Genomic DNA, 144,179 nt, shown 5'->3' with positions numbered 1-144,179 from the left:
CGTAAAGAAAAAGCTAATTTTAATTAATCATATATATTTCATATTTTTCTTAAACAGTATTGTTATAAATTTGTTATCGTTAAATTAATAATAATTGGTATATTAAGTTACCACTCAAATAAAATTGAGAATTAAATTAAATATATTTTGATAATACTGAAAAGAAAAATGTCTATTCAATACAAGGAAGAATTAAGATATTATAGTATATTTTTATTTGTTAAGTAGGTTTGAAATATTTGAAGTTTTGTTTAAATTTTTATATTCTATTTTGTTGTATCTATTGTCAACAAAAAATCACGAATGGACAAAAGTATGTGACTATTTACAGAACTGTTCTCTTTTTTTTCTCTATAATTTCTTTCAAGTTTCATACTTTCACTTTCATAAGAAATAAAAATTAATAAACAAAATAATTAAGAATTGTAAGATACTTGTAGTATAATATTTATTTTATAATCTTGTCTAAAATTAACGTAACAAGTTTGAAATACTTTGACAAGTAAAATCTCTTAAAAAATGTGATTATCTTTCAAAATAAAAATCATTAAAAAGCTAATAGATATATAATAAAGATATTCAGAGATAACAAATGTGAGAATAAAGTAGTTTGTTATACATTCATTTTTAATATTTTTATTGGTAAAAACTAATTGAAAGTAATAACTTTTACAAGTTTTTTTTTATTATTTAGTGAATTTTCCTTCTATTATACATATACAAATTACAACATTTTAATAAACTTAAAAGAAATATATTAAAAATAGTGTAGAGTCAATACTTTTTTAGTAATAAAAAATTACATAACTCAAACCAATTTTTTAATATTTCTATTTGTTAGTTTTTACGCTTAAAAAGAAAAAAAAAATCTTTTCGCACATTTTCTTTTATTATATATATATATATATATATATATATATATATATATATATATATATATATATATATATATAATTCTAATTCTTATCGTAAACACCATAAATAAAAGAATATGTATAATAAGAACAAAAAGTAAAATAATTTTAAATAGTTATACTACATAAAATTATAAAAAATTGTAATCTTAAAATAATGATAAATGAAACTAACAAGGTTTCTAACTTGAATATAAACAAACATATTATTTCTTTTTACACATTTTGAATAGGATGACATTTACATTATTTTTTTAAAATATGTAATTCAATTGGTTCAAAACTTTTACATTTAAAAACTTATTTTTTAATTTCATTGTGAGACCCTGAAAATTAACTCTGTAAATTACCTGTCATATCACCATTAATGCACGCCACGTCACTTCTCAAGCCATTAAAACCCACTCCCAACTCTGATTTTCACCTCTCTGCTGTGCACGGAAAGCTGAGCCAAATCATTTCTCTGGAAACATTAAAAACGCACCAATCTTTGCATGCAAGCACGCCACGTGTTGCGGAAGAAGTTTCCAAATCAGAGTTTGGGTGCAGGTGTCGGCTTGAGACACGTTCGTTCAAACGAACACGAGTTTAACAAAACCAGATTTTTCTGAAAAACTCTCTCACCTGCATCACTCATCTTCTTCCTCACGAAACACACCCATTCATCTTCTCCAACTTCTCTCTAGAACTCCCAAGCTTCTCTCTACTGTAACCTCTCATTTTCTTCTCCAAATCCCATTTCAGAACCATAGGAACGTTTCCAGAGACGCGGACGTTAGTTTGGACCGAACAGAATTTGGTTCTAAGCTGGTAAGTTCCCTTTCCGTAGCTCGTCTTTAGGGTTCTGGGAAAAATAGGATTTTTAGTTGCATGCAAGCATGTATTCTAAGTGATCTGTATTCCGTGGTTAGATTGTGTTCTGGAAGAGTCAAGAACCTAAGAACAACGTAGTTGGACGAAGCCACATTCACATCTAGGACAAGTTTGATTTCCAATCCGGGTAAGGGAAGCTTATACGTTTAATTTATACTTGCATGATTGTGTAATATGGAATTTGCATGTATGAAAAGTATGATGTTTGAGCTGTATGGACAATCCCTGTTATGGAATATGATTTCTGATTTTGATTAATCTGCATGTTGGTTTGATACGTATGAAAATGGATGTTATGTTGTATGAAGTAAATCTGTATTTTGATGTTGAATATGAAGTTACTGGAATGCATGTTATAAATTGTATAAATTGAAAATCCTATGAAGCATAAATTATAAGTTTAAATGTTGAAATCTGGAAATTTGTTAAGTTTGAGAAATCTGAAACTTAAATCATCCCCTTGATAAATGACGCTCGTCACCGTACGGTCTTAGACCGTTCGGTTTTCCTTTAAATAACTTAGAATGGAATTCCTTCATTTGGAAAGAATTCTGCTCGAGAACGAGCGTCCCCATTTGATTGTCTGAGTGTCGGTTCAGCTCAGCTGTATGAAAATATTTGAAACTTTACAAATACGGAACGCTCGGTCTTTAACCGAAGCGTTCGTCCTTATAGCGTTCGGCCTTATGTCGAACGTTCGTCTTTCATAGCGTTTGGCCTTATGTCGAACGTTCGTCTTTCATAGCGTTTGGCCTTATGTCGAACGTTCGTCTTTCATAGCGTTTGGCCTCATGTCGAACGTTCGTCCTTAATATCGTTCGGCCTTATGTCGAACGTTAGTTCTAAATGACGCTCGGTCTGATACCGAAGCGTTCGTCCTAAACAGCGCTCGGTCTGATACCGAAGCGTTCGTCCAAAATAGCGTTCGTTCCAACATTTGAATATCTATCCTCTTATGTTCGTTCAAATACTGGCATCAGTTCTATATATACAAAATTTTACAAAGAAAATTATAAGTGTTATTGACCATCCTTGATACATTGAATCTGGTCCAAGATCTATATTATGAAATTTTCTAAGTATCATTATACCTTCAATATAGTCAGTTCATTTAACTGGTCAAACAGAGAGTTACGTCCGTCCATCCAGTACTGTATTTGGACGTTCGTCCTATTTTCTTCAAAGGACTGAACATTCGTCCTTTCGTACTCTTAAAGTTAAAGATGAGATTGATTATGAATTATGATAAATTACAGTGCGAACGTTATGTTAAGTGATTTTATGATTACGGAATTTGAACGAGCGTTCCATGGAGGAACGTCTCAGTTGTATTAAATGCTAAATTTGGTAAAGTATGAACATGGATAAGTTAGGACTCGCGGTCCATCCTGATATTCCGTGATACTCATCTTCACGTAGAAGGGGGTAGTCATGTGGGGGAATGGCAGGAGGTTCTTCGTTCATCGCTTAGTTATGGGCGAGGGATTAACCTCGAGTGGCAGCTGTTGAGTGTATCCCAGTTACTACATCACTCGGGTGCAAGGACGCTTGTAACTACATGGTTCATACAGTCCGGACGGTCTGTCATATTTATATACATATTTCTATGTTAAATTATATGATAAAATTACATGTCGTATGTATGAATTGAAGTGTTAAATGTATGTGTTAATTGTATAAATTAAATATTATAAGCTTACCCTTGCATTTCCATTGTGTTGTCTACTGTCCATGTACTTTCGTCTTGTCAAAATGCAATGATCATCCGTGTGGATGTGAGCAGATGGTGGTGCATCTCTTGAAGAAATGCTGGAAGAAGAAAATTTAGAAGATGCAAATCTGGTGGAAGTGGAAGTAAAGGCCGAGCCTTAGAGCGCTCGTTAGATTAGTACTGTAAATGTTAGCGTAGTTTGAACGTTCGGCTAAGTATTTTGTAAAGTCGTTCGTCCTAATTATTTCTGTTTCTGTTTGAGCGTACGCTTTTATTTTATTCAAGCCGTTCGGCTTTTGAACTCTGCTTTATTAATGTAAAGACTGTTTGTTGTTTACTGTTATATGTAATTAATTCTCAATTATGGTATTACTATATTTTGGGATGTTACATTCATCAATGTTATTTAAGATTTTGATCAATGTTACTTTTTACTTTTAAATATTAAATAAAAAGGAAAATATTACTTCACTAAAAATAAAAGAGATAAATATTTATTTAAAAGAAAAAATAGATTATTTTATTAAAATTATAAAAAACCAAGAAAATTTATATTTAAATAGAATTGATATGAGGTAGCTAAAATTTGTAACACCATCATTCAATCCTTTCACACGGTCTATCAAGATTTACAGGTTATTTTTTTAGTATTTAATCCTTCTATACATATTTTTTCTATTTCAATTCTAAGTAGTAACAGACTACTTAGAGAGTACTACGAGTTCTTCTGTTTTCTTCTTTTGTGAGTTGGAGGGTTGCGGAGAGTTTGATACATTATGAGTGTTCTTGGTCCAACGAGGACAAAGTAGCCATTGGGGGAAGGTACTGTTGTATCTTCCGGTTTCAATTTATTTTATGTTCTTGCCCGCTTAAAGTTCAATTTATTGTTTGTTTTCCGTTTGTTTGTTGTTCTTCTTGGTGCATCTTTTTCATTTCGCTCCTTCGTGCTTCTCTTTGCTCCTTTCAATTCGTTCAATACCGTTTTCATCACCACCTGTGTGCGCGTACTTACGGCGGCATTGCCTCAAGCATTGACAGTAATGCTCCGTTTTGTTTTGTTTTTAAAACCCCCGACTGACGAAAAGGAGGGTTGTAAGGTGAATGAGAGAAAAGAGCATTCCATGGTAATATATATCTGTCCGGCGCCACAGTTCTTCGTCGGCCGTCGCTGCCTGCCACTGCCCGCCGCCGGCCACCGTCAACCGCCGGCCACCGTCCGGCCACCGTCGCTATCGGCCACCGTCGTCCGTCGCCGGCCGCCGGCCACCGCCCGCCGTTGCCGGCCACCGTCGTCCATCACTGTCATAGTTTCCTTCGTCTAAACCCTTAGGGTTTTCTTGTTCCTCGTTAGTACTATTCGTCTTCTTCAGAGATGGCGTCTGGCAGTACTCTTTCCTTCTCTGGAAGTCCATCAATTACCTCCGAGAAGCTAAATGGAAAAAATTATCTATCATGGTCTGCTGCTGTTGAAATGTGGTTCCTTGGCCAAGGGCATTATGACCACCTTGAGCGAGATGGAAGCTATGTGCCTACTGAAAAAGCTGATCAGTGGAAACAAGCAGATTTCCAGTTGTGTGCCCTGTTATGGCAATCAGTGGAACCCAAACTTCTTGTATCTTTGAGGGCTTTCAAAACTTGTCACTCCTTTTGGAAGAAAGCCCAAAGCATTTATGCCAACGATATTCAACGTCTCTATGACACTACGAACAAGCTTGCATCTCTTAAAATGGTAGACCATGATATGGTGTCCTTCATGGCGGAAGCCCAATCTGCTGTCGAAGAACTTAGGATGTTTTTGGAAGTAGATCCATTAGAGGATATCAAAAAGAAACTAGACAAATTTTACATAGTGTTGATCCTTCGTGCCCTGCATCCCGATTTTGATCATCTTAGAGATCAACTTCTAACTAGTCATGAGGTCCCCTCTATGGAAACATTGACCACTCGCCTTCTGCGTGTCCCGGTATCTCAAACTCAAGAAGCGCATGAACTAGTGGAACCATCTGTCATGGTTGCCACACGAGGAAGAGGAGGACGTGGCACTAGAGGAGGAGGACGAGGAGGTCGGGGACGTACTCAATGCACATATTGTAAAAGGATGGGTCATACTCAAGAGAATTGCTACTCCTTACATGGTTTCCCTTCCAAAACCGCCAATATTTCGAAGACTGAAACTTCCACTTCGAAAACTGAAACCTCCACTTCTATGTTTTCTGAGGATGAATATCAAGAGTATTTAAGGTTAAAGTCTAACAGCTTGGCACAACCATCTCAATCTCCCAATACATCAACAACCTGCGTTTCTAAATCTATGGAATGTCAAAATTCATGGGTAATTGACTCAGGTGCTTCTGATCACATTTCTGGTAATACCTCTTTGTTCTCATCTATTTCCTTTCGAGAAAAACCTCATTCATAACCCTTGCAAATGGATCTAAAACTTCTTCCAAAGGAGTCGATCATGTTTCTTTGTCTCCCTCCCTCAATCTCAACTCAGTCCTTTTTGTCCCTAATTGTCCTTTTAATTTAATTTCCTTAAGCCAATTGACTAAAATGTTAAATTGTTCAATAACCTTTGATCATAAATCTTTTGTTATACAGGAGCGTGGTTCGGGGAGACAGATTGGAGAAGGATATGAAGCTGGCGGATTATACCATTTTGGATCTCGTCCAAGGGTGTCTTGTGTTGCTGCTCCTAATCCTAAAGTGCTACATGATCGACTTGGCCATCCTCATTTGTCCAAATTAAAAAAGATGTGTCCTGAACTTAGTGGTCTCCAAACCTTAGAATGTGAGTCATGTCAATTAGGAAAACATGTTAGATCTTCCTTTCCTAAAAGGTCTCAATCAATATGTAATTCTAGTTTTTCCATCATCCATTCTGATATATGGGGACCTAGTCGTGTCTCCTCCTTTGGTTTTAGATATTTTGTTACCTTTATTGATGAATATTCAAGATGTACTTGGGTTTATCTTATGAAAAATCGTTCTGAATTGTTAGCTATCTTTACATCCTTTTTGAATGAAATCAAGAATCAATTTGGTCAAGTAATCAAAATATTAAGAAGTGATAATGCAAAAGAGTATTTCTCATCCTCCTTTTCTGCCATCTTGAGTTCCCATGGTATCTTACATCAGTCTACTTGTCCTCATACACCACAACAAAATGGTATAGCAGAACGAAAAAATAGACACTTGGTTGAAACTGCTCGTACCCTTTTGCTTGGTGCCCATATTCCTGTCCATCACTGGGGGATGCCATCTTAACTGCATGTTATCTTATTAATAGGATGCCCTCCTCCTCTCTTGATAATAAAGTCCCTTTCTCCATTTTGTTTCCTAATGATCCTCTCTTTCATACATCTCCCCGAGTGTTTGGCTGTGTATGTTTTGTTCATGACATGTCTCCAGGTCTAGACAAACTATTCGCTCGCGCTCTCAAATGTGTCTTCTTAGGCTATTCTCGACTTCAAAAAGGATATCGGTGTTACTCTCCTGAAACTAAGAAGTATTACATGTCTGCCAATGTCACATTCTTTGAACAGACTCCTTACTTCTCTCCATCTGTTCAGGATGTTTCTATCCTCCAACAAGTCCTTCCTATTCCAATGGCTGAGTCAAATAGCTCCACTGTCTCTGTCATTCCAAGTCTTGGTCACAATCCTTCTACACATGTTTCTCCACATACTGAGATCATCCCACACAGGGCCCCAATGGATAGTTCACCTCCCCAAGACAATGGTGAATCTCCTACTTCAGATTCTTCTCCCTCGTCACCTCTTCCCACGCCTCCTGGTGCAAATGATTCAGCATGGCCTATTGCCCTCAGAAAAGGTACTCGTTCCACTCGGAACCCTCATCCCATTTATAATTTTCTAAGCTATCATCGATTGTCGCCCTCCTATTTTTCTCTTTTATCCTCAGTGTCCTCTGTTGTTATACCCAAGAATGTGAAAGAAGCACTTGATCATCCTGGATGGCGACAAGCTATGATTGCAGAAATGCAGGCTCTTGACCACAGTAATACTTGGGAGCTGGTGCCCCTTCCCCAAGGAAAAAAGGCGGTTGGTTGTCGATGGGTGTATGCAGTTAAAGTTGGTCCTGATGGTGAAATTGATCGGCTCAAAGCTCGGCTTGTTGCAAAAGGTTACACTCAGGTTTATGGTCTTGATTATTGTGACACTTTCTCTCCTGTAGCCAAGATGACTACTATTCGTCTCTTCTTTGCCATGGCAGTCATTCGTCACTGGCCACTTCATCAATTGGATATCAAGAATGCCTTCCTACATGGTGATCTTGAGGAAGAAGTTTATATGGAGCAACCTCCTGGGTTTGTTGCTCAGGGGGAGTCTGGTATGGTATGCAAATTGCATCGATCTCTATATGGCCTCAAGCAATCCCCACGTGCTTGGTTTGGAAAGTTTAGCTCCATTGTTCAAAAATTTGGGCTAAAACGCAGTGAAGCAGACCATTCAGTTTTTTATTGTCATTCTTCTCTCGGGAAATGTGTTTACTTAATAGTATATGTTGATGATATTGTCATTACAGGAAATGATGTTGTTGGAAGATCTCAACTAAAAGAGTACTTGTGTAGACATTTTCAAACCATGGATCTTGGAAGTCTCAAAAATACTTCTTAGGCATTGAAGTAGCGCAATCAAAAGATGGAGTTGTAATCTCCCAAAGGAAGTATGCTCTTGATATATTACAATAAACAGGCATGATTGATTGTAGACCGGTAGACAGTCCCATGGACCCAAACCAGAAATTAAGGACAGAAGAAGGTGAATTATTCTCCGATCCAGAGAGGTATAGGAGGCTGGTTGGCAAACTGATTTATCTCACTATTACAAGGCCAGATCTATCCTTTGCAGTTGGAGTGGTTAGTCAGTTCATGCAGGCTCCATGTGTTGACCATTGGAATGCTCTCATTCGCATTCTAAGGTATGTAAAGAAGGCTCACGGGCAAGGATTGTTATATGAAGATAAAGGAAGCATTCATGTCTCTGGGTATTGTGATGCAGATTGGGCAGGTTCACCTATTGATAGACGGTCTACAACATGATATTGTGTTTTTCTGGGAGGAAACATTATTTCATGGAAAAGTAAGAAACAGAATGTAGTAGCTCGATCAACCGCGGAAGCCGAGTATAGGGCAATGACATCATTAACATGTGAACTTATATGGGTGAAACAATTCCTTCAAGAGCTTAAATTTTGTGACATCCATACTATGAAGATGTATTGCGACAATCAAGCTGCTCTCCACATTGCATCAAATCCAGTGTTTCACGAGAGGACTAAACATATAGAAATTGATTGTCATTTTGTTCGTGAAAAGTTGTTGACCAAAGAAATATGTACTGAGTTTATTGGGTCAAACGATCAACTCGCAGATGTATTGACTAAGTCATTAAGGGGTCCTCGGATTGAGTTTATTTGTTCCAAGCTTGGTACATACAATTTGTATGCTCCAGCTTGAGGGGGAGTGTTAGGATATTTATCCTATTTTATCATCATTATAGTGTGTCAAGGGTTATCCTATTTATCATGATTATATTGTGTCTAGGATTACCCTATTTATCATGATTATATTGTGTCTAGGGTTACCCTATTTATCATGATTATATTGTGTCTAGGATTACCCTATTTATCATGATTATATTGTGTCTAGGGTTACCCTATTTAACATGTATTTGTGTATCAATTTATTCTTATAAATAGAAGATTGTGAGAGGGATCAATTAAGCCCTCAAGAATGATTTCTTTTCAATCTTAAGTAAATTTTTTTCTTAAACACTATAAATTTTCACATCAGCAAGTGTCCTTGTATGTTGACCTGGTATTGGTGCATGTTGATATATATTAGTGTGCACTGAATGTTGTATGTTGACCTTGTATGTTGACATCTATTTCAGATATGGGTTTATGGAAACAGTTTTGAGGCCTTCCTTGCTGTTGTTAATCCCAGAAAGGAAGTACCTGAATAATGGGCACAAGAAAATGCTATATCCAAGGACTTGAATTCTCTCAGTGAAGATGCTAGAGCAAAAAGTTACATACTTGAAGAGCTCTCAAAGATTAAAGGAAAAGGTGTTTTTTTATGCTTTTCTTATCAACATCATCTAAACTGTTGTATTTGGAGACTTACTGGTGAAACTTTAAAGGAAGGTTCAGTTGTTTTAGATTATGTCTTTCTTCAACTATCTTCATCCTTTTTCATGGTTGTAGGGGTAGAATGACAGTACATTTGAAGCATCCTTGATAGAAGAAAGAAACACTCATACCCTAGCCATAGTCCCTACCGAAATTGGTGAGCTTTTGTTTATCAAATTTCAAAATTCTACAATTTAGTGAGGTGTGTGGTAGATAATATGTACAACTGTTTTGTGCATACACATGGATTATGGCTTTAGATTCACGAGTTGGTGGTGCGGTAGGAAATTGTGATCCAGCTGGATGGGGTCTTGCTCTGGTCCGTACTCCAAGTACAACTATTTCTTCAGTCAATGAGAGATAATTGGTCGGTTGTTCTTCAGTCAATGATGAATCACAATAGGATTCTATATATAATAGGGCACCACTCTATTTTTATGAGTATTAGTTCTGCACTTTGATTATAGTGTTCGCAGACACCAGATTTTGGATTTTGGAGTTTTGCTCTAGGTTACTTGGAGTTTTTCTCAAGGTTACTTGATAGCATTTTGAATTTGAATCATGGTTAAAAAAATCATCTCATGCATGTGTATTTTGAATCCATTTAAATAATGTATATTTAACTTGTCTATTGACTTATATTCTCTTGTGATTAATGGGAGCTTGATATGCAAGTCGAATATCTCTATCAATATTTTCTCTTAAAACTTATAAGCAATGCATGGCAGTGAAACACTGCATGAGAAGCTGATAGGAAAACGTTTTGCAAGTATTTCTTCTTCAAATAATCAAGAAACAACATCAATTAAAGTTAATCACAATTGTCACCACCTCCATCCTCAACTATGTAATCATTTACTCTCTTTTCCTTTTCACATTACTTTTCTCTAAAATTGTTGTCTCATGTTTTTATGATGGGCACCTACTGACATGGTTGATGGATATTTTATTATTTAAATTTGCTGACATCTTTTGCATGTAAATCACACTATCATTTATCTATTACTATATTTTTGGGGGACACCTCTCTTTTGGATTTGTGTTGGTGTTGAGCTCTCTGAACTGTTTTATATGGTGAGAACTAAGAACTACATGCACAACTGTACATTACATGTTTTGATGACTGATTTACTTTTGCTGTATGTTTAATAAATTGTGTTCTGACTCAAGATTAAAGGTGAGTGCCACTTTATTGCTATGCATTGATATAAGCTGGTTCATTCTTTGAGTTCGGGTATAAATGAGTAATATGCAAGAAATTTTGCTGGTCATTGGTGTAAAGGCTATAATTTGGTGCATACTTTGAGTTCTACTATAAATAGGGGTTTGTATGTTAGAAATTTCACAAGGCATGGATATAAGCTGCTGCATTCTTTGAGTTCTGCCTAAAGGTATAGAGACAATGACTAGTCAGAGGAGTTATTTAATGTAAGAGTCAGAAGGTCAGATCTTTACCCTTAGATCTTAAGTGAATAGTATGGTCTAGAAAGTAAAAGCCATGCATCGTTTTTTAAATGACATGTGACCTTTAAGATTGACAAACATGAAACAACATGTATTGGTTTTTTTGTTTGTTTTGTGCCCATTAAGTAATCTGAATTCAACATAGTAATAACTTATGCTTCCTTTCAAAACAAAAAATAAAATTTAGAGAAATCAAAATAAAGACAACCATTTAAAATTTTTATACACAATTAAATAATAAATGAAATCATTTAACTTAAATAATGAGTGATCAAACTATAAAATTTAACATTTTAATAATAAATATTTTTTTACACAAAATAGTCTTTGTCACATTTAAAAAATAACTGAATGATTAAATTTATGTTTAAATATAAAATCTGTTTTAGTTTGTAAAATATTTAAAATTAAAATGAATATAAGGTATAAGAAAAAAAAATTCATTGGACGGTCAACCAATGAGACTAGCGAATCTAAAAGGCAACCGAGAGGGTAGTGGTGTCTTTTCACCGTGGTTGGTTAATAGAATCTAAAAGGCAACCGAAGAAGAGGGTAGTGGTGTCTTTTCACCTGGAAAGGTTAATATAGGTGGCGCCAACATAATGTCACGTGGCAGTGCATTAAATAAGCTCTCAGTCACACATCACTTACCACCTCACGGTAACTCTTTTCCTTTTTCTCTTCGAGTTTTCTTTTCTCTCTCTTTAGTTCTCAATTCGCATTCATTATGCACTCATCAGAGCATCGTTCTTCTCAGCGTGCGGTTCCGTTGCAGCAATGGAGTTTGAGTGCCCAACCGCCGCATCGCTCAACTCCGCCATGACTACGACGAGGCTTCCATGGAGCGCAACAAGAGCTTCTTCAACGCCTTGCAAGTTTCCTCTCTCTTATCTCGTATTTTTTCTTCTTTATCGTTCTTGCTTTAATTTGAGGTCTGTGTTTGTTTGATTGACTTCACCAATGGCATTTCGGCTGCATTTTCTCTTTTTCCTTTTCGTAATTTCATTCGTCGCGTATCTTCTCAGCGTGCGTTTTCGGTTCCGTTGCAGCAATGGAGTATGAGCGCCCAACTGCCGCACCGCTCAACTCCGCCATGACCTACGACGAGGCCTCCATGGTTTCGTCAACGCCTTGCGGGTTTTTTCTCGCTTATCTCTTATCTTTTCTCTTTTCTTTACCGTTCTTGTTTTAATTTCAGATGTCTGTTTGGTTGACTTTGCCGTTCTTTGCAGTTTGGGAGTTGTTTTCTTTTAGGTAAATGTTTTCTTTTGCTATTATTAGTATGATGTTTTCCAATGGGTTGGGTTGGTTGTCGTATCACTGGTTCACCTTGTTGTTGCTGGTTTATTACACAAGTCACTTTTGTTTATAGTGAGTACACAAATCACTTATGGTTGTCACCTGTGTGCAAACAACTTCTAATTATAATGTTTGGACCTTCCCTTATAGATAAGACTTTGTAGAAAAAAATAATAAGAACCTCTCAAGTGGTGAACAAGTTTACCTGTTCAAGTTTAATTCATGCTATAGAAAGTTACAAAAATTACAATAGTTTTGGACACTCACAAACAATACATAACACACCACTATAACACTGGAAAATTGAAAGAATTAGACCATCTAGGGTGCCAACATTGGGATCTTGTAAGGTGATGGTTATTGGATTTGCCTGATTTTAACAATCATAATGAGCTTTTAGACCATCACATCTAAGGTGCTAAGTTTTTGAAGGGTTATATGAATCATGCAAAGAGTTAAAGTTTGACACTATGAATTCTCGAGCTTTGAAGTTAATTGGTTATGGTGTTGAGAATTTTAAAGTTTATGTACTTTTTAAGTCTAACTAAGTACTGTTTCTTTGTACTCATGTCATGTCCATGATTTTATACAACTAGTGCTAAATTTTATACAATCTGCCACGATACTTAATTTTACTTACTATATTATTTCCCACCAAAATGTCTAATTCATGTTTCTCACTATTTTTTTTTCAAAGTGGTGTAAATAGTTATGGTGTTTTCTATGCGTTCTACTGGCTTGTAAACACAAGGCAAATAAATAAATTTAAAATAATTCAGAGAGTTTTTAAGGGTGTTAATTGAGAAAAATAAATTAATTTCAGATCTTTCTAAGCTAATTGTATTTTTTTTATTGTATTTTTTTTATTAAGTTGTGTTTAGGGTCTAATTTTTTGTTTTTATGACATTTTTGATTTACAGTGTAAAATTCTTGATTTTGTAAATGTGTTAATACAATGATTTTAGCTATTATTTTAGGGTAATTCTAATTTTGATTAATTCTAACTTAGTAAACACTATAATTCTCAATTTAATTCCTAGATATAGTGGAGATTAATAATTGTTCTGTGAATTCTACTCCATTAAAAAAGAAACTAGGATCTTATTGTGTTGAGAGTTAGTTCACTGTCATTTCAATTTAATGATTTTAACTAATAAGTTCTTTTATTTATAATTTTTACTAACGAGCCTTTGATTTTGATCAAGTTTCTAGCTTTGTTTTTGTTTTTGCATGCGGTACATACTACATAGTATTACAACTATGTGGTATTTTTTTACTTGAATAATAGTAAATAAATAAAGTCAGATTTTATATTTACAAAGTCAGATTTTATATTTTCTCCCAAATGACTCAAATATGAGTTCAGTTAAGTAATTTTAAAGTCGTGTGCATAGTTACTTTGTTATTAGATATCACTTTTGTATTTAGTTGCAGAATAAATGTATGAGTGTGACTTCCTACAGGACTATGCAGGTAGCTTTCTTAATTAAATTCCTTGGTATGTTTCATTGAGCTGCTGAAACTTTACATTTATTCTGATGTCTACTGATGAATACTTGACATATGATGCATTGGAATTTCTGGTGCTGCATTCTTTTGGGATATCTTCATATATATTATATTTAATACCACGTGTTTGCTACGCTCAACTCATTATTTAAAATCTAATATTAACAAGAATTGTAGGATCTTTTTTGTCTTTGATCTATTCGGTAGCATTAGTCTAGGCATAAGCTAGTTTTTGTATTTTTAGTTTCAAGTTTGTAAATACCTGTAGTCATAACATAGTTAGATGAATTTGAAATTGCTTAGTTATTGTTTAGTTGATTATAGTAGTATTAGGTTTGTTCATATTTTATAAGTTCATTCTAATTTATAGTTAGTAGATTAGTTTTAAATTAATGAATTTTTGTATAGTATTTATTTGTATTGTTTTTAAGCTTTTTACATTAATTTTTACCAATTAGAACTTGTTGAGATAGCTTCTGTTACATTTCCCTTGGTTTAGTAAGTCATAATTCTGCATAGCTTTTAAACATGCGTAGTTTTAGTGGATAGATTTTAGTGAATAGGTCAAAGTTCGAATCTATCATCAATTATAGTAGTTAACTTTGTTTCTAGCTTTCATTAGTTGTTTGAAACCTGTAGGAATCAGGTTAGTTAGTTTTTAAGTTTTGTTTGTAGGAGTACTTAGTGTCAGGTTAGTTAGTTTTTAAGTTGTGTTTGTAGGAGTACTTAGTGTTATGTGCTGTTTTTTTGATTTAATCCAGTTTCTTAGATTTATATAGTCACATTTTATATTTTCACCCTTATGAATAAAAAATGAGTTCAGTTAGTTCAGTTAAGTGATTTTAAAGTTGTGTGCATAGTTACTTTGTTATTAGGTAGTGTTAAAATCATATTTTAGAACTAGTGCAGTTTTATTAACCTTATTTTATTAGTTAGTGCTGTAATTATTAGTAGTACAGGTATATTTTGATTTGCTAATGATTCTTAGTAACTAGTTCAGTCTTTTGTAACCTTTTAACATTCAAAACTTGTTTCGGCACTTACCTTGAGGTTTTATTATAGGGTAGTTACAATTCTTGCATTTTAACTTAGACTGTCAAGTAAGTTAGGTTTTAGGTAGACAAATTTTTGGTTTGTGATAGAAATAGATATTGTAGTAGTTCTTAGACTGTTTGAACCATTTTGAATATGTTTAGATAGCTTTTATGTTGTATATATGATAGATTAGTGCAATTTATAGTTTCTATGTAGTACAACTTAAGATGAACCTGTTAAGTACATTGTATTTTTGTTGGCATGTCTCTTATTGATCCAGTTTCAGGTTTTTATCCCTGATTATAATGTCAGTGTTGCTGAGTTTTTGGTTAAAATTAGTACAATTCAGTTCAAAACTAGTATAGTTAATAGTGCAGTTCAGTTTATACTGTAGTTTTGTACAATTTGGTAAAACAAAAAATAGTTCAGTTGAGTTTGTCTGAACTATTTTTTAGTTCATCTCAGTTTAGACAAACTAGTTTTTAGTTCAGTGTAGTTTTTAATAGTGCAGTTCAATTTGATTTGCCCACCCCTAAAATTGGGTGGTGGTGATTCACAGGATTATCTGGTCCATGCTTAATTTCCTTAACAATCAGCTGAGTGTTTTATCCTTTGAGTGTGCAAGCTACTAGAGAGAAAGTAGAGCGTAGTGAGCTTTGTGAGGCTAACTTGGCCTAAGTCTATTGGCAAATTGAGTGAGTTTAGCCTAACTAACTTGCTAATTGTTTCTTGTGCAGATTGCTTAAACTGGAGTGCAATCAACATAACAAAAGAGAAAATTGCTATTGCATTTACTTCAGCTTTTAAAATTGTTTACTACTACGACATTCACTTTTAATTTTTAAATTTGTTTGCTGATTTATGTGCAGATGTCAATTTGTCCAGTTTGATTTATGTATATTCTTCATTTCCATTTAGTTCCATCACCATTAGAGTCTAATTGGAGTCAAGTATTTCTGAGTAGACAGCAGCAACACACCTCAGTGTGGAGCTTGGAGCAGGCTAGAAACAACCGTCCAAATAGGGAAGTTGTCTAACTTACCCTTGTTTTGAATTATTGCTCCTGTTTTAGCTCTTAAGTGATAGTATTGAATGGATACCCTGCTGATTGAAGTTTAAATATTTGTACAGCTTTGGATTGATGAGAATAGGAAGGTTAGTGCACAAGATTGCAAATTGAGTGCAACTAGGATCCATTTTCCACGTCAATTGTGCAAGACCGGGAAAGAGAGAATTCTTTATTCTTTTTGGACTCTTTCTTTATATTTTGTTATTATGTCTTATGTTCTTGCTATCTTTTAGTTCTTGTTTAGTTTTTTACTTGGTTTAGGACTTGGTGTTGAAATATTGAATTATTTGTGTAAAGAGTATTTTGTTATGCATATATGTAATCAATAGATTTTTTTTTAATCTTTTTTTCCTTAGGTAATTCTTAGTTGATTCAAAAGCTTGGTTTCATGAGTGGATGGTGATGATCGTACTGAGGACGACGAGATGCTTTGGGCAATTGTTCTATTGCAAAAGTTTGATGATTTTTTTTATGTTACTTATGTTATTACAGAGATTGGGTCAAAGCAAATGCGGATCCGAACCTGTGCTCCGGATGTTTAGCAGTTTGGATTTATTCAAGTAGAAACTCAAGTAGAACCTATGCCTTTTCTAGAATAAATGAAAATTGTGTTCCTAGACTTTACATTTCTATGTTTCAACGGGGTTTTTGCATGCATACATTCATTGTTTTTATCTTGTATTATTCATTCATAAATATCACTTTAAAATATTTTCCATCACTGCATGTATATTTTCTTCATTAGCATTGTTTTCTTGATTAGCATGTAAATATCTTGTTTGTCCTATTAACATTTTGTTCAATGTAAAATTGTGTTCAGTTGCATATCAAAGAGGGAGAGATCTTCAAACCAAGAAATGAGAGGTAAAACTTCAAAAATAAGGTGTTTGCTCAAACTTTTTATCTAAATTTGTTTTCTTATCTAGAGATTATGATTTTTGTATTCTTAATTGTGATAACCCGTTTGGAATTCTTTTCTTGCTCTGTTAATTCCATCTTGCTCTGTAATTTTTTCAGTTTGTATTATTTTCGTTTGTTTAGAAGTAATGTTTTGTCTTTGTAATTCTTAGTTTTGATTAAATTTTGATAAAAGGAAATATCAAATTTAGGTACGTCCATTCTTTTCATTCTTGCCATGATTCTAATATTAAAGCTAGGTGTAGGTGCATTGATTATTGCATCCATGCTCATTCAGTTTTCAGCATAATCTAGGATTTCTTGTTGTATAGTCTTTAGTGAATTGGATGAGTTTCCAGCCTTTAACATTCTGAAATGGAAACTAAAAGACTCCAGATTGTGCTTAACGAATCCAAAATGTCTTTTTGAAAAAAAATTAAGACTCATTTAACCAAACCAATGTAATGATTGCTGCTGGATTTTGTGTCGGACTGTTTTTGCTGCATAATTGTTCATTGTGCCACGTTCAAATCAAAATCAAAACCACATTTCTGTTCTTTATTTCCAATCCTACACTGTATAAGCATTTAGAATTCTCACTTTGGGCATAATAGTTGATGCCAAATTGGCCATTTTTGGTTATGTATTTTCTTTGTTTGCATTGTCATTCCAGTTTTCATTTAGTTTCTTATCAGGAAAATTTTTATTTTCTTCCGTTATTCAATTGCTCATCTAGCCTTATTTGCTTAGAAATGGCCCGTTTCAATTGTTTAAGTCATTTCAATTGCATTAGCAACTTGGAAACTCCAGTTCTGTTTTCAAACCAGAAAAATTGCATAAAAACATCTCTCTTGTAGCCTGTCACATAGGAATCTAAATTCTGTATTCGTTTTCCCGTTTTCATGCATTGTCTTTAATACCTACTTAGAGTTCGTGCATACTTTGCAGTTTTTTACCAATTCAATACTATTAAATTCATTCCATTTTTGCATATAGTCTGATTGCATCAGATTTGACTAAATTCATTGCATTGATTGCATCTGCAGTTTATCTCCATTCATAGTATTCTTTTTTTTTTCTGCGTAAGACATCATTGTGGATACAATTTAGGTTGAATCTTCATATCTGCATCAGGTTTTGTAAAATTGTAAAAATTCAGGTTTCAGCGGTAGGATTTTACCCATGCATACATTCATTGTTTTATCTTGTATTATTCATTCATAAATATCATTTTCAAATTGTTCCCATCACTGTTTGTATATTTTCTTCATTAGCATTTATATAGTTTCTTTTTATATTGTTTCCTTTTTTTCCCATTGCATTTTCTTAGCAAGACTAAGTATATAATCTAGACCTAAGACGCACCAGTTCTTTGAATTTGATATCCAGAGTTTCTCTATAATGCATTAGAGAGGTTATTGGTTTTGTTAAACTTAACACGACTAAAAGGAAGGTTATAATAAATGTGGAAAGTTTATAATTATTTATCAAGATTCTTTTATCAAAATTTAATGTTTTTGTGGGGATGTCGTAAATGCATACATATCCTATATTTCTAGTGTTTTCCTTGGTACCCGAAAGTGTGGTATAAACCTTGAAAAGTGAGTAAGATATCCTCATTGTCTTTGGGGGCAGAAACAGGGGCACCATTTTCGAAGCGGTGGCCAAACAGACAAGGACAGTGGACGAATACGTGTAGGATTTCGAATTGTTGGTGGGTCAAACGACGTGAGTTTCGGAGGAGCAGTTGTTAGGGTATTTCTTGGAAGGTTTACAGCAGGAGCTAAGTTCGACCCTATGATCCTCAAGAATTGATGGCTGCTATGTGGATCACAAGGGACGTGGAGGAAGCCCACCACTATACCAAGATTGGGGATTGCAATGTAGTCAAGAATCAACCATCTTGGGGGCAGAAGTTACTTATTATGTGGTTGGAAGTGAATTTTGGTGTCCTTTGTGTATATGATTATTACTGTGCACTAATAATTTTGTTCCCCAACCTTAACTACACTCACAATGATGTAAAAGACATTTCAATAATAATAATAATAAATAAAAGATAAATATTTTGGGGAAAATTAATTATTTAAATAAAAAGTGTAAATATATGAATTAAAATTAATTAACAAATAGTATAAAAGTAAAACAACATTCAAAAATGATTCTTTGACACGGTTAAAGCAAATTACATTCATTTGACACGCGGTGGGCCCCGAAAACTGTCAACATCATGAAGGATAGTTTGGTCATTTGCTGGTGCTGAGTTGGCTTGTAAAAAAGTAAATGAAACGTTGCGTTTCACTTGCTGGCTTAGGATCTGTGTGTGGGATTTCAAATTTCGAAGACGCTCGAGTTAACTTGCTGGCTTAGTAGGATGTGTGGGATTTCAAATTTCAAATGTTCGAGCTAGGGTTAGGATTGAGAGAGAACGAGAGAGAACGAGAGATAACGAGAGAACGAGAGAGATCGAGGGAGAAAACACAAACCCTACTCCATTGCTGCCACCGGAGGCTGGACGTCATAGGAAAAGTTTGTACCAGCGAAGGTGTAGCCGAAGGCAAAGTTCGTACCGGACGTGCTCGATGTGGAGCGCGGAAGGTTTGTCCCCTTTGTTATTTCTCCCCTTTGTACCGTTTGAATAATATAAAGTATGATACTGTTGTTCCTTTGTTCTTTTCTCATAATTTGTCTATCTTTGTTTTTATTTTTGGTATATTATCGGAAACCCTAGACTAAAGGGGGAAATGTCGTGAGAGATAAAATTGTCGATTGGGCAAACCTGTAGGATTATTTACTGTCCTTAGTGTTTTTGGGCTTGCTTTGCTTATTTGCAAAAGGGAATATTGCAATAAATGGATGAAGTGTGAGATGATTAGAAGAAATGGAAAAAGGGTAGTGGCGATGGAGAGCTAGAGAGTGAAAAAGTTGCACGAAATCAGAGGGAATAGTGATTGGAATAGTTTGCAAAATGGCACCCACCCAGCACGGTTATTCTGCTCAGCAGCAGCACGAAATGCAACGCAAACGTTTCTAACTGTCTTGGCGCCAATGCTGGAGCTACTTCCCATGAACTGATTGAAATGATTCCCCTTTTTGTTATAGTCCGAAAACTCCCTGTCCATGCTGCATTCGCTCCCTCTATGTTCCTTAATTATTTTGTGTTTGATGATATTTTTTTTGCGTTAGAAAAAGGGAAATATTGTCATTAGAGTTGAACATCAGTTTAAGGTGTCCTGAATTTTTCATACATTTGCTTCTGGCACCATTTTATTTTTAATTTATGTATTGTATATGTTATGTACCTGCATCCACTGTTTTTTACTGAGTGATAAATTTGCTTTGGAATCCATCACATATATTTTATTTCTATCACTACTAGGTTGCCCTTTCTTGGTCAGTTGTATTAGCATTTTGCATTGTGCCCTGTTTGCCCCTAGATATATTGCGTGATTATGTTGTTTGTGGTTTGTATATGGTGTTTGGCCACTGTTATTTATAACTCCTTGGATTTTATGTAGAGAATGGTTTCATCTAATTTATGAATTTAAATATAGAGTATTCTTTCATAGAGCTAAGTGCTTGATTAACACCAAAAGTTTCTTTGTCCATTTTTTCTGTTTCTAGTGTCCTTGTGGAATCAGCTCGTACGAAATTAATTGTTTCTAGTGTCCTTCTTTGACCTTATATTCCCACATAAAAATATGGATTCCACCAATAATATTTATACAGGTTTCAATTTTTTCACCAATACGTGAAACATACTATCTTAACATAACTCTGAGGAATATTGTCAAGGTAAAGATTTTGGTGAACAATTTTCTATTGTACTATTATATATGTTGTAAACTTTTGTATGACTTTAAATGATACTCTCGGATTGTGCAGGTTTTTGGAAGTGATATTGGGGGCCCAACTGATGACCTAATACGTCTATCAATACCAATTGATACCAACAAGCCTCCAACACGCTCCGTTGATGACATTCTATCGAAATTGATTCCACCTCTTCACAAACCTGAAGGCACTGGATGAAAGAAGAACAATATAAATGCAACAAGTTTAAAACTTTCATAATTTCCTTGCCTGTATTTCAGATTTATTGTTGTTGTTTGTTGTCGAATATTGTGCGTGGACACATGGATGTGTTATTTAGAAAAATTTGTGAACTACTTAACTTATGTTGATCAATTTGTTGTTGCATTAAGTGCTTATGTAATGTTCGTTATGTTATAAGTTTTATATGAAGTTCATTTCGTGAAAATTAAAAGTGTTTAACTTTATGGACAACTTTATTCGGTTATTTATTGAATTGGTTTTCTACAACAATACAAGTGGTTATTTATGCAATTTGGTTTTGTACACCATGACGAGCGTCCAATTTTCTGGAGGAGCGTCCAATTTTCTGGACGAGCGTCCAATTTTCTGGACGACCGTCCACTTCTGGACGACCGACTGAACGAGGGTCCTTCTGGATGAGCGTATGGACGAGCGTCCACATCTGGACGACCGTCGTTCTCGATGAGCGTCTGGACGACCGTCCATCTGGTCCAGCGTCTGCACGAGCGCTACACGAGCGTCCATGTGGCAGTGTCGGACCTAAGGACGAGCGTCCACTACCAGATCGAGCGTCCACTTCATATTCTGTGGACGACCGTCCTCTTGTTCGTGCAGGGGGCGACGAGCGTCAGCTTGCTTTGTGACGAGCGTCCTGGGCGACAGGGTGATGTGCTGAAACGCTGGACGCTCGGTCAGCTGTACAGAACGAACGCTAGGTCACGTGTAGAGAGCGCTCGTTCACTAAATGCATAGGCGCTGATTTGGTTACAATAACTGGTTATGTTGTTAGACCTTTGTGGTTATTTCTGAATTTTATTTTGTACAACAATATTACTGGTTAAATTCAATATCAAAGTTTTAATTTTTTGATGCAGTAACTGGATATATGGACAACTTTATTCGGTTATGTTGTGTAACTGAATCTCTATTAATGGTGTGTTATAATGAATTTAATTATGTCATACAAAATGGTGCCTAAAAGTCAGTTTTTTGTCCAATGGTGACCTTGTTCAACTGACTGAGTACCTGTGTTGGACTTTCTGTACAAATTGGCAATTTCTCTCAGCCCCTTTTTTCAGCAGTCTCACTCATTCCTTGCACAGCTTGCTCCTCCAACTCATGAGGGGTCTCCCCACCCTCCTTGGCCTCACATCACATCACCATCCACCCTCTCCCACCACTGGAACCTCAGACAGGTGCAGATTAGCATAAAAGTCAGTTTTTTGTCCAATGGTGACCTGTGTTCACCTTACTGAGTACCTGTGTTGGACTTTCTGTACAAATTCCCAATTTCTCTCGGGTAATCGTTTACAGGGGTCCTGTAAACGATTACCAGCCCCTTTTTTCAGCAGTCTCACTCATTCCTTGCACAGCTTGCTCCTCCAACTCATGAGGGGTCTCCCCACCCTCCTTGGCCTCACATCACATCACCATCCACCCTCTCCCACCACTGGAACACCTGCACAAGCCTCAGACAGGTGCAGATTAGCAGATTAGCAAGGCTTGAACGAACGTCTTTTGCACCCTAAACCGCCAAACCCAAATGTTAAAAATATAATCTAGAAAACCCAAAATACCCCTCGCCCCGGTTCACTTTTTCTGGTTTGTTTTCAATTCACTGAGCCAATGCACAGACGCCACGTGGCCGTTGTCAAAACTGTGTCAAACTTTTGTTGTCCAGATAACATTTTCCTTTAGTGAATATGTTATGTACAACAATACAAGTGTTCAACTTCAATTTCAATGTCAAATTTTTTTGGTACAGTTAGTGGTTATCTGTTAAGTTTTATATGGTTATTTGCTCAATAACTTTTGTTCACTGCAAGTTCTGCTAATTTAGTTAATAGCTTATGTACACAAAATGGACATTGGTGATACTAGTGCATAACTAATCCTTCATTATACATAGTAAACAACTTAAAAAACCATAGAACAAAAATTGTTTCATATTCTATCATATTCCAGCAACATCATTACAAGTTATATCCTACTTCATGACTTCTTCATTTGCTATAGCATTCCACAGTTCTTCATTACTGTACTTCTATGCATATTTCCTTCATGTAATACCCAATCACACACCGTTTGTTGTCGAATAAGTTGTAACTGCTCCTGCATTCCACAGTTCTTCATTACTGTACTTCTATAGCATTTGACTTTAAACGTTCCTTTTGAAAGGATGATAGGCAACCGTTCACTTGAACTATATGCTGTGTCTGGACTCGATGCCTAACTCTAAGTGAGGCCTGCAAGTATAAATCAAACCATATGTTACTTAATTCAATACAACATTGTGCATATTTAATGGTAAATTAATAAAAATACACCATACTTACCATTTCACTGACTTCTTTGTCCATATCACTATATCCTGCAAATTTAACAAAACAAAATAAAATTGATTGTATAATACTATGTATCTCACTTGACAGTCACATGTTCAAATTAATAAATTGGTTAAATACAGTGTATCAAACTAATGCATGCATAAAGTGGAATCGTGATATTAAAATTTGAACATTGACCACTTACTGTACCAAAAAATACAATGTATCTAACTAATGCATGCATAACTAACCATAACACCACTTATTGCACTTTAAAATGTGGACATTGATATTGTATATAAAAACTGCTACAGATGTACAAAAACCGATTTACAAATAACCACATCCGACTAACAAGATAACCAGGTAATGCAGGGAGAATATTGCAATCTCATTTCGTTTGGGAGTGGAAGAAAAGGTTGCCCTGCAAGCTCACTGGCTTAGCAGGTTGTGAAGGGTCTCGTTGTTTCTAAGGCTCTCATTGTCTCATTGAATATAAAAAACTTCTACGGCAGTACAAAACCAGATTTACAAATAACCACATACGATTAACAACATAACCACTTCCTGCAGCTCGTTACTCAACTCATGCATGCATAAAGGGTCTTAAAAACCAACCTCAGTCAACGACATAGCGACAAAAACAAACTCAAAAGTCTAAAAAACCACCTCCCCAATTTTAAACCGACCCCGTATCACGCCTACACCCTAGGGTCAAAATGAAACTCAAAAGACTCAACCTTTTTACTACTCTGCTTCCTGTCGCACCACACATAAAGCTCCTACATAAAACACGTTACCACCAAAGCAACCCCAACCCCACCTCCAACATAGAACACATCACCAACAAACCAACCCCACCTCCCATCAACCCAAAAATCAGAGATTGGTCCCCCACAACCCCACATCAATAAACCGATGTACAAAAAAATTACATTGCGACAAAAACTACACAAATCTGTACCGTAAATAGAAAATAAAAAATCAAAAACCTGTACCGTAAAATCCGAACACCAAACGCGCGACACAAATCCAGTTTCTTGATGGAAACGCGCGACACAAATCCGAAGACGAAACGCGCGACACAAATCCGAAGACCAAACCTGGACCGTAAAATCAAACGACTAAGGTGTCTGAAAGATGGGGATTTCGAATCTGAAAACTCAAATGGGGATTTCCAGTTTCTTAACAAAACTCAAATGGGGATTTCGAATCTCAAAACACAAACCCTAGGTGTTTTTCCACTTTTACCCTCCATCACTTTGCAGTTTTTTTTTAAAAATGCTGACGTGGACCGTGTCAAATGAGTGTAAGTGACACGTAGGCGTGTCACCGTATTACTACTCAACAACATTATATTAATGGTTCCAGAATAGAGATATGAAGATAAGAGAGTTGCCTTGTTGGACAGGGTGGCAACTACTTCCAATATTTGTCATTATTTTATAATTTTTTTTTGTTGCATTTCAATGTTATATGCACGTAAACAAATGTGATTGTCTAGTGAATTTCTGGTTTTTGTACTTTCAATTTCCACTTAGACAGAATTTTGTTCCTCTTTCTCGATAAAATGTTGAGATTTTTAAATATTCCATTGTTTCTGTAATAATAGGTCCTCCCAACATACTGGCCGTCCGCCCAGGGTGGAACGTCCGCCCCAGAATCTGGACCAAGTGTCCAACGAACGGCCAATCATTTTAGGAAGCGAACGTCCGCCCGAGGTTGGCACGTCCGCCCAATAATCTGGACCGAGCGTCCCGGCATTCAGAACCGGACGCTTACCCAAAGAGGAACGTCCGTCCGAGATTGGACGTCCGCTCAAGGTGGAACGTCCGCCCCAAAATCTGGAACAAGTGTCCAACGAACGGCCAATCATTTAGGAAGCGGACGACCGCCCAAGGTTGGCACGTCCGCCCAATAATCTGGACCGAGCGTCCAGCCATTCGGAACCGGACGCCTACCCAAAGTAGAACGTCCGCCCGAGATTGGACGTCCGCTCAAGGTGGAACGTCCGCCCCAGAATCTGGACCAAGTGTCCAACGAACGGCCAATCATTTAGGAAGCGGACGTCCGCCCAAGGTGGAACGTCCTCCCCAGAATCTGGACCAACTGTCCAGCGAACGGCCAATCATTTAGGAAGCGGACGTCCGCCCAAGGTTGACACGTCCGCCCAATATTCTGGACCGAACATCCAGCCTTTCCAGAATCAGGCGTCTGCCCAAGTTGGCTCGTCCGCCCAAGAGTCCGGACAGAGCGTCTAACGAGCGTCCACCCATTCGGGAACCCAAGATTGGGCGTCCGCCCACCAATTAGGACCGAGCGTCCAATCATCCATAGACTGAACGCCTTCCCAAAACGATCCGCACTTAGTTGATAACATTGTTAAAAGCTAAATGGCACATTAAAGTCCTTAATGAAGATTAAGGTATTATTGGGCGGTTTCCAGGCCCCCAAAAAGTAAAAGCCCATTACAATCAGTATAAATAAAGGTCTCAGGTATGATTTCTAGACAGATTGCTTAAAACGCAACACATGCATGCATTATATAACGCTCTGTCATATTACTGACTTGAGCGTCGGAGTGCCTTTAGCAGGTACCCGGCCCCTCCCCAACTGGGAGTGTGGAACAAGGCCAGGAGAAGGAAGACGCCCACCCGGCTTGGAGTGGTGAGCAGCGTCCGTCCGCCCAGTCTGAGCCAACCAGAGGAAAAACCGCCTGCCTCTAACGTTCGCGATCGTCCGCCTGCCTCTACCGTTCGGGAGCGTCCGTCCGCCCAGTCAAGTTTGTGTTTTAACAGGGTCCGCCCGGATCCAGTCGAAACATTTGGCGCCCACCGTGGGGCCGAGTGCATATTCCCTATCGTAAACACAAGGAACCAGTGAGGGGCACCTCAAAAGAGCGTCAACATCCTCGGTTGAGCACTTGGCACTCGACTCCATCATCTCAACAAATGTCTCTCGGCCGTACGGCCTCCCCTGTCCGCCATCCGGCCTCGAACTTTCGGTCGTTCACCCAGAAGGACCAGGACGTCCATCCACCAACTCCACTCCCGGATGTCAAGACCGAAGTTCTCGTCCGTCCGGGATCAAAGAACGCTAGCGCGCGTCCGTCGCTTCAGAGAGCGCTCGTCCATCCGGCCTTCGAGAGCGCTCGTCCGTTCGGCCTCAATGAGCGCTCGGCTATCAAGCCTCAACTCTCGGTCGTCCGGCCTCGAGCTTTCTGTCGTTCGTTCATATTGATAAGGACGTCCGGTCACTCGGCCTCCAAGGTACGTATTCGACCCCTATCTCCAGGCCGTTCGGTCTTAGGTACTTGGCCAAATCTGGCATCAGCATTGAGCCGTCCGGCCTCGTTAGACTCTCGGCCATTTAGCGTCAACAGCTGACCGAACGACTTCAAAGAGCGTTCGTCCAATCTGGACTCAAGCGCTCGTCCGTTCTGCTTCAAGGAGCGCTCGTCCACTTTGCCTCAGCGAGCGAACGGCTGGCCATCTTCCAATAGCGCTCCTTGATCCCACCTCTTCAGGCTCTCGGTCATCAGGCCTCAACTTTCGGCCGTCCGGCCTCAACGTGCGACCTCCCATTAATTGGGCCATTCGACCTCCCATTTATTCGACCATTATTCTCATAAGTGTTCTTTGGGAACAACCATTCTCATCCGAGCATATTCAACCCACCAGTCCACCTTACAAGGTATGGACACATACTTTCTTTAAACTTGAAATTCGCCATATTCCCTTCATCATGCAGGTAACCCGCAACAATGGCACAAGTGCATGTTTGCAAAAGGGGCTCTCTTCAATCCTCCCGCATCAAACATAGAAAAAGTCCAAGTTGATGAACGGAGAGTTCCACCGAGAACCAACACCTTCCGCCCCATTAAGACCAAGCTGGCGAAAAAGAGTGTTCCTCCGAGAACAACTCTCAGCTTGGTTGGGCCACGAGGCGAAGGACCGTCCGCCCCATTAAGACCAAGCTGGCGAAAAAGAGTGTTCCTCCGAGAACAACTCTCAGCTTGGTTGGGCCATGAAGCAAAGGACCGGCCGTCCATAACTTAGCCAAATATGGCATTCATCAAGCGACCGGCCGTCCGTAACTTAGCCAAATCTGGCATTCATCATCAATCGCCGGCCGTCCATAACTTAGCCAAATCTGGCATTCAGTAATCGACCGACCGGCCGTCCGTAACTTAGCCAAATCTGGCATTCAGTAATCGACCGACCGGCCGTCCGTAACTTAACCAAATCTGGCATTCAGTAATCAACCGACCGGCCGTCCATGGCCTCGTTATAATTTAGCCAAATATGGCATGAACGATCAACCGTCTAGCCATTTGTCCTCCAAGGTACGCCAAGTCGACCTCCACGTGGAACCAGCAATTCGGGGGCCATCTAAAAAACCCCTCGCACAATAAAGTTATGCTCGGGCTTGGGGGGCTTATGTAATGACAGGACCTCCCAGCATAGACCGAGCAAGGGGGTAACACTGCTGCCCACCAATCAGGGCGAGCGTCCACCCGTTCAAGATGGGACGTCCGTCCAAGGATTAGGACCGAGCGTCTAGTCATTCCAGAACAGGACGTTCGTCCAAAGATCAGTACCGGACGTCCACATTCAAGAACTGGATGTCCGCCCAAGATGAGACGTCCGTCCAAGATGGTAAGCGTCCAGCCATTCATGATGGCGAGCGTCCAAATAAGCGGACGTCCAATGCCGCTCGCCCGGTCACAATCTAGACCGAGCGTCCAAACTAGCGGACGTCCAGTGCAGCTCACCCGTCACAATCATAGACCAAATGTCCAAAAGAACGGTTGTCCGAGCTTTCATGGATCCAGCGGTATTCCAATGTCGCCCATCCAGGCGTGGACAACCCCTTCGCACAATAAAATTATGCTCGGGCTTGGGGGGCTTATGTAATGATAGGTCCTCCCAACATATTGGCCGTCCGCGCAGGATGGAACGTCCGCCCCAGAATCTGGACCAAGTGTCCAACGAACGGCCAATCATTTAGGAAGCGGACGTCCCCCCGAGGTTGGCACGTCCGCCCAATAATCTGGACCGAGCGTCCAGCCATTCAGAACCGGACGCCTACCCAAAGTAGAACGTCCGTCCGAGATTGGACGTCCGCTCAAGGTGGAACGTCCGCCCCAGAATCTGGAACAAGTGTCCAACGAACGGCCAATCATTTAGGAAGCGGACGACCGCCCAAGGTTGGCACGTCCGCCCAATAATCTGGACCGAGCGTCCAGCCATTCGGAACCGGACGCCTACCCAAAGTAGAACGTCCGCCCGAGATTGGACGTCCGCTCAAGGTTGAACGTCCGCCCCAGAATCTGGACCAAGTGTCCAACGAACGGCCAATCATTTAGGAAGCGGACGTCCGCCCAAGGTGGAACGTCCGCCCCAGAATCTGGACCAACTGTCCAGCGAACGGCCAATCATTTAGGAAGCGGACGTTCGCCCAAGGTTGACACGTCCGCCCAATATTCTGGACCGAACATCCAGCCTTTCCAGAATCAGGCGTCCGCCCAAGTTGGCTCGTCCGGCCAAGAGTCCGGACCGAGCGTCTAACGAGCGTCCAATCATCCATAGACTGAACGCCTTTCCAAACGATGGGTCATACCACTACTACAAAAAAGTTCATAGATAGCGCTTTTTAAGCGCTATCTATGAGAGCGCTATCTATTGGTGTCCGTGTCCGACAATAGATAACGCTTATTTAAAAAAGCGCTATCTATTGGTATCAGACAATAGATAGCGCTTATTTAAATAAACGCTATCTATTGTCTAATACCAATAGATAGCGTTTTTTTAAACAAGAACATCTATTGGTCTAAATTTTATAAAAATAATAATTTTTAATAAAATATTTTAAAAATTATGAAATTATCTTTTAAAAGAAAATATAAAATATTTGTTTTATTATATACAAACCTGTGTTATTATATATGTAACATCCCAAAATATAGTAATACCATAATTCAGAATTAATTACAATTAACAGTGAACAGTAAACAGTCTTAATATTAACAGTAACCAAGGTTCAGAGCCTAACGGCTGGTGTACAATTAACTAGCGTATTCATGTACAGAGAAAATAAAACATAATAACTTAAGGTTCCAGAATACAAATTTCAGCTCAAAAAATAACGAGCACTAATAACGAACGGTGTAACACCCCGAAATTTGGTGTTACGTCGACTAATTTTTTTTTTCGTAAAACACATAAGTAAAAATTCAAATTTTAATATTCAACCTCAACGGAAAAATATAGTACGATATTTATTACAAACCGATTATTCCGAAAATAAAACGTTTAAATAGTCAGGATCGAATATAAACAAATACATTCCCAGTCATATATCCCATCTCTCTTTCATCCTTTATGCATGTTCAGAAACATCAGCCATCACATCTGCAATAACATCTGCTCCCGTATAACATCACACATTATACGATCATCGCATTCACATGCACAAACAAGCAAGGGTGAGCTAACAAAATACAATTCTTATACATCATAACATACTCATAATAACATGCTATCATCCACACCTTAATCAGATCGAACTATATACCCGAGTACGAATTATGCTTCAACCATATGCATATCCCAATATGTATCAAAATATCAAATTAGAATGCATACACCAACATGTATAACAAAATAAATCAGACTACATCCACCAATATTACAGACGAATCAAAATACATACCCCAATATGTACTAGCGTCACTCCCATCACTCTTTTCAGAGCTTCCTCGGGCCGTTACACATTACCCTAATGTGTAGTGCTGCTTCCCATCACTCTATAGGGAGATTCCCCGAGCAAGTACACCAGTCACCCTCCATCACTCTAATTAAGAGCTTCCCCGGACAAGTGCAAGTATACCCCTCATCACTCGCCTAAAGAGATTCCCCGGGCCCGCAAGCACAACGCCAATCAAATTTGTAATGAGCTTCACCGGACTAGTACCCCACGTCACCCCCATCACTCTTACATAAATGTAAGAGATTCCCCGGGCGGTTACACACGTCACCCGTGTATAGGGTTACTTCCCATCACTCTATAGAGCTTCCCCGGGCCAGTAACCACAACGCTTACTATCCACCACTCATTTAATGACACCAACCAGCCAAAAATACGCATATCCGATAATCCTCACAATACCAATCCAACCATACCATAATGCACATATCATATCATCATCACATAATCATCACAATACCAAATTTTAAACAATTCAAGTTCTTCATTTAACATGAAACTTATAATCAAATCATATACAACCATGATTTCAACAGTACTTAACCATCCAAACATCATTCTCATATTAATTTGCAATCTCAAACATATCACCCAACATTTTCTTTATATCCTTTTAATACTCATTTTTAGGTAACTCAAACAGCTTTGAAACCATCACCAACAGTTCTGGAAGGGTCAAGAACCCCCAAAACGACCTAGAGAACGTCCAAAACGGACATCCAGAACCCCAAAAACTATCAAAAACAAATCCTGCAAAGCGCAGGTGCGAGTTAACTATTTGGACGAACGTCATAAACCATTGGACGGACACTGTTTGGACGAACGCTGTTACTCTTAGTCGAGTACTATTGGGACGAGCGTTGACACCCTTAGTCGAGCACTATTGGGACGAACGCATACTAGCTCTTCATGGACGAACACTGTGAGATCAAAGACTCTGCCGAACGCTCAAAACCGAACACCATATTGAATTCAACACTGTTTGAACGAGCGCTCAACGATCAAACGCTATGAAGACCGAACGCTCACTTAACCATCAACTGACCGAACACTACTAACCAGCGAATGAACGAACACTACTAACCAACGAATGAACGAACGCTACTAACCAACACCTGAGCGATCGTTACTAAACCATAACTTGAGCGATCGTTATTTTAAACCAATGACCGAACGCTATTAATATCATTCCCTAAAACCGAACGCTCTCCAGACAAGGACGAACGCTAAATGCCTAAGCCAAGGCACGATTATGACCGAACGTTACTACGAAGAACGAACGTTAACCAAACCAACATTTGACCGAATGCACTCAGCACATGGCATGACCGATCGTCCAAATCCGACGAGGACGAACGGTCAGTTTTCGCATTCTGCAGAATTCTGCAGAATTTTGCAGAATGGTAGCAGAACCTCCCTTGACCATTTCTAACCACTTTTCTCAACTTCTTAAACTCTTAATTCTCGTTTTAGACTTAATTAAACTTATCCAAATGATTCTACGCATCTCTACTACCATTCTTAAGTGATTAAAGTTCACTTTCAGCTCCAAAACACTAACTTCAACAACTTAGGGACCCAAATTTGATTCTACTACTTGGAGCATGTTTTAGACCACTTTTATGTTTCTAACAAGTCACAATGGACTTGTCTAGACTGCCCAAACAGTCCAGGAACACTGCAGCCCTCATTTACTCAAAATCCTTACCTCACTTCCTCTAAAATAGCCCAAATTGACCATAAAGACACTTGATTTCCTTTCTAACAGCACTACCACCGAATTTTCATGTCAACACAGATCCAACATACACAATTCCAATAATCATCTCATACTTCCATCAATTCATCCAACCAAAAATTCATTAACTAAGCAAAACACACAATTTTCGTATTCCATGAAAAGTGAGTTAAAACTTCCTTGTTTACCACCCTAATTCACACCCAAATCCATCAAAACTTCATTTACGCATATACCAACATGCTAGAACGAATTTCCATCATCCAATTCACATATATTCATCACCTTACACAATTATTTCATCATCCAACTTATGCAGAATTCATAGATTAAATCTAACTCCCTTTACAACTTTACCTTCAAGCTTCTTTCATATTCAGAATTCTCAATCCATCATTTAATTATCTCACCTTATCATATTGATAATAACAAGTCCATAGATTCAAACAGAAAACCAAAGATCAAGATCAATCTAACATCATCTCCATATGCTTAACCCATTTCATCTAATTCATACAAATTTCATATATCAAAGTTATAGCAAAAACCCATTTGATTCATCTTTTTACCATCAAAACATACCCAACAACCATCATCTAAGAATAGGACATTTCTAATCCAAGATCTCATAACAAACATTCACATCCATCCCATTCAAACTAATCATTTGTTCAAAAAGCATGATTTTCGGATTTGAAAAAAAACTAAGGGAAAACCACCATGTTCTTCATCCCATTTCAAGAACCAATTCATCCAAAACTTCATATCTATATATACAAACACATTAGAACAAATTCTCATCATAACTCCCATCATTCAATCCATTAAACTCATCACATTTCGCAGGACTTTCATCAAACAATACATGTGCATTTTTCCAAATTAAAGTTAGCTCCCCTTACCTCTTGAAGATCTTAACTTCTTCTTCCAAGAGAGTAACTCCTCCTTTCCTTGGTAGACCAAGCAAGCTCCAACACCTCTGCACACTTAGAGTTTCGTTCTCCTCACACCAAAAAGCTCTCCACTCTCCCCAAATTTCCAAATCTGATTTGGATTTAAAGAAATGGCTCCAAGATAAGCTAGGACCCAAGATATTGTAATTTAGCAATAAAAGACCAACATCTGGCCATCCTAATCCATTTTCCAGCCCAAAATCCGGAAAGAATGGTTTGTGGGAAGATTCCCCAACCTTGCACGCTCAAAAAAACGTGTTCCAGGCTGTTATGTTTCCATAACTGACGTAGCTAATCGATTAACTCAAGTGCTAATCGATTAACACGAGTCCAGAGGTTAAAAACACGAAATTTTCTCTGTAACAATCGATTAACTACAGCTGTTAATCGATTGTTCCAGCAAAGAAAAACTCAAACAGCACATCTGTCACAACTTTGACAGATCGGTTGAACCCCTTCCCGAAGTCGGAATTAGGCGTATGAGTACTCGAATCGAAGCTCTTTGAGTCTACTTTCCAATGGAAAAAGAATCAACCCAAAATATTAATTGTATAAAAAGTTATACATAAAATAGTAAACTATGTCAAATTTTGACAGCATTCTATTTTACACTACAACTTGAAATTTTTACAACTTGGTAAAATTTTGAGTTTACAAGGGTCTTACAAACGGTTTTACAAAAATGATAACCGAACGTTCCAAAATGAACTAATATATATACAGTACTAAACTAACGAGCGCTCTAAGGCTCGGCTTTAACTTCAACTTCCACCAGATTTGCATCCTCCAAATTTTCTTCTTCCAGCATGACTTCAAGGGATGCATCGCCATCTGCTCACATCCACAACGGATGATCATTGCATTTTGACAAGACGGAAACACATGGACAGTAGACAACACAAATGGAAAACGCAAGGGTAAGCTTATACTGTTTAATTAATACAACACACATACAGTTCGTAATTCGATTCACACATACATCAAGTAACTTAATCATGTAATTTAACATAGAAAGACATATAAGACAGACCGTCCGGACTGTATGAACCGTGTAGCTACAGGCGTCCTTGCACCCGAGTGATGTAGTAACTGGGATACCCTCAACAGCTGCCACTCGAGGTTAATCCTTCGCCCCTGCTAAGTGAGGGATACGAAAGACCTCCTGCCATTCCCACGTATGACTACTCCCTTCTACGTGAAGATGAGCATCACGGAATATCAGGATGGACCAAGCCAGCATTAGCTAACCATAGTCATACTTTACCAATTCAATCTTTCAATATATATATATATATATGAGACGTTCCTCCCTGGAACGCTCGTCCAAAATCCAACATCATAAATTCAGTTCTCATAGTGTTCACACTTTAACTTATCATATTCCATCATCTTTTACATCATTAAGTTCAGGAGTCAAAAATAACGAACACTCAATCCATTGAAGAAGTAGGACGAACGTCCAAATAAAGTTACTGGATACTCAGGGAAATATACAACAAACGTAATTTTCTATTTGGCCAGTTAGATGAACTGACTCGACTTGAAGTGTACTGGTACTTAGAAAATATTTGTGATAAAAGCATGAACCATATTTAATACAAAATGGAGTGTCAAGAATACTTAGAATCATATTTGAAGATGGTTGCATAATGAAAACTAAGGCCAGAGATTTAACGAACGTACGGAGAATGAATGTCCAATACTTTAGAACGAACGCTATTTTATCAAATAATTACTCAATTAGTACGAACGCGAGGTATGAGACCAAGCGAGATTTAGAATGGACGCTCGTGATAAGACCGAGCCCATTATTAAGAACGGACGCTGGACATAAGGCCGAACGCTATGAATGACGAATCGCTCGACATAAGGCCGAACGCTATAAAGGACGAACGTTCGACATAAGGACGAACGCTATCAAAGACGAATCGTTCGACAGAAGGCCGAACGCTATTTAGGACGAACGCTTCGGTATAAGACCGAGCGTTACTTATTCATAAAGTTTTAAATATTTAAATACTGCTGAGCTAGACGAACGCTCAGACATTCAATTTGGGACGCTCGTTCATGAGCAGAATTCCTTCCAAATGAAAGAATCCCAATCTAAGTTATTTTACTGAAAACCGAACAGTCTAAGACCGTACAGTGACGAGCGTCATTTATCAGAAGGGATGATTTGAAATTTCACATTTTTCAATCTTAACAGAATTTTCCAGATTTCCAATTTTATAAACTTCATAATTTTCATTCCAGATTTAATTCACTGTAAACATCATCATCATACAGATTTCAACATTTTAATCATTCCAACTATACAATAACCATACTCAAGTCATACGTAATCAAAATCAACATGTCTTTCAATCAAAATCAACAACATATATAATACATACAAGCAGTGCTCGTTCATGACAGATCAATCAAAAACCAGAAATCATATCAGATATCAGAAAACTTCCATAACAGCTAAAACTTCAGATTTTTCATACATGCAATTCAGAACATATAACATACAGTATCAATTAAACATATAAGCTTCCCTTACCTGATCTAGCAGTGCACTTCCAATTGCTTAAAGTTTCTCTCGTGCTCTCACGGCTTTTTATCAGAAATTCACTCAACCACTTCAACTTAATCTAACACACCAAAACCGTAAACAGATCAGACTTCTAACTCATACATGCAACCAGAATTTTGGTTTGCAGGAACTAAATGGACGAAGGTGCAAAAACGAGAACTTACCAGTTCAGTTCTCAATTCTGTTCGGATCAGAATGAGGTTCACAGTGCAGGGAAGGTTTCTATGGTGTCTGAAATGAGATCAGAGGTTTGATAGTGAGTTATCTTAGAGAAAAGAAGAAAACGGTTTAGAGAGAGGGTAGAGAATTTGGAAGCAGAAATTCTGAGAAGAAGATGAAACATGCAGGAGGAAGAGGGAGAGTTTTTCAGAATTATTTTTCTCTTCCCATTGCAGAATAAACTCCCCAACCTCCACACGCCACTTGTCTCTCACTAACCATTCTCAGAATGCTCAAACCGTGACACATGGCAGGCGCATGCAGTGGAAGTGTGAGTGCATTTTGACGTGTCACGGTGCATTAAAATAGTGATCAGAGAATGAATTAGTGTGTATTAATTTATCAGGTTCTCACAATATAAAATATTTGTTTTATTATATACAAACCTGTGTTATTTATTAGTTCTATTATTCAAAATAAAAATATAAAGTATTAAAACAAATATAATGAAAACAAAGGTCTCAAAAAGAATATGCAATACTTCAATATATAAATAAAAACTATTGATATAATAATATTTCAAAATATAATCTTTGAGTGTCAACTACGTGTCATGACATGACATTGCTTTATAAGACAATATATACAACCATAACATATATATCCTTGTACCTATAAACATTTACATCACCATAACAACCTATAAGCATGTACTGATTACATGTAACATCAATCTTCCCTAACTTCAATAATTTGTTGTCACGATATGGTTGATATACGCAATTAAGAAAATACTGCAACAAAAAAGATAATATAAAATTAGTCAATTAAATTTTTACTACAAATTAATTATGATAATAAAGATAACTTACATCCATTGAAATTATTCCTCCTTCACATCATGTAATAATTTCTTTTATACATCGGCACACGTAATATCCACAATCATTCATTGTCATTGATTTTGATCCTGACAAAAAATGTAACAATGAGTAAAGGCATCCCATCAGAAAGCATCACATTACAAAAGCTGTCAACAAAGAACAAAAGTAGAACCTTTGAAAAATATCAGCATCAAATTCAAGACCGTGACATTCAATTGCTAAATTAAATGTATAAGTATTTGGACTCAATACACCAAATCAGTTTAACCGACATATGAAAATCCAAATAGCTCTATTCCAGTATACAACAGCGTTTAATATAAAGTTAAGCACATTACCCATGGTAATGGATATATGTATGTATCAACAACCAATACTCAAAAAGCCTTAAACCACTTAAATACAATCAATGGTTTTTTGAACATATTAGAAATGAATGCACAACAACTATATGAACAACTGGAATACTTGAACATAACATATAAAGTATGCCAAGATCTTTAAAATTAACTAAACAACAGCACCCCACATCCATCCATCAAGCATTTAACATCATAACACATTCAATTTTTTTTTAAGTTAAAGACCATACCCGCACGTGAATTTTCAGTCCAACCCCATTAACTAATAACTGTAACAATTATACATATATCCTTGCAAATACAACGTTTTTAATTGAGAAACAAAGCAGGGGACAAGACACAAAACTTGCATATCTAGAATGTAAGAATGTTTTTGGCCTTCCACATATTAGAAAGCTAGCACTTAAAAATGTTTTTCACTCGAGGATAACTATACAAGTAAGCACAATTAACATTGATATTTATAAATAATTGAATTTTTCATATAATTTCTGTAACATCCCAATAAATGATAATTACCATAGATCAGAAGTAAATTACATTTACAGTAATTATAGTGCAGTCTTAAGATTTACAGTAGCTGCTCTGAAAGAAAACAGCACATTCAGCAATTTACATCAACTGCTCACGCATTTTAAACTGAATGTGCAGCACTTTACAGTATTTAGAAATTCATAAAAGGTACAAAACCAGTTACTGGACAAACGTTCTGCAGAAATATACAGTCAACGTCCCAAAATGCTATACAGAAAGACTAAATACTACTAATACTGTATGAACAGCGCTGCAAAACTATACACAGAACTATCAAAAATACAGCACTGAAAAGTGACTAAAGCTAATACAGAAACAGGTCTCTACTGCTCAGCTTTAACTTCAACTTCCACAAGGTTGGCATCCTCCAAATTTTCTTCTTCCAGTATAGTTTCAAGGGGTGCCTCACCATCTGCTCACATCCACAACGGATGATCATTGCATTGACAAGACGGACATACAGAAACAATAGACAACACAAGGAAATTGCAAGGGTAAGCTTAGGTAATTTAATTCAATAAAATCAACATAATTTAACTTATAAAATCAGTCATACAATTCATACAACATTAAACACATATCCATTCAAACAGTAACTCATCCAATTCTCATAATTAAAGACTGTCCGGACTGTATGATCCATGTATCTACAGGCGTTCTTTGCACCCGGGTGATGTAGTAACTGGGATACCCTCAACAGCTGCCACCCGAGGTTAACCCTTATCAGCCCAAGTACTATAAGGACTAGGGCCTCCTGCCATTCCCACGCATGAACTACTCTCCTCTACATGAGGATGAGCAATCATGGAATATCAGGATGAACAGCCATCAGTAGCTTAATCCATGGTCATACTACACTACTTCTCATATTCACATCATGGAGACGTTCCTCCTTGGAACGCTCTTTCATAATCCAATCCAATAAATCCATTCCAAATACCATTCGCATATATTCACAATTTCTCTTATTCAAATTTTCATTCTGTGTTCACTCTCTTTATTTTAAAGAACGTTCATCACTCAATAAATAGGGACGAACATAATACATTACTCAAACATTCACGTTTCTGAACAAAAGAAACGTACCATTTATCAACTTAACTACATTACAACACTTAATAATTGGAAGAAAACTGATCTGAGAAGAGATGAGTAATACTTAGAAGAATCTTAAATCTAAAGACTCCAGGTAGAATCCAAAGGATAAAGCCAATAATAAATATTTAGATAAACAATCAAATGTAATTGAATTCAGAAAAACAACACTGTCAGTCAAAGACTGAACGTTAATTAGCAATTTGAACGAACGTCATATACGTTCGCTCACGAAGCAATAATAAGACGAGCGTTCAATTATAAAAGCAAACATTGCTCAGGACGAACGCCAGGTCAATGACCGAGCATCAAATAGAACGAACGCACATAGAAACAAATGTGCACGGAAACGAACACGCATGGGAACGAACGTTCAGTATCAGACCGAACGCTAACTGGGACGAACGCTCAATCTAAGATTGAGAGTTCATTTGGACGAACGCTCAGTATAATACTAAGCGCCCCTTATGACGAACGCTGGTAAACAAAACCGAGCGTCCTAACTATACTTCACTTTACATTTTTAATGGTTGGACCCGCTAGGCTAAGCCGAACGCTCACCTAACTCTTAACACCAACAACGCTCGTTCTTGATCAGGTCCTTTCCAAATGAAATAGCCCTTATTCTAAGTGATATTCCAGGGAAACCGAACGGTATAAGACCGTTCGATAACGAGCGTACATGATCAATCAGAGAAGATCAGATTTCCAGATTTTTCAGACACTATACTTCACAGTTTTTATACGATTTGTAACTTAGAATTTTCATCTTCACCATAAATCTTATACATTACAGAATTCATATTATCTCCTCAAACTATACAGAATTTTCCATCTTTCCAGTTCAAACATATCACCATCAACATACAGTAAAAATCATCTTTCCAAATTATACAGAATTCAATCAAATCTCAACTCATACATATCATTCTCTGCATACAGTTCAAACAATAACATCATCCACATACATTTCCAAACTTTATCAATCATATACAACCAGTACAACAGACTCGTACATGCATACTCCAAAATTCATACAATTCAAACATCCAGTACACTTCATTACTGTCATAAACATCAACCAAGTATTAAATCAAATTACTCAAGCTTCCCTTACCTGTTACTGCAGTGTACTTCCAATTGCTCAGAATTTCACTCTTTCACTCACGGCTTTCTATCCAGAAATTCACTGAACCACTTCTACTAAATCTAATACACCAAAAATCATAACAGATCAGACTTCTAATCCTGCATGCAACCAGAATTTTGGTTCGCATGAACTAAGTGGACAATTGTGCAGAAACGAGAACTTACCAGTTCAGTTCTCAATTCTGTTCGGATCAGAATAGTGCTCACGGTGCAGGGAAACTTTCTCCTATGTCTGAAATGAGATCAGAGGGTTTGATGGTAAGTTATCTTAAAGAGGAGATGAACAAGTGCAGAGAAATTTCAGAGAGAATTTGAGGTTAGAATTTTCGAGAGAAGGAAGGTGATTGCATGCAGAGAATGGGAAGAGTTTTCCTGAAAATTTACTTCCTTCTTTCACAGAAACTAACTCCCATTCTCCATACACCACTTGTCTTCCATTATCATTCGCAGAGTGCTTCCACTGTGACACATGGCAGACACATGCAGTGGGAATGTGAGTGGATTTTGACGTGGCAAAACGCATCATAAGAGTGATCAGAGAGTGGTTTTGTGTGCTAATTAAATCAGGTTCTCACAATTTCCAATTTGTATAGTTATTCAATAAATTTAATTAATGTATTTAACTCCATCAAAACAAATAATTTTATACTGTTCTTTTATTAGTATAACAGTAGTAATTATTCAGTATGTTACAAATATAAAAATGTTAAAGGACAATAAACTTTTACCAGTAATAATAAGAATAAAAGGTTTAAATATAACGAAAATAAAATTTCTGTAATTTAAAATTAGTAATGATTGTCTACTAAATGAAGATATTTAATTGATTGAAATGGTGCTAGAACTAGGACAAACTTATTACCGTAACTAGACTAAGACCAAGCCTTGGTCAGAATAAAGTCTTGTAATGAATAAACAAAGAGAAGATGATTGTAAACAAAGAGAAGAGGATTGTCCCACTTCGCCACAATTCGAATTTTTGTTTTAAAGAAAAGAAAAAGCGAAAAGTTGAAGTAGAACAATGATGCACCTCGAGGCTAGTTGTATGATTTGGTATAAAGATTCAAGGGAAAAACATAAAGTATCTGCAGTACTAAGAAGCATGGCCTATATGCACGGTCATAGTAAAGATGCAGAGATATTGTGACCAATTTTGTACTAAAATATTGGATTCCCCATGCACCGAGAGATACAGTCTGAACTTTTTAAAATAATGCACCTAATTCATTAACCCATTACTTAACTTATGAAATCTAAATCAGTTAACACATATCAAAACACATTGAGGTTATGGTTATTAAACAGATTGAAGATAAGATGATTACTGTTATTCTTAGATTTAATAAATTAAGACAACCTAATCTAGTTCAATTAAGCATGTATCGGATAATAAGATTATTCATTTTAAATCAACATACTATGAATCAGACTTGTAACCACTTTCCGCCAACCTATTACTAATTTTCAACCATACTTTAGTCCAAACAGACAACTCCTCCGAAGGAAAACATAAAGGCATCATATGCTGGCTGCACTTAAACAACCAAAGATTTAGTCACGTGAAACATCTAGGAAATAAGAAAAAAAAGACTCAAACCCATTAATAAGCATTGCACTTAAATTCTAGTAAATTCTAAGACGTCTAAACTTCCAACAAGATCACAGAACCACTTCCCCCACTCTCTCTCTTTCACTTGATAGATTCAACGTCACTATACCCTTTTCCCAAATCAGTTTATGAACAGGCCAAACAGAGCATATAATGAAAATTTCTAGAACCCAAACACAAACTACTTACCATTTCATCAACACCAAACTTGATGGAATTTAACATAAATTACATAATTCATCAAGTGCGACTCAAACCACTCACATTTACACTATATTTCAATAAAACATACAATCACCCAATGTGTAATGACATTCTAGTTTTCAATCAACATTTCAACCCACCGTAAACACAAGGCACTCAAATAAAATCTTTATCAAATAAAACAAATAAAGCAACAAAACACTCAATATGAAAAATATATCAACCAAAACCCCACTACACCACACACGCATCTAACTAGATACATTTCTTCTAATAATAAAATCATTTATTCAATGCAATGTTTAAAGAAGTGTCCTTCTTGCAACATGCCCTTAAAAAGACAATTATGGAAAAACCCTATAATCAACTACAATATACTATAGGAACAACTTCATTTTGGTCACAAAAAAAAGGAAAATAAAACATACCGAAGCAAAGGTTGGGCTATCAGTAGCAACACATCTTGTGCAATCACAAGGTACCCAGAACAGGTCACTTCCGGTATCAAGCGCCACCATGAACTTCACTCCCGATGTCCTATTTCAACTGTCGTATGAATCTCCAGAAGAAAAAGAAAAGGATAAAGAAAACCAGAAACCAATCTCCAAGAAAAAACATTACTGACAAAAATTCGTAACATCACCGAAATCATTAACAAAGAATGGTCAAACTTAAACATTATTCACATCTAAATAGTAATTTCTTCTTTCTAAACATGGCCAATCTCATTCAAAATTCAAACCTTAAGTCATTGTCACTTCATTAAACTGATAACTAAATTATTATAAAGAAATTATTAATCAATTTAAATTAAAAGAAGAATCTAATTTTCAACTCTTCATACACTAATTTTCACATTATCAACAATTAAAAACGGTTTCAACATAATTATTAACAAAATTCAATCTTCCTATCATTTTATGGTTAGAAAAGAGTAGGAAGAGATTATATTTAAATTAAAATCTTGAAAAATAAAACTTTAAATAATGACAATAGAAGAATCAAAGAGAAGAAAAGGTACAATCCGAGGGAGCTGATGCGGAAGGTGGAGTTGCCATCGGAGAAAGCGAGACTGGCGTCGATTTGAGAGAGTTTGCGGCCACGGAGGAAGCGATCGTGGTCGGCCAACTCAGTGTAGTAGTCGACGGTGCCCTTATCGGGAGGAGGGGGATTCTGGCAGCGGTGTGGGACCACTTTTTGACGGGTTCGGAGTGGCGGTGGTGCATGGTGAACGTGTAAACGTGGTCGTGGCACTAGCAAAACTCCTAGAGGGAGATGAAGGTGACAACAACGACGAAAACGAAAACAAGCATTTTCTTCGTTTGGCACCTTTACGCTAACCCTCTCCCGATAAATCCCGCATTGCTTGGTGGAGCCTAGGGTTTGGCATGGTGGAACAAGAGAAGATCTTGGCGTGACGTGACTGACATCTTGGATCGAAACAGTGTCGTTTATGGTCACTGTGATTATGTCTGTATATGGAGTGAGCGACTGCTTTATAATATGAAAATGCCAAAGCCATGTGAGTGGGTCTCACCATCGCGCTTTCATTTTTTAACGCTTTCCAGCTCTCCAATGCGTGCAAGTCGGCGACTTTCAGAGTGGCCTCAGCTTGTCGTTTCTCAGAGCGAGGGCGAGCGGCAGCGGTGATGGCAGAGTCAACCTCTCTCTCCAATGTCTCAACTCGTTGCTGGAGCAGTTTGATGGAGCGGGCTTGGTCAGCGGTAAGGAAGGCTTTGGAGAACGTGTCTTCGTCGATGAAGATGGCTTTGGTGAGAAGAAGCTTCTGGAGAGATTCGAGATTGCGATGCAGGGAAGAGAAATTAGAATTGTGAAGAGGGAAAATGTGGTTGTAGAGGGAACGCGAAAATGTGATTTAGGAGATATTGTGATAGGTTTTTTAAAATTTGGGGGCAAATACGAACTGAAATTTGGGGGCAAATACGAAGTCAAATTTGGGGGAATGGGTTTGATGAATCTAAACGAAGTGAAACTGAAAATTTAAAAAACGAGGGAAAATTTTGGCTGAGGGTAGAAAGAAGCTCCCAAAGAGAAATGTAAAAGAGCACGCAGCTGTTTCAAATAACGCTATCTATTGTGTTGAAATAGACTGCGTTTTTTAAAACAAACGCTATCTTTTAGCTTATTTTAAATTATGAATAAAAAAAATAATATTAATTATTTATAGACAGTGTTTTTTTTAAAAAAGCGCTATCTATAGTCATAGGTTTAGATAGCGTTTTTTCAAATAAGCGCGATCTATTGTTTCGTGCATTAATAGATAGCGCTTAAGCGCTATGTATTGAGCGCTATGTATTGAGCGCTATCTATCATCAATTTTGTAGTACTCAAGAGAATTGCTACTCCTTACATGGTTTCCCTTCCAAAACCGCCAATATTTCGAAGACTGAAACTTCCACTTCGAAAACTGAAACCTCCACTTCTATGTTTTTTGAGGATGAATATCAAGAGTATTTAAGGTTAAAGTCTAACAGCTTGGCACAACCATCTCAATCTCCCAATACATCAACAGCCTGCGTTTCTCAATCTATGGAATGTCAAAATTCATGGGTAATTGACTCAGGTGCTTCTGATCACATTTCTGGTAATACCTCTTTGTTCTCATCTATTTCCTTTCGAGAAAAACCTCATTTCATAACCCTTGCAAATGGATCTAAAACTTCTTCCAAAGGAGTCGGTCATGTTTCTTTGTCTCCCTCCCTCAATCTCAACTCAGTCCTTTTTGTCCCTAATTGTCCTTTTAATTTAATTTCCTTAAGCCAGTTGACTAAAATGTTAAATTGTTCAATAACCTTTGATCATAAATCTTTTGTTATACAGGAGCGTGGTTCGGGGAGACAGATTGGAGAAGGATATGAAGCTGGCGGATTATACCATTTTGGATCTCGTCCAAGGGTGTCTTGTGTTGCTGCTCCTAATCCTAAAGTGCTACATGATCAACTTGGCCATCCTCATTTGTCCAAATTAAAAAAGATGTGTCCTGAACTTAGTGGTCTCCAAACCTTAGAATGTGAGTCATGTCAATTAGGAAAACATGTTAGATCTTCCTTTCCTAAAAGGTCTCAATCAATATGTAATTCTAGTTTTTCCATCATCCATTCTGATATATGGGACCTAGTCGTATCTCCTCCTTTGGTTTTAGATATTTTGTTACCTTTATTGATGAATATTCAAGATGTACTTGGGTTTATCTTATGAAAAATCGTTCTGAATTGTTAGCTATCTTTACATCCTTTTTGAATGCAATCAAGAATCAATTTGGTCAAGTAATCAAAATATTAAGAAGTGATAATGCAAAAGAGTATTTCTCATCCTTCTTTTCTGCCATCTTGAGTTCCCATGGTATCTTACATCAGTCTACTTGTCCTCATACACCACAACAAAATGGTATAGCAGAACGAAAAAATAGACACTTGGTTGAAACTGCTCGTACCCTTTTGCTTGGTGCCCATATTCCTGTCCATCACTGGGGGATGCCATCTTAACTGCATGTTATCTTATTAATAGGATGCACTCCTCCTCTCTTGATAATAAAGTCCCTTTCTCCATTTTGTTTCCTAATGATCCTCTCTTTCATACATCTCCTCGAGTGTTTGGCTGTGTATGTTTTGTTCATGACATGTCTCCAGGTCTACACAAACTCTCTGCTCGCGCTCTCAAATGTGTCTTCTTAGGCTATTCTCGACTTCAAAAAGGATATCGGTGTTACTCTCCTGAAACTAAGAAGTATTACATGTCTGCCAATGTCACATTCTTTGAACAGACTCCTTACTTCTCTCCATCTGTTCAGGATGTTTCTATCCTCCAACAAGTCCTTCCTATTCCAATGGCTGAGTCAAATAGCTCCACTGTCTCTGTCATTCCAAGTCTTGATCACAATCCTTCTACACCTGTTTCTCCACATACTGAGATCATCCCACACAGGGCCCCAATGGATAGTTCACCTCCCCAAGACAATGGTGAATCTCCTACTTCAGATTCTTCTCCCTCGTTACCTCCTCCCACGCCTCCTGGTGCAAATGATTCAGCATGGCCTATTGCCCTCAGAAAAGGTACTCGTTCCACTCGGAACCCTCATCCCATTTATAATTTTCTAAGCTATCATCGATTGTCGCCCTCCTATTTTTCTCTTTTATCCTCAGTGTCCTCTGTTGTTATACCCAAGAATGTGAAAGAAGCACTTGATCATCCTGGATGGCGACAAGCTATGATTGCAGAAATGCAGGCTCTTGACCATAGTAATACTTGGGAGCTGGTGCCCCTTCCCCTAGGAAAAAAGGCGGTTGGTTGTCGATGGGTGTATGCAGTTAAAGTTGGCCCTGATGGTGAAATTGATCGGCTCAAAGCTCGGCTTGTTGCAAAAGGTTACACTCAGGTTTATGGTCTTGATTATTGTGACACTTTCTCTCCTGTAGCCAAGAAGACTACTATTCGTCTCTTCTTTGCCATGGCAGCCATTCGTCACTGGCCACTTCATCAATTGGATATCAAGAATGCCTTCCTACATGGTGATCTTGAGGAAGAAGTTTATATGGAGCAACCTCCTGGGTTTGTTGCTCAGGGGGAGTCTGGTATGGTATGCAAATTGCATCGATCTCTATATGGCCTCAAGCAATCCCCACGTGCTTGGTTTGGAAAGTTTAACTCCATTGTTCAAAAATTTGGGCTAAAACGCAGTGAAGCAGACCATTCAGTTTTTTATTGTCATTCTTCTCTCGGGAAATGTGTTTACTTAATAGTATATGTTGATGATATTGTCATTACAGGAAATGATGCTGTTGGAATATCTCAACTAAAAGAGTACTTGTGTAGACATTTTCAAACCAAGGATCTTGGAAGTCTCAAAAATACTTCTTAGGCATTGAAGTAGCGCAATCAAAAGATGGAGTTGTAATCTCCCAAAGGAAGTATGCTCTTGATATATTACAAGAAACAGGCATGATTGATTGTAGACCGGTAGACAGTCCCATGGACCCAAACCAGAAATTAAGGACAGAAGAAGGTGAATTATTCTCCGATCCAGAGAGGTATAGGAGGCTGGTTGGCAAACTGATTTATCTCACTATTACAAGGCCAGATCTATCCTTTGCAGTTGGAGTGGTTAGTTAGTTCATGCAGGCTCCATGTGTTGACCATTGGAATGCTCTCATTCGCATTTTAAGGTATGTAAAGAAGGCTCCCGGGCAAGGATTGTTATATGAAGATAAAGGAAGCATTCATGTCTTTGGGTATTGTGATGCAGATTGGGCAGGTTCACCTATTGATAGACGGTCTACAACAGGATTTGTGTTTTTCTGGGAGGAAACATTATTTCATGGAAAAGTAAGAAACAGAATGTAGTAGCTTGATCAACCGCGGAAGCCGAGTATAGGGCAATGTCATCATTAACATGTGAACTTATATGGGTGAAACAATTCCTTCAAGAGCTTAAATTTTGTGACATCCATACTATGAAGATGTATTGCGACAATCAAGCTGCTCTCCACATTGCATCAAATCCAGTGTTTCACGAGAGGACTAAACATATAGAAATTGATTGTCATTTTGTTCGTGAAAAGTTGTTGACCAAAGAAATATGTACTGAGTTTATTGGGTCAAACGATCAACTCGCAGATGTATTGACTAAGTCATTAAGGGGTCCTCGGATTGAGTTTATTTGTTCCAAGCTTGGTACATACAATTTGTATGCTCCAGCTTAAGGGGGAGTGTTAGGATATTTATCCTATTTTATCATCATTATAGTGTGTCAAGGGTTACCCTATTTATCATGATTATATTGTGTCTAGGATTACCCTATTTATCATGATTATATTGTGTCTAGGGTTACCCTATTTATCATGATTATATTGTGTCTAGGATTACCCTATTTATCATGATTATATTGTGTCTAGGGTTACCCTATTTATCATGTATTTGTGTATCAATTTATTCTTATAAATAGAAGATTGTGAGAGGGATCAATTAAGCCCTCAAGAATTATTTCTTTTCAATCTTAAGTAAATTTTTTTCTTAAACACTAAATTTTCACATCAGCAAGTGTCCTTGTATGTTGACCTGGTATTGGTGCATGTTGATATATATTAGTGTGCACTGAATGTTGTATGTTGACCTTGTATGTTGACATCTATTTCAGATATGGGTTTATGGAAACAGTTTTGAGGCCTTCCTTGCTGTTGTTAATCCCAGAAAGGAAGTACCTGAATAATGGGCATAAGAAAATGCTATACCCAAGGACTTGAATTGTCTCAGTGAAGATGCTAGAGCAAAAAGTTACATACTTGAAGAGCTCTCAAAGATTGCAAAGGAAAAGGTGTTTTTTTATGCTTTTCTTATCATCATCATCTAAACTGTTGTATTTGGAGACTTACTGGTGAAACTTTAAAGGAAGGTTTAGTTGTTTTAGATTATGTCTTTCTTCAACTATCTTCATCCTTTTTCATGGTTGTAGGGGTAGAATGACAGTACATTTGAAGCATCCTTGATAGAAGAAAGAAACGCTCATACCCTAGCCATATTCCCTACCGAAATTGGTGAGCTTTTGTTTATCAAATTTCAAAATTCTACAATTTAGTGAGGTGTGTGGTAGATAATATGTACAACTGTTTTGTGCATACACATGGATTATGGCTTTAGATTCACGAGTTGGTGGTGCGGCAAGAAATTGTGATCCAGCCGGATGGGGTCTTGCTCTGGTCCGTACTCCAAGTACAACTATTTCTTCAGTCAATGAGAGATAATTGGTAGGTTGTTCTTCAGTCAATGATGAATCACAATAGGATTCTATATATAATAGGGCACCACTCTATTTTTATGAGTATTAGTTATGCACTTTGATTATAGTGTTTGCAGACACCAGATTTTGGATTTTGGAGTTTTGCTCTAGATTACTTGGAGTTTTTCTCAAGGTTACTTGATAGCATTTTGAATTTGAATCATGGTTAAAAAAATCATCTCATGCATGTGTATTTTGAATCCATTTAAATAATGTATATTTAACTTGTCTATTGACTTATATTCTCTTGTGATTAATGGGAGCTTGATATGCAAGTCGAATATCTCTATCAATATTTTCTCTTAAAACTTATAAGCAATGCATGGCAGTGAAACAGTGCAGGAGAAGCTGATAGGAAAACGTTTTGCAAGTATTTCTTCTTCAAATAATCAAGAAACAACATCAATTAAAGTTAATCACAATTGTCACCACCTCCATCCTCAACTATGTAATCATTTACTCTCTTTTCCTTTTCACATTACTTTTCTCTAAAATTGTTGTCTCATGTTTTTATGATGGGCACCTACTGACATGGTTGATGGATATTTTATTGATTTAAATTTGCTGACATCTTTTGCATGTAAATCACACTATCATTTATCTATTACTATATTTTTGGGGGACACCTCTCTTTTGGATTTGTGTTGGTGTTGAGCTCTCTGAACTGTTTTATATGGTGAGAACTAAGAACTACATGCACAACTGTACATTACATGTTTTGATGACTGATTTACTTTTGCTGTATGTTTAATAAATTGTGTTCTGACTCAAGATTAAAGGTGAGTGCCACTTTATTGCTATGCATTGATATAAGCTGGTTCATTCTTTGAGTTCGGGTATAAATGAGTAATATGCAAGAAATTTTGCTGGTCATTGGTGTAAAGGCTATAATTTGGTGCATACTTTGAGTTCTACTATAAATAGGGGTTTGTATGTTAGAAATTTCACAAGGCATGGATATAAGCTGATGCATTCTTTGAGTTCTGCCTAAAGGTATAGAGACAATGACTAGTCAGAGGAGTTATTTAATGTAAGAGTCAGAAGGTCAGATCTTTACCCTTAGATCTTAAGTGAATAGTATGGTCTAGAAAGTAAAAGCCATGCATCGTTTTTTAAATGACACGTGACCTTTAAGATTGACAAACATGAAACAACATGTATTGGTTTTTTTGTTTGTTTTATGCCCATTAAGTAATCTGAATTCAACATAGTAATAACTTATGCTTCCTTTCAAAACAAAAAATAAAATTTAGAGAAATCAAAATAAAGACAACCATTTAAAATTTTTATACACAATTAAATAATAAATGAAATCATTTAACTTAAATAATGAGTGTTCAAACTATAAAATTTAACATTTTAATAATAAATATTTTTTTACACAAAATAGTCTTTGTCACATTTAAAAAATAACTGAATGATTAAATTTATGTTTAAATATAAAATCTGTTTTAGTTTGTAAAATATTTAAAATTAAAATGAATATAAGGTATAAGAAAAAAAAATTCATTGGACGGTCAACCAATGTGGCTAGCGAATCTAAAAGGCAACCGAGAGGGTAGTGGTGTCTTTTCACCGTGGTTGGTTAATAGAATCTAAAAGGCAACCGAAGAAGAGGGTAGTGGTGTCTTTTCACCTGGAAAGGTTAATAGAGGTGGCGCCAACATAATGTCACGTGGCAGTGCATTAAATAAGCTCTCAGTCACACATCACTTGCCACCTCACGGTAACTCTTTTCCTTTTTCTCTTCGAGTTTTCTTTTCTCTCTCTTTAGTTCTCAATTCGCATTCATTATGCACTCATCAGAGCATCGTTCTTCTCAGCGTGCGGTTCCGTTGCAGCAATGGAGTTTGAGTGCCCAACCGCCGCATCGCTCAACTCCGCCATGACTACGACGAGGCCTCCATGGAGCGCAACAAGAGCTTCTTCAACGCCTTGCAAGTTTCCTCTCTCTTATCTCTTATTTTTTCTTCTTTATCGTTCTTGCTTTAATTTGAGGTCTGTGTTTGTTTGATTGACTTCACCAATGGCATTTCGGCTGCATTTTCTCTTTTTCCTTTTCGTAATTTCATTCGTCGCGTATCTTCTCAGCGTGCGTTTTCGGTTCCGTTGCAGCAATGGAGTATGAGCGCCCAACTGCCGCACCGCTCAACTCCGCCATGACCTACGACGAGGCCTCCATGGAGCGCAACAAGAGCTTCTTCAACGCCTTGCAAGTTTCCTCTCTCTTATCTCTTATTTTTTCTTCTTTATCGTTCTTGCTTTAATTTGAGGTCTGTGTTTGTTTGATTGACTTCACCAATGGCATTTCGGCTGCATTTTCTCTTTTTCCTTTTCGTAATTTCATTCGTCGCGTATCTTCTCAGCGTGCGTTTTCGGTTCCGTTGCAGCAATGGAGTATGAGCGCCCAACTGCCCCACCGCTCAACTCCGCCATGACCTACGACGAGGCCTCCATGGTTTCGTCAACGCCTTGCGGGTTTTTTCTCGCTTATCTCTTATCTTTTCTCTTTTCTTTACCGTTCTTGTTTTAATTTCAGATGTCTGTTTGGTTGACTTTGCCGTTCTTTGCAGTTTGGGAGTTGTTTTCTTTTAGGTAAATGTTTTCTTTTGCTATTATTAGTATGATGTTTTCCAATGGGTTGGGTTGGTTGTCGTATCACTGGTTCACCTTGTTGTTGCTGGTTTATTACACAAGTCACTTTTGTTTATAGTGAGTACACAAATCACTTATGGTTGTCACCTGTGTGGGCTTTTGCACCAAAGTAGGCAAATATGCCTCTAATATTACCAAAATGGGCAAATTCAAACCATATTACGAAAATGGGGAAGTCGTGAGGGGCCCAAACGACTTCAAATGAAGAAGTCGTGCCCCTCCTGCACGACTTCACACTGTTCATAGCAACAGTGTTGAAGTCGTGCACCCCAAAAACGACTTCTGGGTCCTGTAATCGATTACCATTTTTTGGTAATCGATTACACAATGTTGAAATCCTGACCCCTGCAAGACTGAAAATGGACGAGCGTTCAATGCAAATGGACGAGCGTCCACTTCTCCTGCCGAGCGTCCACTTTTGGTGCAAGGCGGAAGAGACGCTCGTCCAGGCAGAAGCGGACGCTCGTCCAGGCAGAATAGGACGCTCGTCCAGCCAGGCAGAAGAGGACGCTCGTCCAGCCAGGCAGAGAGAACGCTCGTCCAGAAAGCTAAGAGGACGTTCGTCCATCTAGCTAAGAGGACGCTCGTCGAGATGCGCTCAGTGGACGCTCGGCAGGAGAAGTGGACGCTCGTCCATTTTCAGTGAACGCTCGTCCACATACAGATCGTCCGCGCCCGGGCGCGCGATTCTTTCAGAAAGTTTCAACACTCTGTAATCGATTACCAAATCAATGTAATCGATTACAGGATCCAGAAGTCGTTTTTGGGATGCACGACTTCAACACTGTACCTATGAACAGTGTGAAGTCGTGCAGGGGGGGCACGACTTCTTCTTTTGAAGTCGTTTTGGCCCCCCACGACTTCACTTTCGGTCAAATTTTGCCTATTTTGGTAATAAAGAAGGCATATTTGCCTACTTTGGTGCAAAAGCCCACCTGTGTGCAAACAACTTCTAATTATAATGTTTGGACCTTCCCTTATAGATAAGACTTTGTAGAAAAAAATAATAAGAACCTCTCAAGTGGTGAACAAGTTTACCTGTTCAAGTTTAATTCATGCTGTAGAAAGTTACAAAAATTAATAGAATCTAAAAGGCAACCGAAGAAGAGGGTAGTGGTGTCTTTTCACCTGGAAAGGTTAATAGAGGTGGCGCCAACATAATGTCACGTGGCAGTGCATTAAATAAGCTCTCAGTCACACATCACTTGCCACCTCACGGTAACTCTTTTCCTTTTTCTCTTCGAGTTTTCTTTTCTCTCTCTTTAGTTCTCAATTCGCATTCATTATGCACTCATCAGAGCATCGTTCTTCTCAGCGTGCGGTTCCGTTGCAGCAATGGAGTTTGAGTGCCCAACCGCCGCATCGCTCAACTCCGCCATGACTACGACGAGGCCTCCATGGAGCGCAACAAGAGCTTCTTCAACGCCTTGCAAGTTTCCTCTCTCTTATCTCTTATTTTTTCTTCTTTATCGTTCTTGCTTTAATTTGAGGTCTGTGTTTGTTTGATTGACTTCACCAATGGCATTTCGGCTGCATTTTCTCTTTTTCCTTTTCGTAATTTCATTCGTCGCGTATCTTCTCAGCGTGCGTTTTCGGTTCCGTTGCAGCAATGGAGTATGAGCGCCCAACTGCCGCACCGCTCAACTCCGCCATGACCTACGACGAGGCCTCCATGGAGCGCAACAAGAGCTTCTTCAACGCCTTGCAAGTTTCCTCTCTCTTATCTCTTATTTTTTCTTCTTTATCGTTCTTGCTTTAATTTGAGGTCTGTGTTTGTTTGATTGACTTCACCAATGGCATTTCGGCTGCATTTTCTCTTTTTCCTTTTCGTAATTTCATTCGTCGCGTATCTTCTCAGCGTGCGTTTTCGGTTCCGTTGCAGCAATGGAGTATGAGCGCCCAACTGCCGCACCGCTCAACTCCGCCATGACCTACGACGAGGCCTCCATGGTTTCGTCAACGCCTTGCGGGTTTTTTCTCGCTTATCTCTTATCTTTTCTCCTTTCTTTACCGTTCTTGTTTTAATTTCAGATGTCTGTTTGGTTGACTTTGCCGTTCTTTGCAGTTTGGGAGTTGTTTTCTTTTAGGTAAATGTTTTCTTTTGCTATTATTAGTATGATGTTTTCCAATGGGTTGGGTTGGTTGTCGTATCACTGGTTCACCTTGTTGTTGCTGGTTTATTACACAAGTCACTTTTGTTTATAGTGAGTACACAAATCACTTATGGTTGTCACCTGTGTGCAAACAACTTCTAATTATAATGTTTGGACCTTTCCTTATAGATAAGACTTTGTAGAAAAAAATAATAAGAACCTCTCAAGTGGTGAACAAGTTTACCTGTTCAAGTTTAATTCATGCTGTAGAAAGTTACAAAAATTAATAGAATCTAAAAGGCAACCGAAGAAGAGGGTAGTGGTGTCTTTTCACCTGGAAAGGTTAATAGAGGTGGCGCCAACATAATGTCACGTGGCAGTGCATTAAATAAGCTCTCAGTCACACATCACTTGCCACCTCACGGTAACTCTTTTCCTTTTTCTCTTCGAGTTTTCTTTTCTCTCTCTTTAGTTCTCAATTCGCATTCATTATGCACTCATCAGAGCATCGTTCTTCTCAGCGTGCGGTTCCGTTGCAGCAATGGAGTTTGAGTGCCCAACCGCCGCATCGCTCAACTCCGCCATGACTACGACGAGGCCTCCATGGAGCGCAACAAGAGCTTCTTCAACGCCTTGCAAGTTTCCTCTCTCTTATCTCTTATTTTTTCTTCTTTATCGTTCTTGCTTTAATTTGAGGTCTGTGTTTGTTTGATTGACTTCACCAATGGCATTTCGGCTGCATTTTCTCTTTTTCCTTTTCGTAATTTCATTCGTCGCGTATCTTCTCAGCGTGCGTTTTCGGTTCCGTTGCAGCAATGGAGTATGAGCGCCCAACTGCCGCACCGCTCAACTCCGCCATGACCTACGACGAGGCCTCCATGGTTTCGTCAACGCCTTGCGGGTTTTTTCTCGCTTATCTCTTATCTTTTCTCTTTTCTTTACCGTTCTTGTTTTAATTTCAGATGTCTGTTTGGTTGACTTTGCCGTTCTTTGCAGTTTGGGAGTTGTTTTCTTTTAGGTAAATGTTTTCTTTTGCTATTATTAGTATGATGTTTTCCAATGGGTTGGGTTGGTTGTCGTATCACTGGTTCACCTTGTTGTTGCTGGTTTATTACACAAGTCACTTTTGTTTATAGTGAGTACACAAATCACTTATGGTTGTCACCTGTGTGCAAACAACTTCTAATTATAATGTTTGGACCTTCCCTTAGATAAGACTTTGTAGAAAAAAATAATAAGAACCTCTCAAGTGGTGAACAAGTTTACCTGTTCAAGTTTAATTCATGCTGTAGAAAGTTACAAAAATTACAATAGTTTTGGACACTCACAAACAATACATAACACACCACTATAACACTGGAAAATTGAAAGAATTAGACCATCTAGGGTGCCAACATTGGGATCTTGTAAGGTGATGGTTATTGGATTTGCCTGATTTTAACAATCATAATGAGCTTTTAGACCATCACATCTAAGGTGCTAAGTTTTTGAAGGGTTATATGAATCATGCAAAGAGTTAAAGTTTGACACTATGAATTCTCGAGCTTTGAAGTTAATTGGTTATGGTGTTGAGAATTTTAAAGTTTATGTACTTTTTAAGTCTAACTAAGTACTGTTTCTTTGTACTCATGTCATGTCCATGATTTTATACAACTAGTGCTAAATTTTATACAATCTGCCACGATACTTAATTTTACTTACTATATTATTTCCCACCAAAATGTCTAATTCATGTTTCTCACTATTTTTTTTTCAAAGTGGTGTAAATAGTTATGGTGTTTTCTATGCGTTCTACTGGCTTGTAAACACAAGGCAAATAAATAAATTTAAAATAATTCAGAGAGTTTTTAAGGGTGTTAATTGAGAAAAATAAATTAATTTCAGATCTTTCTAAGCTAATTGTATTTTTTTTATTGTATTTTTTTTATTAAGTTGTGTTTAGGGTCTAATTTTTTGTTTTTATGACATTTTTGATTTACAGTGTAAAATTCTTGATTTTGTAAATGTGTTAATACAATGATTTTAGCTATTATTTTAGGGTAATTCTAATTTTGATTAATTCTAACTTAGTAAACACTATAATTCTCAATTTAATTCCTAGATATAGTGGAGATTAATAATTGTTCTGTGAATTCTACTCCATTAAAAAAGAAACTAGGATCTTATTGTGTTGAGAGTTAGTTCACTGTCATTTCAATTTAATGATTTTAACTAATAAGTTCTTTTATTTATAATTTTTACTAACGAGCCTTTGATTTTGATCAAGTTTCTAGCTTTGTTTTTGTTTTTGCATGCGGTACATACTACATAGTATTACAACTATGTGGTATTTTTTTACTTGAATAATAGTAAATAAATAAAGTCAGATTTTATATTTATAAAGTCAGGTTTTATATTTTCTCCCAAATGACTCAAATATGAGTTCAGTTAAGTAATTTTAAAGTCGTGTGCATAGTTACTTTGTTATTAGATATCACTTTTGTATTTAGTTGCAGAATAAATGTATGAGTGTGACTTCCTACAGGACTATGCAGGTAGCTTTCTTAATTAAATTCCTTGGTATGTTTCATTGAGCTGCTGAAACTTTACATTTATTCTGATGTCTACTGATGAATACTTGACATATGATGCATTGGAATTTCTGGTGCTGCATTCTTTTGGGATATCTTCATATATATTATATTTAATACCACGTGTTTGCTACGCTCAACTCATTATTTAAAATCTAATATTAACAAGAATTGTAGGATCTTTTTTGTCTTTGATCTATTCGGTAGCATTAGTCTAGGCATAAGCTAGTTTTTGTATTTTTAGTTTCAAGTTTGTAAATACCTGTAGTCATAACATAGTTAGATGAATTTGAAATTGCTTAGTTATTGTTTAGTTGATTATAGTAGTATTAGGTTTGTTCATATTTTATAAGTTCATTCTAATTTATAGTTAGTAGATTAGTTTTAAATTAATGAATTTTTGTATAGTATTTATTTGTATTGTTTTTAAGCTTTTTACATTAATTTTTACCAATTAGAACTTGTTGAGATGGCTTCTGTTACATTTCCCTTGGTTTAGTAAGTCATAATTCTGCATAGCTTTTAAACATGCGTAGTTTTAGTGGATAGATTTTAGTGAATAGGTCAAAGTTCGAATCTATCATCAATTATAGTAGTTAACTTTGTTTCTAGCTTTCATTAGTTGTTTGAAACCTGTAGGAATCAGGTTAGTTAGTTTTTAAGTTTTGTTTGTAGGAGTACTTAGTGTCAGGTTAGTTAGTTTTTAAGTTGTGTTTGTAGGAGTACTTAGTGTTATGTGCTGTTTTTTTTATTTAATCCAGTTTCTTAGATTTATATAGTCACATTTTATATTTTCACCCTTATGAATAAAATATGAGTTCAGTTAGTTCAGTTAAGTGATTTTAAAGTTGTGTGCATAGTTACTTTGTTATTAGGTAGTGTTAAAATCATATTTTAGAACTAGTGCAGTTTTATTAACCTTATTTTATTAGTTAGTGCTGTAATTATTAGTAGTACAGGTATATTTTGATTTGCTAATGATTCTTAGTAACTAGTTCAGTCTTTTGTAACCTTTTAACATTCAAAACTTGTTTCGGCACTTGAGGTTTTATTATAGGGTAGTTACAATTCTTGCATTTTAACTTAGACTGTCAAGTATGTTAGGCTTTAGGTAAACAAATTTTTAGTTTGTGATAGAAATAGATATTGTAGTAGTTCTTAGACTCGGCACTTGAGGTTTTATTATAGGGTACTTACAATTCTTGCATTTTAACTTAGACTGTCAAGTATGTTAGGCTTTAGGTAGACAAATTTTTAGTTTGTGATAGAAATAGATATTGTAGTAGTTCTTAGACTGTTTGAACCATTTTGAATATGTTTAGATAGCTTTTATGTTGTATATATGACATATTAGTGCAATTTATAGTTTCTATGTAGTACAACTTAAGATGAACCTGTTAAGTATATTGTATTTTTGTTGGCATATCTATTATTGATCCAGTTTCAGGTTTTTATCCTTGATTATAATGTCAGTGTTGCTGAATTGCTGAGTTTTTGGTTAAAATTACTACAATTCAGTTCAAAACTAGTATAGTTAGTAGTGCAGTTCAGTTTATATTGTAATTTTGTACAATTTGATAAAACAAAAAATAGTTCAGTTGAGTTTGTCTGAACTATTTTTTAGTTTAACTCAGTTTAGACAAACTAGTTTTTAGTTCAGTGTAGTTTTTAATAGTGTAGTGCAGTTCGATTTGATTTGCCCACTCCTAATATTCGGTGGTGGTAGTGATCCACAGGATTCTTTGGTCCATGCTTAATTTCCTTAACAATCAGCTGAGTGTTTTATCCTTTGAGTATGTCAAGCTTCTAGAGAGAAAGTAGAGCGTAGTGTGCTTTGTCAGGTAAGTCTATTGGCAGATTGAGAGAGCTTAGCCTAACTGACTTGCTAATTGTTTCTTGTGCAGATTGCTTAAACTGGAGTGCAATCAACATAACAAAAGAGAAAATTGCTATTGCATTTACTTCAACTTTTAAATTTGTTTACTACTACGACATTCACTTCCAATATTTTAAATTTTTTTTGCTGATTTATGTGCATATGTCAGTTTGTCCAGTTTGATTTTGGTATATTCTTGATTGCCATTTAGTTCCATCTTAATTGCAGTCTAATTGGAGTCAAGTATTTTTGAGTAGACAGCAGCAACAACACCTCAGTGTGGAGCTTGGAGCAGGCTAGAAACAACCATCCAAATAGGAAAGTTGTCTAACTTACCCTTGTTTTGAATTGTTGCTTCGGTTTTAGCTCTTAAGTGATAGTATTGAATGGATACTTTACTGATTGAAGTTTAAATATCTGTGCAGCTTTGGATTCATGAGAATAGGAAGGTTAATGAACAAGATTGCAAAATCAGACCAAAAGAATTGAATTAAGGGAGCACAAAGTTGTCCAAAAACAACAAAAGTGGAGCACGTGATTTTTGTTTTCCTTTATTTTGTCCACAAAGTTTAGCTTTATTTTGTTTCAACATATTAATTCTAACTCCTTTGGCAGCCTTCTTGGGTAATTGATGAAGAATTTAGCATGGGTTAGCGCGAGAAAAAATCTGCACCAATTGTGACTAAATCTTCAGTTGAACAATACGGTTATTATGTTAATCTTTTTTCCCTTAGGTGATTCGTAGTTGATTGTAAAACTTGGTTTCATGAGTTGAAGGGTTTATCGTATGACAGATTTTCCTTTTGTACATAAGTTTGCATATTGGATCCTTGTTTATATGTTTTGATATTTTGTTTTTTTGGATATAATATGATAATATTTTTATTTTCTAGCATTTTGTTCTTTTGAGCTTAATTTATATATATACTGGTTTGCAGGGTGCCAATCCAGGAGAATGAATTTTGAGCATGGAGGTAAATTTTATTTTGAATTCCCTTTCCTTCTGTGTTCTGTGTTTCTTCCATCTTAATTTTGCTGCTCTCTTGGAAGTAGTTACCCTACATGTGGAGTTTTCTGCAGTATTCATGTTTTGAACTCTTTTGGTCTTTCTTGGCCCTAGATATGAAATTGATCATCATTTAGTAACAACATTTTTTAATTTCGCTTATTTTGGGCCTAGCTTTGTGCTTTGGTGTTCCTACAAAAGATCGCATGTCAAAGGACCTCATCTGTCGAGAAATCCAATTAGAAGCCGCGAGGGAGGATCGAAAAGGTGTTAACTGTTAGTCTCTACGATATATTTTTTTTGCAATTGTTCTATTGCAAATGTTTGATGATTTTTTTGATGTTACTTATGTTATTACAGACATTGGGTCAAAGCAAATACGGATCCGAACCTGTGCTCTGGATGTCTAGCAGTTTGGATTTATTCAAGTAGAAACTCGAGTTTTACAACTCCCAAGGTAGATTATTGTATATCTATGCTACTACTCTGTAATTTTTATCATGCATTCTTACTATTTTTTTAATTTATTTTTTTTGTTTGAGATAAGCTATATACAGAGTTGTAGTTTTATCAATTGTTTGTCCTACTAATGTTTTGTTCAATATAAAGTTGTGTTCAGTTGGAGATCAAATTTTTATTATGTTTTGTGAGGCTAACTTGGCCTAAGTCTATTGACAGATTGAGAGAGTTCAGCCTAACTGACTTGCTAATTGTTTCTTGTGCAGATTGCTTAAACTGGAGTGCAATCAACATAACAAAAGAGAAAATTGCTATTGCATTTACTTCAACTTTTAAAATTGTTTACTACTACGACATTCACTTCCAATTTTTTAAATTTGTTTGCTGATTTATGTGCAGATGACAGTTTGTGCAGTTTGATTTTGGTATATTCTTTATTGCCATTTAGTTCCATCTCATTTGGAGTCAAGTATTTCTGAGTAGACAGCAGCAACAACACCTAAGTGTGGAGTTTGGAGCAGGCTAGAAACAACCATCCAAATAATAGGCAAGTTGTCTAACTTACCCTTGTTTTGAATTGTTGCTTCGGTTTTAGCTCTTAAGTGATAGTATTGAATGCATACTCTACTGATTGAAGTTTAAATATCTGTGCAGCTTTGGATTCATGAGAATAGGAAGGTTAGTGCAGAAGATTGCAAATTGAGTGCAACTAGGATCTATTTTCCACGTCAATTGTGCAAGACCGGGAAAGGGAGAATTCTTTATCTTGTGCATTGTATCTTGCAATCTGTTTAGCCAAGAGGATATTAAGCTGTGTGATATATGTGTGCAGGATTGGAAAATCAGACGAAAAGAATTGAATTAAGGGAGCACAAAGTTGTCCAGAAACAACAAAAGTGGAGCACCTGATTTTCGTTTTCCTTTATTTTGTCCACAAAGTTTAGCTTTATTTTGTTTCAACATATTAATTCTAACTCCTTTGGCAGCCTTCTTGGGTAATTGATGAAGAATTTGGCGTGGGTTATCGCGAGAAAAGATCTGCACCAATTGTGACTAAATCTTCTGTTGAACAATACGGTTAGTATGTTAATTTTTTTTCCTTAGGTAATTCTTGGTTGATTGAAAAACTTTGTTTCATGAGTTGAAGTGCTTAGCATATGACAAATTCTCCTTTTGTACATAAGTTTGCATATTGGATCCTTGTTTATATGTTTTGGTATTTTATTTTTTTTGCATATGATATGGTATTATTTTTTTTTTGTAGCATTTTTTTTTTTGAGCTTAATTCATATATACTGGTTTGTAGGGTGCCAATCCAGCAGAATGAATTATGAGCATGGAGGTAAATTTTATTTTGAATTCCCTTTCCTTATGTTTTCTGCAGTATTCATGTTTTGAACACTTTTGGTTTTTGTTGGCCCTAGAAATGAAATTGATCATCATTTATTAACAACATTTTTAATTTCGTTTATTTTGGGCCTAGCTTTGTTCTTTGGTGTTCGTACAAAAGACCGCATGTCAAAGGACCTCATCTGTCGAGAAATCCAATTAGAAGCCGCGAGGGAGGATCGAAAAGGTGTTAACTGTTAGTCTCTACGGTATGTTTTTTGTGCAATTGTTCTATTGCAAAGGTTTGATGATTTTTTTGATGTTACTTATGTTATTACAAACATTGGGTCAAAGCAAATGCGGATCCGAACCTGTTACGTGCCTGACCACGTAACTTGCCTTCACACAGTGAACGGAACAATACTCAAGTGAATAAAAACTCTTTATTATTGAAACTCTGGAAATAACGAACACAACCAATGACTGGGAGCAGGTTCTCCTTCAGTCACACGAGAGCATAACCTCTCTTACAATATTCCAATAATCAAAAACATATCCTGACCCTAGGTGCCTCGCCTAATTAATACTAATTACTCCTTCCAGAAATGGTAAGGAATAATCCTAATTGCCAATTTATTATAATTAAACTTAATTGCCTATTTAATATAATTATCTGGAAAGAATAAATCTGTCCTTATTAACTCTATTTATTACTGCCTTAATTACAGTAATAATCTGCCTATCCTCCCGCTTGCCAGCTATTTATTATGGACGCTCGTTCCTGTTAGGACGTTCGTCCTCGCCCATCGTCGGGACGCTCGTCCTCTCGTCCATGTTAGGACGTTCGTCCATATTCTGCTCGTCCTCGCTCGTCCTCGCCCCTTGCTCCGAACGTTCGTCCATGTTAGGACGTTCGACCTCGCCCATCATCTTCCTCCTGTATTTCTTTCTCTCATACACTCGCCAGGCCCTAACAGAACCTGTGCTCTGGATGTCTAGTAGTTTGGATTTATTCAAGTAGAAACTCGAGTTTTACAACTCCCAAGGTAGATTATTGTATATCTATGCTACTACTCTGTAATTTTTATCATGCATTCTTAGTATTTTTTTAATTTATTTATTTTGTTTGAGATAAGCTATATACAGAGTTGTAGTTTTATCAATTGTTTGTCCTACTAATGTTTTGTTCAATATAAAGTTGTGTTCAGTTGGAGATCAAATTTTTATTATGTTTTGTGAGGCTAACTTGGCCTAAGTCTATTGGCAGATTGAGAGAGTTCAGCCTAACTGACCTTCTAATTGTTTCTTGTGCAGATTGCTTAAACTGGAGTGCAATCAACGTAACAAAAGAGAAAATTGCTATTGCATTTACTTCAACTTTTAAAATTGTTTACTACTACGACATTCACTTCCAATTTTTTAAATTTGTTTGCTGATTTATGTGCAGATGACAGTCTGTGCAGTTTGATTTTGGTATATTCTTGATTGCCATTTAGTTCCATCTCAATTGGAGTCAAGTATTTCTGAGTAGACAGCAGCAACAACACCTAAGTGTGGAGCTTGGAGCAGGCTAGAAACAACCATCCAAATAGGCAAGTTGTCTAACTTACCCTTGTTTTGAATTGTTGCTTCGGTTTTAGCTCTTAAGTGATAGTATTGAATGCATACTCTACTGATTGAAGTTTAAATATCTGTGCAGCTTTGGATTCATGAGAATAGGAAGGCTAGTGCACAAGATTGCAAATTGAGTGCAACTAGGATCCATTTTCCACGTCAATTGTGCAAGACCGGGAAAGGGAGAAATCTTTATCTTGTGCATTGTATCTTGTAATCTCTTTAGCCAAGAGGATATTAAGCTGTGTGACATATGTGTGCAGGATTGGAAAATCAGACCAAAAGAATTGAATTAAGGGAGCACAAAGTTGTCCAGAAACAACAAAAGTGGAGCACGTGATTTTTGTTTTCTTTTATTTTGTCCACAAAGTTTAGCTTTATTTTGTTTCAACATATTAATTCTAACTCCTTTGGCAGCCTTCTTGGGTAATTGATGAAGAATTTGGAACGGGTTATCGCGAGAAAAAATCTGCACCAATTTTGACTAAATCTTCTGTTGAACAATACGGTTAGTATGTTAATCTTTTTTTCCCTAGGTAATTCTTAGTTGATTGAAAAACTTTGTTTCATGCGTTGAAGTGCTTAGCACATGACAAATTCCCCTTTTGTACATCAGTTTGCATATTGGATCCTTGTTTATATGTTTTGATATTTTATGTTTTTGCATATGATATGATACTATTTTTATTTTCTAGCATTTTGTTCTTTTGAGCTTAATTCATTTATACTGGTTTGCAGGGTACCAATCCAGCAGAATGAATTATGAGCATGGAGGTAAATTTTATTTTGAATTCCCTTGCCTTCTGTTTTCTGTGTTTTTCCCATCTTAATTTTGCTGCTCGCCTGGAAGTAGTTAACCAATTAACCATGAGAGTTTTACTATGTGTTTCTATTTGTTTTATACTTCTTGTGGGACTCTTCACAATAAATACTTTGCAGCTCAACTAGGAGTGGAGAAAGTGGTTGACTTCATAAATGGTATTCTTTAAAATTTGTAATTCCATATATTTCTTGTCGTTGTTAGAAAAAATTTCATTATCTACGATGACTTATTATGTTTATCTTTTTCATTATGAAATTATTCAAGTTCATTATTGCTCTATAAAACTAATTGAATTTTATTGGCTTTAAGGAAGAATAAGATACTTGCTGAAATGGGAACTGTTACCCAGTTCTTGGGTCCACCATTAACTGTCAACGATCAAAATGTAACAAACGTTTGGTTGCAGATGAAAGTTAAGGTACAATATTACATTTGATTTGTTTCTTCAAATATAATTAGTTGTAGTAATTGTCTGCAATTGAAAATTGTTTGTCTTATCATGATTTTTCTTTGTTGTGTAGCTTGGAGGCTTGAATTATGTACTACCCGATGAAGTCGTAGTTGTATCTAACGCTCTCACCCTCATTATTGGCACTGCTGTGTCCCTTAGCTCCCAAGAGCTACTCCTTCAATTGACAGATAAGAAATCTTATGTTCTCCTTATGACACTATTTATTTTGAATGAAGAATTGTTTAGCATTGTATGAGTACCATGTATGTGTATATGAGCCATAGGGCATAGGGCATAGGGCATAGGGCATAGGGCATAGGGCATAGGGCATAGGGCATAGGGCATAGGGCATAGGGCATAGGGCATAGGGCATAGGGCATAGGGCATAGGGCATAGGGCATAGGGCATAGGGCATAGGGCATAGGGCATAGGGCATAGGGCATAGGGCATAGGGCATAGGGCATAGGGCATAGGGCATAGGGCATAGGGCATAGGGCAAAGGGCATAGGGGATAAGGGATAGGGCATAGGACATAGGGCATAGGGCATAGGGCATAAGACATAGGGCATTGTATCTTGCAATCTGTTTAGCCAAGAGGATATTAGGGCGTGTGATATATGTGTGCAGGATTGGAAAATCAGACGAAAAGAATTGAATTAAGGGAGCACAAAGTTGTCCAGAAACAACAAAAGTGGAGCACGTGATTTTCGTTTTCCTTTATTTTGTCCACAAAGTTTAGCTTTATTTTGTTTCAACATATTAATTCTAACTCCTTTGGCAGCCTTCTTGGGTAATTGATGAAGAATTTGGCGTGGGTTATCGCGAGAAAAAATCTGCACCAATTGTGACTAAATCTTTTGTTGAACAATACGGTTAGTATGTTAATTTTTTTTCCTTAGGTAATTCTTGGTTGATTGAAAAACTTTGTTTCATGAGTTGAAGTGCTTAGCATATGACAAATTCTCCTTTTGTACATAAGTTTGCATATTGGATCCTTGTTTATATGTTTTGGTATTTTATTTTTTTGCATATGATATGGTATTATTTTTTTTTTCTAGCATTTTGTTTTTTGAGCTTAATTCATATATACTGGTTTGTAGGGTGCCAATCCAGCAGAATGAATTATGAGCATGGAGGTAAATTTTATTTTGAATTCCCTTTCCTTATGTTTTCTGCAGTATTCATGTTTTGAACACTTTTGGTTTTTGTTGGCCCTAGATATGAAATTGATCATCATTTAGTAACAACATTTTTAATTTCGTTTATTTTGGGCCTAGCTTTGTTCTTTGGTGTTCCTACAAAAGACCGCATGTCAAAGGACCTCATCTGTCGAGAAATCCAATTAGAAGCCGCGTGGGAGGATCGAAAAGGTGTTAACTTTTAGTCTCTACGGTATGTTTTTTGTGCAATTGTTCTATTGCAAAGGTTTGATGATTTTTTTGATGTTACTTATGTTATTACAGACATTGGGTCCAAGCAAATGCGGATCCGAACTTGTGATCTGGATGTCTAGCAGTTTGGATTTATTCAAGTAGAAACTCGAGTTTTACAACTCTCAAGGTAGATTATTGTATATCTATGCTACTACTCTATCATTTTTATCATGCACTCTTAGCATTTTTTTAACTTATTTTTTTTGTTTGAGATAAGCTATATACAGAGTTGTAGTTTTATCAATTGTTTGTCCTATAATGTTTTGTTCAATGTAAAGTTGTGTTCAGTTGGAGATCAAATTTTTATTATGTTTTGTGAGGCTAACTTGGCCTAAATCTATTGGCAGATTGAGAGAGTTTAGCCTAACTGACTTGCTAATTGTTTCTTGTGCAGATTGCTTAAACTGGAGTGCAATCTACGTAACAAAAGAGAAAATTGCTATTGCATTTACTTCAACTTTTAAAATTGTTTACTACTACGACATTCACTTCTAATTTTTTAAATTTGTTTGCTGATTTATGTGCAGATGACAGTTTGTGCAGTTTGATTTTGGTATATTCTTGATTGCCATTTAGTTCCATCTCAATTGGAGTCAAGTATTTCTGAGTAGACAGCAGCAACAACACCTCAGTGTGGAGCTTGGAGCAGGCTAGAAAAACCATCCAAATAGGCAAGTTGTCTAACTTACCCTTGTTTTGAATTGTTGCTTCGGTTTTAGCTCTTAAGTGATAGTATTGAATGCATACTCTACTGATTGAAGTTTAAATATCTGTGCAGCTTTGGATTCATGAGAATAGGAAGGTTAGTGCACAAGATTGCAAATTGAGTGCAACTAGGATCCATTTTCCACGTCAATTGTGCAAGACCGGGAAAGGGAGAATTCTTTATCTTGTGCATTGTATCTTGCAATCTCTTTAGCCAAGAGGATATTAAGCTGTGTGATATATGTGTGCAGGATTGGAAAATCAGACCAAAAGAATTGAATTAAGGGAGCACAAAGTTGTCCAGAAGCAACAAAAGTGGAGCACGTGATTTTTGTTTTCCTTTATTTTGTCCACAAAGTTTAGCTTTATTTTGTTTCAACATATTAATTCTAACTCCTTTGGCAGCCTTCTTGGGTAATTGATGAAGAATTTGGCATGGGTTATCGCGAGAAAAAATCTGCACCAATTGTGACTAAATCTTCAGTTGAACAATACGGTTAGTATGTTGATCTTTTTTTCCTTAGGTAATTCTTAGTTGATTCAAAAACTTTGTTTCATGAGTTGAAGTGCTTAGCATATGACAAATTCTCCTTTTGTACATAAGTTTTCATATTGGATATTTGTTTATATGTTTTGATATTTTATTTTTTTGCATATGATATGATATTATTTTTATTTTCTAGTATTTTTGCATATTGGATCCTTCTAATCATATTTCTATCATTAATTTGACTTTACAAAGTCATAAAAGCTTTGAATTTTACTTCATAATTTCAGGTGGTACACTTTTTCTATTTCATAGAACGATTTTGAGGTACTTTAGAAAGTATGGATATAATTGGAGAAAGAAAAAGGATGGAAAGACTGTGAAAGAAGCTCATGAGGTTTCTTTTTCTATTTCATAGCTAGTTTCTTTTACTGTTTTAAGAGATTTCAGTTTTATTTTGCTTTTATAAAATATCTTTGCTGTTTTAAGAGTGTAGGTTTAGTTTCTATCCAATTTTCGTATTCTGTTTCAGATTTGATAGTGAGATTCTTAGTTATTTGTTGTTTTTAGATAGTGAGTTTCTATCCACTTCTCTTAACTTTCTTTTATAGTTTCAAACTTGTTTAGGTCGATACATTGAGGTTCTTAGTTGAGTTTTACAGGTTTTGCATGATTACTTGTCTACTATTTTTAGTTCTTGATTGTGAATGATTTATTGAGTTTCTAATTTGAGTTCATAGTTTCTAGCTAGATTTTACAATTTCTTTCAATAGAATTGAATAGTTTTTACATGAAATGTGAGTTTCGAACTAGTTTTGACAAATTTTATCCTTTGTGAGATTTGAGCCTTGCCTTACTTTCTTTCACTGTGTGATGCATTCCTGTTTATTTACATTTCAGAACTTGTATTGTTTATGTTATGCATTCGTGAATGATTTATGCATTCATTTTTCATAACACCTCTCTTTGATTTTAGCCTTGATTTTTATCTCTTTTTACCTCACCTATACCTTGGCCACATTACAAGCCTTGATTGAAGTCCTATTGATCTCGAGTGTATTTCTAATTCAATTGGTGTGATTAGAAGTTTTCCAAGTTTATGATGGCGTAAATTTGCATAATGTGTTGAGAGTTAAACACCTAGATGTTGAAGTATGAGGTTGTTCTTATATTGACATAATATAGAGAGATATCGAAACACCTCATATTCTGGGACCTGTGGGTTATGCAATTTTCCACCTTCATGTTAGGGCCATTCAGGATTTGTATGATGTATGCAATTTGATGTCCTGTCTATGAATGAGATTTGTCACAATTGTTGTTGTCTGCATACTTTGATTTTTAAATACTGTCTTCTTGCTTGCATGCATTTGGGATAATTAAGGTTGATTTTTCTTTTCCTTTCTTTTTTTATCTAGGGAAAATTATGAGACTTGTAGTTTACGGGCAAAGGCTATGGATGAAGGGCGATTGTTTGAGAAGCTGAAAGGCCCCCAAAAATAGAAATTTAGTATGTTCCAATCATATTTTTCTATACTATACTGCAAATAACTTGCCTTTGAATATTTTTAACCTTTGATTTCACGCAGAAATTCAAAAAGATTATATTCTCTGTTGACTATCAAAGAATCTGCGTAAGACATTCCTAAAGATGCCTAGTGCAAAGTCAGTTTGGGAGTTGTTACAAGTGATTTATACTTGGAGCAGGCTAGAAACAACCATCCAAATAGGGAAGTTGTCTAACTTACTCTTGTTTTGAATTGTTGCTTCTGTTTTAGCTCTTAAGTGAAGTATTTCATAGTTTTTGTATTTAGTTGCAGAATAAATGTATGAGTGTGACTTCCTACAGGACTATGCAGGTAGCTTTCTTAATTAAATTCCTTGGTATGTTTCATTGAGCTGCTGAAACTTTACATTTATTCTGATGTCTACTGATGAATACTTGACATATGATGCATTGGAATTTCTGGTGCTGCATTCTTTTGGGATATCTTCATATATATTATATTTAATACCACGTGTTTGCTACGCTCAACTCATTATTTAAAATCTAATATTAACAAGAATTGTAGGATCTTTTTTGTCTTTGATCTATTCGGTAGCATTAGTCTAGGCATAAGCTAGTTTTTGTATTTTTAGTTTCAAGTTTGTAAATACCTGTAGTCATAACATAGTTAGATGAATTTGAAATTGCTTAGTTATTGTTTAGTTGATTATAGTAGTATTAGGTTTGTTCATATTTTATAAGTTCATTCTAATTTATAGTTAGTAGATTAGTTTTAAATTAATGAATTTTTGTATAGTATTTATTTGTATTGTTTTTAAGCTTTTTACATTAATTTTTACCAATTAGAACTTGTTGAGATGGCTTCTGTTACATTTCCCTTGGTTTAGTAAGTCATAATTCTGCATAGCTTTTAAACATGCGTAGTTTTAGTGGATAGATTTTAGTGAATAGGTCAAAGTTCGAATCTATCATCAATTATAGTAGTTAACTTTGTTTCTAGCTTTCATTAGTTGTTTGAAACCTGTAGGAATCAGGTTAGTTAGTTTTTAAGTTTTGTTTGTAGGAGTACTTAGTGTCAGGTTAGTTAGTTTTTAAGTTGTGTTTGTAGGAGTACTTAGTGTTATGTGCTGTTTTTTTGATTTAATCCAGTTTCTTAGATTTATATAGTCACATTTTATATTTTCACCCTTATGAATAAAATATGAGTTCAGTTAGTTCAGTTAAGTGATTTTAAAGTTGTGTGCATAGTTACTTTGTTATTAGGTAGTGTTAAAATCATATTTTAGAACTAGTGCAGTTTTATTAACCTTATTTTATTAGTTAGTGCTGTAATTATTAGTAGTACAGGTATATTTTGATTTGCTAATGATTCTTAGTAACTAGTTCAGTCTTTTGTAACCTTTTAACATTCAAAACTTGTTTCGGCACTTGAGGTTTTATTATAGGGTAGTTACAATTCTTGCATTTTAACTTAGACTGTCAAGTATGTTAGGCTTTAGGTAAACAAATTTTTAGTTTGTGATAGAAATAGATATTGTAGTAGTTCTTAGACTCGGCACTTGAGGTTTTATTATAGGGTACTTACAATTCTTGCATTTTAACTTAGACTGTCAAGTATGTTAGGCTTTAGGTAGACAAATTTTTAGTTTGTGATAGAAATAGATATTGTAGTAGTTCTTAGACTGTTTGAACCATTTTGAATATGTTTAGATAGCTTTTATGTTGTATATATGACATATTAGTGCAATTTATAGTTTCTATGTAGTACAACTTAAGATGAACCTGTTAAGTATATTGTATTTTTGTTGGCATATCTATTATTGATCCAGTTTCAGGTTTTTATCCTTGATTATAATGTCAGTGTTGCTGAATTGCTGAGTTTTTGGTTAAAATTACTACAATTCAGTTCAAAACTAGTATAGTTAGTAGTGCAGTTCAGTTTATATTGTAATTTTGTACAATTTGATAAAACAAAAAATAGTTCAGTTGAGTTTGTCTGAACTATTTTTTAGTTTAACTCAGTTTAGACAAACTAGTTTTTAGTTCAGTGTAGTTTTTAATAGTGTAGTGCAGTTCGATTTGATTTGCCCACTCCTAATATTCGGTGGTGGTAGTGATCCACAGGATTCTTTGGTCCATGCTTAATTTCCTTAACAATCAGCTGAGTGTTTTATCCTTTGAGTATGTCAAGCTTCTAGAGAGAAAGTAGAGCGTAGTGTGCTTTGTCAGGTAAGTCTATTGGCAGATTGAGAGAGCTTAGCCTAACTGACTTGCTAATTGTTTCTTGTGCAGATTGCTTAAACTGGAGTGCAATCAACATAACAAAAGAGAAAATTGCTATTGCATTTACTTCAACTTTTAAATTTGTTTACTACTACGACATTCACTTCCAATATTTTAAATTTTTTTTGCTGATTTATGTGCATATGTCAGTTTGTCCAGTTTGATTTTGGTATATTCTTGATTGCCATTTAGTTCCATCTTAATTGCAGTCTAATTGGAGTCAAGTATTTTTGAGTAGACAGCAGCAACAACACCTCAGTGTGGAGCTTGGAGCAGGCTAGAAACAACCATCCAAATAGGAAAGTTGTCTAACTTACCCTTGTTTTGAATTGTTGCTTCGGTTTTAGCTCTTAAGTGATAGTATTGAATGGATACTTTACTGATTGAAGTTTAAATATCTGTGCAGCTTTGGATTCATGAGAATAGGAAGGTTAATGAACAAGATTGCAAAATCAGACCAAAAGAATTGAATTAAGGGAGCACAAAGTTGTCCAAAAACAACAAAAGTGGAGCACGTGATTTTTGTTTTCCTTTATTTTGTCCACAAAGTTTAGCTTTATTTTGTTTCAACATATTAATTCTAACTCCTTTGGCAGCCTTCTTGGGTAATTGATGAAGAATTTAGCATGGGTTAGCGCGAGAAAAAATCTGCACCAATTGTGACTAAATCTTCAGTTGAACAATACGGTTATTATGTTAATCTTTTTTCCCTTAGGTGATTCGTAGTTGATTGTAAAACTTGGTTTCATGAGTTGAAGGGTTTATCGTATGACAGATTTTCCTTTTGTACATAAGTTTGCATATTGGATCCTTGTTTATATGTTTTGATATTTTGTTTTTTTGGATATAATATGATAATATTTTTATTTTCTAGCATTTTGTTCTTTTGAGCTTAATTTATATATATACTGGTTTGCAGGGTGCCAATCCAGGAGAATGAATTTTGAGCATGGAGGTAAATTTTATTTTGAATTCCCTTTCCTTCTGTGTTCTGTGTTTCTTCCATCTTAATTTTGCTGCTCTCTTGGAAGTAGTTACCCTACATGTGGAGTTTTCTGCAGTATTCATGTTTTGAACTCTTTTGGTCTTTCTTGGCCCTAGATATGAAATTGATCATCATTTAGTAACAACATTTTTTAATTTCGCTTATTTTGGGCCTAGCTTTGTGCTTTGGTGTTCCTACAAAAGATCGCATGTCAAAGGACCTCATCTGTCGAGAAATCCAATTAGAAGCCGCGAGGGAGGATCGAAAAGGTGTTAACTGTTAGTCTCTACGATATATTTTTTTTGCAATTGTTCTATTGCAAATGTTTGATGATTTTTTTGATGTTACTTATGTTATTACAGACATTGGGTCAAAGCAAATACGGATCCGAACCTGTGCTCTGGATGTCTAGCAGTTTGGATTTATTCAAGTAGAAACTCGAGTTTTACAACTCCCAAGGTAGATTATTGTATATCTATGCTACTACTCTGTAATTTTTATCATGCATTCTTACTATTTTTTTAATTTATTTTTTTTGTTTGAGATAAGCTATATACAGAGTTGTAGTTTTATCAATTGTTTGTCCTACTAATGTTTTGTTCAATATAAAGTTGTGTTCAGTTGGAGATCAAATTTTTATTATGTTTTGTGAGGCTAACTTGGCCTAAGTCTATTGACAGATTGAGAGAGTTCAGCCTAACTGACTTGCTAATTGTTTCTTGTGCAGATTGCTTAAACTGGAGTGCAATCAACATAACAAAAGAGAAAATTGCTATTGCATTTACTTCAACTTTTAAAATTGTTTACTACTACGACATTCACTTCCAATTTTTTAAATTTGTTTGCTGATTTATGTGCAGATGACAGTTTGTGCAGTTTGATTTTGGTATATTCTTTATTGCCATTTAGTTCCATCTCATTTGGAGTCAAGTATTTCTGAGTAGACAGCAGCAACAACACCTAAGTGTGGAGTTTGGAGCAGGCTAGAAACAACCATCCAAATAATAGGCAAGTTGTCTAACTTACCCTTGTTTTGAATTGTTGCTTCGGTTTTAGCTCTTAAGTGATAGTATTGAATGCATACTCTACTGATTGAAGTTTAAATATCTGTGCAGCTTTGGATTCATGAGAATAGGAAGGTTAGTGCAGAAGATTGCAAATTGAGTGCAACTAGGATCTATTTTCCACGTCAATTGTGCAAGACCGGGAAAGGGAGAATTCTTTATCTTGTGCATTGTATCTTGCAATCTGTTTAGCCAAGAGGATATTAAGCTGTGTGATATATGTGTGCAGGATTGGAAAATCAGACGAAAAGAATTGAATTAAGGGAGCACAAAGTTGTCCAGAAACAACAAAAGTGGAGCACCTGATTTTCGTTTTCCTTTATTTTGTCCACAAAGTTTAGCTTTATTTTGTTTCAACATATTAATTCTAACTCCTTTGGCAGCCTTCTTGGGTAATTGATGAAGAATTTGGCGTGGGTTATCGCGAGAAAAGATCTGCACCAATTGTGACTAAATCTTCTGTTGAACAATACGGTTAGTATGTTAATTTTTTTTCCTTAGGTAATTCTTGGTTGATTGAAAAACTTTGTTTCATGAGTTGAAGTGCTTAGCATATGACAAATTCTCCTTTTGTACATAAGTTTGCATATTGGATCCTTGTTTATATGTTTTGGTATTTTATTTTTTTTGCATATGATATGGTATTATTTTTTTTTTGTAGCATTTTTTTTTTTGAGCTTAATTCATATATACTGGTTTGTAGGGTGCCAATCCAGCAGAATGAATTATGAGCATGGAGGTAAATTTTATTTTGAATTCCCTTTCCTTATGTTTTCTGCAGTATTCATGTTTTGAACACTTTTGGTTTTTGTTGGCCCTAGAAATGAAATTGATCATCATTTATTAACAACATTTTTAATTTCGTTTATTTTGGGCCTAGCTTTGTTCTTTGGTGTTCGTACAAAAGACCGCATGTCAAAGGACCTCATCTGTCGAGAAATCCAATTAGAAGCCGCGAGGGAGGATCGAAAAGGTGTTAACTGTTAGTCTCTACGGTATGTTTTTTGTGCAATTGTTCTATTGCAAAGGTTTGATGATTTTTTTGATGTTACTTATGTTATTACAAACATTGGGTCAAAGCAAATGCGGATCCGAACCTGTTACGTGCCTGACCACGTAACTTGCCTTCACACAGTGAACGGAACAATACTCAAGTGAATAAAAACTCTTTATTATTGAAACTCTGGAAATAACGAACACAACCAATGACTGGGAGCAGGTTCTCCTTCAGTCACACGAGAGCATAACCTCTCTTACAATATTCCAATAATCAAAAACATATCCTGACCCTAGGTGCCTCGCCTAATTAATACTAATTACTCCTTCCAGAAATGGTAAGGAATAATCCTAATTGCCAATTTATTATAATTAAACTTAATTGCCTATTTAATATAATTATCTGGAAAGAATAAATCTGTCCTTATTAACTCTATTTATTACTGCCTTAATTACAGTAATAATCTGCCTATCCTCCCGCTTGCCAGCTATTTATTATGGACGCTCGTTCCTGTTAGGACGTTCGTCCTCGCCCATCGTCGGGACGCTCGTCCTCTCGTCCATGTTAGGACGTTCGTCCATATTCTGCTCGTCCTCGCTCGTCCTCGCCCCTTGCTCCGAACGTTCGTCCATGTTAGGACGTTCGACCTCGCCCATCATCTTCCTCCTGTATTTCTTTCTCTCATACACTCGCCAGGCCCTAACAGAACCTGTGCTCTGGATGTCTAGTAGTTTGGATTTATTCAAGTAGAAACTCGAGTTTTACAACTCCCAAGGTAGATTATTGTATATCTATGCTACTACTCTGTAATTTTTATCATGCATTCTTAGTATTTTTTTAATTTATTTATTTTGTTTGAGATAAGCTATATACAGAGTTGTAGTTTTATCAATTGTTTGTCCTACTAATGTTTTGTTCAATATAAAGTTGTGTTCAGTTGGAGATCAAATTTTTATTATGTTTTGTGAGGCTAACTTGGCCTAAGTCTATTGGCAGATTGAGAGAGTTCAGCCTAACTGACCTTCTAATTGTTTCTTGTGCAGATTGCTTAAACTGGAGTGCAATCAACGTAACAAAAGAGAAAATTGCTATTGCATTTACTTCAACTTTTAAAATTGTTTACTACTACGACATTCACTTCCAATTTTTTAAATTTGTTTGCTGATTTATGTGCAGATGACAGTCTGTGCAGTTTGATTTTGGTATATTCTTGATTGCCATTTAGTTCCATCTCAATTGGAGTCAAGTATTTCTGAGTAGACAGCAGCAACAACACCTAAGTGTGGAGCTTGGAGCAGGCTAGAAACAACCATCCAAATAGGCAAGTTGTCTAACTTACCCTTGTTTTGAATTGTTGCTTCGGTTTTAGCTCTTAAGTGATAGTATTGAATGCATACTCTACTGATTGAAGTTTAAATATCTGTGCAGCTTTGGATTCATGAGAATAGGAAGGCTAGTGCACAAGATTGCAAATTGAGTGCAACTAGGATCCATTTTCCACGTCAATTGTGCAAGACCGGGAAAGGGAGAAATCTTTATCTTGTGCATTGTATCTTGTAATCTCTTTAGCCAAGAGGATATTAAGCTGTGTGACATATGTGTGCAGGATTGGAAAATCAGACCAAAAGAATTGAATTAAGGGAGCACAAAGTTGTCCAGAAACAACAAAAGTGGAGCACGTGATTTTTGTTTTCTTTTATTTTGTCCACAAAGTTTAGCTTTATTTTGTTTCAACATATTAATTCTAACTCCTTTGGCAGCCTTCTTGGGTAATTGATGAAGAATTTGGAACGGGTTATCGCGAGAAAAAATCTGCACCAATTTTGACTAAATCTTCTGTTGAACAATACGGTTAGTATGTTAATCTTTTTTTCCCTAGGTAATTCTTAGTTGATTGAAAAACTTTGTTTCATGCGTTGAAGTGCTTAGCACATGACAAATTCCCCTTTTGTACATCAGTTTGCATATTGGATCCTTGTTTATATGTTTTGATATTTTATGTTTTTGCATATGATATGATACTATTTTTATTTTCTAGCATTTTGTTCTTTTGAGCTTAATTCATTTATACTGGTTTGCAGGGTACCAATCCAGCAGAATGAATTATGAGCATGGAGGTAAATTTTATTTTGAATTCCCTTGCCTTCTGTTTTCTGTGTTTTTCCCATCTTAATTTTGCTGCTCGCCTGGAAGTAGTTAACCAATTAACCATGAGAGTTTTACTATGTGTTTCTATTTGTTTTATACTTCTTGTGGGACTCTTCACAATAAATACTTTGCAGCTCAACTAGGAGTGGAGAAAGTGGTTGACTTCATAAATGGTATTCTTTAAAATTTGTAATTCCATATATTTCTTGTCGTTGTTAGAAAAAATTTCATTATCTACGATGACTTATTATGTTTATCTTTTTCATTATGAAATTATTCAAGTTCATTATTGCTCTATAAAACTAATTGAATTTTATTGGCTTTAAGGAAGAATAAGATACTTGCTGAAATGGGAACTGTTACCCAGTTCTTGGGTCCACCATTAACTGTCAACGATCAAAATGTAACAAACGTTTGGTTGCAGATGAAAGTTAAGGTACAATATTACATTTGATTTGTTTCTTCAAATATAATTAGTTGTAGTAATTGTCTGCAATTGAAAATTGTTTGTCTTATCATGATTTTTCTTTGTTGTGTAGCTTGGAGGCTTGAATTATGTACTACCCGATGAAGTCGTAGTTGTATCTAACGCTCTCACCCTCATTATTGGCACTGCTGTGTCCCTTAGCTCCCAAGAGCTACTCCTTCAATTGACAGATAAGAAATCTTATGTTCTCCTTATGACACTATTTATTTTGAATGAAGAATTGTTTAGCATTGTATGAGTACCATGTATGTGTATATGAGCCATAGGGCATAGGGCATAGGGCATAGGGCATAGGGCATAGGGCATAGGGCATAGGGCATAGGGCATAGGGCATAGGGCATAGGGCATAGGGCATAGGGCATAGGGCATAGGGCATAGGGCATAGGGCATAGGGCATAGGGCATAGGGCATAGGGCATAGGGCATAGGGCATAGGGCATAGGGCATAGGGCATAGGGCATAGGGCATAGGGCATAGGGCAAAGGGCATAGGGGATAAGGGATAGGGCATAGGACATAGGGCATAGGGCATAGGGCATAAGACATAGGGCATTGTATCTTGCAATCTGTTTAGCCAAGAGGATATTAGGGCGTGTGATATATGTGTGCAGGATTGGAAAATCAGACGAAAAGAATTGAATTAAGGGAGCACAAAGTTGTCCAGAAACAACAAAAGTGGAGCACGTGATTTTCGTTTTCCTTTATTTTGTCCACAAAGTTTAGCTTTATTTTGTTTCAACATATTAATTCTAACTCCTTTGGCAGCCTTCTTGGGTAATTGATGAAGAATTTGGCGTGGGTTATCGCGAGAAAAAATCTGCACCAATTGTGACTAAATCTTTTGTTGAACAATACGGTTAGTATGTTAATTTTTTTTCCTTAGGTAATTCTTGGTTGATTGAAAAACTTTGTTTCATGAGTTGAAGTGCTTAGCATATGACAAATTCTCCTTTTGTACATAAGTTTGCATATTGGATCCTTGTTTATATGTTTTGGTATTTTATTTTTTTGCATATGATATGGTATTATTTTTTTTTTCTAGCATTTTGTTTTTTGAGCTTAATTCATATATACTGGTTTGTAGGGTGCCAATCCAGCAGAATGAATTATGAGCATGGAGGTAAATTTTATTTTGAATTCCCTTTCCTTATGTTTTCTGCAGTATTCATGTTTTGAACACTTTTGGTTTTTGTTGGCCCTAGATATGAAATTGATCATCATTTAGTAACAACATTTTTAATTTCGTTTATTTTGGGCCTAGCTTTGTTCTTTGGTGTTCCTACAAAAGACCGCATGTCAAAGGACCTCATCTGTCGAGAAATCCAATTAGAAGCCGCGTGGGAGGATCGAAAAGGTGTTAACTTTTAGTCTCTACGGTATGTTTTTTGTGCAATTGTTCTATTGCAAAGGTTTGATGATTTTTTTGATGTTACTTATGTTATTACAGACATTGGGTCCAAGCAAATGCGGATCCGAACTTGTGATCTGGATGTCTAGCAGTTTGGATTTATTCAAGTAGAAACTCGAGTTTTACAACTCTCAAGGTAGATTATTGTATATCTATGCTACTACTCTATCATTTTTATCATGCACTCTTAGCATTTTTTTAACTTATTTTTTTTGTTTGAGATAAGCTATATACAGAGTTGTAGTTTTATCAATTGTTTGTCCTATAATGTTTTGTTCAATGTAAAGTTGTGTTCAGTTGGAGATCAAATTTTTATTATGTTTTGTGAGGCTAACTTGGCCTAAATCTATTGGCAGATTGAGAGAGTTTAGCCTAACTGACTTGCTAATTGTTTCTTGTGCAGATTGCTTAAACTGGAGTGCAATCTACGTAACAAAAGAGAAAATTGCTATTGCATTTACTTCAACTTTTAAAATTGTTTACTACTACGACATTCACTTCTAATTTTTTAAATTTGTTTGCTGATTTATGTGCAGATGACAGTTTGTGCAGTTTGATTTTGGTATATTCTTGATTGCCATTTAGTTCCATCTCAATTGGAGTCAAGTATTTCTGAGTAGACAGCAGCAACAACACCTCAGTGTGGAGCTTGGAGCAGGCTAGAAAAACCATCCAAATAGGCAAGTTGTCTAACTTACCCTTGTTTTGAATTGTTGCTTCGGTTTTAGCTCTTAAGTGATAGTATTGAATGCATACTCTACTGATTGAAGTTTAAATATCTGTGCAGCTTTGGATTCATGAGAATAGGAAGGTTAGTGCACAAGATTGCAAATTGAGTGCAACTAGGATCCATTTTCCACGTCAATTGTGCAAGACCGGGAAAGGGAGAATTCTTTATCTTGTGCATTGTATCTTGCAATCTCTTTAGCCAAGAGGATATTAAGCTGTGTGATATATGTGTGCAGGATTGGAAAATCAGACCAAAAGAATTGAATTAAGGGAGCACAAAGTTGTCCAGAAGCAACAAAAGTGGAGCACGTGATTTTTGTTTTCCTTTATTTTGTCCACAAAGTTTAGCTTTATTTTGTTTCAACATATTAATTCTAACTCCTTTGGCAGCCTTCTTGGGTAATTGATGAAGAATTTGGCATGGGTTATCGCGAGAAAAAATCTGCACCAATTGTGACTAAATCTTCAGTTGAACAATACGGTTAGTATGTTGATCTTTTTTTCCTTAGGTAATTCTTAGTTGATTCAAAAACTTTGTTTCATGAGTTGAAGTGCTTAGCATATGACAAATTCTCCTTTTGTACATAAGTTTTCATATTGGATATTTGTTTATATGTTTTGATATTTTATTTTTTTGCATATGATATGATATTATTTTTATTTTCTAGTATTTTTGCATATTGGATCCTTCTAATCATATTTCTATCATTAATTTGACTTTACAAAGTCATAAAAGCTTTGAATTTTACTTCATAATTTCAGGTGGTACACTTTTTCTATTTCATAGAACGATTTTGAGGTACTTTAGAAAGTATGGATATAATTGGAGAAAGAAAAAGGATGGAAAGACTGTGAAAGAAGCTCATGAGGTTTCTTTTTCTATTTCATAGCTAGTTTCTTTTACTGTTTTAAGAGATTTCAGTTTTATTTTGCTTTTATAAAATATCTTTGCTGTTTTAAGAGTGTAGGTTTAGTTTCTATCCAATTTTCGTATTCTGTTTCAGATTTGATAGTGAGATTCTTAGTTATTTGTTGTTTTTAGATAGTGAGTTTCTATCCACTTCTCTTAACTTTCTTTTATAGTTTCAAACTTGTTTAGGTCGATACATTGAGGTTCTTAGTTGAGTTTTACAGGTTTTGCATGATTACTTGTCTACTATTTTTAGTTCTTGATTGTGAATGATTTATTGAGTTTCTAATTTGAGTTCATAGTTTCTAGCTAGATTTTACAATTTCTTTCAATAGAATTGAATAGTTTTTACATGAAATGTGAGTTTCGAACTAGTTTTGACAAATTTTATCCTTTGTGAGATTTGAGCCTTGCCTTACTTTCTTTCACTGTGTGATGCATTCCTGTTTATTTACATTTCAGAACTTGTATTGTTTATGTTATGCATTCGTGAATGATTTATGCATTCATTTTTCATAACACCTCTCTTTGATTTTAGCCTTGATTTTTATCTCTTTTTACCTCACCTATACCTTGGCCACATTACAAGCCTTGATTGAAGTCCTATTGATCTCGAGTGTATTTCTAATTCAATTGGTGTGATTAGAAGTTTTCCAAGTTTATGATGGCGTAAATTTGCATAATGTGTTGAGAGTTAAACACCTAGATGTTGAAGTATGAGGTTGTTCTTATATTGACATAATATAGAGAGATATCGAAACACCTCATATTCTGGGACCTGTGGGTTATGCAATTTTCCACCTTCATGTTAGGGCCATTCAGGATTTGTATGATGTATGCAATTTGATGTCCTGTCTATGAATGAGATTTGTCACAATTGTTGTTGTCTGCATACTTTGATTTTTAAATACTGTCTTCTTGCTTGCATGCATTTGGGATAATTAAGGTTGATTTTTCTTTTCCTTTCTTTTTTTATCTAGGGAAAATTATGAGACTTGTAGTTTACGGGCAAAGGCTATGGATGAAGGGCGATTGTTTGAGAAGCTGAAAGGCCCCCAAAAATAGAAATTTAGTATGTTCCAATCATATTTTTCTATACTATACTGCAAATAACTTGCCTTTGAATATTTTTAACCTTTGATTTCACGCAGAAATTCAAAAAGATTATATTCTCTGTTGACTATCAAAGAATCTGCGTAAGACATTCCTAAAGATGCCTAGTGCAAAGTCAGTTTGGGAGTTGTTACAAGTGATTTATACTTGGAGCAGGCTAGAAACAACCATCCAAATAGGGAAGTTGTCTAACTTACTCTTGTTTTGAATTGTTGCTTCTGTTTTAGCTCTTAAGTGAAGTATTTCATAGTTTTTGTATTTAGTTGCAGAATAAATGTATGAGTGTGACTTCCTACAGGACTATGCAGGTAGCTTTCTTAATTAAATTCCTTGGTATGTTTCATTGAGCTGCTGAAACTTTACATTTATTCTGATGTCTACTGATGAATACTTGACATATGATGCATTGGAATTTCTGGTGCTGCATTCTTTTGGGATATCTTCATATATATTATATTTAATACCACGTGTTTGCTACGCTCAACTCATTATTTAAAATCTAATATTAACAAGAATTGTAGGATCTTTTTTGTCTTTGATCTATTCGGTAGCATTAGTCTAGGCATAAGCTAGTTTTTGTATTTTTAGTTTCAAGTTTGTAAATACCTGTAGTCATAACATAGTTAGATGAATTTGAAATTGCTTAGTTATTGTTTAGTTGATTATAGTAGTATTAGGTTTGTTCATATTTTATAAGTTCATTCTAATTTATAGTTAGTAGATTAGTTTTAAATTAATGAATTTTTGTATAGTATTTATTTGTATTGTTTTTAAGCTTTTTACATTAATTTTTACCAATTAGAACTTGTTGAGATGGCTTCTGTTACATTTCCCTTGGTTTAGTAAGTCATAATTCTGCATAGCTTTTAAACATGCGTAGTTTTAGTGGATAGATTTTAGTGAATAGGTCAAAGTTCGAATCTATCATCAATTATAGTAGTTAACTTTGTTTCTAGCTTTCATTAGTTGTTTGAAACCTGTAGGAATCAGGTTAGTTAGTTTTTAAGTTTTGTTTGTAGGAGTACTTAGTGTCAGGTTAGTTAGTTTTTAAGTTGTGTTTGTAGGAGTACTTAGTGTTATGTGCTGTTTTTTTGATTTAATCCAGTTTCTTAGATTTATATAGTCACATTTTATATTTTCACCCTTATGAATAAAATATGAGTTCAGTTAGTTCAGTTAAGTGATTTTAAAGTTGTGTGCATAGTTACTTTGTTATTAGGTAGTGTTAAAATCATATTTTAGAACTAGTGCAGTTTTATTAACCTTATTTTATTAGTTAGTGCTGTAATTATTAGTAGTACAGGTATATTTTGATTTGCTAATGATTCTTAGTAACTAGTTCAGTCTTTTGTAACCTTTTAACATTCAAAACTTGTTTCGGCACTTGAGGTTTTATTATAGGGTAGTTACAATTCTTGCATTTTAACTTAGACTGTCAAGTATGTTAGGCTTTAGGTAAACAAATTTTTAGTTTGTGATAGAAATAGATATTGTAGTAGTTCTTAGACTCGGCACTTGAGGTTTTATTATAGGGTACTTACAATTCTTGCATTTTAACTTAGACTGTCAAGTATGTTAGGCTTTAGGTAGACAAATTTTTAGTTTGTGATAGAAATAGATATTGTAGTAGTTCTTAGACTGTTTGAACCATTTTGAATATGTTTAGATAGCTTTTATGTTGTATATATGACATATTAGTGCAATTTATAGTTTCTATGTAGTACAACTTAAGATGAACCTGTTAAGTATATTGTATTTTTGTTGGCATATCTATTATTGATCCAGTTTCAGGTTTTTATCCTTGATTATAATGTCAGTGTTGCTGAATTGCTGAGTTTTTGGTTAAAATTACTACAATTCAGTTCAAAACTAGTATAGTTAGTAGTGCAGTTCAGTTTATATTGTAATTTTGTACAATTTGATAAAACAAAAAATAGTTCAGTTGAGTTTGTCTGAACTATTTTTTAGTTTAACTCAGTTTAGACAAACTAGTTTTTAGTTCAGTGTAGTTTTTAATAGTGTAGTGCAGTTCGATTTGATTTGCCCACTCCTAATATTCGGTGGTGGTAGTGATCCACAGGATTCTTTGGTCCATGCTTAATTTCCTTAACAATCAGCTGAGTGTTTTATCCTTTGAGTATGTCAAGCTTCTAGAGAGAAAGTAGAGCGTAGTGTGCTTTGTCAGGTAAGTCTATTGGCAGATTGAGAGAGCTTAGCCTAACTGACTTGCTAATTGTTTCTTGTGCAGATTGCTTAAACTGGAGTGCAATCAACATAACAAAAGAGAAAATTGCTATTGCATTTACTTCAACTTTTAAATTTGTTTACTACTACGACATTCACTTCCAATATTTTAAATTTTTTTTGCTGATTTATGTGCATATGTCAGTTTGTCCAGTTTGATTTTGGTATATTCTTGATTGCCATTTAGTTCCATCTTAATTGCAGTCTAATTGGAGTCAAGTATTTTTGAGTAGACAGCAGCAACAACACCTCAGTGTGGAGCTTGGAGCAGGCTAGAAACAACCATCCAAATAGGAAAGTTGTCTAACTTACCCTTGTTTTGAATTGTTGCTTCGGTTTTAGCTCTTAAGTGATAGTATTGAATGGATACTTTACTGATTGAAGTTTAAATATCTGTGCAGCTTTGGATTCATGAGAATAGGAAGGTTAATGAACAAGATTGCAAAATCAGACCAAAAGAATTGAATTAAGGGAGCACAAAGTTGTCCAAAAACAACAAAAGTGGAGCACGTGATTTTTGTTTTCCTTTATTTTGTCCACAAAGTTTAGCTTTATTTTGTTTCAACATATTAATTCTAACTCCTTTGGCAGCCTTCTTGGGTAATTGATGAAGAATTTAGCATGGGTTAGCGCGAGAAAAAATCTGCACCAATTGTGACTAAATCTTCAGTTGAACAATACGGTTATTATGTTAATCTTTTTTCCCTTAGGTGATTCGTAGTTGATTGTAAAACTTGGTTTCATGAGTTGAAGGGTTTATCGTATGACAGATTTTCCTTTTGTACATAAGTTTGCATATTGGATCCTTGTTTATATGTTTTGATATTTTGTTTTTTTGGATATAATATGATAATATTTTTATTTTCTAGCATTTTGTTCTTTTGAGCTTAATTTATATATATACTGGTTTGCAGGGTGCCAATCCAGGAGAATGAATTTTGAGCATGGAGGTAAATTTTATTTTGAATTCCCTTTCCTTCTGTGTTCTGTGTTTCTTCCATCTTAATTTTGCTGCTCTCTTGGAAGTAGTTACCCTACATGTGGAGTTTTCTGCAGTATTCATGTTTTGAACTCTTTTGGTCTTTCTTGGCCCTAGATATGAAATTGATCATCATTTAGTAACAACATTTTTTAATTTCGCTTATTTTGGGCCTAGCTTTGTGCTTTGGTGTTCCTACAAAAGATCGCATGTCAAAGGACCTCATCTGTCGAGAAATCCAATTAGAAGCCGCGAGGGAGGATCGAAAAGGTGTTAACTGTTAGTCTCTACGATATATTTTTTTTGCAATTGTTCTATTGCAAATGTTTGATGATTTTTTTGATGTTACTTATGTTATTACAGACATTGGGTCAAAGCAAATACGGATCCGAACCTGTGCTCTGGATGTCTAGCAGTTTGGATTTATTCAAGTAGAAACTCGAGTTTTACAACTCCCAAGGTAGATTATTGTATATCTATGCTACTACTCTGTAATTTTTATCATGCATTCTTACTATTTTTTTAATTTATTTTTTTTGTTTGAGATAAGCTATATACAGAGTTGTAGTTTTATCAATTGTTTGTCCTACTAATGTTTTGTTCAATATAAAGTTGTGTTCAGTTGGAGATCAAATTTTTATTATGTTTTGTGAGGCTAACTTGGCCTAAGTCTATTGACAGATTGAGAGAGTTCAGCCTAACTGACTTGCTAATTGTTTCTTGTGCAGATTGCTTAAACTGGAGTGCAATCAACATAACAAAAGAGAAAATTGCTATTGCATTTACTTCAACTTTTAAAATTGTTTACTACTACGACATTCACTTCTAATTTTTTAAATTTGTTTGCTGATTTATGTGCAGATGACAGTTTGTGCAGTTTGATTTTGGTATATTCTTTATTGCCATTTAGTTCCATCTCATTTGGAGTCAAGTATTTCTGAGTAGACAGCAGCAACAACACCTCAGTGTGGAGTTTGGAGCAGGCTAGAAACAACCATCCAAATAATAGGCAAGTTGTCTAACTTACCCTTGTTTTGAATTGTTGCTTCGGTTTTAGCTCTTAAGTGATAGTATTGAATGCATACTCTACTGATTGAAGTTTAAATATCTGTGCAGCTTTGGATTCATGAGAATAGGAAGGTTAGTGCAGAAGATTGCAAATTGAGTGCAACTAGGATCTATTTTCCACGTCAATTGTGCAAGACCGGGAAAGGGAGAATTCTTTATCTTGTGCATTGTATCTTGCAATCTGTTTAGCCAAGAGGATATTAAGCTGTGTGATATATGTGTGCAGGATTGGAAAATCAGACGAAAAGAATTGAATTAAGGGAGCACAAAGTTGTCCAGAAACAACAAAAGTGGAGCACGTGATTTTCGTTTTCCTTTATTTTGTCCACAAAGTTTAGCTTTATTTTGTTTCAACATATTAATTCTAACTCCTTTGGCAGCCTTCTTGGGTAATTGATGAAGAATTTGGCGTGGGTTATCGCGAGAAAAGATCTGCACGAGAAAAGATCTGCACCAATTGTGACTAAATCTTCTGTTGAACAATACGGTTAGTATGTTAATTTTTTTTCCTTAGGTAATTCTTGGTTGATTGAAAAACTTTGTTTCATGAGTTGAAGTGCTTAGCATATGACAAATTCTCCTTTTGTACATAAGTTTGCATATTGGATCCTTGTTTATATGTTTTGGTATTTTATTTTTTTTGCATATGATATGGTATTATTTTTTTTTTGTAGCATTTTTTTTTTTGAGCTTAATTCATATATACTGGTTTGTAGGGTGCCAATCCAGCAGAATGAATTATGAGCATGGAGGTAAATTTTATTTTGAATTCCCTTTCCTTATGTTTTCTGCAGTATTCATGTTTTGAACACTTTTGGTTTTTGTTGGCCCTAGAAATGAAATTGATCATCATTTATTAACAACATTTTTAATTTCGTTTATTTTGGGCCTAGCTTTGTTCTTTGGTGTTCGTACAAAAGACCGCATGTCAAAGGACCTCATCTGTCGAGAAATCCAATTAGAAGCCGCGAGGGAGGATCGAAAAGGTGTTAACTGTTAGTCTCTACGGTATGTTTTTTGTGCAATTGTTCTATTGCAAAGGTTTGATGATTTTTTTGATGTTACTTATGTTATTACAAACATTGGGTCAAAGCAAATGCGGATCCGAACCTGTGCTCTGGATGTCTAGCAGTTTGGATTTATTCAAGTAGAAACTCGAGTTTTACAACTCCCAAGGTAGATTATTGTATATCTATGCTACTACTCTGTAATTTTTATCATGCATTCTTAGTATTTTTTTAATTTATTTATTTTGTTTGAGATAAGCTATATACAGAGTTGTAGTTTTATCAATTGTTTGTCCTACTAATGTTTTGTTCAATATAAAGTTGTGTTCAGTTGGAGATCAAATTTTTATTATGTTTTGTGAGGCTAACTTGGCCTAAGTCTATTGGCAGATTGAGAGAGTTCAGCCTAACTGACCTTCTAATTGTTTCTTGTGCAGATTGCTTAAACTGGAGTGCAATCAACGTAACAAAAGAGAAAATTGCTATTGCATTTACTTCAACTTTTAAAATTGTTTACTACTACGACATTCACTTCCAATTTTTTAAATTTGTTTGCTGATTTATGTGCAGATGACAGTCTGTGCAGTTTGATTTTGGTATATTCTTGATTGCCATTTAGTTCCATCTCAATTGGAGTCAAGTATTTCTGAGTAGACAGCAGCAACAACACCTAAGTGTGGAGCTTGGAGCAGGCTAGAAACAACCATCCAAATAGGCAAGTTGTCTAACTTACCCTTGTTTTGAATTGTTGCTTCGGTTTTAGCTCTTAAGTGATAGTATTGAATGCATACTCTACTGATTGAAGTTTAAATATCTTTGCAGCTTTGGATTCATGAGAATAGGAAGGCTAGTGCACAAGATTGCAAATTGAGTGCAACTAGGATCCATTTTCCACGTCAATTGTGCAAGACCGGGAAAGGGAGAAATCTTTATCTTGTGCATTGTATCTTGTAATCTCTTTAGCCAAGAGGATATTAAGCTGTGTGACATATGTGTGCAGGATTGGAAAATCAGACGAAAAGAATTGAATTAAGGGAGCACAAAGTTGTCCAGAAACAACAAAAGTGGAGCACGTGATTTTTGTTTTCTTTTATTTTGTCCACAAAGTTTAGCTTTATTTTGTTTCAACATATTAATTCTAACTCCTTTGGCAGCCTTCTTGGGTAATTGATGAAGAATTTGGAACGGGTTATCGCGAGAAAAAATCTGCACCAATTTTGACTAAATCTTCTGTTGAACAATACGGTTAGTATGTTAATCTTTTTTTCCCTAGGTAATTTTTAGTTGATTGAAAAACTTTGTTTCATGCGTTGAAGTGCTTAGCACATGACAAATTCCCCTTTTGTACATCAGTTTGCATATTGGATCCTTGTTTATATGTTTTGATATTTTATGTTTTTGCATATGATATGATACTATTTTTATTTTCTAGCATTTTGTTCTTTTGAGCTTAATTCATTTATACTGGTTTGCAGGGTACCAATCCAGCAGAATGAATCATGAGCATGGAGGTAAATTTTATTTTGAATTCCCTTGCCTTCTGTTTTCTGTGTTTTTCCCATCTTAATTTTGCTGCTCGCCTGGAAGTAGTTAACCAATTAACCATGAGAGTTTTACTATGTGTTTCTATTTGTTTTATACTTCTTGTGGGACTCTTCACAATAAATACTTTGCAGCTCAACTAGGAGTGGAGAAAGTGGTTGACTTCATAAATGGTATTCTTTAAAATTTGTAATTCCATATATTTCTTGTCGTTGTTAGAAAAAATTTCATTATCTACGATGACTTATTATGTTTATCTTTTTCATTATGAAATTATTCAAGTTCATTATTGCTCTATAAAACTAATTGAATTTTATTGGCTTTAAGGAAGAATAAGATACTTGCTGAAATGGGAACTGTTACCCAGTTCTTGGGTCCACCATTAACTGTCAACGATCAAAATGTAACAAACGTTTGGTTGCAGATGAAAGTTAAGGTACAATATTACATTTGATTTGTTTCTTCAAATATAATTAGTTGTAGTAATTGTCTGCAATTGAAAATTGTTTGTCTTATCATGATTTTTCTTTGTTGTGTAGCTTGGAGGCTTGAATTATGTACTACCCGATGAAGTCGTAGTTGTATCTAACGCTTTCACCCTCATTATTGGCACTGCTGTGTCCCTTAGCTCCCAAGAGCTACTCCTTCAATTGACAGATAAGAAATCTTATGTTCTCCTTATGACACTATTTATTTTGAATGAAGAATTGTTTAGCATTGTATGAGTACCATGTATGTGTATATGAGCCATAGGGCATAGGGCATAGGGCATAGGGCATAGGGCATAGGGCATAGGGCATAGGGCATAGGGCATAGGGCATAGGGCATAGGGCATAGGGCATAGGGCATAGGGCATAGGGCATAGGGCATAGGGCATAGGGCATAGGGCATAGGGCATAGGGCATAGGGGATAGGGGATAGGGCATAGGACATAGGGCATAGGGCATAAGACATAGGGCATAGGGGATAAGGGATAGGGCATAGGACATAGGGCATAGGGCATAGGGCATAGGGCATAAGACATAGGGCATAGGGCATTGTATCTTGCAATCTGTTTAGCCAAGAGGATATTAGGGCGTGTGATATATGTGTGCAGGATTTGAAAATCAGACGAAAAGAATTGAATTAAGGGAGCACAAAGTTGTCCAGAAACAACAAAAGTGGAGCACGTGATTTTCGTTTTCCTTTATTTTGTCCACAAAGTTTAGCTTTATTTTGTTTCAACATATTAATTCTAACTCCTTTGGCAGCCTTCTTGGGTAATTGATGAAGAATTTGGCGTGGGTTATCGCGAGAAAAAATCTGCACCAATTGTGACTAAATCTTTTGTTGAACAATACGGTTAGTATGTTAATTTTTTTTCCTTAGGTAATTCTTGGTTGATTGAAAAACTTTGTTTCATGAGTTGAAGTGCTTAGCATATGACAAATTCTCCTTTTGTACATAAGTTTGCATATTGGATCCTTGTTTATATGTTTTGGTATTTTATTTTTTTGCATATGATATGGTATTATTTTTTTTTTCTAGCATTTTGTTTTTTGAGCTTAATTCATATATACTGGTTTGTAGGGTGCCAATCCAGCAGAATGAATTATGAGCATGGAGGTAAATTTTATTTTGAATTCCCTTTCCTTATGTTTTCTGCAGTATTCATGTTTTGAACACTTTTGGTTTTTGTTGGCCCTAGATATGAAATTGATCATCATTTAGTAACAACATTTTTAATTTCGTTTATTTTGGGCCTAGCTTTGTTCTTTGGTGTTCCTACAAAAGACCGCATGTCAAAGGACCTCATCTGTCGAGAAATCCAATTAGAAGCCGCGTGGGAGGATCGAAAAGGTGTTAACTTTTAGTCTCTACGGTATGTTTTTTGTGCAATTGTTCTATTGCAAAGGTTTGATGATTTTTTTGATGTTACTTATGTTATTACAGACATTGGGTCCAAGCAAATGCGGATCCGAACTTGTGATCTGGATGTCTAGCAGTTTGGATTTATTCAAGTAGAAACTCGAGTTTTACAACTCTCAAGGTAGATTATTGTATATCTATGCTACTACTCTATCATTTTTATCATGCACTCTTAGCATTTTTTTAACTTATTTTTTTTGTTTGAGATAAGCTATATACAGAGTTGTAGTTTTATCAATTGTTTGTCCTATAATGTTTTGTTCAATGTAAAGTTGTGTTCAGTTGGAGATCAAATTTTTATTATGTTTTGTGAGGCTAACTTGGCCTAAATCTATTGGCAGATTGAGAGAGTTTAGCCTAACTGACTTGCTAATTGTTTCTTGTGCAGATTGCTTAAACTGGAGTGCAATCTACGTAACAAAAGAGAAAATTGCTATTGCATTTACTTCAACTTTTAAAATTGTTTACTACTACGACATTCACTTCTAATTTTTTAAATTTGTTTGCTGATTTATGTGCAGATGACAGTTTGTGCAGTTTGATTTTGGTATATTCTTGATTGCCATTTAGTTCCATCTCAATTGGAGTCAAGTATTTCTGAGTAGACAGCAGCAACAACACCTCAGTGTGGAGCTTGGAGCAGGCTAGAAAAACCATCCAAATAGGCAAGTTGTCTAACTTACCCTTGTTTTGAATTGTTGCTTCGGTTTTAGCTCTTAAGTGATAGTATTGAATGCATACTCTACTGATTGAAGTTTAAATATCTGTGCAGCTTTGGATTCATGAGAATAGGAAGGTTAGTGCACAAGATTGCAAATTGAGTGCAACTAGGATCCATTTTCCACGTCAATTGTGCAAGACCGGGAAAGGGAGAATTCTTTATCTTGTGCATTGTATCTTGCAATCTCTTTAGCCAAGAGGATATTAAGCTGTGTGATATATGTGTGCAGGATTGGAAAATCAGACCAAAAGAATTGAATTAAGGGAGCACAAAGTTGTCCAGAAGCAACAAAAGTGGAGCACGTGATTTTTGTTTTCCTTTATTTTGTCCACAAAGTTTAGCTTTATTTTGTTTCAACATATTAATTCTAACTCCTTTGGCAGCCTTCTTGGGTAATTGATGAAGAATTTGGCATGGGTTATCGCGAGAAAAAATCTGCACCAATTGTGACTAAATCTTCAGTTGAACAATACGGTTAGTATGTTGATCTTTTTTTCCTTAGGTAATTCTTAGTTGATTCAAAAACTTTGTTTCATGAGTTGAAGTGCTTAGCATATGACAAATTCTCCTTTTGTACATAAGTTTTCATATTGGATATTTGTTTATATGTTTTGATATTTTATTTTTTTGCATATGATATGATATTATTTTTATTTTCTAGTATTTTTGCATATTGGATCCTTCTAATCATATTTCTATCATTAATTTGACTTTACAAAGTCATAAAAGCTTTGAATTTTACTTCATAATTTCAGGTGGTACACTTTTTCTATTTCATAGAACGATTTTGAGGTACTTTAGAAAGTATGGATATAATTGGAGAAAGAAAAAGGATGGAAAGACTGTGAAAGAAGCTCATGAGGTTTCTTTTTCTATTTCATAGCTAGTTTCTTTTACTGTTTTAAGAGATTTCAGTTTTATTTTGCTTTTATAAAATATCTTTGCTGTTTTAAGAGTGTAGGTTTAGTTTCTATCCAATTTTCGTATTCTGTTTCAGATTTGATAGTGAGATTCTTAGTTATTTGTTGTTTTTAGATAGTGAGTTTCTATCCACTTCTCTTAACTTTCTTTTATAGTTTCAAACTTGTTTAGGTCGATACATTGAGGTTCTTAGTTGAGTTTTACAGGTTTTGCATGATTACTTGTCTACTATTTTTAGTTCTTGATTGTGAATGATTTATTGAGTTTCTAATTTGAGTTCATAGTTTCTAGCTAGATTTTACAATTTCTTTCAATAGAATTGAATAGTTTTTACATGAAATGTGAGTTTCGAACTAGTTTTGACAAATTTTATCCTTTGTGAGATTTGAGCCTTGCCTTACTTTCTTTCACTGTGTGATGCATTCCTGTTTATTTACATTTCAGAACTTGTATTGTTTATGTTATGCATTCGTGAATGATTTATGCATTCATTTTTCATAACACCTCTCTTTGATTTTAGCCTTGATTTTTATCTCTTTTTACCTCACCTATACCTTGGCCACATTACAAGCCTTGATTGAAGTCCTATTGATCTCGAGTGTATTTCTAATTCAATTGGTGTGATTAGAAGTTTTCCAAGTTTATGATGGCGTAAATTTGCATAATGTGTTGAGAGTTAAACACCTAGATGTTGAAGTATGAGGTTGTTCTTATATTGACATAATATAGAGAGATATCGAAACACCTCATATTCTGGGACCTGTGGGTTATGCAATTTTCCACCTTCATGTTAGGGCCATTCAGGATTTGTATGATGTATGCAATTTGATGTCCTGTCTATGAATGAGATTTGTCACAATTGTTGTTGTCTGCATACTTTGATTTTTAAATACTGTCTTCTTGCTTGCATGCATTTGGGATAATTAAGGTTGATTTTTCTTTTCCTTTCTTTTTTTATCTAGGGAAAATTATGAGACTTGTAGTTTACGGGCAAAGGCTATGGATGAAGGGCGATTGTTTGAGAAGCTGAAAGGCCCCCAAAAATAGAAATTTAGTATGTTCCAATCATATTTTTCTATACTATACTGCAAATAACTTGCCTTTGAATATTTTTAACCTTTGATTTCACGCAGAAATTCAAAAAGATTATATTCTCTGTTGACTATCAAAGAATCTGCGTAAGACATTCCTAAAGATGCCTAGTGCAAAGTCAGTTTGGGAGTTGTTACAAGTGATTTATACTTGGAGCAGGCTAGAAACAACCATCCAAATAGGGAAGTTGTCTAACTTACTCTTGTTTTGAATTGTTGCTTCTGTTTTAGCTCTTAAGTGAAGTATTTCATAGTTTTTGTATTTAGTTGCAGAATAAATGTATGAGTGTGACTTCCTACAGGACTATGCAGGTAGCTTTCTTAATTAAATTCCTTGGTATGTTTCATTGAGCTGCTGAAACTTTACATTTATTCTGATGTCTACTGATGAATACTTGACATATGATGCATTGGAATTTCTGGTGCTGCATTCTTTTGGGATATCTTCATATATATTATATTTAATACCACGTGTTTGCTACGCTCAACTCATTATTTAAAATCTAATATTAACAAGAATTGTAGGATCTTTTTTGTCTTTGATCTATTCGGTAGCATTAGTCTAGGCATAAGCTAGTTTTTGTATTTTTAGTTTCAAGTTTGTAAATACCTGTAGTCATAACATAGTTAGATGAATTTGAAATTGCTTAGTTATTGTTTAGTTGATTATAGTAGTATTAGGTTTGTTCATATTTTATAAGTTCATTCTAATTTATAGTTAGTAGATTAGTTTTAAATTAATGAATTTTTGTATAGTATTTATTTGTATTGTTTTTAAGCTTTTTACATTAATTTTTACCAATTAGAACTTGTTGAGATGGCTTCTGTTACATTTCCCTTGGTTTAGTAAGTCATAATTCTGCATAGCTTTTAAACATGCGTAGTTTTAGTGGATAGATTTTAGTGAATAGGTCAAAGTTCGAATCTATCATCAATTATAGTAGTTAACTTTGTTTCTAGCTTTCATTAGTTGTTTGAAACCTGTAGGAATCAGGTTAGTTAGTTTTTAAGTTTTGTTTGTAGGAGTACTTAGTGTCAGGTTAGTTAGTTTTTAAGTTGTGTTTGTAGGAGTACTTAGTGTTATGTGCTGTTTTTTTGATTTAATCCAGTTTCTTAGATTTATATAGTCCCATTTTATATTTTCACCCTTATGAATAAAATATGAGTTCAGTTAGTTCAGTTAAGTGATTTTAAAGTTGTGTGCATAGTTACTTTGTTATTAGGTAGTGTTAAAATCATATTTTAGAACTAGTGCAGTTTTATTAACCTTATTTTATTAGTTAGTGCTGTAATTATTAGTAGTACAGGTATATTTTGATTTGCTAATGATTCTTAGTAACTAGTTCAGTCTTTTGTAACCTTTTAACATTCAAAACTTGTTTCGGCACTTGAGGTTTTATTATAGGGTAGTTACAATTCTTGCATTTTAACTTAGACTGTCAAGTATGTTAGGCTTTAGGTAAACAAATTTTTAGTTTGTGATAGAAATAGATATTGTAGTAGTTCTTAGACTCGGCACTTGAGGTTTTATTATAGGGTACTTACAATTCTTGCATTTTAACTTAGACTGTCAAGTATGTTAGGCTTTAGGTAGACAAATTTTTAGTTTGTGATAGAAATAGATATTGTAGTAGTTCTTAGACTGTTTGAACCATTTTGAATATGTTTAGATAGCTTTTATGTTGTATATATGACATATTAGTGCAATTTATAGTTTCTATGTAGTACAACTTAAGATGAACCTGTTAAGTATATTGTATTTTTGTTGGCATATCTATTATTGATCCAGTTTCAGGTTTTTATCCTTGATTATAATGTCAGTGTTGCTGAATTGCTGAGTTTTTGGTTAAAATTACTACAATTCAGTTCAAAACTAGTATAGTTAGTAGTGCAGTTCAGTTTATATTGTAATTTTGTACAATTTGATAAAACAAAAAATAGTTCAGTTGAGTTTGTCTGAACTATTTTTTAGTTTAACTCAGTTTAGACAAACTAGTTTTTAGTTCAGTGTAGTTTTTAATAGTGTAGTGCAGTTCGATTTGATTTGCCCACTCCTAATATTCGGTGGTGGTAGTGATCCACAGGATTCTTTGGTCCATGCTTAATTTCCTTAACAATCAGCTGAGTGTTTTATCCTTTGAGTATGTCAAGCTTCTAGAGAGAAAGTAGAGCGTAGTGTGCTTTGTCAGGTAAGTCTATTGGCAGATTGAGAGAGCTTAGCCTAACTGACTTGCTAATTGTTTCTTGTGCAGATTGCTTAAACTGGAGTGCAATCAACATAACAAAAGAGAAAATTGCTATTGCATTTACTTCAACTTTTAAATTTGTTTACTACTACGACATTCACTTCCAATATTTTAAATTTTTTTTGCTGATTTATGTGCATATGTCAGTTTGTCCAGTTTGATTTTGGTATATTCTTGATTGCCATTTAGTTCCATCTTAATTGCAGTCTAATTGGAGTCAAGTATTTTTGAGTAGACAGCAGCAACAACACCTCAGTGTGGAGCTTGGAGCAGGCTAGAAACAACCATCCAAATAGGAAAGTTGTCTAACTTACCCTTGTTTTGAATTGTTGCTTCGGTTTTAGCTCTTAAGTGATAGTATTGAATGGATACTTTACTGATTGAAGTTTAAATATCTGTGCAGCTTTGGATTCATGAGAATAGGAAGGTTAATGAACAAGATTGCAAAATCAGACCAAAAGAATTGAATTAAGGGAGCACAAAGTTGTCCAAAAACAACAAAAGTGGAGCACGTGATTTTTGTTTTCCTTTATTTTGTCCACAAAGTTTAGCTTTATTTTGTTTCAACATATTAATTCTAACTCCTTTGGCAGCCTTCTTGGGTAATTGATGAAGAATTTAGCATGGGTTAGCGCGAGAAAAAATCTGCACCAATTGTGACTAAATCTTCAGTTGAACAATACGGTTATTATGTTAATCTTTTTTCCCTTAGGTGATTCGTAGTTGATTGTAAAACTTGGTTTCATGAGTTGAAGGGTTTATCGTATGACAGATTTTCCTTTTGTACATAAGTTTGCATATTGGATCCTTGTTTATATGTTTTGATATTTTGTTTTTTGGATATAATATGATAATATTTTTATTTTCTAGCATTTTGTTCTTTTGAGCTTAATTTATATATATACTGGTTTGCAGGGTGCCAATCCAGCAGAATGAATTTTGAGCATGGAGGTAAATTTTATTTTGAATTCCCTTTCCTTCTGTGTTCTGTGTTTCTTCCATCTTAATTTTGCTGCTCTCTTGGAAGTAGTTACCCTACATGTGGAGTTTTCTGCAGTATTCATGTTTTGAACTCTTTTGGTCTTTCTTGGCCCTAGATATGAAATTGATCATCATTTAGTAACAACATTTTTTAATTTCGCTTATTTTGGGCCTAGCTTTGTGCTTTGGTGTTCCTACAAAAGATCGCATGTCAAAGGACCTCATCTGTCGAGAAATCCAATTAGAAGCCGCGAGGGAGGATCGAAAAGGTGTTAACTGTTAGTCTCTACGATATATTTTTTTTGCAATTGTTCTATTGCAAATGTTTGATGATTTTTTTGATGTTACTTATGTTATTACAGACATTGGGTCAAAGCAAATACGGATCCGAACCTGTGCTCTGGATGTCTAGCAGTTTGGATTTATTCAAGTAGAAACTCGAGTTTTACAACTCCCAAGGTAGATTATTGTATATCTATGCTACTACTCTGTAATTTTTATCATGCATTCTTACTATTTTTTTAATTTATTTTTTTTGTTTGAGATAAGCTATATACAGAGTTGTAGTTTTATCAATTGTTTGTCCTACTAATGTTTTGTTCAATATAAAGTTGTGTTCAGTTGGAGATCAAATTTTTATTATGTTTTGTGAGGCTAACTTGGCCTAAGTCTATTGACAGATTGAGAGAGTTCAGCCTAACTGACTTGCTAATTGTTTCTTGTGCAGATTGCTTAAACTGGAGTGCAATCAACATAACAAAAGAGAAAATTGCTATTGCATTTACTTCAACTTTTAAAATTGTTTACTACTACGACATTCACTTCTAATTTTTTAAATTTGTTTGCTGATTTATGTGCAGATGACAGTTTGTGCAGTTTGATTTTGGTATATTCTTTATTGCCATTTAGTTCCATCTCATTTGGAGTCAAGTATTTCTGAGTAGACAGCAGCAACAACACCTCAGTGTGGAGTTTGGAGCAGGCTAGAAACAACCATCCAAATAATAGGCAAGTTGTCTAACTTACCCTTGTTTTGAATTGTTGCTTCGGTTTTAGCTCTTAAGTGATAGTATTGAATGCATACTCTACTGATTGAAGTTTAAATATCTGTGCAGCTTTGGATTCATGAGAATAGGAAGGTTAGTGCAGAAGATTGCAAATTGAGTGCAACTAGGATCTATTTTCCACGTCAATTGTGCAAGACCGGGAAAGGGAGAATTCTTTATCTTGTGCATTGTATCTTGCAATCTGTTTAGCCAAGAGGATATTAAGCTGTGTGATATATGTGTGCAGGATTGGAAAATCAGACGAAAAGAATTGAATTAAGGGAGCACAAAGTTGTCCAGAAACAACAAAAGTGGAGCACGTGATTTTCGTTTTCCTTTATTTTGTCCACAAAGTTTAGCTTTATTTTGTTTCAACATATTAATTCTAACTCCTTTGGCAGCCTTCTTGGGTAATTGATGAAGAATTTGGCGTGGGTTATCGCGAGAAAAGATCTGCACCAATTGTGACTAAATCTTCTGTTGAACAATACGGTTAGTATGTTAATTTTTTTTCCTTAGGTAATTCTTGGTTGATTGAAAAACTTTGTTTCATGAGTTGAAGTGCTTAGCATATGACAAATTCTCCTTTTGTACATAAGTTTGCATATTGGATCCTTGTTTATATGTTTTGGTATTTTATTTTTTTTGCATATGATATGGTATTATTTTTTTTTTCTAGCATTTTTTTTTTTGAGCTTAATTCATATATACTGGTTTGTAGGGTGCCAATCCAGCAGAATGAATTATGAGCATGGAGGTAAATTTTATTTTGAATTCCCTTTCCTTATGTTTTCTGCAGTATTCATGTTTTGAACACTTTTGGTTTTTGTTGGCCCTAGAAATGAAATTGATCATCATTTATTAACAACATTTTTAATTTCGTTTATTTTGGGCCTAGCTTTGTTCTTTGGTGTTCGTACAAAAGACCGCATGTCAAAGGACCTCATCTGTCGAGAAATCCAATTAGAAGCCGCGAGGGAGGATCGAAAAGGTGTTAACTGTTAGTCTCTACGGTATGTTTTTTGTGCAATTGTTCTATTGCAAAGGTTTGATGATTTTTTTGATGTTACTTATGTTATTACAAACATTGGGTCAAAGCAAATGCGGATCCGAACCTGTGCTCTGGATGTCTAGCAGTTTGGATTTATTCAAGTAGAAACTCGAGTTTTACAACTCCCAAGGTAGATTATTGTATATCTATGCTACTACTCTGTAATTTTTATCATGCATTCTTAGTATTTTTTTAATTTATTTATTTTGTTTGAGATAAGCTATATACAGAGTTGTAGTTTTATCAATTGTTTGTCCTACTAATGTTTTGTTCAATATAAAGTTGTGTTCAGTTGGAGATCAAATTTTTATTATGTTTTGTGAGGCTAACTTGGCCTAAGTCTATTGGCAGATTGAGAGAGTTCAGCCTAACTGACTTGCTAATTGTTTCTTGTGCAGATTGCTTAAACTGGAGTGCAATCAACGTAACAAAAGAGAAAATTGCTATTGCATTTACTTCAACTTTTAAAATTGTTTACTACTACGACATTCACTTCCAATTTTTTAAATTTGTTTGCTGATTTATGTGCAGATGACAGTTTGTGCAGTTTGATTTTGGTATATTCTTGATTGCCATTTAGTTCCATCTCAATTGGAGTCAAGTATTTCTGAGTAGACAGCAGCAACAACACCTAAGTGTGGAGCTTGGAGCAGGCTAGAAACAACCATCCAAATAGGCAAGTTGTCTAACTTACCCTTGTTTTGAATTGTTGCTTCGGTTTTAGCTCTTAAGTGATAGTATTGAATGCATACTCTACTGATTGAAGTTTAAATATCTGTGCAGCTTTGGATTCATGAGAATAGGAAGGCTAGTGCACAAGATTGCAAATTGAGTGCAACTAGGATCCATTTTCCACGTCAATTGTGCAAGACCGGGAAAGGGAGAAATCTTTATCTTGTGCACTGTATCTTGTAATCTCTTTAGCCAAGAGGATATTAAGCTGTGTGACATATGTGTGCAGGATTGGAAAATCAGACCAAAAGAATTGAATTAAGGGAGCACAAAGTTGTCCAGAAACAACAAAAGTGGAGCACGTGATTTTTGTTTTCTTTTATTTTGTCCACAAAGTTTAGCTTTATTTTGTTTCAACATATTAATTCTAACTCCTTTGGCAGCCTTCTTGGGTAATTGATGAAGAATTTGGAACGGGTTATCGCGAGAAAAAATCTGCACCAATTTTGACTAAATCTTCTGTTGAACAATACGGTTAGTATGTTAATCTTTTTTTCCCTAGGTAATTTTTAGTTGATTGAAAAACTTTGTTTCATGCGTTGAAGTGCTTAGCACATGACAAATTCCCCTTTTGTACATCAGTTTGCATATTGGATCCTTGTTTATATGTTTTGATATTTTATGTTTTTGCATATGATATGATACTATTTTTATTTTCTAGCATTTTGTTCTTTTGAGCTTAATTCATTTATACTGGTTTGCAGGGTACCAATCCAGCAGAATGAATCATGAGCATGGAGGTAAATTTTATTTTGAATTCCCTTGCCTTCTGTTTTCTGTGTTTTTCCCATCTTAATTTTGCTGCTCGCCTGGAAGTAGTTAACCAATTAACCATGAGAGTTTTACTATGTGTTTCTATTTGTTTTATACTTCTTGTGGGACTCTTCACAATAAATACTTTGCAGCTCAACTAGGAGTGGAGAAAGTGGTTGACTTCATAAATGGTATTCTTTAAAATTTGTAATTCCATATATTTCTTGTCGTTGTTAGAAAAAATTTCATTATCTACGATGATTTATTATGTTTATCTTTTTCATTATGAAATTATTCAAGTTCATTATTGCTCTATAAAACTAATTGAATTTTATTGGCTTTAAGGAAGAATAAGATACTTGCTGAAATGGGAACTGTTACCCAGTTCTTGGGTCCACCATTAACTGTCAACGATCAAAATGTAACAAACGTTTGGTTGCAGATGAAAGTTAAGGTACAATATTACATTTGATTTGTTTCTTCAAATATAATTAGTTGTAGTAATTGTCTGCAATTGAAAATTGTTTGTCTTATCATGATTTTTCTTTGTTGTGTAGCTTGGAGGCTTGAATTATGTACTACCCGATGAAGTCGTAGTTGTATCTAACGCTCTCACCCTCATTATTGGCACTGCTGTGTCCCTTAGCTCCCAAGAGCTACTCCTTCAATTGACAGATAAGAAATCTTATGTTCTCCTTATGACACTATTTATTTTGAATGAAGAATTGTTTAGCATTGTATGAGTACCATGTATGTGTATATGAGCCATAGGGCATAGGGCATAGGGCATAGGGCATAGGGCATAGGGCATAGGGCATAGGGCATAGGGCATAGGGCATAGGGCATAGGGCATAGGGCATAGGGCATAGGGCATAGGGCATAGGGCATAGGGCATAGGGCATAGGGCATAGGGCATAGGGCATAGGGCATAGGGCATAGGGCATAGGGCATAGGGCATAGGGCATAGGGCATAGGGCATAGGGCATAGGGCATAGGGCATAGGGCATAGGGCATAGGGCATAGGGCATAGGGCATAGGGCATAGGGCATAGGGCATAGGGCATAGGGCATTGTATCTTGCAATCTGTTTAGCCAAGAGGATATTAGGGCGTGTGATATATGTGTGCAGGATTGGAAAATCAGACGAAAAGAATTGAATTAAGGGAGCACAAAGTTGTCCAGAAACAACAAAAGTGGAGCACGTGATTTTCGTTTTCCTTTATTTTGTCCACAAAGTTTAGCTTTATTTTGTTTCAACATATTAATTCTAACTCCTTTGGCAGCCTTCTTGGGTAATTGATGAAGAATTTGGCGTGGGTTATCGCGAGAAAAAATCTGCACCAATTGTGACTAAATCTTTTGTTGAACAATACGGTTAGTATGTTAATTTTTTTTCCTTAGGTAATTCTTGGTTGATTGAAAAACTTTGTTTCATGAGTTGAAGTGCTTAGCATATGACAAATTCTCCTTTTGTACATAAGTTTGCATATTGGATCCTTGTTTATATGTTTTGGTATTTTATTTTTTTGCATATGATATGGTATTATTTTTTTTTTCTAGCATTTTGTTTTTTGAGCTTAATTCATATATACTGGTTTGTAGGGTGCCAATCCAGCAGAATGAATTATGAGCATGGAGGTAAATTTTATTTTGAATTCCCTTTCCTTATGTTTTCTGCAGTATTCATGTTTTGAACACTTTTGGTTTTTGTTGGTCCTAGATATGAAATTGATCATCATTTAGTAACAACATTTTTAATTTCGTTTATTTTGGGCCTAGCTTTGTTCTTTGGTGTTCCTACAAAAGACCGCATGTCAAAGGACCTCATCTGTCGAGAAATCCAATTAGAAGCCGCGTGGGAGGATCGAAAAGGTGTTAACTTTTAGTCTCTACGGTATGTTTTTTGTGCAATTGTTCTATTGCAAAGGTTTGATGATTTTTTTGATGTTACTTATTGTTGTAAAACAGTAGTAGGATGCTGGAATTAATTATTCTCTCATTCATACTTTTGAAACAATACATAAGTGTTTAAAAAGAAACAAACTATTGTCTAATTAAGGTAAAAAATCTCATGAAATAAAGTCTCTAAATCAAGAGATATCTACCCAATAATACCTGATCTTAATAAAAGGAAATCTGCCCAATAATTACTAATCCTAATCCCTTAATTTTAGGGATTAGACATAATTGCAGGATTACACATAATTGCTATATTAATTGCACAATAATTCACATATTCTGACACCCCCCCTCAAGCTGAGGAATAGATATTGGTCATTCCCAGTTTGCTTATAAGATCTTGGAAGATAGGGCTATTGAGACCTTTTGTTAACACATCAGCTACTTGTTGCCTGGATGGGACATACGCCATGCATAATAGACCTTCGTCTACTTTTTCTTTGATGAAGTGTCTATCTATTTCAACGTGTTTTGTCCGGTCATGTTGAACCGGATTATGTGCAATTTCTATTGCTGATTTATTATCACAGTACAGTTTCATGGGACCCTTCAAATCAACTTTCAAATCATCCAGAATAATTTTTATCCATAATAATTCACATATTCCTTGAGCAAGTGCTCTGAACTCTGATTCAGCTGATGATCTAGACACTACATTCTGTTTTTTACTTCTCCAAGTTACTAAATTTCCACCCAGGAAAGTACAATATCCAGTAGTCGATCTTCTATCAATTAGAGATCCTGCATAGTCTGCGTCGGTGTAGGCTTCAAGGTTCAATTTTTCATTCTTCTTGAATAGGATTCCCTTTCCAGGAGTGCCTTTTAAGTAATGTAGAATCCTATAGGCAGCTTGAAGGTGAGACTCCTTTGGTTCATGCATAAACTGACTTATTACACTTACCGAATGGGCAATATCTGGTCGGGTATGCGCCAAATATATTAATTTTCCAACCAGCCTCTGGTACATCCTTTTTTCTACTTCTGGTTCATCTCCAGATTTACCCAGTTTGTGATTGGGGTCCATTGGAGTTGTTGCGGGTCTGCATCCAATAGTCTTCGTCTCAGCCAACAAATCGGTTATGTATTTTTGTTGGGATATAAAAATTCCTTGGGTAGAGTATGCTACTTCAATTCCTAGAAAATATTTCAGTTTTCCAAGCTCTTTGAGATCAAATTCTTGGACTAGTCTTTGTTTCAATTTTTCCTTTTCTTTTTCATCATTCCCAGTTACTATAATATCATCCACATACACCAAAAGAACTGTTACCTTCCCCTTTTCTGAATGTTTTATGAACAACGTGTGGTCTCCTTGGCTTTGTTTGTAGCCAAATCCCTTCATAACTTTTGAGAACCTCCCAAACCATGCTCTAGGAGATTGTTTCAGTCCATATAGTGCCTTCTTAAGTCTGCACACCTTATTTTGTCTATCTCCTTCAACCCCCTGTGGGATGTTCATGTAGATTTCTTCCTCTAGGTCTCCATGAAGAAAGGCATTTTTAACATCATACTGTAGTAGTTTCCAATCAAAATGAGCAGCTAAGGATAGAAGAATCCTTAGAGTATTCATTTTAGCAACTGGTGCAAACGTTTCTTCATAGTCTATTCCATATGCTTGAGTGTATCCTTTGGCCACCAATCTTGCTTTGTATCGTTCAAGTGACCCATCAGCATTATATTTTACTGTGAATATCCACTTACAGTCAACAATATTCTTTTCTTTGGGTTTATCCACAATTTCCCAAGTGTTATTCTTCTCTAATGCTGTCATTTCCACTTGCATAGCATCTCTCCACTCTTTCTTTGCTAGTGCTTCAATAATATTATTTGGTATAACCACAGAATTCAAGTTTACAATAAAGCTTTTATGATTAGCTGATAATCTATCATAAGAAACATAATTTGAGAGAGGATAGAGAGGTTTTTTAGTGCAATTTCTAGTACCTTTTCGGATGGCTATTGGAAGGTCAATCTCATTTTCTGGTTCAGGTATTTCTTCATTTTCTGGTGCAGAACTTGGATTGGATTCATGGACTTGCATCATCTCTGGAATTTGCTTTCTCCTGGTGTAAACCTTGTTAAATCTCGGAGGATTGTCAGCTTCTATTCGAGTTGCTTCAATGGGGAAATCTGTATCCATAGCTTCTGATCCTCGTTCAGAATTATGTTGTATAGTTGGAGGCTCAGATCTGTTGGTTGTGATATATGGCAGAGTTAAGAACTCAGTATTTTCATGAGGGTCTTCTAGACATTGTTCTGTAGGATTGGTTTTGTTAAAAAAAGGTTTAGTTTCAAGAAAAGTAACATCAGCTGAGATATACCATTTTTTAATGATAGGATCATAACATTTATACCCTTTTTGTGTGGCTGAATATCCTAAAAAAATACATTTAACAGCCCTGGGATCCAGTTTATCTCTAGCTTGAACAGGGACATGTGCAAAGGCTGTACATCCAAATATTCTAGGAATCAATCCATTTGATTTCTTAAAGTGAGGAAAGAAATTATTTAGGACTTCTATTGGACTCTTATTACTTAGGCCATGAGAGGGAAGTCTATTAATAAGATATGATGCAGTAAGAACAGCTTCTCCCCAATAATTTTTTGGAACATTCCCTTGAAAAAGAAGAGCCCGAGTTATATTGAGTAAATGCCCATTTTTTCTTTCTGCCACTCCATTTTGTTGTGGGGTATAAACACATGAAGAGTCATGGATGATCCCATTAGATTGGAAATACGAGGATATGGTTTGGTTGAAATAATCTCTAGCATTATCGGTCCTAAACCTTTTAATATTAACTCCAAATTGAGTTGTGATCATTGAGTGAAATATGGGAATGATAGTGCTGACATCAGATTTTTGTTTAAGCAAATAGAGCCAAGTAACCCTAGTGCAATCATCAATAAATGTTACAAACCAGCGGGCCCCAGAAATATTTGGTACTGTAGACGGTCCCCATATATCACTATGAATCAATTGAAAAGGTTGAGAGCTTCTATTATTGCTGTTGGGAAAAAAAGCACGAGTATGCTTCGCTAACTCACAAGTTTCACAATGAAGCTTTGAGATATCTAAGTTTTCATACAAATGAGGAAACATAAATTGTAGCACCTTAAATGATGGATGTCCTAGACGATAGTGATACAACCATAGTTCATCCTTATTTGTTATACTGTGAAGGGATTTTGCTTGGTTGGTTTGGGATTCTTTAGATACTTCCAAGTAGTAAAGACCATCTTTTTCTTTAGCAAGTCCAATCCTCCTCCCCGAGTCCTGTTCCTGAAAAACACATAGAGATGGGGAAAACATTGCAGAACAATTGAGATCAGAGGTTAGTTTCTTTATGGAGAGAAGACTGGCTGAGAGTTTGGGAACATGGAGAACGTTTTTAAGCATAAGGTTCGGGTTTACTTGGATATTACCATATCCTGCAACAGTAGCTACTGACCCATTTGCAACAATAATTTTTCTATTACTTGGTGAGGGTGTATAAGAATGAAACAAGTGGAATAAATGTGTCATATGATCTGTAGCTCCCGAATCCACAATCCAAGAGTTCACATTATATGAGGTATTCATACAAGAAGTTTTACCTGAGAAAACAAGAGAACATGATCCAGAGGGTTCCTCCATATTCCCCAATAGCTTCTTCAATTTCTTTATTTCTTCCATATTGAAACTGTCTACTGCTGGAGATTCTTTAATCTCTGTTTGTGTTATGTGCACTTGGGACTTTTGTTGTCCTCCACGATTCACCCACTCCTTTCCTGGAGGTTTGCCATGCAATTTCCAACATTTCTCCCTTGTGTGTCTCGGTTTCTGACAATAGGTGCACCATAAATTATCTCTATTTCCTTTCCATAGAGAATTAGGAATTTGCTCATTTCCTTTCTGCACCAGTTCAGGTTTGGTAAGTAGAGCAGACCCATCCATTGGTTGAGACTCAAGCATTACACTCCTTCGACTTTCTTCTGCACGAACAATAGAGATGGTTTCTTCTAGTGAAGGAGTATCCTTTCTCCCTAGAATTTGCACTCTAACTTGATCAAATTCAGGATTTAGTCCTGCAAGAAAATCATACACACGATCCTTCTCTATGAAATTCTTCAAGAGGATTGCATCCTCAGCACACTTCATTTCAAAAACTCTGTAGTGATCAAGTTCCTGCCATAGATTCTGCAACAGTGCCGCATATTCTGTGATTCCTCTGCTTCCCTGTTTTGTGGCTGCAGTTTTTATTTTGATTTCATATACTTGGGCAGCATCATTGGCTTTAGAATATGTGCGGTTTATGGAGTCCCAAATATCTTTAGTTGTATTAAGAAACATACAAGTGTCGCTGATGGTAGCTTCCATGGAGTCCCACAACCAAGACATAATCATGGAATCTTTTTCATCCCATGCTGCAAATGCTGGATCCTCCATGCTTGGACCATTTTCAAGGAGATGAACCAGGCATCCTTTTCCCTTGAGATAGGTTCTAACAAACTGGGACCATTTGAGAAAATTTTTTCCATCCAACCTGTATGACGCTCGGAGACCTTGGAGTTCTCCATTTTTGTGTGAAGGACTAGAGACTTCTCTACTTGATGTAGCACCAGACATTGTAATCGGATGTTAGGTTAACACAGCGGAAAGAATAACAGCAGCAATTAAGGCTGCCCCTTTTTTTTTTTTTTTTTTTTTTGACGAGAATGGCAATGAAGGCCAGCAATAGTTGAGGAACGGCAATGAAGGCCGTGAGACAAAAAACAAAGACCAGGGCTCCAGGAAAAACCTAGAGCTCTGATACCATGTTGTAAAACAGTAGTAGGATGCTGGAATTAATTATTCTCTCATTCATACTTTTGAAACAATACATAAGTGTTTAAAAAGAAACAAACTATTGTCTAATTAAGGTAAAAAATCTCCTGAAATAAAGTCTCTAAATCAGGAGATATCTACCCAATAATACCTGATCTTAATAAAAGGAAATCTGTCCAATAATTACTAATCCTAATCCCTTAATTTTAGGGATTAGACATAATTGCAGGATTACACATAATTGCTATATTAATTGCACAATAATTCACATATTCTGACACTTATGTTATTACAGACATTGGGTCAAAGCAAATGCGGATCCGAACTTGTGCTCTGGATGTCTAGCAGTTTGGATTTATTCAAGTAGAAACTCGAGTTTTACAACTCTCAAGGTAGATTATTGTATATCTATGCTACTACTTTGTCATTTTTATCATGCACTCTTAGCATTTTTTTAACTTATTTTTTTTATTTGAGATAAGCTATATACAGAGTTGTAGTTTTATCAATTGTTTGTCCTACTAATGTTTTGTTCAATGTAAAGTTGTGTTCAGTTGGAGATCAAATTTTTATTATGTTTTGTGAGGCTAACTTGGCCTAAGTCTATTGGCAGATTGAGAGAGTTTAGCCTAACTGACTTGCTAATTGTTTCTTGTGCAGATTGCTTAAATTGGAGTGCAATCTACGTAACAAAAGAGAAAATTGCTATTGCATTTACTTCAACTTTTAAAATTGTTTACTACTACGACATTCACTTCTAATTTTTTAAATTTGTTTGCTGATTTATGTGCAGATGACAGTTTGTGCAGTTTGATTTTGGTATATTCTTGATTGCCATTTAGTTCCATCTCAATTGGAGTCAAGTAGTTCTGAGTAGACAGCAGCAACAACACCTCAGTGTGAAGCTTGGAGCAGGCTAGAAACAACCATCCAAATAGGCAAGTTGTCTAACTTACCCTTGTTTTGAATTGTTGCTTCGGTTTTAGCTCTTAAGTGATAGTATTGAATGCATACTCTACTGATTGAAGTTTAAATATCTGTGCAGCTTTGGATTCATGAGAATAGGAAGGTTAGTGCACAAGATTGCAAATTGAGTGCAACTAGGATCCATTTTCCACGTCAATTGTGCAAGACCGGGAAAGGGAGAATTCTTTATCTTGTGCATTGTATCTTGCAATCTCTTTAGCCAAGAGGATATTAAGCTGTGTGATATATGTGTGCAGGATTGGAAAATCAGACCAAAAGAATTGAATTAAGGGAGCACAAAGTTGTTCAGAAACAACAAAAGTGGAGCACGTGATTTTTGTTTCTTTTATTTTGTCCACAAAGTTTAGCTTTATTTTGTTTCAACATATTAATTCTAACTCCTTTGGCAGCCTTCTTGGGTAATTAATGAAGAATTTGGCATGGGTTATCGCGAGAAAATATCTGCACCAATTTTGATTAAATCTTCTGTTGAACAATACGGTTAGTATGTTAATCTGCACCAATTATTGCTCTAAAACTTAGGCCTTAAAGGTTAGAACTTAGTGCTCTGCCATTTAAGTTCAAATTTGTTCTCAAATTTTGAATTGCTTCACCTAAATGGTTTTGTTGTTGTGGTTGTTTTCTTTTTGATATTGCTTACTTGTTGTATTTTGCAGATTTCTTCGAAATGGAAATTTAAGTTTTCGAAAGAGGATGAGGCGCACAAATAAAATCAAAACATTATGGTAGAGATATCTTTTCATTCAAGTATTCCACTTCTTGTGATTTTTTGTGGACAATGTTTGGTATCTAGAAGCAATTGGTGTTCTGAATAACATTTTATGACAATATGTGGTTAAATTTTTGTGCTTTATGCTATGTTCTTATTATTCTATAAATATTGTCGATCATTTTTGTGAATACTTTTGTTCAACTTTATCTCTATATGACGGTTTTCACTTATTGAAGAACATTGTTTGTCTGCAAAAATATCTGCTTGTGTGTCGGTCGTTCTTCCATATTTGTCTATTGAGTTTTTCTGATATAGGAGGAGGTGTGCTCTGGTGCATGAGACTTCATTGTAGTTATGGAAGTACGCAAAATGGCTTGTCGCATACTTTGGGTATGATGTGTTGCTTGACTTGTTGTCTTGTGGTAATTAATGTGGCATGAAATTTCTATTGTTGCTAATTATGTTTAACTCGTTTTTTCTTGATAGTTACAAGTGGGTATCTGATGTACTTTCAAATTTCTAATCAAAAGACAAAAAGTCCATTTTCTTTATTGTGTACAAAGGTAAACAAATATCCCTATTGTATGTATAATATCTTTTATTTACATTGAAAACATTTAGTGTTAAAGCAAATACATCCGATCCAATGCATAAAATTAAATTGCTAAGTAACATCCCATTCAAATAGAAAAAGCGTATATTTACTCTTTTTTGTCATTGTTCATTTGGTACAATTTTTGTAATTTCATTTGTTTTAGTAATATTTTCATTATTGATGTATTAGGTTTACATAGAAGAAAAAATGTGGAGTGGATGGTGATGATCATACTGAGGACGACGAGATGCTTTGTATGATCATCTTCACTGCTCAATGGATCGACCACGTTTTAATGTTCAAAGTAAAATCAGCCAGCATATTTTCCTTTTGAGGTATATTTTGGTGTTTTGGCTTTTGTTGGCCCTGGATATGAAATTGATCATCATTTAGCAACAACATTTTTTATTTTCGCTTATTTTGTGCCTAGCTTTGTTCTTTGGTGTCCGTACAAAAGACCTTTAATAGCATGTCAAAGGACCTCGTCTGTCGAGAAATCCAATCAAAAGCCGCGAGGGAGGATGGGAAAGGTGTTAACTGTTAGTCTCTACGGTATTTTTTTGTGCAATTGTTCTATTGCAAAGGTCTGATGATTTTTTTGATGTTACTTATGTTATTACAGACATTGGGTCAAAGCAAATGCGGACCCGAACCTATGCTCCGGATGTCTAGCAGTTTGGATTTATTCAAGTAGAAACTCAAGTTTTACAACTCCCAAGGTAGATTATTGTATATCTATGCTAATACTCTGTCATTTTTATCATGCACTGTCAACATTTTTTTAATTTATATTTTTCATTTGAGATAAGCTATATACAGAGTTGTAGTTTTATCAATTGTTTGTCCTACTAATGTTTTGTTCAATGTAAAGTTGTGTTCAGTTGGAGAGTTGTAGTTTTATCAATTGTTTGTCCTACTAATGTTTTGTTCAATGTAAAGTTGTGTTCAGTTGGAGATCAAATTTTTATTATGTTTTGTGAGGCTAACTTGACCTTAGTCTATTGGCAGATTGAGAGAGTTTAGCCTAACTGACTTGCTAATAGTTTCTTGTGCAGATTGCTTAAACTGGAGTGCAATCAACATAACAAAAGAGAAAATGTCTATTGCATTTACTTCAAATTTTAAAATTGTTTACTACTACGACGTTCACTTCCAATTTTTTAAATTTGTTTGCTGATTTATGTGCAGATGTCAGTTTGTCCAGTTTGATTTTGGTATATTCTTGATTGCCATTTAGTTCCATCTCAATTGGAGTCTAATTGGAGTCAAGTTTTTCTGAGTAGACAGCAGCACCAACACCTCAGTGTAGAGCTTGGAGCAGGCTAGAAACAACCATCCAAATAGGGAAGTTGTCTAACTTACCCTTGTTTTGAATTGTTGCTTCGGTTTTAGCTCTTAAGTGATAGTATTGAATGGATACTCTACTTATTGAAGTTTAAATATTTGTGCAGCTTTGGATTCATGAGAATAGGAAGGTTAGTGCACAAGATTCCAAATTGAGTGCAACTAGGATCCATTTTCCACGTCAATTGTGCAAGACCAGGAAAGGGAGAATTCTTTATCTTGTGCATTGTATCTTGCAATCTATTTAGCCAAGAGGATATTAAGTTGTGTGATATATGTGTGCAGGATTGGAAAATCAAACCAAAAAAATTGAATTAAGGGAGCACAAAGTTGTCCAGAAGCAACAAAAGTGGAGCACGTGATTTTTGTTTTCCTTTATTTTGTCCACAAAGTTTAGCTTTATTTTGTTTCAACATATTAATTCTAACTCCTTTGGCAGCCTTCTTGGGTAATTGATGAAGAATTTGGCATGGGTTATCGCGAGAAAAAATCTGCATCAATTGTGACTAAATCTTCAGTTGAACAATACGGTTAGTATGTTCATCTTTTTTTCCTTAGGTAATTCTTAGTTGATTCAAAAACTTTGTTTCATGAGTTGAAGTGCTTAGCATATGACAAATTCTCCTTTTGTACATAAGTTTTCATATTGGATCTTTGTTTATATGTTTTGATATTTTATTTTTTTGCATATGATATGATATTATTTTTATTTTCTAGCATTTTTGCATATTGGATCCTTCTAATCATATTTCTATCATTAATTTGACTTTACAAAGTCATAAAAGCTTTGAATTTTACTTCATAATTTCAGGTGGTACACTTTTTCTATTTCATAGAACGATTTTGAGGTACTTTAGAAAGTATGGATATAATTGGAGAAAGAAAAAGGATGGAAAGACTGTGAAAGAAGCTCATGAGGTTTCTTTTTCTATTTCATAGCTAGTTTCTTTTACTGTTTTAAGAGATTTCAGTTTTATTTTGCTTTTATAAAATATCTTTGCTGTTTTAAGAGTGTAGGTTTAGTTTCTATCCAATTTTCGTATTCTGTTTCAGATTTGATAGTGAGATTCTTAGTTATTTGTTGTTTTTAGATAGTGAGTTTCTATCCACTTCTCTTAACTTTCTTTTATAGTTTCAAACTTGTTTAGGTCGATACATTGAGGTTCTTAGTTGAGTTTTACAGGTTTTGCATGATTACTTGTCTACTATTTTTAGTTCTTGATTGTGAATGATTTATTGAGTTTCTAATTTGAGTTCATAGTTTCTAGCTAGATTTTACAATTTCTTTCAATAGAATTGAATAGTTTTTACATGAAATGTGAGTTTCGAACTAGTTTTGACAAATTTTATCCTTTGTGAGATTTGAGCCTTGCCTTACTTTCTTTCACTGTGTGATGCATTCCTGTTTATTTACATTTCAGAACTTGTATTTTTTATGTTATGCATTCGTGAATGATTTATGCATTCATTTTTCATAACACCTCTCTTTGATTTTAGCCTTGATTTTTATCTCTTTTTACCTCACCTATACCTTGGCCACATTACAAGCCTTGATTGAAGTCCTATTGATCTCGAGTGTATTTCTAATTCAATTGGTGTGATTAGAAGTTTTCCAAGTTTATGATGGCGTAAATTTGCATAATGTGTTGAGTGTTAAACACCTAGATGTTGAAGTCTGAGGTTGTTCTTATATTGACATAATATAGAGAGATATCGAAACACCTCATATTCTGGGACCTGTGGGTTATGCAATTTTCCACCTTCATGTTAGGGCCATTCAGGATTTGTATGATGTATGCAATTTGATGTCCTGTCTATGAATGAGATTTGTCACAATTGTTGTTGTCTGCATACTTTGATTTTTAAATACTGTCTTCTTGCTTGCATGCATTTGGGATAATTAAGGTTGATTTTTCTTTTCCTTTCTTTTTTTATCTAGGGAAAATTATGAGACTTGTAGTTTACGGGCAAAGGCTATGGATGAAGGGCGATTGTTTGAGAAGCTGAAAGGCCCCCAAAAATAGAAATTTAGTATGTTCCAATCATATTTTTCTATACTATACTGCAAATAACTTGCCTTTGAATATTTTTAACCTTTGATTTCACGCAGAAATTCAAAAAGATTATATTCTCTGTTGACTATCAAAGAATCTGCGTAAGACATTCCTAAAGATGCCTAGTGCAAAGTCAGTTTGGGAGTTGTTACAAGTGATTTATACTTGGAGCAGGCTAGAAACAACCATCCAAATAGGGAAGTTGTCTAACTTACTCTTGTTTTGAATTGTTGCTTCTGTTTTAGCTCTTAAGTGAAGTATTTCATAGTTTTTGTATTTAGTTGCAGAATAAATGTATGAGTGTGACTTCCTACAGGACTATGCAGGTAGCTTTCTTAATTAAATTCCTTGGTATGTTTCATTGAGCTGCTGAAACTTTACATTTATTCTGATGTCTACTGATGAATACTTGACATATGATGCATTGGAATTTCTGGTGCTGCATTCTTTTGGGATATCTTCATATATATTATATTTAATACCACGTGTTTGCTACGCTCAACTCATTATTTAAAATCTAATATTAACAAGAATTGTAGGATCTTTTTTGTCTTTGATCTATTCGGTAGCATTAGTCTAGGCATAAGCTAGTTTTTGTATTTTTAGTTTCAAGTTTGTAAATACCTGTAGTCATAACATAGTTAGATGAATTTGAAATTGCTTAGTTATTGTTTAGTTGATTATAGTAGTATTAGGTTTGTTCATATTTTATAAGTTCATTCTAATTTATAGTTAGTAGATTAGTTTTAAATTAATGAATTTTTGTATAGTATTTATTTGTATTGTTTTTAAGCTTTTTACATTAATTTTTACCAATTAGAACTTGTTGAGATGGCTTCTGTTACATTTCCCTTGGTTTAGTAAGTCATAATTCTGCATAGCTTTTAAACATGCGTAGTTTTAGTGGATAGATTTTAGTGAATAGGTCAAAGTTCGAATCTATCATCAATTATAGTAGTTAACTTTGTTTCTAGCTTTCATTAGTTGTTTGAAACCTGTAGGAATCAGGTTAGTTAGTTTTTAAGTTTTGTTTGTAGGAGTACTTAGTGTCAGGTTAGTTAGTTTTTAAGTTGTGTTTGTAGGAGTACTTAGTGTTATGTGCTGTTTTTTTGATTTAATCCAGTTTCTTAGATTTATATAGTCACATTTTATATTTTCACCCTTATGAATAAAATATGAGTTCAGTTAGTTCAGTTAAGTGATTTTAAAGTTGTGTGCATAGTTACTTTGTTATTAGGTAGTGTTAAAATCATATTTTAGAACTAGTGCAGTTTTATTAACCTTATTTTATTAGTTAGTGCTGTAATTATTAGTAGTACAGGTATATTTTGATTTGCTAATGATTCTTAGTAACTAGTTCAGTCTTTTGTAACCTTTTAACATTCAAAACTTGTTTCGGCACTTACCTTGAGGTTTTATTATAGGGTAGTTACAATTCTTGCATTTTAACTTAGACTGTCAAGTAAGTTAGGTTTTAGGTAGACAAATTTTTGGTTTGTGATAGAAATAGATATTGTAGTAGTTCTTAGACTGTTTGAACCATTTTGAATATGTTTAGATAGCTTTTATGTTGTATATATGATAGATTAGTGCAATTTATAGTTTCTATGTAGTACAACTTAAGATGAACCTGTTAAGTACATTGTATTTTTGTTGGCATGTCTCTTATTGATCCAGTTTCAGGTTTTTATCCCTGATTATAATGTCAGTGTTGCTGAGTTTTTGGTTAAAATTAGTACAATTCAGTTCAAAACTAGTATAGTTAATAGTGCAGTTCAGTTTATACTGTAGTTTTGTACAATTTGGTAAAACAAAAAATAGTTCAGTTGAGTTTGTCTGAACTATTTTTTAGTTCATCTCAGTTTAGACAAACTAGTTTTTAGTTCAGTGTAGTTTTTAATAGTGCAGTTCAATTTGATTTGCCCACCCCTAAAATTGGGTGGTGGTGATTCACAGGATTATCTGGTCCATGCTTAATTTCCTTAACAATCAGCTGAGTGTTTTATCCTTTGAGTGTGCAAGCTACTAGAGAGAAAGTAGAGCGTAGTGAGCTTTGTGAGGCTAACTTGGCCTAAGTCTATTGGCAAATTGAGTGAGTTTAGCCTAACTAACTTGCTAATTGTTTCTTGTGCAGATTGCTTAAACTGGAGTGCAATCAACATAACAAAAGAGAAAATTGCTATTGCATTTACTTCAGCTTTTAAAATTGTTTACTACTACGACATTCACTTTTAATTTTTAAATTTGTTTGCTGATTTATGTGCAGATGTCAATTTGTCCAGTTTGATTTATGTATATTCTTCATTTCCATTTAGTTCCATCACCATTAGAGTCTAATTGGAGTCAAGTATTTCTGAGTAGACAGCAGCAACACACCTCAGTGTGGAGCTTGGAGCAGGCTAGAAACAACCGTCCAAATAGGGAAGTTGTCTAACTTACCCTTGTTTTGAATTATTGCTCCTGTTTTAGCTCTTAAGTGATAGTATTGAATGGATACCCTGCTGATTGAAGTTTAAATATTTGTACAGCTTTGGATTGATGAGAATAGGAAGGTTAGTGCACAAGATTGCAAATTGAGTGCAACTAGGATCCATTTTCCACGTCAATTGTGCAAGACCGGGAAAGAGAGAATTCTTTATTCTTTTTGGACTCTTTCTTTATATTTTGTTATTATGTCTTATGTTCTTGCTATCTTTTAGTTCTTGTTTAGTTTTTTACTTGGTTTAGGACTTGGTGTTGAAATATTGAATTATTTGTGTAAAGAGTATTTTGTTATGCATATATGTAATCAATAGATTTTTTTTTAATCTTTTTTTCCTTAGGTAATTCTTAGTTGATTCAAAAGCTTGGTTTCATGAGTGGATGGTGATGATCGTACTGAGGACGACGAGATGCTTTGGGCAATTGTTCTATTGCAAAAGTTTGATGATTTTTTTTATGTTACTTATGTTATTACAGAGATTGGGTCAAAGCAAATGCGGATCCGAACCTGTGCTCCGGATGTTTAGCAGTTTGGATTTATTCAAGTAGAAACTCAAGTAGAACCTATGCCTTTTCTAGAATAAATGAAAATTGTGTTCCTAGACTTTACATTTCTATGTTTCAACGGGGTTTTTGCATGCATACATTCATTGTTTTTATCTTGTATTATTCATTCATAAATATCACTTTAAAATATTTTCCATCACTGCATGTATATTTTCTTCATTAGCATTGTTTTCTTGATTAGCATGTAAATATCTTGTTTGTCCTATTAACATTTTGTTCAATGTAAAATTGTGTTCAGTTGCATATCAAAGAGGGAGAGATCTTCAAACCAAGAAATGAGAGGTAAAACTTCAAAAATAAGGTGTTTGCTCAAACTTTTTATCTAAATTTGTTTTCTTATCTAGAGATTATGATTTTTGTATTCTTAATTGTGATAACCCGTTTGGAATTCTTTTCTTGCTCTGTTAATTCCATCTTGCTCTGTAATTTTTTCAGTTTGTATTATTTTCGTTTGTTTAGAAGTAATGTTTTGTCTTTGTAATTCTTAGTTTTGATTAAATTTTGATAAAAGGAAATATCAAATTTAGGTACGTCCATTCTTTTCATTCTTGCCATGATTCTAATATTAAAGCTAGGTGTAGGTGCATTGATTATTGCATCCATGCTCATTCAGTTTTCAGCATAATCTAGGATTTCTTGTTGTATAGTCTTTAGTGAATTGGATGAGTTTCCAGCCTTTAACATTCTGAAATGGAAACTAAAAGACTCCAGATTGTGCTTAACGAATCCAAAATGTCTTTTTGAAAAAAAATTAAGACTCATTTAACCAAACCAATGTAATGATTGCTGCTGGATTTTGTGTCGGACTGTTTTTGCTGCATAATTGTTCATTGTGCCACGTTCAAATCAAAATCAAAACCACATTTCTGTTCTTTATTTCCAATCCTACACTGTATAAGCATTTAGAATTCTCACTTTGGGCATAATAGTTGATGCCAAATTGGCCATTTTTGGTTATGTATTTTCTTTGTTTGCATTGTCATTCCAGTTTTCATTTAGTTTCTTATCAGGAAAATTTTTATTTTCTTCCGTTATTCAATTGCTCATCTAGCCTTATTTGCTTAGAAATGGCCCGTTTCAATTGTTTAAGTCATTTCAATTGCATTAGCAACTTGGAAACTCCAGTTCTGTTTTCAAACCAGAAAAATTGCATAAAAACATCTCTCTTGTAGCCTGTCACATAGGAATCTAAATTCTGTATTCGTTTTCCCGTTTTCATGCATTGTCTTTAATACCTATTTAGAGTTCGTGCATACTTTGCAGTTTTTTACCAATTCAATACTATTAAATTCATTCCATTTTTGCATATAGTCTGATTGCATCAGATTTGACTAAATTCATTGCATTGATTGCATCTGCAGTTTATCTCCATTCATAGTATTCTTTTTTTTTTCTGCGTAAGACATCATTGTGGATACAATTTAGGTTGAATCTTCATATCTGCATCAGGTTTTGTAAAATTGTAAAAATTCAGGTTTCAGCGGTAGGATTTTACCCATGCATACATTCATTGTTTTATCTTGTATTATTCATTCATAAATATCATTTTCAAATTGTTCCCATCACTGTTTGTATATTTTCTTCATTAGCATTTATATAGTTTCTTTTTATATTGTTTCCTTTTTTTCCCATTGCATTTTCTTAGCAAGACTAAGTATATAATCTAGACCTAAGACGCACCAGTTCTTTGAATTTGATATCCAGAGTTTCTCTATAATGCATTAGAGAGGTTATTGGTTTTGTTAAACTTAACACGACTAAAAGGAAGGTTATAATAAATGTGGAAAGTTTATAATTATTTATCAAGATTCTTTTATCAAAATTTAATGTTTTTGTGGGGATGTCGTAAATGCATACATATCCTATATTTCTAGTGTTTTCCTTGGTACCCGAAAGTGTGGTATAAACCTTGAAAAGTGAGTAAGATATCCTCATTGTCTTTGGGGGCAGAAACAGGGGCACCATTTTCGAAGCGGTGGCCAAACAGACAAGGACAGTGGACGAATACGTGTAGGATTTCGAATTGTTGGTGGGTCAAACGACGTGAGTTTCGGAGGAGCAGTTGTTAGGGTATTTCTTGGAAGGTTTACAGCAGGAGCTAAGTTCGACCCTATGATCCTCAAGAATTGATGGCTGCTATGTGGATCACAAGGGACGTGGAGGAAGCCCACCACTATACCAAGATTGGGGATTGCAATGTAGTCAAGAATCAACCATCTTGGGGGCAGAAGTTACTTATTATGTGGTTGGAAGTGAATTTTGGTGTCCTTTGTGTATATGATTATTACTGTGCACTAATAATTTTGTTCCCCAACCTTAACTACACTCACAATGATGTAAAAGACATTTCAATAATAATAATAATAAATAAAAGATAAATATTTTGGGGAAAATTAATTATTTAAATAAAAAGTGTAAATATATGAATTAAAATTAATTAACAAATAGTATAAAAGTAAAACAACATTATATTAATGGTTCCAGAATAGAGATGTGAAGATAAGAGAGTTGCCTTGTTGGACAGGGTGGCAACTACTTCCAATATTTGTCATTATTTAATAATTTTTTTTTGTTGCATTTCAATGTTATATGCACGTAAACAAATGTGATTGTCTAGTGAATTTCTGGTTTTTGTACTTTCAATTTCCACTTAGACAGAATTTTGTTCCTCTTTCTCGATAAAATGTTGAGATTTTTAAATATTCCATTGTTTCTGTAATGATAGGTCCTCCCAACATACTGGCCGTCCGCCCAGGGTGGAACGTCCGCCCCAGAATCTGGACCAAGTGTCCAACGAACGGCCAATCATTTTAGGAAGCGAACGTCCGCCCGAGGTTGGCACGTCCGCCCAATAATCTGGACCGAGCGTCCCGGCATTCAGAACCGGACGCTTACCCAAAGTAGAACGTCCGTCCGAGATTGGACGTCCGCTCAAGGTGGAACGTCCGCCCCAAAATCTGGAACAAGTGTCCAACGAACGGCCAATCATTTAGGAAGCGGACGACCGCCCAAGGTTGGCACGTCCGCCCAATAATCTGGACCGAGCGTCCAGCCATTCGGAACCGGACGCCTACCTACCCAAAGTAGAACGTCCGCCCGAGATTGGACGTCCGCTCAAGGTGGAACGTCCGCCCCAGAATCTGGACCAAGTGTCCAACGAACGGCCAATCATTTAGGAAGCGGACGTCCGCCCAAGGTGGAACGTCCTCCCCAGAATCTGGACCAACTGTCCAGCGAACGGCCAATCATTTAGGAAGCGGACGTCCGCCCAAGGTTGACACGTCCGCCCAATATTCTGGACCGAACATCCAGCCTTTCCAGAATCAGGCGTCCGCCCAAGTTGGCTCGTCCGCCCAAGAGTCCGGACCGAGCGTCTAACGAGCGTCCACCCATTCGGGAACCCAAGATTGGGCGTCCGCCCACCAATTAGGACCGAGCGTCCAATCATCCATAGACTGAACGCCTTCCCAAAACGATCCGCACTTAGTTGATAACATTGTTAAAAGCTAAATGGCACATTAAAGTCCTTAATGAAGATTAAGGTATTATTGGGCGGTTTCCAGGCCCCCAAAAAGTAAAAGCCCATTACAATCAGTATAAATAAAGGTCTCAGGTATGATTTCTAGACAGATTGCTTAAAACGCAACACATGCATGCATTATATAACGCTCTGTCATATTACTGACTTGAGCGTCGGAGTGCCTTTAGCAGGTACCCGGCCCCTCCCCAACTGGGAGTGTGGAACAAGGCCAGGAGAAGGAAGACGCCCACCCGGCTTGGAGTGGTGAGCAGCGTCCGTCCGCCCAGTCTGAGCCAACCAGAGGAAAAACCGCCTGCCTCTAACGTTCGCGATCGTCCGCCTGCCTCTACCGTTCGGGAGCGTCCGTCCGCCCAGTCAAGTTTGTGTTTTAACAGGGTCCGCCTGGATCCAGTCGAAACATTTGGCGCCCACCGTGGGGCCGAGTGCATATTCCCTATCGTAAACACAAGGAACCAGTGAGGGGCACCTCAAAAGAGCGTCAACATCCTCGGTTGAGCACTTGGCACTCGACTCCATCATCTCAACAAATGTCTCTCGGCCGTACGGCCTCCCCTGTCCGCCATCCGGCCTCGAACTTTCGGTCGTTCACCCAGAAGGACCAGGACCATCCACCAACTCCACTCCCGGATGTCAAGACCGAAGTTCTCGTCCGTCCGGGATCAAAGAACGCTAGCGCGCGTCCGTCGCTTCAGAGAGCGCTCGTCCATCCGGCCTTGGAGAGCGCTCGTCCGTTCGGCCTCAATGAGCGCTCGGCTATCAAGCCTCAACTCTCGGTCGTCCGGCCTCGAGCTTTCTGTCGTTCGTTCATATTGATAAGGACGTCCGGTCACTCGGCCTCCAAGGTACGTATTCGACCCCTATCTCCAGGCCGTTCGGTCTTAGGTACTTGGCCAAATCTGGCATCAGCATTGAGCCGTCCGGCCTCGTTAGACTCTCGGCCATTTAGCGTCAACAGCTGACCGAACGACTTCAAAGAGCGTTCGTCCAATCTGGACTCAAGCGCTCGTCCGTTCTGCTTCAAGGAGCGCTCGTCCACTTTGCCTCAGCGAGCGAACGGCTGGCCATCTTCCAATAGCGCTCCTTGATCCCACCTCTTCAGGCTCTCGGTCATCAGGCCTCAACTTTCGGCCGTCCGGCCTCAACGTGCGACCTCCCATTAATTGGGCCATTCGACCTCCCATTTATTCGACCATTATTCTCATAAGTGTTCTTTGGGAACAACCATTCTCATCCGAGCATATTCAACCCACCAGTCCACCTTACAAGGTATGGACACATACTTTCTTTAAACTTGAAATTCGCCATATTCCCTTCATCATGCAGGTAACCCGCAACAATGGCACAAGTGCATGTTTGCAAAAGGGGCTCTCTTCAATCCTCCCGCATCAAACATAGAAAAAGTCCAAGTTGATGAACGGAGAGTTCCACCGAGAACCACAACCTTCCGCCCCATTAAGACCAAGCTGGCGAAAAAGAGTGTTCCTCCGAGAACAACTCTCAGCTTGGTTGGGCCACGAGGCGAAGGACCGTCCGCCCCATTAAGACCAAGCTGGCGAAAAAGAGTGTTCCTCCGAGAACAACTCTCAGCTTGGTTGGGCCATGAAGCAAAGGACCGGCCGTCCAAAACTTAGCCAAATATGGCATTCATCAAGCGACCGGCCGTCCGTAACTTAGCCAAATCTGGCATTCATCATCAATCGCCGGCCGTCCGTAACTTAGCCAAATCTGGCATTCAGTAATCGACCGACCGGCCGTCCGTAACTTAGCCAAATCTGGCATTCAGTAATCGACCGATCGGCCGTCCGTAACTTAACCAAATCTGGCATTCAGTAATCAACCGACCGGCCGTCCATGGCCTCGTTATAATTTAGCCAAATATGGCATGAACGATCAACCGTCTGGCCATTTGTCCTCCAAGGTACGCCAAGTCGACCTCCACGTGGACCCAGCAATTCGGGGGCCATCTAAAAAACCCCTCGCACAATAAAGTTATGGTCGGGCTTGGGGGGCTTATGTAATGACAGGACCTCCCAGCATAGACCGAGCAAGGGGGTAACACTGCTGCCCACCAATCAGGGCGAGCGTCCACCCGTTCAAGATGGGACGTCCGTCCAAGGATTAGGACCGAGCGTCTAGCCATTCCAGGACCGGACGTTCGTCCAAAGATCAGTACCGGACGTCCACATTCAAGAACTGGATGTCCGCCCAAGATGGGACGTCCGTCCAAGATGGTAAGCGTCCAGCCATTCATGATGGCGAGCGTCCAAATTAGCGGACGACCAATGTCGCTCGCCCGGTCACAATCTAGACCGAGCGTCCAAACTAGCGGACGTCCAGTGCAGCTCACCCGTCACAATCATAGACCGAATGTCCAAAAGAACGGTTGTCCGAGCTTTCATGGATCCAGCGGTATTCCAATGTCGCCCATCCAGGCGTGGACAACCCCTTCGCACAATAAAATTATGCTCGGGCTTGGGGGGCTTATGTAATGATAGGTCCTCCCAACATATTGGCCGTCCGCCCAGGGTGGAACGTCCGCCCCAGAATCTGGACCAAGTGTCCAACGAACGGCCAATCATTTAGGAAGCGGACGTCCGCCCGAGGTTGGCACGTCCGCCCAATAATCTGGACCGAGCGTCCAGCCATTCAGAACCGGACGCCTACCCAAAGTAGAACGTCCGTCCGAGATTGGACGTCCGCTCAAGGTGGAACGTCCGCCCCAGAATCTGGAACAAGTGTCCAACGAACGGCCAATCATTTAGGAAGCGGACGTCCGCCCAAGGTGGAACGTCCGCCCCAGAATCTGGACCAACTGTCCAGCGAACGGCCAATCATTTAGGAAGCGGACGTCCGCCCAAGGTTGACACGTCCGCCCAATATTCTGGACCGAACATCCAGCCTTTCCAGAATCAGGCGTCCGCCCAAGTTGGCTCGTCCGCCCAAGAGTCCGGACCGAGCGTCTAACGAGCGTCTACCCATTCGGGAACCCAAGATTGGGCGTCCGCCCACCAATTAGGACCGAGCGTCCAATCATCCATAGACTGAACGCCTTCCCAAACGATGGGTCATACCACTATTACAAAAAAGTTCATAGATAGCGCTTTTTTTTTATCATAGATAGCGCTTTTTAAGCGCTATCTATGAGAGCGCTATCTATTGGTGTCCGTGTCCGACAATAGATAACGCTTATTTAAAAAAGCGCTATCTATTGGTATCAGACAATAGATAGCGCTTATTTAAATAAACGCTATCTATTGTCTAAGGACCGCGATATTCCAACAACGCATATTTAACACTGTTTTGACAACGTCACGTGTCGTTGTTTGATTGGTTTGTTTTAAAAATAAATTTTTTTTAAAACCTACGAAACGGAAGTCCGTAACCCTTATTTTTATTGAAATTCCGAAAATAGCCCTTTCTCTGTTCCATTGGAAACGAAGGTGCGTTCTCTGGGAAGGTCGAAGGTCGCGTTTCGTGGCGCTTCACTTTGTTCTGTGTGCGTTCGTCTTCGAAGCTTCCATCTTCGCTGTCGTTGTCTCGCTCTCTCGCTCTATCATTTTTACTTTGTGTTAATCTCACTTATAATGACAAAAGTAGTGATTGAAAAATGAACGCAGCATTATAATAAGAATTTGAAAAGTACGAGACCATTTTCAGTAAAATTAATGGTAATTAATGGGAAGGAGTTGATCAAATTCTGAGTGGGGAGATGAGTGTTGGTCATTGATGTAAACGCAAGAAGTGTGGAGTGACCCATGAGTAGGGGGACGAAGTAGTGCAAGGGATGAGTCAGAGTGTTGAAAAAATGGTCTGGTAATCGTTTACAGAATCCTCGTAAACGATTACCCGAGAGAAAATTGGATTTTGTACATAAAGTCCAACACAGGTAGTCAGCCAGGTGAACAGGGGTCACCATTGGAAAAAAAGCTCAGTTTTAGGCAATTCTGCACCTGTCTGAGGCTGGTCCAGGTGTTTCAGTGGTGGGAGAGGGTGGTTGGTGATGTGATGTGTGTCCAAGGAGTGTGGGGTGACCCCTCATCAGTTGGAGGAGCAACCTCTGCAAGGGATGAGTGAGGGTGTTGAAAAAAGGGTCTGGTAATCGTTTACAGCATCCCTGTAAACGATTACCCGAGACAAAACTGGATTTTGTACAGAAAGTCCAACACAGGTACTCAGTCAGGTGAACAGGGGTCACCATTGGAAAAAAAGGTGAGTTTTAGGCACTTCTGCACCTGTCTGAGGCTGGTCCAGGTGTTTCAGTGGTGGGAGAGGGTGGTTGGTGATGTGATGTGAGTCCAAGGACTGTGGGGTGACCCCTCATCAATTGGAGGAGCAAGCTCTGCAAGGGATTTGTTGACCAAAAAACCATACAAGTGAATTTAAGGGTCATTATTGGTTGGGAGGTTATGTTTGATGACCCCAAGAAGTGGGGAAGAAGTCATTCTTACTGAGGGGACCAAGTTGGACAAGTGCAGAGCTAATCTGCAGAAAAAAACATTGTCGTAATCGTTTACAGTGGCCTCGTAAATGATTACACGAGAGAAATCACTGTTTTGTACAGAAAGTTGAACTGAAGTAGTCAGTTGTAGTGTCCTGGGTGATCATTGGCAAAAACTGTTAATTTAAAGCACAAGTCCACTTGTATTTATTTGGTGTTGGTGTTTGACTGGTGGTAGAGGGTGGTAGGTGATGGGAGGTGACCCCAAGAAGTGGGAAAGAAGCCATTCTTACTGAAGGGACCAAGTTGGACAAGTGCAGACCCAATCTGCAGAAAAAACACTATGGTAATCGTTTACAGTATCCTTGTAATCGATTACAGTGTCAAAAAAGGTGTAAACTTGATTTCTATGGCATAATTTGAAAGGTCTTTGAGTATAGATTCCAACAAAACAAGAATCAACTCATTTGGAGTTCGGTGGAGAAAGTTATGAGCAAAAGAACAAGCAAAGGTCAGAGTTGGCAAAAATATATGAAACGCTAACTTGAAAGAATAAACTGTACCAACTCAGATGTCCAAAAATTACAAATTAGTAGTCATTGGAAAGATTTTTGAGTCTAGTTTCTAAAAAAAAAGGAATCACATCATTTGGAAGTCGGTGGGAAAAGTTATCAGTAAAATAGCCAGCAAAGGTCAAAGTTGACAGCATGTTATCTCACCCAAGTTGCTCATCTCATAAACATTGTTTTTTTCCTTCATCATGGGGTGCCAAAACATCACTTCCCACCACTGAAACACCAGGACCAGCATAAGAAAAGTGCAAAAGTGCTTAAAACTCACCTTTTTGGCCAATGGTGACCCCAGTTCACCTGACTGAGTACCTGTGTTGGACTTTCTGTACAAAATCAAGTTTTGTCTCGGGTAATCGTTTACAGTGTCCTTGTAATCGATTACAGTGTCAAAAAAGGTGTAAACTTGATTTCTAAGGCATAATTTGAAAGGTCTTTGAGTATAGATTCCAACAAAACAAGAATCAACTCATTTGGAGTTCGGTGGAGAAAGTTATGAGCAAAAGAACAAGCAAAGGTAAGAGTGTTCAAAAATATATGGAACGCTAACTTGAAAGAATAAACTGTACCAACTCAGATGTCCAAAAAATACAAATTAGTAGTCATTGGAAAGACTTTTGAGTCTAGTTTCTAATAAAAAAAGAATCACATCATTTGGAGGTCGGTGAGAAAAGTTATCAGTAAAATAGCCAGCAAAGGTCAAAGTTGACAGCATGTTATCTCACCCAAGTTGCTCATCTCATAAACATTGTTTTTTCCCTTCATCATGGGGTGCCAAAACATCACTTCCCACCACTGAAACACCAGGACCAGCATAAGAAAAGTGCAAAAGTGCTTAAAACTCACCTTTTTGGCCAATGGTGACCCCAGTTCACCTGACTGAGTACCTGTGTTGGACTTTCTGTACAAAATCCAGTTTTGTCTCGGGTAATCATTTACAGTGTCCTTGTAATCGATTACAGTGTTAAAAAAGGTGTAAACTTGATTTCTATGGCATAATTTGAAAGGTCTTTGAGTATAGATTCCAACAAAACAAGAATCAACTCATTTGGAGTTCGGTGGAGAAAGTTATGAGCAAAAGAACAAGCAAAGGTCAGAGTTGGCAAAAATATATGAAACGCTAACTTGAAAGAATAAACTGTACCAACTCAGATGTCCAAAAATTACAAATTAGTAGTCATTGGAAAGATTTTTGAGTCTAGTTTCTAAAAAAAAAAGAATCACATCATTTGGAAGTCGGTGGGAAAAGTTATCAGTAAAATAGCCAGCAAAGGTCAAAGTTGACAGCATGTTATCTCACCCAAGTTGCTCATCTCATAAACATTGTTTTTTTCCTTCATCATGGGGTGCCAAAACATCACTTCCCACCACTGAAACACCAGGACCAGCATAAGAAAAGTGCAAAAGTGCTTAAAACTCACCTTTTTGGCCAATGGTGACCCCAGTTCACCTGACTGAGTACCTGTGTTGGACTTTCTGTACAAAATCCAGTTTTGTCTCGGGTAATCGTTTACAGTGTCCTTGTAATCGATTACAGTGTCAAAAAAGGTGTAAACTTGATTTCTAAGGCATAATTTGAAAGGTCTTTGAGTATAGATTCCAACAAAACAAGAATCAACTCATTTGGAGTTCGGTGGAGAAAGTTATGAGCAAAAGAACAAGCAAAGGTCAGAGTGTTCAAAAATATATGGAACGCTAACTTGAAAGAATAAACTGTACCAACTCAGATGTCCAAAAAATACAAATTAGTAGTCATTGGAAAGACTTTTGAGTCTAGTTTCTAATAAAAAAAGAATCACATCATTTGGAGGTCGGTGAGAAAAGTTATCAGTAAAATAGCCAGCAAAGGTCAAAGTTGACAGCATGTTATCTCACCCAAGTTGCTCATCTCATAAACATTGTTTTTTCCCTTCATCATGGGGTGCCAAAACATCACTTCCCACCACTGAAACACCAGGACCAGCATAAGAAAAGTGCAAAAGTGCTTAAAACTCACCTTTTTGGCCAATGGTGACCCCAGTTCACCTGACTGAGTACCTGTGTTGGACTTTCTGTACAAAATCCAGTTTTGTCTCGGGTAATCATTTACAGTGTCCTTGTAATCGATTACAGTGTTAAAAAAGGTGTAAACTTGATTTCTATGGCATAATTTGAAAGGTCTTTGAGTATAGATTCCAACAAAACAAGAATCAACTCATTTGGAGTTCGGTGGAGAAAGTTATGAGCAAAAGAACAAGCAAAGGTCAGAGTTGGCAAAAATATATGAAACGCTAACTTGAAAGAATAAACTGTACCAACTCAGATGTCCAAAAAATACAAATTAGTAGTCATTGGAAAGATTTTTGAGTCTAGTTTCTAATAAAAAAAGAATCACATCATTTGGAGGTCGGTGGGAAAAGTTATCAGTAAAATAGCCAGCAAAGGTCAAAGTTGACAGCATGTTATCTCACCCAAGTTGCTCATCTCATAAACATTGTTTTTTTCCTTCATCATGGGGTGCCAAAACATCACTTCCCACCACTGAAACACCAGGACCAGCATAAGAAAAGTGCAAAAGTGCTTAAAACTCACCTTTTTGGCCAATGGTGACCCCAGTTCACCTGACTGAGTACCTGTGTTGGACTTTCTGTACAAAATCCAGTTTTGTCTCGGGTAATCGTTTACAGGGATGCTGTAAACGATTACCAGACCCTTTTTTCAACACCCTCACTCATCCCTTGCAGAGGTTGCTCCTCCAACTGATGAGGGGTCACCCCACACTCCTTGGACACACATTACATCACCAACCACCCTCTCCCACCACTGAAACACCTGGACCAGCCTCAGACAGGTGCAGAACTGCCTAAAACTGAGCTTTTTTTCCAATGGTGACCCCTGTTCACCTGGCTGACTACCTGTGTTGGACTTTATGTACAAAATCCAATTTTCTCTCGGGTAATCGTTTACCAGGATTCTGTAAACGATTACCCGACCATTTTTTCAACACTCTGACTCATCCCTTGCACTACTTCGTCCCCCTACTCATCACGGGTCACTCCACACTTCTTGCGTTTAGATCAATGACCAACACCCATCTCCCCACTCAGAATTTGATCAACTCCTTCCCATTAATTACCATTAATTTTACTGAAAATGGTCTCGTACTTTTCAAATTCTTATTATAATGTTGCGTTCATTTTTCAATCACTACTTTTGTCATTATAAGTGAGATTAACACAAAGTAAAAATGATAGAGCGAGAGAGCGAGACAACGACAACGAAGATGGAAGCTTCGAAGACGAACGACAGAGCGAGACACAATATGGAAGGGTTGAACGAACTTCTTTCCCACCCGAAACCGCCCAAACCCAATTCTTTAAATTTTAACGAGAGAGCGAGAGAGCAACAAGGGTTGAACGAACGTCTTTCCCACCCTAAACCGCGAAACCCAATTCTTCAAATTTTAACCTCGAAATCCCAAAATACCCCTCGCCCCGTAACCCTTTCTCTGTTTTATTTTCAATTTATTTGGCCAATCAAGAGCTGACACGTGGCGTTGTTAAATCTGAGTCAAAATTTCGTTGTCCAAATAACATTTTCCATAATTAAATGCACACGGCGTCTTAAATAAGAAAGCAATGCTTCGTGCAACTTTGGAGTCATAAATTCAACGTAAAGTGTTGGAATAAAATTGGAAAGCATAGATTTAACAATTGCAATTAATACTATATAAATGCTATCGGAAGAACTTGCTATTAAAATGCTTGGCGTAAAAATTAGAATGCATGAACAGAGCTGAAATTTCTTTTAGGCTATTCCCCGTGGACATGGCTACACTTTTCTTCCAAATCAAATGTGAATCTCTAAAGGAGAAATATCACTCCATGTAGCAGCGCTGGAACTCATTTCTTTAAAATTAAAAATGTAACTATTGAAAGCATGTGCCTTTCCCAAAATAAAATCAGCACTTCCAATTCTCAAAGCCAAAATAAATAAATTTTCTTCACCCAAATTCAATGCTGCAGCTGGAAATAACCACCGTGTGCCCTCTTCTCCCAGCTGGAATTGCCGAGACCCTTAAGCAAATAAATTGAATGCCTTCTTCAATCACCCATGTGCACCTTCCAAGCTGTGACACCACTTCTAATATAAATGAATCCTCCTCAACCGTGTGTTTCTCTCCCTCCGTGACAACACACTACCTAATGTGCTGCTCCTCCCGTGACTACATATTTTTAAAGCCAAAAAACCATTCCCCATAGGTGGCGGCTGGAGCTTCCTAATATCCAACAAAATCAGCCCCCTTTCTGTATGTGGTTGTTGTTGCCCTTAAAATCCAAAAGTGAATCCCCCTCTTTCCCGTGCTGCTCTGCTGGGTTGCTTGCTGGACATACCCCCTCATTCATCCAGCACACACCACTTTCATTTGAGTCCATGTGCAACAGCTTCTGCTGGACTGTGGTGGGCTGTGTGGACGTGCTTGTGTCACCTCAACACTTCTCTTCTTGCTGAACCATGGATGGAAGCCAAACCCGTGTGCTTATCAAATTTCCAATCACCGTGCACCTTCATTTTGCTTGTTGTGTTGGACCGAGATGCTCTGGACGTGTGGATTGCACCCCCTTTCTCTCCAAGACTTGGCATCAAATCTCCAAGCTGCTGGAACGTGGTGAAGCCCTTCGTGCACCTCCCATTCTCTCCAAACACACCTGCTGGACGTGCATCACCTCTTGATGTCCGCTTGTGAGGCTCTTTCTCCGTGTCCACTTTCCAGCCCCCACTCCAAGCTATTGAACCGTGAAGGCTTCTTCGTGCACCTCCTTTATCTCTCGGTGCCTTTCTTTCTTCCAAGCTACTGGATGCGTGCTGGATTTCTTGCTGGATGTGTGTTGCTTTTTCTTGGACGCGTGGATTTTGCTGGAAAAATGAAGATGTGGGCTGCTGCTGCTGCTGGAAAATGTTGTCCGTGTGCTTGCTTTCAAAACATGGCAGCCTTGGGCTGTGTTGATTTCTGTTGTACGTCACCTCTGCTGGACTAGCTGGGCTGTGTTGCTGCACCGAGAGGAAGCTCCTGGACGCTGCAGTGTTGGGCCGACGCTGCAGTGTTGGGCCGAGAAGAGCTGTTGGATGCTCTTTACTCCAAGCACTCCTTCACGTGGACCAGGCCGTGTTGATGTTCCTTTCCCCTTTGAAGGCTGGATGTGCACCCCACTAGTTGCCAACGTGGCTTCTGCTGGAACGCTCCCTCAAGTTTCCTGGACGTCCAAAGCCCGCTTCTTCCTTGGCTTCTTCGTGCACCTCCATCTTTGCTGGATACAACCCGTGTCAAGCTGTTGTGTGCACCCCCAACCTTGTTGGACCAGTTCTTCTCTTTTTTTTCAAGCACATAAATTACCGCATGCACCTCCAAAAAAAGTAAATCCACACCTCTCTCTTTTTTTAGTTTAAACAAAATTGATGTCTGTAACATCCCAAAATTATACAGTCATCAACTATATACTTAGAATAATCACATGTATCAATATGGCAAAACAGTTTTAAAAGTAAAGGAAACAGAGTTCATGAATGGCCGAACGGCCTTACATATATACATATGTTAACGAGCGTTCACAAAATAATGAGGGCGAACGGTTTACAAAACAAAACACCGAACGTCCAAATACTAAGCACAAAACAAAAGGGACGCACGCTCTAAAACGGCCCGCCACTCAACTAAACTAAGATGTAACCGAACGACCTACTGTTCGGCCTTCACTTCTACTTCTACGAGATTCTCCTCAGCTATGATTTCCTCTTCAAGAGTTTGCTCCAGTGAAGCATCTCCTTCTGCTCACATCCACACGGATGATCATTGCAAGGACAAGACGGATATACATATACAGACAACACAATGGAAAATGCAAGGGTAAGCTTATTGAATTTAATTCAAGTTAAACATACATTTCATACATATCAAACACATCAAATAAATCACAGTACATACATTCAACTCATGCATTATCTCCATCCAAATCCTGATACTAGACTGACCGTCCGGACTGTATGAATCCTGTGTAGCTAAGGCGTTCGTGCACACAGGTGGGTTAACTGGAATGCTCATCAGTCACCACCTGAGGTTAGTCTGTTCTGTCCAAGTTACAGTTATGGACTAGACCTCCTGCCATTCCCACACATGACATACTCCTCTCTACTTGAGAACGAGCACTCACGGAATATCAGGATGAACCACCATCTAAGCTTACCACATTCATACTTACAAATCTCAATTTATATTCAAGAGTCGTTCCACCCTGGAACGCTCGTTCAAGATTCACAATCACAATTTCAGTTCTCATAGTGTTCGCACATCTTAATTCTTTCTCTTAAATACATTTTCATTCTTTGTTTCACTTGCATAAAAAGACGAACGTTCAATCCTCTTCAAAACGAGGACGAACGTCAAGAGCGAGACCGAAAGGACTTCTTTTCTGAAGAAATAAAGCTGACTCTTCTTTCATGACGAACGTTATTAAAAGTTTGAATCAGTTAAATGAACTGATCCTAGAACAATTCAAATTATACTTAGAATAATTCACTTGACAAGATTTCAGATTCAATTCAGTTGAATGAAGACAAAATACGAGTACTAAATGTACTAAGTACAATTTAGTTGGAATAAGCGCCTGCCAATAAATGACCAAACGCGGTACACAATTTTACTGAAAGTTAGGACGAACGCTATTTAAGTTTATGGACGAACGCTATGAAGATTAGGACGAACGCTATTTCTGTTCATTAAAAATACCGGAAGGAACGAACGTTCGGTACAATACCGAACGCTACTTATACTTACGCCTTGGGACGAGCGTTCGGTATAAGACCGAGCACCATTTAGGACGTACGCTTTTAGGTCGAGGATATTCGCTGATTCGAAATCATAGAAAATTGGGATTTATATAAGATGAGATACTTAAAGTTTATGTTTTAATAATTTGACTAATAGTTCAAAGAGATATTTTCAGGCTTCTCAAATTCTCACACAACACTCATGATGTTTACGTCTGGCCGAACGCTCAAACGTAAACTATATATAAGAGGGCGTTCGTACTCAAGGATAATCCTTTCCAAATGAAAGGGTTCGACTACTTCAAAGAATTTACTACGAATACCGAACGGTCAAAGACCGTTTCGATAACAACGTTCTTTTTCATAGGATTTTCATGTTCAAATTCAACATACAGTAACCATATTTTTCAATATACTTTCATGCATTAAATCACTCATATCATAGTACAAATCATACTCCTCATACATCATCTCATCATACAGCTCATTTTCAATTTAATCAAACCATAGCATATTTCATCAAGTTCATACATTATTTCAGAATCATATTCATATACCAAAAGTCCAATATCATAAATCATACTTCAAACATCACATAAACGCACATGCGGTACAGAAAATCATATGAATTAAATCTAATAAGCTTCCCTTACCCGGATTGTGCGTTCGTTCTTCAGAAGGAAAACCAGATTCCAGTACACTCTTCTACCCTTAACGTTCAACCCAAAACTTCTTAAACTAAAATTACAGAAAACCAATATTGGTTCAGAGAAGGTACATGCAATTCAAAATGAGGCTTGCATGATGATAATGAAGATTAGTTAAGGACGTGAAACTTACCCGTTTCAGAATCCAAAACCGTTCGGTTTGATGGAAAGCTTAGGACGTCTGGATCTCTTCTACGGTCTTTGAAATTTGATCGGAGAAGAAGAAAGGGAGTTATGGCAGAGAGAAGATGGAGGTTCTAGAGAGAAGGAGGAGAAAATGGAGGTTTTGAATTTCTGAGGAAGATGAAGGTGCACGCAGAGAAGGGAAAGAGTGTTTCAAAAATTAATTCTCTTCCCAAGTCAAACGGACGTTCTCTCTTGCGCTGACACCTGGCTTCCACTACTGCATTCAGAACCTTCCGAATTGACACATGTCAGAGGGAAGTCAGAGAATGTGAGTGCGTTTTAATGACACTGCACGTGGGGCGTGGGTGTATTAATGAAAGCACAGTGGTGACTCAGCACCTTAATAAATGAGGCGTGACAATGTCACATTTTCTTTTGACCTCCAAAATGTCCCAAATATTATCCAACAATTTTCCTACAATTAATAATGAAAATAATTAGCTCAAATAATTCAAATTAATTAAAATAAGAATTTTTGGTCAAATTAAGCACAATTAGCAAAAACGGAAAAATACCGGACATTTAAGCACAATTCCCTGATTAATTCTAGCACAATAAGCTAAGTGAAATCAAGAAAATATTGACTCATCACCAATTGTATCAACATCGGTTTCACCTCCATGTTTGTAGCATTGACCCTCGGCCTAGCAATTATATTAAAGTGATGAGGGCAAACAACATTGGTGTAATCCACCAGAGTACGTCTACCAATGTTCTCCTCTGTCATCTCTTCAGTGCTCTGGTTAGATCTTTATGGTGAGGGTTGTAAAAGTGTTTTCAAAGAAGGAAATAATTCTCTAGAAGTTCGAACTCTCCTCCTCCTTCTACTTTCGTCCAGTCCTTCAAGAAGAGGTTCTGAAGTTTTCTTGCTCCTGGTCCAAATTGTATCTTGCATACACAAGAACACAAAACCCTAGAAACAATTGTTTAGCACAAAAAGATAGCAAAGATAAACTAAAAATATAACAAGATAACAAATAAAACAAAAAAAATAAAAAGATAAATCAAAAAGATAAAAAGATAAAAAGATAAAAAGATAAACAAAAAGATAAAAAGATAAAAATCAAGTCAAAGTTAATCAATAATCACACAAATAGAACAGTTAAACCACGAGACCCCGGCAACGACGCCAAAAACATGTTAACCCTCGGCAAGTGTAACCGAATCGTATCAAGTAATAATAAAATGGTAAGACCAAGTATCGTTTCCCAAAGGACTCATGGCCTAAACAGTTATGTGATTTGTTGATTAAATTTGTGAACAAATTCTTGTAGGTTTAAATGCAAATACTGAAAATTAAATATGAATGCATGTGTTGATCAATTGGATGAAAAGAAGCAAAAGTGATTGATATAAATTACGGAATGATGATGTTGTTGGGGTTTTCAATTCATCCTATACACTCACATGTATTCAAGAATTCATCTTTCTTCATTAATGTTAATGTCACTTTCTAATTTACCTTAAACTCGTTGTCTCTATGAAGAAAGCCTACTCCTAATCACTAGTTTACAATGTCCTGTCTCCCTAGCAATTATTCATGCATTACATTTGCACAGAAGCTTAAAGGCAACCAATCATCCTATCGCTATGTCTAGGCAATATTACTCTTGGGAGAATTTCTTCAATTCTAGATTTACTAATGTGTCCATACAAAAAATATCAATGATCATGCAATTGAATGAGTTAAACAAAGCATGCATAGGGTATAGAAGAAAAACCCTAACAATTAATGAAAGAAAGCATATAGATTAAAGAAGCAATTCAATACATGAGAGTTTCAAAGGATTACATTGATTCCCCAACAACAATGAAGGTTTAGTTCACTATAGACATGGTGAAACTAGATGAAAAATAATGAAAGAATGAAAGATAGAACCCTAGAAGTTGAAGAATAGAGCTTGAGCATCCAAAATCCTCCTCCAAGGGGTGAAGAAAGTGTGATTTTGCTTCGTTTTGTCCAAAGATACTAACCCGAGGTCGACTAAAACCTTATATAGCTTCCTAAAGATTATAGAAAAGTAGCCCAAAGCCCATTAAAATGGCGCTCAGCGGTAATTACCGCTCAGCGGTGAGTGCGGTTCTTCTATTTGACGCTCAGCTGCAGTTTTGCCCCACAGCGGTGACTGCGAGTCTTCAGAGTGCCACTCAGCGGTAAAAGTGGCGCTCAGCAGCACTTGCGACTCCTATTTTATGCACTTTTTCTTCCTTTCCTGAATCCAACTCCTAGCTACTTCACTTCTTTCATTCAATTCATCTTAAAACCTACAAAAACAAGGAAAACGAAGCATAAAACCTATCCAACTCTCTTATTTCCAAAACTTAAACAAAAACATGATTCCAAGCTAGTTTCTAAGTCATAAAGGTTGTCTTTAAGGTCAAAATTAAGTATAAAAATAATAGTTTTTCAACTGTTATCACTAGGGTTCAGATTTATGCACTTTATTTGAACTACAATCTCTGATTTTTGTCTCCAACCAAATAAGTTCTTGCTATGTTGTGATTTGAGCACTTTAAAGTTTGATTCTTGAAGAATGTTGATGAAAAAGTTTGATTTTTGATGATTGGTACTGTCTATCCATGATTTGCCACTTTTTGGACCGATTAAATTGTACTAATTTTGGTTTGGATTGAGTTGAAGCTGATTTGGAGAGTGAAAAACATAGCAAGGCCACGCTTGACTGCACCACGCGCCGCTCAAGCGCCCCCTGAGGGGCGCTCGAGCGGTCTCAAATGAAAAGTTACTTTCTAAGAGTTGTGAAAAACAATATTTATAGCGCAAGGTTCAGAAAATGAAAAGACAACTCCCAACTACCAAATATAATCTATTATCATGAGTGATAATCAATTATTTGTGTCCGTTATAGAGTTTTCAAAAAGTGATAATCGATTATCCTAAGTAATAATCGATTATTTGCACAACCTGGGCAATATTAAATTAGACAGAAATAATCAATTATTCTAAGCAATAATCGATTATTTGCGCTAGCAACTCTTTTCCAAATAGGCTCGTAATAATCGATTATCTGCGCAAAGACTCTCTAAACAAGAAATTCTAAGAGTTCTTACATCAACAAAGTAATTCCTATACAATTAATTCTGCAAAAATGCTTTTAAATAAATACAACAAAAGTCTTCACGTTCTTCATCTTGTAGCATCATGAAAACCATAATATCTTCAAGACACCAATGCTCCTCATTGGTAACACTTCCATGGCCTCAAATACTTTAGCCAAATTAAACATTAAGTCTTCAACCATTGAACCGTTCGGCCATTCGGCCTCACAGTGCATATGACAAGCGGATCAAGACAAAGACACTTGGGAAAACAAAATATGAAAACCTTTAGCGAGATGAAACTTCAACATCTTCTACACGGCACCAGAAAACTTCATGAAGAAGTAAATTTCAAAGAGACTAGAGTTTTCTCAAATCATTTTGTGATGGTCTTCTTGTCAAAAATAGACGTCTCAACATCTAATATAACTATTTCAACTTAGACAGGAATGTAACCCACAATATTTTTTCTTCAGCTTCGTGTAGAGGCAATAGATGTCATAGCAAGAAGGGTTCATATACAATGGATATTATAAAATCAATTTCTCTGAACTCAAGTCATAGTTTTCAATATGTGCGAGTATAGATCATTGCGATCGCAGCAACTATCTCTCCTTCTAAATGTAGAGATCATTGAGTTAATTCAAACATGTTTTATTCATCAACAGTCATTACTATCACCTTTGAACCTAACTGGTTAACAGTGTGACCGGCTCATAACTCACAATAGAAGAAATCTTCAACATCTTCTGCTATTCTTTTATACAGGATGGAAGGTAGTAAATCACCTACAAGCTCATCCGTAACACATCCTAATATGGATTTCAGCTTTGGTCTCCAAACATTCGATCGAACACCGAGCGGTCTTACTTGCTTGGTCGTCCGGCCTTATAACATAAGCTATTTTGATATTAGACTTGTAAATGCATTTTTCCTCACCATTCAGGATCGAATTGTTATTATTTCTTCAGTGTAGATAGTAGGATCTTGGACACAAATCACTTGGCCAATCAGGAGCTTACCGTTCGGGCCATCTCGCAAAACCCAGGGAATGCTCTCCGAGAACCCCTGGTCCTAAACCGAGCGGTGAGGAACGTTCTTCGTGACCTTTCACTCTCGTCCAAAAAACCCAAGGAACGCTCTCTGAGAACCCCTAGTCCTAAACTGAGCGGTGAGGAAGGTTCTCCGTGAACTCTCACTCTCGTCCACAAAACCCAGGGAACGCTCTCCGAGGATCATTAGTCCTAAACTGAGTGGTGAGGAATGTTCTCAGTGAACTCTCATTCATGTCCACAAAACCTAGGGAACGCTCTCCGAGAACCCCTGGTCCTAAACCGAGCAGTGAGGAACGTTCTCCGTGAACTTTCACTCTCGTCCACAAAACCCAGGGAACGCTCTCCGATAGGGAACGTTGATGGGGCTGTCGCGGCCCATACAAATTCGATGTGCAAATAAATGCAGTGTAGTGCTAGGAAGTGACTCCTAGGTCGTCTCTCAAGGATCAAATGTGGTTCGAGGCTTAGGTCAAACACGTAGTGGGGGTTTGAAAGTGTTTTTGTGATTAGAAATGAACTAAATTAAAATTGGAAATTAAATACAACCAAACGTAATTGAAAACATTGAAATAAATGAACAAAGCATGAAGATCGAACGATCCTACAGATGATCGAACGGTTCTACATTGAGACCGAACGATCTTTAAGGCAAGTGAGGAAATTGGAAATGCAGGAAAGTAAAGAAGGCGAACAGAATAGACAACATAATAAACAAAAAAAAATTGAACGATCCTAAAACAATATGTGTGAACTAATTAAAATGCAGTAGATAATAAATAAACACTTGGCATGCTATTCAAACGTGACACTTAAGCTAAAGAAATGAAATGTTATTCATCACGGAATCAACACTTAAAAAGAAAACGCTAATAGTAAAGCAAAATAAATGAGCAAGGTACTTCCATTAATGCATTAAAATTTTCGGTGCAAGCTTAAAGTTAAATCAAGTAAAACATTATTTAATGCTAGTAAATTGCAATATTGAGTTAAAAGGTGAAATGCTCTATTCAGCATCTTCAACGCATTCATAGAGCAAACAACAAATTAAAAACGCATGACATTGAAAATAAAATCTAGGACTGAGCTACTTCATTTCAGCAAAGTAAATGAATTCAGCGTGTGACACTCTAAAATGAAAGTGAATCAGCGCCGCATCTTGCGTGCTTCCTGCTCCAAATGGAATGACCGCTTCAGCTTGTGCACACCGCTTGCAGCTACCTAAAAGAAAAGAAAATATGTGGATGCAAATCTAAAGGAAAACAAAATAAAATGACCGCATGTGCAAGATGAAATCAGCATATAAAATTCCATTCTCCTCTGTTGGACGTGTTGTGTGCTTCCGTGTTATTCTGCCAGCACAAAATGAATTCCCAAAATGCGCACCAATGCTGGACGTGAGTTGCTGCACCATTTCTCCCTGCCAGGCCGTGACCCCACCTTCTCCAAAGCAAATGAATCAGCAGCCTTGACAAAGAAATAATCAACGCCTCCTATCCATGAATCAGCGTGCTCTCCTCTTCTTATCATCAGCAACCGTCAACGTGTTTGAAGAAATGAAGATAGGGGGACATTCAATCACAAGTGTTGTACCCAAAATGAAAAAGGAAGAAATAAATGCAGCAAATAGCTATTAACGTGGAGCTCTTGTGCGCATTCTTTTTCATTGAATGGAAAACTAAAATCAACATTGTTTCATGAGTCCAGTGCTTGTTACTTAAATGAAATGAAATTCAAAATATGCTCTCCCATTCATCCCCTGTAACAGCGTAAAACAAATCGTTCAAGCCTAAGCATAGAAGGTCTACAAACAACATTCGAAAGCAAAGCCAAAAAAATCCGAGAAAGTGGTGGCTGGAGCACCTTCTAATTGCCAATTCCAGGACCTACTCTGCGTGCCCCATGCCTTGCTGCGTGCCCCATGCCTTGCTGATGATTGCCCATTCATTCCTTTCTCTTCAATCATCATTGGGCTCCGCTGCCCATGCTGGACCGTGATGCTGCCATATTTGCTGGACGTCACTCTTCTTCGTTGGACCAGCACGTTGCTGCTATGCTGGACGTGAAGGCTTGTTGGACTCTCCTCTTGGCGGCTTGTTCTCTCCCCATGGGCTGTGGCCATGTGAAGAATTGAATAAGGCCGTGACACCTCCCTTTCTTCTGCTGCTGGGCCGTGGAATGTTGCTGCCTACCGTGTGCACCTCTCCAAATGAAGTTAGTTTTCTCCTAAGCTGGACGTGGGAGCCAAACGTGCAAAGTTGATTCCCATGGCCCCCTGCTATACGCTACCAATTATCTCCAATAAAGAAGCCAAAAATCATTTTCTCCAATGTGGCCAGTAACAGCGTTATCCGTGGTGCTTCTTTCCAGCCCAAATGCATGAGTGCTGCTGTGTGCTGCTCCGCTTCTTTGTTGGACATGCAGTCCTCTTTTTCCCAACCTGCTCAAAATTAAATTGCCATGGGTCGTGTGGTTGTTTTCTTACAGCCAGCAGCATTCACTTCTTTCTCTAGCTGGACAGCACACTTTTTTCTCTAAACACACCACTTGAAATCCATTCTCCAAGCCCAAAACGAAATCAGCTACTGCGGCGTGTGTAGCTTCCTTTCATTCCCATCCAACATTCTTCATTTTAAAATAAAAGAAAATAAATTCTTCAATCAAGCCCACCTCCGTGTGCACTCCCATAATTGAAATTCACACCTCCTCTCTCATTTTAGCTTAAAATATAATTGATGTGGCATTTCTCTTTAAGTCCCTAAATATAATCCAACAATTTTCCTACAATTAATAATGCAAATAATTAGCCTCAGATAATTCAAATTAATTAAAATAAGAATTTATGATCAAATTAAGCACAATTAGCAAAAACGGAAAAATACCGGACATTTAAGCACAATTCCCTGATTAATTCTTGCACAATAAACTAAGTGCAGTTAAGAAAATGTTGACTCATCAAACGCTCTCCGAGAACTCCTGGTCCAAACCGAGGTGATAAAAGTTCTTAGTGAACTCTCGTTCTCGTCCAAGAAACCTAAGGATCATTTTCAATGAATTCTTAGTCTAAAACCAATCGGTGAGGAACCTTCTTAGTCATTGTGCCTATTAATGTTATTACGGCCACCTTCTTATCTATTTTGCAGTTCACAAGATGGTAAAGCACCTATAGCTCACCAGGGACACCTTTTAATATAGATGTCTCATTTTAGGCTTCAAACGTCCAATCAAATAACAAGTGGTTTCGCTTGATTGGCCATCTGGCTTTATAGTGCCTCTGCTTAACATGGTAAAAAGTTATGAAAAGAACTCCCACTAGTCGTCACTCGGCCTAGAATACGTCGTTCGGACCAGAGAAGAGCAACGACTTAAAGCACATTGAAAATAAGCTCCTCAATACAACGAGAATGACCTCTTTCAAGCTCATATAAGTCCTATAGTTAACCTTGGTTAAAGGCAAACGGTTAACTCGGACTTAGGGGCATATGTATGGTATATAGTATAGACCGAACGGTTAACACTCAGGACCGTTCGGTCCATCCGCTACATCAACAATGTTGGGCCATAATTGGGCCAGCGTTTAAGTTATTATTGGGCCAATAGTCCAACAAACGATAAAATAATCAAAAAGATATCTGATTAAAGATATTGATAAGTCGTTTATGAGTAACTAACCAAATCTAAAAGTAAGTTTGTTTTTATTTTATTGGATCTGTGCTAGTTTAGGATCCATGAAATGACTTATAAATATAAGGTCAAGGCCAAAAGTCATGTACGTTCGACTAGATCCAAAATACTCAATTATGTTAAGCAATTCACTAAATTGCTCCTAACTTGAGCGTCGGAGTGCCTTTTACAAGTACAGTCTCCCTAGTCAAAAATACAAATGAGTGGAGCAAGCGACTCAAGAGTTGGAAAACAGAAAAGTCACGTAAGAAAGGTATATATATATATATATATATATATATATATATATATATATATATATATATATATATATATATATATATATATATATATATATATATATATATATATATTCTTTTGTGTCGTTGAATGTTAAATCAACATGGAATCATCACCTTTTTAAATTGGTCATTAACTGACAAAATCTCTATACTTTTTATGTCGTTGTACAAAACGACAATATTGTTATACATTTTAAAACTTAACATTATTCAAGTTTTATATAATAGTACATGGATTATAGAATAATGGTTTAATAGCCAATTTAGTCCCCACTTTGGTTGAAAAATCTCAATTTAGTCCCTCGTTATAAAAGTGTTTTACATTAGTCCTAACTTTTAAAATAGTGGGTCAGATTGATCCCTTTCGTTAAATATAAGTTAACGAAATTAATGGATGATGATGTGACACAGCTTAAAGCTGATGTGTTAGATTGGTCCCTCGTTAGCTTTAAGTTGTGTCACATCATCATCCATTAATTTTGTTAACTTATATTTAACAGAAAGGACCAATCTGACCCACTATTTTAAAAGTTAGGACTAATTCAAAACACTTTTATAACGAGGGACTAAATTGAGATTTTTCAATCAAAGTGAGGACTAAATTGGCTATTAAACCTAGAATAATATAGGTACGAAGATCGAGTCAGGTTGACATGAATCTATCTAAATCGAATAATCAAGATGAGTTAATTTGCTTCTTTGACTTATCACTAATTTTATTAAAATCTTTTCCTAAACCTTGTTCTTCAATATATTTATAATTTTAATATTTTGAAGAAAGATACTATATTTTATTATTATTTAATAATATCTCAATATATTTTTTAATTTGTAAATAATATAATTATATCCAAGAATATCAACTAATACCTAATAATATCTAATAATATTTTTTTAACTGATAATTATTTACTATATCTTATTTCTTAAAAATATTTTAAAATAAAATAAATCCTTTAAATTAACAAAATATTTTATGTTTTACTTAAAATATTTAACCATATTTGTATATTTTTCTAATTATTAAAAAATTTAGACTCTCGTATAAATAGTTTTTTAAAGGTTTAATCCTTTTCGACATCCCTATTTATGTACGAATGTCTCAATTGGGTCCTCGTTTTCTAAAGTGTATCAAAATGGTCCTTAATTTTGAAAATTGATATCAATTGAGTCCTTTCCGTTAAGTTGGCTGGACGGCGTTAAAAAAATTGATGAGTGGATGCTGAGATGACGAACGAACGCTCGTCCACTAGCGAACGAACGCTCGTCCACCAACGAACGAACGTTCGTCGACCACCGAACGAACGGTCGTCCAGTGTGGAACGAACGGTCGTCCAGCAGTAAGAGGTCGACGAGCGTTCGTTCTCTGGTGGACGAGCGTTCGTTCGCTGGTGGACGAGCGTTCGTTCGCTGGTGGACGAGCGTTCGTTCGTCATCTCAGCATCCACTCATCAATTTTTTTAACACCGTCCAGCCAACTTAACGGAAAGGACTCAATTGATATCAATTTTCAAAATTAGGAACCATTTTGATACACTTTAAAAAATGAGGACCCAATTGAGACATTCGTACATAAATAGGGATGTCGAAAAGGATTAAACCTTTTTTAAATGAAACAACAATTAATAATAAGAGAATAAAAAGATATTACATCACCTAATTCAAAGGTTTATCCTATTAAATACTTAAATGGAGAGTTAAACATTCTTATGAAAAAAAGAAATAAACAATAAATAAAAATATTAAAAAAGAGTAGCAATGTTCAAATGTGTGACATGAAAAATATTTAATTATCTTACATCTAGTGTTGTGAAGATGGGTCATTCGGCACGGCTCGGCCTAACTCATCACAGATTGGTCACTTATCGAGTCAAACTAATTTGTCTCACTTATTAGCGAATCCAAAAATTTCAAACCAAGTTTGACCCACTACAGGTTGGTGTTGGTTAAACAGGTGGGATCACTGATTCACTTAATTACAATTTTTTCTTCAATTCCAAAAGAAATACAATTTTTTTCTAATTGAAATCTAAATAAAGTTTAATCCAAATGAAATCCAAAATGGTGTTAAAATCCAGATACAATCCAAAATAGAAAAATACAATATAATCCAAAATCATGTTAAACTCAAAATTCAATCTGAAAGCACAAAAATACGAAACAAATGACTATCTAACATCAAATCATTGTTATCACTTACCCATCTATAATATTAAAGTCTTGAATGGATAAACCTACAACATATGAGGGTTTATGTTTAAGGTTTTCATTTTTTTTAATATAATTTAAAATTTATATATGGGTTGGTAAGTCAACCCGGTTCACCACAAGTTTAACCCTGTGAGACCTCGGAAAATGCACACCCTTAATTACCTGTCACCTCCTTTTTTTTAATCCCGAAAAACCCCTCTGCAGTGCATTAAAAACGAACATGCATTCTCTCTGTCGCACTGCCAAGTGTCACCGAGATAGAATGGGAGTCAGTAATGGGGGTACAGGTGTCGACAGGGGAGACGCACGTTCGTGCGGATGTGGGAAGGAACAAAATGAACTTTTCTGGAAAACCCTTCCTCTCTCTTCTGCACTCATCTTCTTCCCTTCAATCTCAGACCCCATTTTTCTCCTCCTTCTCTCTAGAACCTTTCATCTTCTCTCTACTATAACTCACCACCATCTCCTCCGATCACGTTTCAGAAAACGTAGGACCGTTCACGGCGTCGTGAGCTTTCACTGGAACCGAACGCTTTAGAGTTCTGTAACCGGTAAGTTATCAAACTCTAAACTCTCCTTTCTGAGTTGCATGCGGACCCAGATACAGCTGCATGTTAGGGTATAAACTAAGTTCTTCTACGTTTCTCTTGGTTAGACTTAGTGGAGCACTTGAGAAGAACGTTGAGGGTAGGAAACCATAGTTGGACGAGTCAAAAATCACTCGCTTAGGGCGTTCACTACTGGACCAGGTAAGGGAAGCTTAGTAATTTAATTGATACTGTATGTTGCATGTAAAAGCATGAAGTGGACTGGATGTATGAATTGTATGTTGTTTAATTATGCATGAACGAACACTGTGTTTGATTGAATATGGGTGATATTGTTTGAACTGTATGATGATGATGAAACGTATGAATTGGAAAATGGATAAGTTATGTAGAGTATGAGATGATAATATGAATTCTATAGAGTATGTGATTTATGATGGAGATAAAATTATAAGATATGAATCGTATGAAAAATGTGGAGTTAATGTAGATGAAAAATCTGAAAAAAAATGATATTCCTTACCTTGATAATGCACGCTCGTCATCGAACGGTCTTATACCGTTCGGTTTCCCCTGAAAATGACTTAGAATAGGAATTCTTTCATTCGGAAAGAGTTCTGTTTGAGAACGAGCGTCCTCTTGTGAAAGGCTAGGTTTGAGCGTTCGGCACAGCCTAGTGGTACCCAATGATCGTAATTAATTGAAGTTATAATAGTAACGCTTGGTTTTATATCCAGCATTCGTTAAAAGTAGCGCTTAGTCTTATACTAAGCGTTCGTCCAAATGAGCTATCGGTCTTATACCGAGCGTTCGTTCAATTTAGTGCTCGGTCATCTACCTAGCGTTCGTCCTAAGTAGTGTTCGGTTTTATACTGAACGCTCGTCCTTATCCTTGATTCGTGCACGGACGTAAATAGCGTTCGTCCAAATTATTAGTTGACGTTCGGTCATTCACTGACAGTCGATTTCTTTTGAATGATTATTATCAGTAAAGTTATATACTTCTCTTTTGTATTCTTATACATTTGGATTCGGCCTAGAGCCTGTATATTTAGTATTTTTATGAATATTGATTTCATAACTGTAGAGTCAGTTCCCCTCAACTGATTGAATAGCCTCCACGTTCGTTAAGTACCTAGTGTCGTTTTCTTTAAATCTTGGAACGAGTTGTCGTAAATCCATTCCTTAGCGTTCGTCCTCGTTCTTCAGAGGATTGAACGTTCGTTATTTTACACCCTTAAAACTAAAGATGAAAATGAAATTAAAATGTAAAATTCTGAAGTGTGAACCATGTTTGGAGTATGAGAAGTTGATGGATTTTGAACGAGCGTTCCAAGGAGGAACGTCTCTATGATTTGAATATGAGAAGTTGTGTAGTATGATCATGGTAAAGCTGCTGATGGCTGTTCATCCTGATATTCCGTGAGTGCTCGTCCTCATGTATAGGGGAGTAGGTCATGTGTGGGAATGGCAGGAGGTCCTAGTCCTAATGAGTACTTTGGACTGATAGGGCTAACCTCGGGTGGCAGCTGTTGAGTGTTTCCAGTTATCACATCACCCGAGTGCACGAACGCCTGTAGATACATGGATTCATACAGTCCGGACGGTCGGTCTTGTGAGAGCTTGAATGATTACTTCTATGCTGATAAATTGTTGTATGTCTTGTATGTTTATTTGTACATGTTAAATTGTATGATGGTTGTATGAATTAAATTACCTAAGCTTACCCTTGCGTTTCCTTGTGTTGTCTACTGTTTATGTACGTCCGTCTTGTCCATGCAATGATCATCCGTGTGGATGTGAGGAGATGGAGACACTCTTTTGGAAGAAGTGATTGAAGAAGAGAACCTGGTGGACGTCGAAGTGAAGGCCGAGACCTAGATCGTCCAGTAGGTTTAGCTTACTTAGAATTTTTGGGACGTTCGGTTATTAGTTTTTGTAAAACCGTTCGTCTTGGACCTTGGTTGTTATTGTATTAATTTTTGAACCTTGTATCTGTTTAACGTTCGGCTTTGATAGCTGATTTAGTTAAGACTGCACTGTTTAATCATGTAAATGTGATTAGTTCTAATTTATGGTAATTACTATATTTTGGGATGTTACAAACCCAGATGAATCGGGTTTTTAGTGGGTCTGGTTCTGTTTTGACCTATGTCAAAGTTTGTACTTTTATTAAACTTAACCCGGGGCCCACGAGTTTTAATATATTTTGAGTTACATTGTTTGAACATAATTATACAAACATTGTAATAAGTGGAAAAGTATCTTAATATGAATAGATTTTATGACCAGCCAAATAATTAGAAAGAAAAACTAAAGAAAAAGTGTGTGGTGTTTATATATATATATATATATATATATATATATATATATATATATATATGGGACTATAATTATTTTAAAAATTTAAAAGAGAACAAGTATTAAGACGGATATTGGACACCAAGGGGATATGTACATACATATTTCTTCTCAATACCCAATTAAAAAAATTAGATATTGTTTATATTCACGCTTATAACCGATCAATATAAATTCTCACTAGTATAGATAATACTCACATATACGGATTTATTTTGCATCTGTATACAGGATGTATCAATTGTCCTGTTCTAGAAGAAAGTGGACTAAGTTACAATGGTATAATAATGAAGACTACTAAATGATTTGTCTTCAGATTTATTTTTTAATTAGCTAGAAAATATTATTAAAAATTATAAAATGTAAACTACATTTCATATTTATTAGTATAACATCTGAAAGATACGGGTACAAAGATTTACAAAAAAAAATTAAAGTATATTATACCTATACAAATTGTTGTAATAATGTGTTTCAAAATTCACTAGTGCAGGAAAGACTTTTAACGTCACCCTTTAGACGTCTGATCCTCGAATATCCAACGTAAAAAATGACCATGACATTTTTCGTAAATAAAACTACTATTTAGATGTCAGCTATGGAGGGGTCCAACATCTAAATACTCATATATGTCGGCTCCCCCGAATAGACGCTAAAACTAAACGAAAAAAGTTTAAAAAAATAATTTTTTATTTTATTTAGACGTCTGTTATGGGGGGAACCGACTTCTAAAGTCATTTAGACGTTTGTTATTGGGGAACCGACGTCTAAATACACAACCCAGAAATTTAAAGAGTCACTTTTTGTCTCCATTTAGACGTCTGATCTCGTCACTCCGACTTCTAAAGCCCTTTAGACGTCTGTTATTGGGGAACCGATGTCTAAATACACAACCAAGAAATTAAAAAAGTCACTTTTTGACTCCATTTAGCCGTCGGATCCCACCACTTTGACTTCTAAAGCCCTTTAGACGTGTGTTATTGGGGAACCGACGTCTAAATACGCAGCCAAGAATTTAAAAAAATCACTTTTTAACTCCATTTAAACGTCTGTTATGGGGGGAACCGACTTCTAAAGCCCTTTAGATGTCTGTTATGGGGGAACCGACTTCTAAATGTCGGCATTAAAACAACGCGAACGCGAGACAACTGTTACGTGCACTCATTGTTCATCATCTTCGTCGTGTTTTCTCTCTACAGGTTACGCTTTTCAGGTTCGTTTTCTCACTTTTGCACCGTTTTAAATTAATTTTACTTCGATTACATCACTCTTTGATGCATTATCTTTCATTTGAACCAATTAAAATGCGTTTTGGTTGGATTTTGGTGTAGTTATTCTCGTGTCCTTGGATGACATTCTTCGGCGGCGATTTCTTGCATTTTGCACTCCTCCAATTCCCTCCACTACGTTTTTAAAACCATCCAATAAAAAAAATGTATAATATATTCTCTCTAACTAAAATATAAAGTTGTAAACTCTAATCACCATGAGTCAAGAGAACTTCAGAGACGTCTGACTTGTATGGATCGGACGTCTATAGAGACGTCTGACCTAAAGGGTCCGACATCTTATTAACGTCACTCATATAGACGTCGGATAAAGATGAGACGTTAAAAACCCAAAATAATGTACGTTTAAAGTTCTTTCTGCACTAGTGATTTAACACAAACTCCATAAATATAAAT

General features: G+C 36.4%; 10 long non-coding RNA genes across 61 annotated transcripts; 9 read left to right on the top strand and 1 right to left on the bottom strand.

Annotated features, from left to right (window-relative positions):
* The first annotated feature begins 11,793 nt into the window (after positions 1–11,793).
* LOC148195269 (uncharacterized) lies at positions 11,794–21,172 on the top strand. Of its 4 annotated transcripts, none has more exons than XR_015780780.1 (5): positions 11,794–11,989; positions 12,168–16,590; positions 16,851–16,894; positions 18,563–19,525; positions 20,813–21,172. It is a non-coding gene; the product is annotated as an uncharacterized LOC148195269 (long non-coding RNA). The 4 variants fall into 4 exon arrangements; XR_015780779.1 differs by having other exon boundaries at positions 11,795–11,989; positions 12,168–16,602; XR_015780778.1 differs by having other exon boundaries at positions 11,795–12,012; positions 12,168–16,894.
* Positions 21,173–36,027: 14,855 nt separating this feature from the next.
* On the bottom strand, positions 36,028–43,424 carry LOC148195268 (uncharacterized). 3 transcript variants are annotated; one of them, XR_015780925.1, is made up of 4 exons: positions 42,365–43,413; positions 41,772–41,902; positions 36,379–36,476; positions 36,028–36,300 (listed from the first exon to the last, which is right to left on the bottom strand). It is a non-coding gene; the product is annotated as an uncharacterized LOC148195268 (long non-coding RNA). The 3 variants fall into 3 exon arrangements; XR_015780926.1 differs by lacking the exons at positions 36,028–36,300; positions 36,379–36,476 and adding exons at positions 37,385–37,698; positions 39,499–39,590; positions 39,696–39,762 and having other exon boundaries at positions 41,772–43,424; XR_015780924.1 differs by having other exon boundaries at positions 41,772–43,411.
* A 9,719-nt stretch (positions 43,425–53,143) lies between these two features.
* On the top strand, positions 53,144–59,340 carry LOC148195267 (uncharacterized). 2 transcript variants are annotated; one of them, XR_015780620.1, is made up of 7 exons: positions 53,144–53,308; positions 53,406–53,519; positions 53,698–58,036; positions 58,269–58,304; positions 58,511–58,603; positions 58,697–58,793; positions 59,062–59,340. It is a non-coding gene; the product is annotated as an uncharacterized LOC148195267 (long non-coding RNA). The 2 variants fall into 2 exon arrangements; XR_015780619.1 differs by lacking the exon at positions 53,144–53,308 and having other exon boundaries at positions 53,319–53,519.
* A 395-nt stretch (positions 59,341–59,735) lies between these two features.
* Positions 59,736–60,715, top strand: LOC148195266 (uncharacterized). The gene is made up of 3 exons (XR_015780661.1): positions 59,736–59,872; positions 60,102–60,137; positions 60,279–60,715. It is a non-coding gene; the product is annotated as an uncharacterized LOC148195266 (long non-coding RNA).
* Positions 60,716–61,444: 729 nt separating this feature from the next.
* On the top strand, positions 61,445–71,414 carry LOC148195265 (uncharacterized). Of its 12 annotated transcripts, XR_015780970.1 has the most exons (20): positions 61,446–61,716; positions 61,824–62,246; positions 62,477–62,512; positions 62,678–62,716; positions 62,871–62,979; positions 63,083–63,884; positions 64,113–64,148; positions 64,290–64,382; positions 64,476–64,572; positions 64,840–65,116; positions 65,224–65,474; positions 65,556–65,646; positions 65,928–66,034; positions 67,056–67,147; positions 67,227–69,933; positions 70,024–70,114; positions 70,347–70,382; positions 70,589–70,681; positions 70,775–70,871; positions 71,140–71,413. It is a non-coding gene; the product is annotated as an uncharacterized LOC148195265 (long non-coding RNA). The 12 variants fall into 12 exon arrangements; XR_015780972.1 differs by having other exon boundaries at positions 61,445–61,716; positions 65,224–65,247; positions 65,402–65,465; positions 67,227–70,382; positions 71,140–71,414; XR_015780971.1 differs by having other exon boundaries at positions 61,445–61,716; positions 65,224–65,247; positions 65,402–65,474; positions 67,227–70,382; positions 71,140–71,414.
* A 407-nt stretch (positions 71,415–71,821) lies between these two features.
* LOC148195264 (uncharacterized) lies at positions 71,822–72,793 on the top strand. Its single transcript, XR_015780662.1, has 3 exons — positions 71,822–71,950; positions 72,180–72,215; positions 72,357–72,793. It is a non-coding gene; the product is annotated as an uncharacterized LOC148195264 (long non-coding RNA).
* Positions 72,794–73,522: 729 nt separating this feature from the next.
* On the top strand, positions 73,523–84,913 carry LOC148195263 (uncharacterized). 13 transcript variants are annotated; one of them, XR_015780915.1, is made up of 23 exons: positions 73,523–73,794; positions 73,902–74,143; positions 74,234–74,324; positions 74,555–74,590; positions 74,756–74,794; positions 74,949–75,057; positions 75,161–75,962; positions 76,191–76,226; positions 76,368–76,460; positions 76,554–76,650; positions 76,918–77,194; positions 77,302–77,552; positions 77,634–77,724; positions 78,006–78,112; positions 79,134–79,225; positions 79,305–82,192; positions 82,425–82,460; positions 82,667–82,759; positions 82,853–82,949; positions 83,218–83,498; positions 83,606–84,044; positions 84,274–84,309; positions 84,451–84,913. It is a non-coding gene; the product is annotated as an uncharacterized LOC148195263 (long non-coding RNA). The 13 variants fall into 13 exon arrangements; XR_015780914.1 differs by having other exon boundaries at positions 73,902–74,152; XR_015780913.1 differs by having other exon boundaries at positions 73,902–74,324; positions 75,161–75,790; positions 75,872–75,962.
* A 477-nt stretch (positions 84,914–85,390) lies between these two features.
* Positions 85,391–96,853, top strand: LOC148195262 (uncharacterized). 11 transcript variants are annotated; one of them, XR_015780861.1, is made up of 24 exons: positions 85,391–85,809; positions 86,040–86,075; positions 86,241–86,279; positions 86,434–86,542; positions 86,646–87,447; positions 87,676–87,711; positions 87,853–87,945; positions 88,039–88,135; positions 88,403–88,679; positions 88,787–88,810; positions 88,965–89,028; positions 89,119–89,209; positions 89,491–89,597; positions 90,619–90,710; positions 90,790–93,677; positions 93,909–93,944; positions 94,151–94,243; positions 94,337–94,433; positions 94,702–94,982; positions 95,090–95,340; positions 95,422–95,512; positions 95,742–95,777; positions 95,919–96,201; positions 96,470–96,853. It is a non-coding gene; the product is annotated as an uncharacterized LOC148195262 (long non-coding RNA). The 11 variants fall into 11 exon arrangements; XR_015780860.1 differs by having other exon boundaries at positions 88,965–89,037; XR_015780853.1 differs by having other exon boundaries at positions 85,391–85,628; positions 85,719–85,809; positions 88,787–89,037; positions 96,470–96,851.
* Positions 96,854–96,858: 5 nt separating this feature from the next.
* LOC148195261 (uncharacterized) lies at positions 96,859–98,454 on the top strand. 2 transcript variants are annotated; one of them, XR_015780863.1, is made up of 6 exons: positions 96,859–97,096; positions 97,187–97,277; positions 97,508–97,543; positions 97,709–97,747; positions 97,902–98,010; positions 98,114–98,454. It is a non-coding gene; the product is annotated as an uncharacterized LOC148195261 (long non-coding RNA). The 2 variants fall into 2 exon arrangements; XR_015780862.1 differs by having other exon boundaries at positions 96,859–97,277.
* A 33-nt stretch (positions 98,455–98,487) lies between these two features.
* LOC148195260 (uncharacterized) lies at positions 98,488–115,434 on the top strand. 12 transcript variants are annotated; one of them, XR_015780557.1, is made up of 18 exons: positions 98,488–98,929; positions 99,158–99,193; positions 99,335–99,449; positions 104,611–104,707; positions 104,976–105,253; positions 105,361–105,782; positions 105,959–106,027; positions 106,330–106,404; positions 106,501–106,577; positions 106,799–106,944; positions 107,040–107,139; positions 107,232–107,328; positions 107,665–107,707; positions 107,798–108,483; positions 108,765–108,871; positions 109,893–109,984; positions 110,064–113,337; positions 115,006–115,434. It is a non-coding gene; the product is annotated as an uncharacterized LOC148195260 (long non-coding RNA). The 12 variants fall into 12 exon arrangements; XR_015780558.1 differs by having other exon boundaries at positions 107,653–107,707; XR_015780554.1 differs by having other exon boundaries at positions 98,488–98,757; positions 98,839–98,929; positions 107,232–108,483.
* Positions 115,435–144,179: the final 28,745 nt, after the last annotated feature.

Source organism: Vigna umbellata, chromosome 7, assembly GCF_029865625.1.
Source record: "Vigna umbellata cultivar VRB3 chromosome 7, Vumbellata_1.0, whole genome shotgun sequence".
Classification (NCBI taxonomy): domain Eukaryota; kingdom Viridiplantae; phylum Streptophyta; class Magnoliopsida; order Fabales; family Fabaceae; genus Vigna; species Vigna umbellata.
This window is presented reverse-complemented; position numbering and strand designations above follow the sequence as displayed.